This window comes from Ostrea edulis, chromosome 6 (genome assembly GCF_947568905.1).
Source record: "Ostrea edulis chromosome 6, xbOstEdul1.1, whole genome shotgun sequence".
Classification (NCBI taxonomy): Eukaryota; Metazoa; Mollusca; class Bivalvia; order Ostreida; family Ostreidae; genus Ostrea; species Ostrea edulis.
Genome location: NC_079169.1, coordinates 7,290,876 through 7,435,054, shown reverse-complemented (window position 1 = coordinate 7,435,054; position 144,179 = coordinate 7,290,876). Strand labels below are relative to the sequence as shown.

Sequence of the window (144,179 nt, the reverse complement as noted above, 5' to 3'; positions counted from 1 at the left end):
GAATATTGCACTATACAATGGACGAAATTCGAACCACGAATAGATGCAAGGTGAAGATAACGAACAGTGATCAATCTCATAAATCCTACAAGCAATACAAAATAGATAGTTGGGCAAACACGGACCCCTGGACACACCAGAGGTGGGATCAGGTGCCTAGGAGGAGTAAGCATCCCCTGTTACCGGTCACACCCGCCGTGAGCCCTATATCCTGATCAGGTAAACGGAGTTATCCGCAGTCAAAATCAGTGATATTTCTCTCCGACCAATGGTGTCTCTTTTGACATTGTTTTATTCTAAAGAAGCTTAACTACATGTGTCATTACCACAGAACACTAATTTATCCACGTTTTAAAAAATATCTTATCCCACTGATATTATAATATGGCTGGTAATGGTGGCGTGCTCCTGTAATCTAGCCACTTTGAGGTCAGAGTTGTTTCGAGGCTCGTGGTTCGAATTTCCTCCATTGCTTACATATGGAATGAGAGTACCAAACCCCCGTATGCGTAACCCGGACGCAGTTTACCCAAGATTGAGCGGAGGTATAAATGTCTAGGTGTTGCGTGATTGGCTAATATCAAGAGTGAAATTATTTGGAATTGAAAGAAATATTATAGAGGTTCAAATTAATTGTCAGGATGAAAAATTATCGCACAAAATCGAGAAATGACTGAGGAAATTACCATGGTAGGGGTGTGCTTAAAATGAAGTGTGTAATTTACTGCAGAATGCTATGTGTTGTAAAAAAGTACAAATATGGCCTATAAAAGGCACGGGACCCTATATATTTTTTGTCATTTTTTATCAACACTTGGAATGAACTTTGAAATGTTTGCGGTCATTTGTTTAAAATCGATATAGTTAATTAGTGAGAGGGCCAAAGGTTAACATTGAGGTCTATGGGAAATGAATTGGTACTCTTTTCCTATATAGGTTATCATTCTCAACCCAGAGTTCCGTGCGCTACTCGCAAGAGAAGCTTGCGTAACGCGCCCTCTGGTGAGAGAATGATAGGTTATAGTGCAATATCCTATGTTTTTAACGTATTCAACTATTGTACGATAATGCTCTTTGAGCTCTACATAGTACAAGGAGACGAAAAGACGTTTATCAAAGCAAATATCCGTATTGGGATGTAGGTTTTTATATAATCGAAGTTTTTATGCATGATCCTTTTCAAAGTACAAGATGCAAGTGATTTTACGATAAATTTTCAGCAACGAACACCAGCGTTCCTTGCTACGTAATTTCGTTTGCAATGTCAGATATTTTAATTATAGGAATAAGAAATATTGAAGTGTATTGTTGGTAGGTTTTCATAGCTCTTAAATATCTGTGTTGTACTTATCTTCTCAACGACTGTGTAGCGTGTCACAGCATGGCGAGAATTCTCTCCTAATTAAACTTGCCTATGTGGTCATGTGACCTACAAATTAAGAGAACATGCCATATTCGACCGTTTATTACTGTTGACGCGTGTAGAATTCTATATAATAATTGATGCCATTCTCTGTTGAGTTAACAAGTCATGTATTGAGAAACGTCAATGCATACAGAACAGCGCTGCCCGTCTCATTACAGAGATCCGGAAGGCAGGAAATAACATTCCTGTTCTCTACGTCTTCACTGGCTTTCAGTGAAATCCGGAAGACATTACAGTCTGATTCTTTACGTATTTAGAACTCTCCATGAACTAGTGCCAGAGTATATCACGGACCGTTGCGTCCTCATCCGGCGACACTTATGTTATTGTATACATATATATCTTTTTGTTTTTATTTTCATTACTTTTTTCAACGGATATAATTTTATTTTATTTATTTATCTTTAATGATCGCATAATAGGAGTCCGAGGTATGTAATGTGCGAAGGGGCGTTAACCGAGGCTCTTACTTGTAGGAGTAAGTGGTTAGGGATGTTAGACTCTTACTTGTAGGAGTAAGTGGTTGGGGACGTTAACGAGGCTTTTACTTGTAGGAGTAAGTGGTTAGGGACGTTAACGAGACTCTTACTTGTAGGAGTAAGTGGTTAGTGACGTTAACGAGGATTCTACTTGTAGGAGTAAGTGGTTAGGGACGTTAACGGGGATTTTACTTGTAGGAGTAAGTGGTTAGGGACGTTAACGAGGCTTTTACTTGTAGGATTCAGTGGTTAGGGATGTTAGACTCTTATTTGTAGGAGTAAGTGGTTAGGGACGTTAATGAGACTCTTACTTGTAGGAGTAAGTGGTTAGGGATGTTAAGGCTCTTACTTGTAGGAGTAAGAGGTTAGGCTCTTACTTGTAGGAGTAAGTGGTTTGGGACGTTATGCTCTTACTTGTAGGAGTAAGTGGTTAGGGACGTTAGGCTCTTACTTGTAGGAGTAAGTGGTTAGGGACGTTAGGCTCTTACTTGTAGGAATAAGTGGTTAGTGATGTTAGGCTCTTACTTGTAGGAGTAAGTGATTAGGGTTGTTAACGAGGTTTTTACTTGTAGGAGTAAGTGGTTAGGGACGTCAGGCTCTTACTTGTAGGAGTAAGTGGTTAGAGATGTTAGACTCTTTTCCTTGTAATAGTAAGTGGTTTGGGACGTTATGCTCTTTCTTGAAGGAGTAAGTGGTTAGGGACGTTAGGCTCTTACTTGTAGGAGTAAGTGGTTAGGGACGTTAGGCTCTTACTTGTAGGAGTAAGTGGTTAGGGACGTTAGGCTCTTACTTGTAGGAGTAAGTGGTTAGGGATGTTAGACTCTTACTTGAAGGAGTAAGTTGTTAGGGACGTTAACAAGACTCTTGTAGGAGTAATTGGTTAGGGACGTTATTGAGGCTTTTACTTGTAGGAGGAAGTGGTTAGGAATGTTAGACTTTTACTTGTAGCAGTAAATAGCTAGGGACGTTAAGCTCTTACTTGTAGGAGTAAGTGGTTAGGGACGTTAGACTCTTACTTGTAGGAGTAAGTGGTTAGGGATGTTAGACTTTTACTTGTAGGAGCAAGTGGCTAGGGGCGTTAGGCTTTTACTTGTTGGAGTAAGTGGTTAGGGATATTAGACTCTTACTTGTAGGAGTAAGTGGCTAGGGACGTTATTGAGGCTTTTACTTGTAGGGGTAAGTGGCTAGGGACGTTAACGAGGATTTTACTTCTAGGAGTAAGTGGTTAGGGATGTTAGACTCTTACTTTTAGGAGTAAGTGGCTAAGGACATTAGGCTTTTACTTGTAGGAGTAAGTGGTTAGGGATGTTAGACTTTTACTTGTAGAAGTAATTGGTTAGGGACGTTAGGCTTTTACTTGTAGGAGTAAGTGGTTAGGGACGTTAGGCTTTTACTTGTAGGAGTAAGTTGCTAGGGACGTTATTGAGGCTTTTACTTGTAGGAGTAAGTGGTTAGGGACGTTAACGAGGTTTTTACGTGTAGGAGTAAGTGGTTAGAGACGTTAACGAGGCTTTTACTTGTAGGAATAAGTGGTTAGGGATGTTAGGATCTTACTTGTAGGAGTAAGTGGTTAGGGACGTTTATGAGGTTCTTACTTGTAGAAGTAAGTGATTAGGGACGTTAGGCTCTTACTTGTAGGATTCAGTGGTTAGGGATGTTAGACTCTTTCTTGTAGGAGTAAGTGGTTAGGGACGTTAACGAGGCTTTTACTTGTAGGAGTAAGTGGTTAGGGACGTTAACAAGGCTTTTACCTGTAGGAGTAAGTGGTTAGGGACGTTATTGAGGCTTTTACTTGTAGGAGTAAGTGGTTAGGGACGTTATTGAGGCTCTTACTTGTAGGAGTAAGTGGTTAGGAACGTTAGGCTCTTACTTGTAGGAATACGTGGTTAGGGATGTTAGACTCTTAATTGTAGGAGTAAGTGGTTAGGGATGTTAGGCTTTTACTTGTAGGAGTAAGTTGTTAGGGACGTTAGGCTTTTACTTCTAGAAGTAAGTGGTTAGAGATGTTAGACTCTTACTTGTAGGAGTAAGTGGTTAGGGACGTTAGGCTCTTACTTGTAGGAGTAAGTGGTTAGGGATGTTAGGCTCTTACTTGTAGGAGTAAGTGATTAGAGATGTTAGGCTGTTACTTGTTGAAGTAAGTGGTTAGGGATGTTAGGCTCTTACTTTTAGGAGTAAGTGGTTAGTTACGTTAGGCTTTTACTTGTAGGAGTAAGTGTCTAGAAACGTTAGACTCTTACTTGTAGGAGTAAGTGGTTAGGGACGTTAAGCTTTTACTTGTAGGAGTAAGTGGATAGGGATGTTAGACTCGTAATTGTAGGAGTAAGTGGTTAGGGACGTTATTGAGGCTTTTACTTGTAGGAGTAAGTGTCTAGAAACGTTAGACTCTTACTTGTAGGAGTAAGTGGTTAGGGACGTTAAGCTTTTACTTGTAGGAGTAAGTGGATAGGGATGTTAGACTCTTACTTGCAGGAGTAAGTGGTTAGGGATGTTAGGCTCTTACTTGAAGGAGTAAGTGGTTAAGGACGTTAGACTTTTACTTGTAGGAGTAAGTGGTTAGGGATGTTATACTCTTACTTGTAGGAGTAAGTGGTTAGGGATGTTAGGCTCTTACTTGTAGGAGCAAGTGGCTAGGCGCGTTAGGCTTTTACTTGTAGCAGTAAGTGGTTAGGGATGTTAGACTCTTACTTGTAGGAGTAAGTGGCTAGGGACGATATTGAGGCTTTTACTTGTAGGAGTAAGTGGCTAGGGACGTTAACGAGGATTTTACTTCTAGGAGTAAGTGGTTAGGGATGTTAGACTCTTACTTTTAGGAGTAAGTGGCTAAGGACATTAGGCTTTTACTTGTAGGAGTAAGTGGTTAGGGATGTTAGACTTTTACTTGTAGGAGTAATTGGTTAGGGACGTTAGGCTTTTACTTGTAGGAGTAAGTGGTTAGGGACGTTAGGCTTTTACTTGTAGCAGTAAGTTGCTAGGGACGTTATTGAGGCTTTTACTTGTAGGAGTAAGTGGTTAGGGACGTTAACGAGGTTTTTACTTGTAGGAGTAAGTGGTTAGAGACGTTAACGAAGCTTTTACTTGTAGGAATAAGTGGTTAGGGATGTTAGGATCTTACTTGTAGGAGTTAGTGGTTAGGGACGTTTATGAGGTTCTTACTTGTAGAAGTAAGTGATTAGGGACGTTAGGCTCTTACTTGTAGGAGTAAGTGGCTAGGGACGTTAGGCTCTTACTTGTAGGAGTAAGTGGTTAGGGATGTTAGACTCTTTCTTGTAGGAGTAAGTGGTTAGGGACGTTAACGAGGCTTTTACTTGTAGGAGTAAGTGGTTAGGGACGTTGTTGAGGCTTTTTCTTGTAGGAGTATGTGGTTAGGGATGTTAGACTCTTACTTGCAGGAGTAAGTGGTTAGGGATGTTAGACTCTTACTTGTAGGAGTAAGTAGTTAGGAATGTTAAACTTTTACTTGTAGGAGTAAGTGGTTAGGGACGTTAGGCTCTTACTTGTAGGAATAAGTGGTTAGGGATGTTAGACTCTTACTTGTAGGAGTAAGTGGTTAGGAATGTTAAACTTTTACTTGTAGGAGTAAGTGGTTAGGAACGTTAGGCTCTTACTTGTAGGAATACGTGATTAGGGATGTTAGACTCTTACTTGTAGGAGAAAGTAGTTAGGGACGTTAGGCTTTCACTTCTAGAAGTAAGTGGTTAGGGACGTTAGGCTCTTACTTGTAGGAGTAAGTGGTTAGGAATGTTAAACTTTTACTTGTAGGAGTAAGTGGTTAGGAACGTTAGGCTCTTACTTGTAGGAGTAAGTAGTTAGGAATGTTAAACTTTTACTTGTAGGAGTAAGTGGTTAGGGACGTTAGGCTCTTACTTGTAGGAATAAGTGGTTAGGGATGTTAGACTCTTACTTGTAGGAGTAAGTGGTTAGGAATGTTAAACTTTTACTTGTAGGAGTAAGTGGTTAGGAACGTTAGGCTCTTACTTGTAGGAATAAGTGGTTAGGGATGTTAGACTCTTACTTGTAGGAATACGTGGTTAGAGATGTTAGACTCTTACTTGTAGGAGTAAGTGGTTAGGGACGTTAGGCTCTTACTTGTAGGAGTAAGTGGTTAGGGACGTTAGGCTCTTACTTGTAGGAGTAAGTGGTTAGGGACGTTAGGCTCTTACTTGTAGGAGTAAGTGGTTAGGGACGTTAGGCTCTTACTTGTAGGAGTAAGTGGTTAGAGATGTTAGACTCTTACTTGTTGAAGTAAGTGGTTAGGGATGTTAGGCTCTTACTTTTAGGAGTAAGTGTCTAGAAACGTTAGACTCTTACTTGTAGGAGTAAGTGGTTAGGGACGTTAAGCTTTTACTTGTAGGAGTAAGTGGTTAGGGATGTTAGACTCGTACTTGTAGGAGTAAGTGGTTAGGGACGTTATTGAGGCTTTTACTTGTAGGAGTAAGTGGCTAGGGACGTTAACGAGGCTTTTACTTGTAGGAGTAAGTGGTTAGGGACGTTAAGCTTTTACTTGTAGGAGTAAGTGGTTAGAGATGTTAGACTCTTACTTGTAGGAGTAAGTGGTTAGGGATGTTAGGCTCTTGTAGGAGTAAATGGCTACAGAGCTGGACATCCCGGGTTCCATTCTTCATTCCATTCACCGCGTCAAACCTAAGTAGTGAATGTTCCTTCGCCAAGCGCTCGTTATAAAAAACGAAAATTATGTGTCTTTCGGATATAAGCCCTATTATCTCTAAAAACGGATGCACTGTGTCACGGTAGGCGTGAATGAATCTTAGGTAAAATATTGTAGCTCTCCACCTGCAGCTGATGACGTCACTGTAAATAAATCTACATGGAATCAATCAGCAACAAAGCTTTTAACAATAATCATGCTTCATTTGGATTATTCAATAAGAAAGAAATCTAGTTATATCTTTAGAAATTACCCAGGAATTAAGTTGCTATATTGCTTCTCTAGTACTTAAGATGGTTTCTACTCCAATTCATAAGACAGAGATTTGATATTTTTCTTGAATACATTCAATCTTTTGAGAATGTCGCTATCCTTGTTTTGGGGTCAAGATTTAAGTTCAAGGTCACCGTTTTTCAGAGCTGACACGGGACTTTAAAACCCCAGTAGACCAGAGAGTACTGTTAGTCGTATCTATAAGTGTGTTTGATTTAATTTGAGTAAGCATAAACACTTTAGACATGTTAGTTATGCATATGAACATATCTCTGTGTCTTTTACTCAAGATAATCAACACACAGTAGTATTTAGTAAGATATATTGACAGTCAGCACAGTGAGTGTCATTTCTGTCGTACTTCAAGTTCCTAAGAAAGAAAATGAGAAAAGGGTCTGGCGGTAGAGCAACTAGGATTTAATTATCATGCAATCTTCCTATTTTCTGTTGTTGTCACCAATTAAAATTAATTTTAATGGTTTTGAAAATTCTTTCCTGTCATTCCTGTGAAGATCCGAAATAGAATAGGTCGTCAGTACCCTTTACTTGTCGTAAGAGGCGACTAATGGGGCGGTCCTTTGGATGAGACCGCAAAAACCGAGGTCCCTTGTCACAGCAGATGTGGCACGATAAAGATCCCTCCCTACTCAAAGGCCGTAAGCGCCGATTATAGGCCTAAATTGTGCAGCCCTTCACCGGCAATGTTGACGTCTCCATATCAGCGAAAAATTCTCGACTGGTCGTTAAACAATATACAACCAACCTTTCTTGTTATGATTTTGTACTACTTGAGACATAAATCATTTTAGTTCATATCTTTGATGAAATAAAAATATTTTACTAATCTCCTGATTTCATTGAAAATATAAAACAAAAGTTTCTCAGACTAATTATAAGCATATTTTCAAGGTATTGTCACATAAGAATTTAAAAATTTTAAGATAATATACAATGTAATTCAAAATTCACTTTAAATAATATTCGCCTTACGCAATCTCTGAGTTGCTCATCGTTATTTCCCTTGTTGAACTCTTGCTTTCATATTCATGCGGTAGGTACAAATGCTTATCGCTGCGTTCACACACGCACGCACGCACACACACGCGCGCGCGCACATGCACGCACGTACACACACACACACACACACACACACACACACACACACACACACACACAGTAGGTTTGAACATTTCATAATAAAATAGTTCAAACAAAAATTGATAATAACCATTTTTCACTGATGACATGTGAAGATAACGAATTGTGATCAATCTCATAACCCCCACATGGAATACAAAATAAAGAGTTGGGTAACTGAGTAAACACGGATCTCGGACAAACTAGAGGAAGGATCAGGTGCCTAGGAGGAGCAAGCAACCCCCCCCCCTCCGACCGGTCACATTATAATGACCATAGAATTTGTGAAGAAAATTGATAACAGTATCACTCATGTAAAAGAGGAAATTAATAACAATTTCATATTTATTTTCATGGCCTAATTCGAACAAATTATTCTTGATATGGTTATTTGAGTGTACACCAAAAAATTTACACTTTCACAACTTTTATCGTTATCTAAAATATAAGTATAACATCAAATATTCCTTGATGTTCCAAAATTGTGTTAAAAAAAAAAAAAAAAAAAAAAAAAAGTAACCTGCGTGTAATAAAAAGTATATTTTACAAATCTTTAGCTCTAGGACTAAAGAACGCTACATCGATCAGGGGCGGATCCAGGAATTGCGGTTAGAGCGGCGCAACTTTGGTTTGAACATATTTTATTGCATATATAATATACAAAAGGTTTGAACACAAGTTCTTACAACTTACGAGGTTCTCACCTTAGATTAATTGATAGCAATTGTCATAAAAACATATGTATAGATAAAATAAATACATGTACATTTAGCATAAAGTGAATTACTATCATGAGAATCTGCCTGAATTAAGTATAAATTTGTGAACAGCATTAAAAATTTTGCTGTTAGTTTCATAACCCAAATTGTCACTGCCCCAAAGTAAAATCCGTGTATCAATAATAGATAATTCTTGTATTTGAAAAAGTTCGTTAAACATAACATTTCTTACTACTGAAAATCTTTTACAAACAAAGAAGAAATGATATGCATCTTCTCTCATACCTCAATGACAGTTAGGAGAATTGACAATGTTTTTTCGGTGTAAATCATAGTTCAGCAGACAGTTGTGTCTTAATTTAGTATGAATTATATTTACTATTCTTTTGCCAAGAAGAAAATGTTTAGACACTATTGAAATATTGATATTATTAGAAATGTTTCGACGGAACTGACAGATAGAGGTTGTTTTCTTTGCTTCGTTTGCTAAGGAGTTCCATTTGCGAATGGCATCTGGAAAAAATGATTTGTTGTATGTTTCTTGCTTAGTTCTAGGAGGTATATAGTCATATTCGTAACGAGTATTGTAGCGTGATGTATCCTTTCGAAAATTGTCAATGATATCATCTAAATATTGTGGTACAAGATTGAGGTGAATTTTATACATTGTCATTAATTTTGCGATTTCCCGTCTTTTGCTTAGTGCTTCCCAACCCGTTTCTAAATATAATGATTCTTTGGATGCAAGAATTGGCAGTCCCGTTACTATTCTAGCTGCATGGAGCTGTACTTTTTCTAACTTTTCAATTTCTGCAGAAGAACATCCATCCCATACGACTGAAGCATATTCTAGTATAGGTCTAACAAAAGTCATATACAATTTAGATAGTTTGTTTCTACATAAAGTGAATTTGAGTTTCCTTAGAAGTCCTAGTTTTTTTATACGCATTGTTTACAATATCATTGATATACACAGACCATTTTAAATCATTGGAAAAAGTGAGACCAAGGTGTTTGTGGGAAGAAATGAGTTCTAATTGACAATTTGAAAAAGCAGTTTTGGAATTTCATTATGCTTTGCCTTGGTAAAAAATAAAACTTTAGTTTTAGTAGGATTAAATTTCAAAAGCCAGTTATTTGACCATTCTTCAAGAATTTTTAGATCATGATTCATAACATTTTCTATATTACATATATTCTTATCTGCATATTGAATTGAATTATCATCTGCGTACAATCTACAAAACGATAACATATTTTGTGCTACATCATTAACAGAGATTAAAAACAAGAGCGGTCCCAGTACAGATCCTTGAGGCACTCCAGCATTGATAGTTAAGCTGGATGATAACAAATCCTTATACATCACTTTCTGACGTCTATTACACAAATAACTTTTAAACCAATGAAAAAGATTTCCACATATTCCATATTTTTGTAATTTAAAAAGAAGTCCCTTATGCCAAACCCTGTCAAAAGCTTTAGAAAGACCACAAAAAACCATACAACATGATCTACCCTCATCAATATTCTTCACTATACTGTGATATGTTTCAATAAGCTAGTAAACTGTAGAGTGACCAGGCAAGAACCCAGCTTGGTACTTATAAAACAGGTTGTTACTATGAAAATAATTATAGACATGTTTAAAAATGATTTTTTCCATTATCTTACTCACACAGCTTACTTTATGAGGCAGGGGGTCTGGTGGCCAGGGGGTGAAGCCCCCGGAAGCTCCTGGATTTTACTGATTTTATAGAGCTTCAGATATGTTTCCTATGTAGTAATTTTTACTATTTTCTGTCATTTTTGATAAAGGGAAATCAATTACGCAAATATTAAGGGTTTTTGGGAAAAATGTAAATTCTCCCAATAAAAGTAATTCAATAAATCAAAAGATTTTGTCATTTATTCTTCTGAAAGTGGACGAAATCATTGCTTCTTTTATCGTTTACATTTTTCTAAAGAATACCACGATTTACCTTATATTTGAAAATTTTAGCGGGCTGCGCCCCCCCCCCCCCCCTATAAATCCGCATATATCATATCAGCCCTTGGACCCCCTATCAACCCTCGGGCTGACACGGTGCCACTCGGGCTGACATGACATGCTACAATGTTCGTGGATTTTAGCATGTAATATCCTATATATACATGTATATATTTTTTAGAGTTACTATTCCTGTTTCAAACTTCAGGCAAGCATTATAAAGAAGTGATTAAAATGTTTTTGTGAAATATGGTATCTGTCAAGTGTCGTCAGCATTTTGACACACTGTTTCGATTCGGTTATTGTGACCTAACTGTGTATTCTACCCGTCTGTTATGCAACTTCGTTCTAAATACGATGTAATTTTTACCTCTAGGTTCAAACCAATTGTTCATTTCTTCTTAAGGTCAGTCTGACAAACAGATCGAGGCTCTCATAGGTTAAAATATCATTAATATTTTTAAATGCCAGCTTTCCGCTCCATTGTAACATGGAAGAAACAGGAAACAACTCGTATCTAGAAAAGCGGAGAGCCACGTTCGTTAAGTGGGTCATCAGAGCTCCATTTCCCGTGGTGGACCCTCGCTGATATAAAGGCGATTTTGTACACACTGAAACGTTTACCAGTCTAGACGTCATATTATGGTCAGACACACAGTGTGGGCCGGTGGAATGAAAAAAACAAATATGGACAGCCTTGGAGTGCAGTCCGCATACCTCAGTCATTGTCCACTTTTAAGTACTAGTGTTTCACACGTTCGAGGGGCGTGTTTTGCTGTACATGTACATATAACTTTGCGCGTGAAAAGATAAGTACAGCTATGGGTATGTAAATGGTGTGAGCGTGGAAGCGAATGTGGGAAGTCCCTTCACTAAGAATAAGAGACGTGTGTATAATTCTTCATTTCGTCTTATGACACGCAATTCTACAATACACACAGTCACTCTGCTTCAGATTTTACTATAAATTGCTTTCAAAATTTGGTATGCTTACAGAGGACAATTTTGTGGATTAATTTTGTGGATTAACACTCGTTTGATTAAATACACAGTATAACTTTCTTAATCCCACTGTCAAGCGTCTTAGGACTACAGACTACAAGTCACGTGTGCGTACATGCAGCAATTATATATGTATAAAAACAAGACGGACGTCCCCCGTACCGTCTCCCTGGCTATATATGGGCCAAATGTGCAGTTATTGTTAGCCATTTCGTTCTAAATATATCTTCTTACCGCCAGTCGACATCATTTATACCTTTCATCTACGGACATGATATATATATTTTGTCGAACAGCCTTCATAAAGTGTTAAATTGAGAAATCTTTCGAACAAAGCGGACCGTTAGGGGTTATTGTGGGTTAGAACGAGCAAACAGCGGCCGTGTCTCCCCGGTAACGGTTTTGTGTTTGTTAATCATTTACGATTACATGTTACAACACCTACAGAAAGTTATGTCAATCGGTCGATACACAGATACATACAAAACTCAAGTATTTAAAGGATTAAGCGGAGAATGGCTGAGTAACAAAAGAACCGTCTAACATTTACAGAACTTGTTGTACATGTGAACACGAATAATGAAGATCGCGTAATTTTAGAGTTTGGGTCTCCAAATTGGTCCCATTCTTTGGTTTCTCCGTACTTTAATGATATTACACCATTCCCTGCCGCCCCAATATCCGCGGCGTTGTTAACACCTTACGTATAATAGAAATAATAAGACTGATAATGAATTTGATGTTGTCGTGTTGCTCAAAATAATATGCTTTGAAAATTCTCGTCTGTATTAAATTAGATTCTAATGAGACTTTCCCTACTGCTCTGTTAAAACAGACTGCTGACGGCGTCAAATGATCGATCAGATGCCACCGTGCACATGCCAATCGGACACTGCACGCGCGCGCGCTCTTTCCAAAACCGGTTGGTCAAATACAAATACCTAAAAAATAGTTAGAATATATGTAGACAGTAATTTGTATGTAGTACCAATAAGGTGAAAAAACTCGAGATTTGCAATGCTCTTTGTTCATGAATCACAACTAAAAATTCTACTTTTGCCGAACAGAATGTAGGGGTTAAACCGTCTCTCGTTCTAAATCTGGCGATCGAGCGAGGTCAGTTTGAGGTCGACAATGCACTTGGCGAGTAAAAAAAAAAAATCTTGGCGTATCCACGAGGTTTTCACCGGCGTGTGACTATCGAGGGCCCACTATCAAGAATTAATGAGTGTGAACCTTACAATAACATGGCTGTGTGTTCAGTGGTACACTGGATGGAATAAGATTTTTCTGTCTCCCGATTGTAAGTATGTATATCAACTTCATGTATTACTAATACGTGTCCAGCCTTGGGCTATATAAGGAAGAAAACATGGAAACTGTACTGTTTCTACAATATTTATACTACGTATGTGTATTGATTAATCAGTTGATATATATTAATTGATAACTAGTTTTTAGTAAATTGAGAAGTTGCTTTAAGGAAAAAAGAATAGGTCCTTGAACTGGGATTTATGTCTTGGCGATTTCCAAATGTAGATATCACGAGTGTAAGAAGTCTGAACGTTCAAAGAAAAATTTGAAACTATTTTTAAAGTCCGGTATTTGCCACAGATAACACGGACATAAGCTAGACAATTATTAACAATAGATCGCACAATGAAGATTGATTTTATATTTACAAATGGAAACGTGATGGTCAGTCTGCCTCCGTGATATTGATCTACAATTGATTATAATACTCATTTATTAACCGGCATTCCCTAAAACCTGGTTTCCGTCGCATGAAAGGCAAGGAAACCCGGAAGTTGCCTAGAAACTTCCTCCAGTAACCTGATGAAATTATAACGTGGCAAATTCAAGATATTAACATGCAGTCTATTAGAAAACCATTTTTCAACGTGCAATTCATTTGAAAATAATTAATTGAGGTCTTTGAAAGTATTAATACACATATAATTGATGAAATAGTAACAATGCAAGGAGAACTGGCAAGGGGTCTTACAATGTTTGTCTCTTGTGTGAGAAAGTGAAAATACCACATCTGATTTTACAAGGAAGTTTTCTTGGTTAAAGCAGATAAAGCTTGCAAATTACTATTTATAGTTTGGCATTGAAATTCTACTTTATAAAACAAAAGTTTGTTCAGACATTATTTATTTGAAAAAAGGAGAATCATGGCAAAAATATGTGACATTTCCAATATTATATATCTTAGACTTTATGTTGCAAGTGTAAGATTAAAATGTGTATTATGTATTTCTTATTTTAAGATTTTTATCACATGATTTTGAATATAAATGATAATCTCACACACTTTCTGAAGTAAAAATGATTAAAAACCACAGGCTTCCGGTGAACCATATTTAGAAATGTATCTTTTATAAATGATAAAGATCTCTCCCTGTTAAAAGGCCGTAAAGCCGAGCATAAGCTGCTAGATCTCCGATATTTCATATTTTGAACTAGGAAGTCTTGTACGGCACCCACCGCCTACCAAGATTGTCAAACCAGTGCGTAAGTAAGTCCACTCGGCCACAACGACTTGCCGTACGTCGCTGGTTCGACCCCGGGCTGGGGCGAAAATGTTCAGTACCTAGTTGTGATTATTTAGTGCTTTATAAATTAATTAATTGATTATCACATGTATCGTTTAGATCCTAGGGGTAAACGTAAGGTTGGGTGTTATAATTGTTTGTTTGTGCTTTATATATATATATATATATATATATATATATATATATATATATATATACATGTATATATAAAGATATATATAAAAGATTCTATTGAGTTTTTAATACAAATATGTCCAAAAATTCTTTTAATTTCCATCGATTCGATGATCAATGTCCAAACATTGTATGCTGTACATGTACAATAACTTGGAAATAAATTCTTTCTTTTATTTTCTGACCCGCACTAATCCTGATTATAGACAGATCTGACTTTCCACGATGCCCCGTAAAACCAGTAGCAGCTGTGACCCGCCAGTGATTAACTGGTCATCTCGATCCGTATGGGCTGATTAATTATGAAGCGAGTGATGTGTATCACCGGCAGGGGCGGCAACTGCTCCCCAAGGAGACACGAGACGTCATAAAGACTCGATGCCTCGTGGTCGCTTTCGATTCTGTCTAGTACTAATTCTCCTTAAAATTGTCTTCCGTAATTTATAATTTGTTTCATTCTGATTGATCGAATTCCACGCCTCTAACCTTGAAATGGCTATATATATATATTTTTGCCCGAGATACGATCGTCTGCACAGCGTTTGGGGTTACATAGAGGATAAGAACAGCTACAATCAAGCGGATAATCCCTACAGTTAATGACCTATTTCACATTTCGATCAGTACTTTATACCGGCAATACCTGTCTATTAAAATAACCCGTTATAAGATGATAGCGAGAGACAGCTATAAGTATATTAGAATTCATGTCAGAAGATCGACCGTTCATTAAACAGGCTACTTAGTAACGCTTTCTCCGCGTTCCATGCTACATTGATTTTACGAGGTGGATGTTATTTTGCTTTAGAAAAAGGTCTGGTGAGATCTTTCACCCCTCTAGGCCTTGACTCTCCGTCGACCCCGGATTTGAGATAGGAAACGGAACATGTGTAACGCGGTTCCTTAGTACGAAAACGGTATTAATGTAGGAACGACGAGTTTATATTCATAACTGCAATGCCTTTGTTCTGTTGTTGCTGCAGCATAACGATAGAACTATTTTATAGTTTGTCGGCTTGGTGAAATGTGTGTAGACTTCCATTACAAAACGAAATGCGATTAGCTGAAAGGACGTCATGTGACGACCCCCAGTGTCGATAAAGTAGAATAAAATGGCGGATAGTGGATCGAACTAGGTTCACTTGATGCATAAATTTGTACGATTTTAAGAATAGAGAAAGGGCAGACATCATACTTTTGTTCACTTTGAGCATGTCTTCAAGGGAGTCATACATAGAAGAAGAGAACACTTGAATTGTGTATTGTCCATGGTTTTTATATATTATATATTGAATTCAAATGCGATCACATATAATAAAAAGAAGCAGAAATGGAAAGCAGGACGCAGGTTAATTTTGTACTCATAGCAATATTTAGAAAAATACCATACACAATGGCTAAAATGACGGACATTTGGGATGTCCTCACGTACAAACTATAGATGTATTGTAAATGCATTCTTATGGTAAAAAAAAAAGTGAAGATCATCAACATTGGTAATTGAAACGTCACAGGTCCTCTGTGAACCCTGCCACTTAAGACAAAATTGAGTGGATAATATTTGAACTAGTATCTCAATGTAACAAAACGCCATCAAAATACCAGTTAAAGTAGCAGACGTACGCAAACAGAAGACATGCGTTATTGCATGTGTACGCATGCGTTTGTCATACGAGAGATGTTCATCTTTTTTGTGATTATTTTTCAGTTTCTGAATTTGTGCAGTGGCGACGCGGTAACACTGCGTTAAATCTTTCTTTTTTGCGTGGGAATTGACCAGCATTTAGGTCCCACTATCTAATCATAAAATGATGGAGCCTCCGATGAACCATAAAAGCGCGCGTAATCTACCGTAACCGTCCCCGCAGTTAGCAGTATGTCGTCCGAGTCTCGTGACCGTAAATCAGAAGGTTTGAATCAGAGAAATTTTTTTTAGGGTATTTGGGCTGGAAACTATGAAAACGTATTCGTTTTATTTATATTTGAATGAATTACCTTTATATTTATTACTTCGGAATTTTTTATTGAAGATGATTACATACATTTAATAAAATATTTTCTTAAAACACAATGGATGCAAAAAAGTAAAGAATATTATGTGGATGTCTATTACTTCAGTATAGTAATTGAATCTATGTGGGGGCGGGGTAATGGCAAGGTATTGTATAATAAACGCATTTACATCAGCACTAACACCGTATTGAGAAATACAATAAAATGTTCGCGTACGGTAACCCACCTACCCACACTTCTCCTCTAACCAAGACATGTAATTCCGGTTACCGTAGGTTTGTATACGTGGGTTTGTAAATGAAGGTGTATCTCAATGTCTCCTTTTCTATTTTGATGGGGCAATACCTGAAGGGTTTATGCGACGATAAAATGTCCGTTGTCTGTCTGGTGTCTGTAAACAATGAGTGTGTTTTCCGTTAACCCATTTCCTATGTCAACGAACAATATGATCGCAGTATTGAAAATGGGATTAAATTGCCGAATCGTCAAAAGGATAATAGAATCCGGATTTTGAAGACAATACGATGATGTATAATTGTATGTACGATATATTTTAATCGAATGGTATGGTGGCATTTACTGAAAGTACAGTAACTTGTCAGAGACTTTCTGCAAATATTGATTACAACGAGAAACCTAAACGTGTATTATTTAACGTCCAGCTCCAGTATACATGTATTGCAATTTTATGCCAACTTCACGCTCCTGTCACACAACGCAAAGCAATTTTTGGATCAAATTTAAAGTAATTTGGATTTGCTTTCATATTCCTTATCTGACTGCCATATTTTGGGACTCCTACTGAAATCATCTATTCCCTGGGCCAGATGACTGTAGAAACTGTACTGGTCAACTTCTTTGCAACATAACATCCTTTTGTAAATGGGATTGATGATAGTACTCAGATTACATATTTCAAATACTGTTGGGGCAAATCAATCCTTAGATATTAAAAATGTTTCATGTAACTCATATTGTTTTCAAGAGTTAGCATTCTAAAATTACACAAGAAATGTAAATCTCGAGAACAAAGACACTGGTTTCCGACTGGAACTCCTTATTTTGATTATCATAGTGTTTTGCATAGATAAGAGTAATACCCCCCCCCCCCCTTAAAAACGAACAACAGATTTGTTTTGGAACAGCAGTGGCTATGCTCGACTCCCCTGCATATATCTTTGTAAAACTCGTCTATTATGGTCCCACAAGCATCTGAAGAAATCTGAGTTTACACTACAGAAGTTATCAATTTATATAATCGTCATGTACACGATCTCTACGTGTAGGGTGGCCACAAGAACAGCTTTGTACATATAATCTGTTGTACGTGTAGGGTGGCCACATTAACAGCTTTGTACATATAATCTGTTGTACGTGTAGGGTGGCCACAAGAACAGCTTTGTACATATAATCTGTTGTACGTGTAGGGTGGCCACATTAACAGCTTTGTACATATAATCTGTTGTACGTGTAGGGTGGCCACATTAACAGCTTTGTACATATAATCTGTTGTACGTGTAGGGTGGCCACAAGAACAGCTTTGTACATATAATCTGTTGTACGTGTAGGGTGGCCACAAGAACAGCTTTGTACATATAATCTGTTGTACGTGTAGGGTGGCCACAAGAACAGCTTTGTACATATAATCTGTTGTACGTGTAGGGTGGCCACATTAACAGCTTTGTACATATAATCTGTTGTACGTGTAGGGTGGCCACATTAACAGCTTTGTACATATAATCTGTTATACGTGTAGGGTGGCCACATTAACAGCTTTGTACATATAATCTGTTGTACGTGTAGGGTGGCCACAAGAACAGCTTTGTACATATAATCTGTTGTACGTGTAGGGTGGCCACATTAACAGCTTTGTACATATAATCTGTTGTACGTGTAGGGTGGCCACATTAACAGCTTTGTACATATAATCTGTTGTACGTGTAGGGTGGCCACAAGAACAGCTTTGTACATATAATCTGTTGTACGTGTAGGGTGGCCACATTAACAGCTTTGTACATATAATCTGTTGTACGTGTAGGGTGGCCACATTAACAGCTTTGTACATATAATCTGTTGTACGTGTAGGGTGGCCACAAGAACAGCTTTGTACATATAATCTGTTGTACGTATAGGGTGGCCACAAGAACAGCTTTGTACATATACTCTGTTGTACGTGTAGGGTGGCCACAAGAACAGCTTTGTACATATAATCTGTTGATCAAGCAAGGCGTTACTGGTATGTTTGTCACTAATGAAGACTCGTTATAAAGATGGCAAATTCACGGATGTCTAGCTACAATGTACATAGTTTTCACTTCCGGTCTGCCAGTCTGATACAGGATGCAACTCCAATTTTGGGTCAATATTCGCTTTTGATTCATTAAACAAATAAAATGGTAACAATGGCTAATACAATCTTTCAACCGCATATTACCATCTTGAAATAAGACAAAATTATTGAACATGCAATGAATAAAAAAAGTATATATATATATATATATATATATATATATATATATATATATATATTATTTATGTGTGTGTGTGTTCAACTCATTATCCATTTGCTGGCTTTGTAGATTTACCCTTTATATGGACTTTAATGTCAATTACAAGCATTTTCTAACATATTGCCTAATGTGTTTCCTTAGTGTATTTGGGATTTCATGCTCACGCAATTCCTGACTACGTGTAAAGTACAATTACAGGGTGCATATATTCGAGGAACTGTAGTTTATGGTGTCCAACCACGATATCGAGGCATGATATTGGATGGAACTGACTAAAATTTTAGAATTGACATAATTTGAAAAATTCAGTGTTGTAAACGATTAGTACATGTAAATTTCATTTTTGAAAATACGTGAGGGTATGACCTGGGACTGCTAGGCCCTGTACTTCATGAAGCGCGTTAGTATGGAAAGTAGGCCGGCATGAAGCGTTGCAGTTCATACCCGCGTGTAAGCCTAATTCATTCTCTATGTTTATATTCTACTTTCATGTCTGCCGGAATTTTCAGCTGTTAAATAGACGTACTTTACTTGTTAAGACTCATACACGTACTGTTTTTAGTAACATCACTATCAGTACAATTTGTAAAGATGTCATTGACAAAATCACTGGAATATACTCCGGTCATGGAAATTGTGTTTAAAATAATGATAATAATAATATAATGAAATTAAACAAAGTCCTGTAAATGAACTCTGTCGTAATCTATATGTATTTCATGAATTAGTTAAAGGCCAGTGGATTGGCTTCTTGTTGTTTACGCATGAATAAAAACAATATTGTCAACAGGGGTTTTTTTTTCATCAAAGAATTCTTGTAACCAAGGTCGATCAGTCAAGTTGAGAACCCTGTATAGATTTATCCAACCCCAACATCACCTAGGGTGAACGAAATATATTTATTTGTAGATGTCTTGTGGAAATAATGTAATCAAATCCCTTTTGATAGATATATCAGATCAATACTGGTTTGCAGGTCTCACAAACCTTCGGAGCTCGGACTGTATGCTTAAACTTTTAGAAATTAATGATAAACGTAAATAGATTTGAGGAATTGTAATATTTATGAAAAACATATAATGATTTTTTTCCCATAACAAATCAGATTTATTAAATCATAATTATATGTATATAAACCTACTACCACCATGAAATGAATTTATTAAAAAGGGTATTTAAGGGGGGGGGGGTCAGGCATTAACTCTTTCAGTGTATCCTAAATACGAATGTTACAGGAAATTGATGGGATGCTCCTGAATATTTCATTTCCAAGATAATCAATTTTTTTTCATATCAAATAGAGAAAATGTCTTTATATCCCTATCCTGTTTCCGTATTTAATGAAATTTCCGCTATAGAGAAATAATGAAAAACGACCAACCGCGCACTTAAAAACGGGAACCAAAAGGTGAAACCTCTATTGATCCGGCATAGCTTAGCACGGTTACCGGACGCTGACTTAGTCTCATTTTGCTGATGATGCAAACCACTATGTGTAGAAGTGTGTTCCGCCATTCGTGAGTTCATGCACAAATTAAATGTTTATATTAGTATCCAAATCGATGTGTCACTTCGTAGGATCAGTAACCTCAAAGGTAAGAAATATTGCTGTGAAATTTGAAGTTTGTAGGAGAACGGGCTGCTTTTTTTAAAAATGTCATAAGCCATGAGTACTAGTAACATAGAATGTAACTAATCGGTGTACATGTAGTCCGTAAGTATTAAATTAGCTGGGATAAAAATGCATGTTATTACATGTGTCTGCTTCGCGGAGCAATACAATGCATACATGTTCTCACCGACGTGACGTGAGTCTGGACGATCAGGTGAACCGTAAGCGAAATGTAAATAAAGAGCGGTCATCTGCAGACCGTCCAGGGGCTGTAGAATTGCTTGTTTGACCAAACAACAGAGTATATACAATTTCTATCACATATATCACATGGATGCCGGGATTTCAGTGATTCTGGGATTTTTGTTTTGAAAACGTAGAATTACTTATATGTCAAGAAAAAAATCTTTTCCGTTTTTAAAGAATTGATGATCCTGTTAATAAAATTAATGCTTCTATGAATAGGATGGTTACTCTTGTAAATAAAATTAATGCTTCTATAAATAGGATGGTTACTCCTGTAAATAAAATTGATGCTTCTATAAATAGGATTGATACTCCTGTAAATAAAATCAATGTTTCTATGAATAGGATTGATGCTCGTATAAATAAGATTGATGCTTCTGTAAATAGGATTGATGCTTCTATAGATAGGATTGATGCGCCTATGAATAGGATTGCTGCGCATATAAATAGGATTGATGCTCCTATAAATAGAATTGATGCTCCTGTAAATGGGATTTATGCTTCTATAAATAGATCGATACTCCTATAAATACGATGAATGATCCTGTAAATAGGATCGATACTCGTATAAATGGGATTGATGATCCTGTAAATAGGATATAAATAGGATCGATTATCCTACAAATAGGATCGATACTCCTATAAATAGGATTGATGATCCTGTAAATAGGATCGATACTTCTATAAATAGGATCGATACTTCTATAAATAGGATCGATGATCCTCTAAATATGACTGGTGCTCATGTAAATGGTTGTTTTTATAGTTATTGTGTACCAAAACTTTGGGCTGAATTATTTTATTTTGATTCATAAAAAAGATCTGCTTAAATCTATATTTCGTGAGTATAAATTTCCACGAAGAAAATATGATTTACGGTACAACATCTTCTAAACTATTTGTTCTTCTGGGTTTTTTGTTTTTTTTTATTGATGTCGGACAACTCTTTGAAATTTCTAAACATTGCATATTATATAGCTGGATTATTTATTTGATAATACGCCACTGTCAAAATTGTTTTCTTTGTTTATTTCGTATTAATTAACAACATTTTGCTGTTTAGTTTCTACAATTAAGATATCCTGTATGAAAACCTCATGGTCGGTGGCACGTTTTATACGTTCCATCAATGGGGACTCTCGCTCAAGCGAATGCGAGGTCCGAGTGTGTTGTAAGGGGCTTCGGGCACGCTTTCGGTTCGGTCGTCAGACCAGACCGCATTGCATTTCGTACCCAGAAAACGAAAAAAAGAAAAAGAAAACTTATTATTTGAGGAGTACAAAATGTTTTCAATTTTAACATGTTATTAAAACCAGTTGCCACAATGAAATATGATGATTTTGCATTATTATTTTGATTATCATTGACAATATAAATATTTTTAAATGCGTCTTGGGTATATCACGTGATGGATATTTGAAGGCTTGTATATATACATGTATGTGTGTGTGTTCCACGCATTAGCTAAGGTTCCCCCCTGGGTAAAACAAACTAATGGATGTAGAACATTCTTTCTATGCAGAGAAACTTGACCATGGGATGCCCGCCGAACGGGGGTCTTCCGTTTAATGGATATATATTTCAAATTTTATTATCAGAATTGTGAATAGCAATATGACGAGTCCATTGACTTTGTCTTTAAAAGATGCTTTTAGAAATAATTATTTAAAAGCAAAATTATACATAATTTTAAAGATGGCTACACACCTAGGTAAGCTTCTGATGATAATTTAAAAAAGAAACAAATGTCTCCACGATGACTGGTCTTCCTTGCAAATAGTCTTGAAATAATTTTAAAAAAAAATGATAAGAATGATAAATTGCTAATAATAATACTACTACTTATAATAAGAGAAATAAGGACATGTGCTTTGTGATAAATTTGGAACCAAACACTGGACAAAGATACGCAATGCATTTATCCCAATAGTTAGGTACATGTAACAATGAAGGTTGGTTAAACGCACAGGATTGTGCATACATATGGATGTAAGACGATCTAATGTTTACAAGTTCTGTTGAGCCGATTGCTGTGTTTGTTAAACGGATTAGAAACACGGACAGTAGGACAAGCAGTAGTACGAGCCGTGCACGATCTGGTTTTATTGTTATCACTGATCAGAAATTCTCTACTAAAACATCTGGTTTGTCATTTGTGACTGTTTTTTGAGTGAACCAAAAATACCTGACATGACATGCTTCTCTAACTTGGAGAGATCTTCCGGCCCATTGGGACTCAGCGTATGGAGACCCCTATGGTTATATTTTATTTTATATTATCATGCATAACTTCAGGTACAATCTTTAATATGTAAATCGAATTTATTATTTCTGAATACATGTATCAGCAAATTTCACCGCCATGAAGGCCATTGGTGGAAACGACTTTGTATGATGGTAACAAGGTATCTAGGGTCGTCAGGGGTTTAAACCAACTCGACCGTTTTTTATCAGGTCAAATTTGTTAAATTAAGGGGGTTCAAAAGGGGAAAGCTACTGTAGTGAAACAAATTAAAATGCAGTTCTTTAAAATGTTATTTTCTTTTTCATTTCTTTCAGATTTTTCTGAATTGGCTCAACAGTAAAGGGTAAGTGTTCTTGGAGAGAGAGAGATACAAAGAGAGAGAGAGAGAGAGAGAGAGAGAGAGAGAGAGAGAAAGAGATTTGTGCAGTATTCTAGTACTGATTTATTGTATGAAATATTATATTCATATTGAATATTTGATATCAGTTTTATTTTGGCGCCACCATATACAAGTATGATGTTACACATACAGGTAAACCTCTGGTCCTTTATCATGTCAGCGCCGTGGCACGGGGTCTCAGGTCTGATATTCATTTAATCTAACTTAGATTCTTCCACTGGTCCGGGAAACATCCCCACATAGATTCTCTCACTGACCCGATCAGCATTCCCATAGAGATTCTACCACTAGCCCGGGAAACATTCCCACATAGATTCTCTCACTGACCCGATCGGCATTCCCATAGAGATTCTACCACTGGCCCGGGAAACATTCCCACATAGATTCTCTCACTGACCCGATCAGCATTCCCATAGAGATTCTACCACTAGCCCGGGAAACATTCCCACATAGATTCTCTCACTGACCCGATCAGCATTCCCATAGAGATTCTACCACTAGCCCGGGAAACATTCCCACATAGATTCTCTCACTGACCCGATCTACCACTGGCCCGGGAAACATTCCCACATAGATTCTCTCACTGACCCGATCTACCACTGGCCTGGGAAACATTCCCACATATATACTCTCACTCACTCCAGAAGTATTCCCACCTGGATAATCAGCAACAGCAATCTAAATAGTCCACTGCTGTCTGTGTCTTTCCACAGCGCGGTCTAAATTAACCACAGCAGTCAATTTCTACGTCATCAATCAGGTTCTACTGCAACAGTCTTATTCTGCGTCATCAATTCAATTATACCGCAATAGTCTAATTCTACGTCATCAATTTAATTATACTACAGCGGTCTAATCTTCATCTATCACCGTCTTGTTTAATTTTACCACAGCTCTTTCTACCATGGCTGTTTTTGACTAATACTACATGTATCACAGTCAAAGTCTACCGCATCAATCTGTTCCACAGCCGTCTAAATCAAAAGTGAAACTGGCCCTATTACCCCATCGTAATCAGTCAGTGGTATACATATGGAGAGAACTAAGGGCATTCATCCGTGTTTCGAGTCATTGTCTTAACAAATCCGTGATTTGTTAATTTCAGGCGATGTAGTTGTATGCACTTTTAGAATAGGAAACTTGTAACCTTGACAAGAAATTGACCTTATTAGTAAGTGCTCCGCGGTTATTGTCGATTTGTTAAGTAGCACCTACCCAATATCTCGCTCTTACAATATATGTATGCTTACAGGCTGGGGAATCCCACAATGGCTGGATGTGTAATCCTTTTCATGACGAACCGCGTTTCTTTGACAAAGTGTATTGATAGGAAATCGTTTTAGTTGCTTCAGTGCATATTATGGGGTGATGCTGAGGTGAACTTAAATCTTATTTATATGTATATAAATGTATATCCACGTATTATATCCTTTTTCAATGACCGTGTAGAGTGAGACAGAGCGGTGAAAGTTCACTCCGACGTCAACGAAAACATGCCTAGATGGTTGAGCGCGCTGGTCACGCGCTGCTAGGAGGTTTGCTTACGTAGGTCACAAGTTTAACTCCGGCCTGGTGCAGAAGTGGGTGTCCATACATTGTGTGTGTGTGTGTGTGTGTGTGTGTGTGTGTGTGTGTGTGTGTGTGTGTGTGTGTGTTTGTGCCCTTTGATGGGCAATGTTTGAAACCCGGAGACTCTGCATTTCATGCGTACTGATTGGAGAGTGACAGCATGATATCGATTGAGTGGACGCGGCAGCCTTAATGATTATAAACTCTCAATGACCCTCACCAGCTTTGTTTCCGTCCTGTCTGCACCAGATCATTTACCTGAAATGTGCGAACTTGATTTGAATTAGGGTACACCTGTAAATTTTAGATAGGCAATGCGCATGTCAACAGGAATTTGTAATTACGGACGAGCATCTGTTTAACCTGGCGTTTTTCTGTATAAACGTAATTTGTCATTCTATAAACATCAAACGTGTATGTATGTTCCCTACAAACGTACTGCTACCCTCTTCTACCAGAAAGTGTTGACATCCGGCAGGTTGTTGTGACGCTATACTACAAAGTTTCACTCTCTGACCAAGTTATGCTAATCAACCTCTGACATGTCACTGTTTTTGTGTATTCTCTAAAGTATGCGAAACGACGATGGTGAAGTCTAAGTCAATAATCATTGGAGAAAGGCTCTGTCAAATTATGTCGTAAAAAAAACCCCACCGAAGACGGTATTTCAGCAATCGTTTTTACTACAATGTAGTCTGCATTTAGAATTTGAATATTCATTATCCTAACAAAATTGAACCTGTCGTTGTCATTCTCATTTACATTTTGATAGTTTATCATCTCATTGTCGCAATGATTCCCTAATATTGATGATATATACTTAAAATTCCCATCTCTTTTCCTGTGTAAGAATATCAAACAGTTAGGCCCAATATGTGATATATTCTTCTGGTTGGAATAATTCGAATGAAATTGACATTTAACCTTTTCGAAAATTTGTCGTACTTCTTTTCATTTTAAATTTCCAGAAATTTATCTAGGAAATATTGTGCTACTTCTTTTCTTAGAAATTCTTATGGCCTGTTGGTATTTGATTTTTGACCTCTTGAAGGTCAAAGGTTGTATGACGTAGGTTATGTCGCTTAGTTCAGACCCCATTTATAGCCCAGTAAAGGTCACCCAAGTGAATATTGTAACTAAACATGGGCGGTCCTTCGATATAGATATGAAAATAGAACACATCCGAGGGTCATACTGCCGCATAAATCATCACTTAATAAAGAATGTGATCGCAGTTGACCAAACATGTCGTTTTTCCCTTGGGAGTGTCTCAGACGAACGATACAGCATTCATTTTTTCCCAGTAATATCTGGCAAATTAGAACAATTGCAAATATATCTGGTGAATGAAAACAACTGCTAAAATTGTGGCAAATTAAAACAATTACGAAAATATCTCGTAAATTAGAACAATGGCAAAAAAAAATATATGGCAAATTAAAACAACTGCGAACATATCTGATAAATTTAAACAATTGCGAAGATATCTGGCAAATTAAAGCAGTTACGAAAATACCTCGCAAATTAAAGCATTTGCAAAAATACCTGACAAATTAAAGCAATTGCGAAAATTTCTGGCAAATCAAAGCAGTTACGAAAATATTTGGCAAATTAAAACAATTACAAAATTATCTGGCAAATTAAAACAGTTACGAAAATACCTGGTGAATTAAAACAAAGCAGTTGATTTTATTATGATACAATTATATAAATATTTTGGATTACTAGCTAGTCGCCAGATCTATATCTCCTGTAGAAATTGTGATGACCTTCAGCCAAGGTCAAATCATTTTAAAGTTCAAAACAGGTTTATTAAAGCCCGTATGTTTCTTCTCTTTTTGGGATCCAGTGGAGATGAAATTATTTTTATGACACAGGAATAGAAGATAGAAAAAAGGCGATTTTTTTTTTTTATCCTAGAGTCTGAAATAAAATAAAGAAATAATAAAAGACAGTACAAAAAAGTTGCAACTTGCTAAAGGTACGAAGGTGATAAAAGCATTGGAGGCTACAAAATGTCCATGGCAATTACACTATTGCTCATAAAATGCATGGGTATCTGGAAGGACCTATAGTCTTCTCATGATCAATGTTTTCTTTCATGACCACTCTTTATGATATTCGTGGCGCGGTATTTAGAGCGAATGTCCCGCTCTACAGACTCTGGGCGTACTCTGCAGGTTGGGATTGTTTGTGTGGTAGATTCACTAAGGCAGTGCTAATTCTTAGTTTAAAGACGTGTCTAATTACTGGTAACATGAAATTTAATTTTTGGAGGAAATACGATGGTGGATTAAGGATTTATAGGGGCGGAATGAATGATGTGTTCTTGGCAGGGGTAAGTGTTTTCTTAGCGTTTTTGTATTAAAATAATTGAAACTGTCATTGACAAAACAATTTTCTTATATATGAATTGTATATTAGAGTAAACAAGAGGTAAACCTTTACGACCAAGCAGGAGTCAGTGTCACAATTAACTAAGACAATCTGATATTAGTCATTTAACTAAGACAATCTGATATTAGTCATTTAACTAAGACAATCTGATATTAGTCATTAACTAAGACAATCTGATATTAGTCATTAACTAAGACAATCTGATACTAGTAAATTAACTAAGCCAATCTGATACTAATAAATTAACTAAGACATTCTAATACTAATAAATTAGGTAAGACAATATGATATTAGTAAATTAACTAAGACAATCCGATACTAGTCATTTAACTAAGACATTCTGATACTAATAAATTAGGTAAGACAATCTGATAATAGTCATTTAACTAAGACAATCTGATATTAGTCATTTAACTAAGACAATCGGATACTAGTCATTTAACTAAGACAATCTGATATTAGTCATTACCTAAGACATTCTGATACTAATAAATTAGGTAAGACAATCTGATAATAGTCATTTAACTAAGACAATCTGATATTAGTCATTTAACTAAGGCAATCTGATACTAGTCATTTAACTAAGACAATCTGATACTAGTCAATACCGGATTCGTGCTGATTTAGCTATTTCGCTCATAAGGGCAGACGTTTTTTGTTAGAAAAGCATTTTGTACGATAATGTATTACAATTTAATTTAACGGCCTGTGTGAGATGGTTCTAAGCCGTGCTGGAGCTTCGGGCTGGGTTTTAGTACAATGTAGTTTTATTCATTTGGTTGTTGTTTTTGCGATGTACATGCTCTGAACGGTCGCTTATCGTTTGATGAACTCAGTTTGTCGTTCATTTCCATTTTATTAGTTTGTGTTAGCAGGCATATCTATCCACTTAGTCAGTAGAGCATTCATTTAGTGAGTGAGATGTCGTCTTTTCCAAAATATGCTGTGTCAGACTCACGGCTTCCTGTTCCTCACCAAACAAACACACAGTTGGAATATTTGTAGTGTTCTTCGACTCACACCGAAACTGTAGACAAATCTGTTTCAGTTCTCTTCTATCAATCTTCAGGCACTTAATTTATGGCATAAACGATGGGATGAGAATTTCTTTTGGATCGGCTGAAGCCGATCCTTTTGGTATTCATAAGCACGCGAATTACCCCGTTACACTAGTTTTGCTACTCCAATATTAGTCAGCCCTCGGGTTAGTTGAGAAACTGGGCATGCTCAAAGAAACCAAGTCAATTCATATGGAAGTTTTAGAGTTTTACACTAATACTATGACACGACACGATTGTTAGAAATGAAAGCAAGGATTGCGTTAAATTTTAACTTGTTATACTTTAAGTGTAGTTTTATAAGAAATTTGCTGAAAGTGGACAAAGAGGAATTCGGAGGGTGGGCAATAAATCGATCCATGGAAGCCGGTATCGGCGTATGAACTTATCATAGTGAAATGACGTCTTCCTAAGGTCGGATTGAGAGACTCGTCTTATGTACATTATTTGAAATTATAGCCAGTGTCGGGCGGACTTTCACGCTTTCTTTTTCAACTGTTGAACTTTTTCCTACACGGAATGAGAACCGAGGGCTGTTTACTCAACGATTAGTAGATGTATGCGCGTGATTGGCCAAAATCAAGAATGAAATTATTTGGAAGTAAAAGCCGTATTATAAGTGTTTGAATTAGTTGTCGAAATGAGAAATTATTGATTAAAATCAAGAAATAACTCGAAAAAGTATCATGGTAAGGGTATCTTTTTGAAATTCACTGCAGATCACTTTATGTTTTAAGAGTTCAAATATGATATATAATTTTAGCAAAGGGACACTTAAGTTTTTTAAACCAGCACTTGGAATGAACATTCAAATATTGGTGCTCTTTTGAAAAACGCATCGCTCGGCCTTTTCCGTCAGGTGGAGAAAACAATAATTTTCGCCGTGAAATTGTGCATTATCTCCGACATATTATCGACTACGCGGGACAAATGCGACTGAAACAATAAATCTATTTGGCGTCGTTTCTGCTTGTCTTTTGAATATTTGTAACATCTTCATGTAGTCTTATTATATAAATATATTTACATTTACTCTTTAAACCTGTGATAAAATGCATTAGAGAATTTTGAATGATATTTGCCTATACATGTAACTGCAAAGACCGAATCACTATAAATCTGTTAGGCGTATGGACACTGTCGAACATGTCGTCTGCATCTCGGCCCACAGGAACGCTTCAACCGGTGATTTCGTAATAATGATAGTCTTATACCGTACAACATACTAATAAAATTATCATTACCCTTATTAGGGCGTGACATAGTATAACACCGCTACTATTATTATAACAGAAAAAATACCATGCAGTTTCTGTTCTCGGCCACACGTGTGCCGAATGAAAACAAAGTTTTGTTGTCCTTTCCGTCTCAATCGATGCCAGATAAGTTGATCTTAGGCCACAGTTTTTTTTATTTCTTGGTTTACGGATCCGCCGACCTTAATTTCTGGGAAATGGGGGGGGGGGGGGGGGAAATGAAAATTTCTACTTTTTTTTTAATTCCGCCGATTCTACCCAACGAGTCAAACCGAAAAAGTTTTACGAATAGAAAATCGTGAAACGCAAATCTATTGATTTGTATTTGGTAATCGCTATTCGTTTTGCGAAATATCTTTATTCCGTATTTTTAAAAACCATGTAAACAAATATGGCCACGATGACAGTAATGATACCTGTATATCGTTCTTGTCGACAAAATATATGCCAGATGGCATTTCGTCACCCCAAAAAAGGGAATTGATAGAAATAAATATTTCTCATACAATTGGCGGTATTTTTGCAGTGCTATTTGGGTGTTTAAGGATGAGGTGAAAGGTACAGTTGTTAGCGACTTTATTAGATAGGATGTTCTATCGTTAAAGTGATAATGTCCTACGGACCCGGTTTGAGTGTGGTGAGGGCCTGTACCGAGACACAGTTAGATTATTCTTACTAGTGACTTTATATCACAGCAGTACATGTCATAATAAATGTATTTGAATACATGTACGTGCATTTCTGCCGTCAAAAATGCGAACAGGGAATAAAACAGTGTGAGAAATTGTTAGACGCTTTCGATACTATAATGAACGCCCGTAAAAAATATGACCAATTGCCAGATGAAACTCGGAAAGGTATGCATATTTCTCGAAAATTAGTATACCTTGTGTAGTGGTGGAGACAATGAAAAACTGAAAACACTTTTCAAAATAGGTGGTAAAGAATATTCTAAGGGCATATCTATGTGTGAAAAATGGAGTTAAAATTATTTCATGGGGTATGAACATTCTGAAATTAAAAATGGAATTAGTACATACAATTGTAATAATGCTTCTATATTAATTTTTTATGCCCCCGTGATAGAAGATCGGAGGGCATATTGTTTTTGTCCTGTCTGTAATTATGTCTGAAACTTTAACCTTGCTAATAACTTTTGAACAGTAAGTGATAGAGATTTGATATTTCACATGAGTATTCCTTGTGACTAGACCTTTCCGTGAGTACCAACATTTTTGACCCCGTCACCTTGACCTTGGAGTTTGACCTACTTTTTGAAAACTTTAACCTTGCTAATAACTTTTGAACAATAAGTGACAGAGCTTTGATATTTCACATGAATATTCCTTGTTACAAGAACTTTCCGTTGGTATTAAACCTTTTGACCTTGACATTTGACCTACTTTTTTTTTTTTTTTTTTTTTTACATTGGTCATAACTTCTAAATGGTAAATATTAGAGCTTTCATATTGTAAATGAGCATTTCTTTTGACAAGATATTTCTACTGCTACCAAGATATTTGCCCTTGTGACCTTGGCCATCTTCGGAATTGTCCATTATCGGGGGAATTTGTGTTTCACAAACACATCTTGTTTTCATTATGTTTACAATTTGTAAATGTAAAATCTTAGTTGAGCATATACAGCAAAATTACTGAACAACGTAATATAAATACTGGATACTTTACAGCATCAAAGAGATATGACCTTACACATTTTCTCAGCTTATGCTTTACCAAAGTGTAACATAGATAATGATTATACACTGAATTTGAAATTGCATTTTTTTTTCAAAATTCATAGCATACTAGTCACTCTGAAGAATTTTTTATCTATTATTTAGAAGTGATTTGTTTGTTTTTACTCACGAAATGATGTTAATGATTTATTGAAAATAAAACGTTAGATATAAAAAAATGTTTATTTTAATTTTTTTTCCCCTTCCGACCGACCCTAATTTTTAAAACAAAAATCCGTAAACTAATAAATTAAAAAAATTGTGGCCTTACCTCCAATATGTGGTCAATATCATCGACCAAACACAGGAAATTTATCCAAGTGCAGGATTTTTCAACAAATTGTACTTTCAATTTCTCGAAGTGACAACATGGCCGACTGGCACATATAATGACTATACCTACGCTGTTTACAATAAGATAGATTTGAACTGTTTAAACCCAGTTCAGACTGTAGACTTTGTTAACAAGTTGATTTTTATGATCTATTTATTGACAACCAATTCAAGAATTGGACTACTAATTTTTTTCCAGCTCTGTGCACTCTTTTCTTTTACGTTATGACATCAAAGTTTGCTTTCGTCGGCTGTTCCGTTAATCGCTACTTACCCAAAGAATTAGGCGGGATGTTTGAGATATACATGAAAAATGCACACATTAAACTGTTTTTAAAATGTAAATATAAACAATAAATTATTATTTTTTGAAATGCAACGATGTGTGCTAACAAATTTGTATGCACACACAGTTGCAGTCCTGAGACTACATCTTTCAAAAAATAATAATTCATTGCTTAACTACACAGTGTTAGTGGAATCAAACGTTTTATTCGAGCAATATCTTCAATTTTACATCATATGTAAACAAAAGGTGGCGACTTTGGAAAACTGTTTAGATTTTACTACTAGAGATAGACATGGAATGCTTATGTTAGAACGAGTGTCAAATTAATTTGAAGACAAAGTGGTTTTTCCCCCTCCACACTTCTGAAACCCAGATACACACATATATATTTAGGACTGTGTCTCGTACTTGGTTTTAGTGTATATACCGCTAGATTGTTTTTTTTTTCAAAATGAAGGTACATCCTAGCTGATCACGGTCCTACATAATATTTTTCTCGATATGAGTAATGTACACATTTCTATAGTTCTTTTAAATGACACGTGACAATATACAATATATATGTTTACAATATACAATACAATGTCTGTTAGATAAGAATCTAGTAAAAAATAAAATTTGTAATTCTGCTCCTGTGCAATATAGAACGAAACAAGTTGCATTAAATTAAGTTCTGATTAATTTATCAAATGACAATTGAATATTGGTTAACGAACTTTGTTTCAAAGACTGCTTTGGGACGGTATGACTGGCATTGTGTGAGCAGATGCATTTTTATTTGGTTTGCGAGTTCTACCTGCATAATGTATCTAATGAACAAATCTTCACGTTGAACAGGGGGCATGTCCTAAACTCTAAAAAGATCAGGTGACTTATAAAAATATATACTAGGAGTAGAATATTTCAGATTATAATAAGAATATTTTAGATTATAAGCAGAATATTTTAAAAGATTATAATTGATTATTTTAGATTATAATATGAAGATATAAAAGTGGATTTTTTTATATGGTAAGATTACGCGATAGTTAATTATGATGCTTGTACATCAAGATAAAACGATTTCCCCTGTAAAAACTCGCCGTAAATATGTACCGCACCTTAGCTAATTTCAACAGCAGAATTATGTGTTATTATCGCTTGCTTTGATCCGTCAAAGTTTTGAATTATTAATGCATGCAGGTGTCTGTCCACCTGCAGCCGATCTTAGGCTAGTTTACGCGTCACGTGATCTCTCGCGGGACATTTATTGGTCTGGGGCGTTTTAGGACACACAAGGAGCGGTGAATTCCGCGGTAACGGAATCCAGATCCTCCACTCCGCTCCATATGACCCATATGTTGACCCTGTGAACAGTCTGGTTAGTTCTAAAGAGGCCCCTTGCTGCTTTTAACACCAAACCCGCATTGGATCATGGTAAAGGGTAGGGGTTAGTTCGCTCATAAATTAATCTGTGGTACCTCACAGAAATAATTGGAAATTGAACTTGACAACGTGCACACTCTATATATAATAATGCAGACAGTTATTAGTCTCCTACTGGAAACTGAACGGGACTCCTAGTTTGCACACCGTCTGTCACAACGACTTTTTTTAAAATCATGCTTTGTGTGAGAAGGGCCCTTTGGGTAGTTGTCACGAAATACTTTAATATCCTCTAGAAATGATGTACATGTATTTATATTTGTATAACTTTGTTCTCATATGATTATATAATCTTGTATTTCTCTCAGTTTTTTCCCTTCTTCTACATCCTGCGAGATGTAATAGGGAATATATATTGTTATTTAGGTGGAGCTTAGTTAGGGCCCCATCACTGGCAGCTTTCCACACTTTTTTCTTCTTCTATCGTTTAGTCTATTTGTTATATGTTATAGTGATAGGTCTGGGAAATAAAAATGTCATAAGCCAAAAAATAAATAAAATAAAATAAAATAAATCATGCTTTGATGTAGAAAGCTGAAATTTGGTATGTGATTTACTAAGGTAGCTTTACAAACTTTTGAGTTTCGTCACAGTTCACTGATTTTTTGTTTGTTTGAGATTTATGGAACTTTGTGCCAAATATGATTTTTCGGATTAATATTCTATATCCACTATGCTGTAACCTAAAGGTGTGTGGTTACTTAATGAGTAGATACAGAGTGTCGCAGCTTTTGTTATGCTTGATTTGTTCGTACAAAATATTGCAAGATTTAGTTTCATAGTTGAATGAACGTTTTAATTTTTTTGTTTTCCTGACCCTTTTCGTCATGGTTTGATTTAGGAAGGTGAAATTTGGTATATGGTTTATTAGTATACCTTTACAGGCGAATGTTAGGTTTAAGTTTCGCCACAGTGGACTAATTTTTAAAAGATTTAAGGGACTTTGAGCCAATTATTCTACAATGCTTTTACTTAGTAAACTGAGATTTGGTATGTGGTTGATTTAATGAATAATTTCACATAAGGTATCGAATTCGCCACAGTTGAATTATTGTTTTAAAGATTGATTATGTGGCTGAAATGTCGTTATTTAAGAAGAAAACTTCATTTTTGAAAATACTCGAGGGTATGAACTGCATATTTCCACGTGAAGCATTGTAATTCATCCCCTAATGTATTTTTAAAAAATTATATCTTATATTTACATTCTACTTTCTTTTCTGTCGGAATTCCCAGCCGTTAAAATTATCAAGATTCATACACATGTCACTCACAACTGCATCGCATTCATGAGGAAATGGATATCCTAAGACTTTGTAAAGATATCGAAGTCAAAAACTTTGGAAATGTAAATATTCTGTTTTGCAGGTCATATATGTCCCCGTACGTGAACGATTTAAATTCATGTGTATGTCTAAACCACGAAACGAAAATTAATCTTCACGAAAATTAATGAATTGCTCACATCTTCGTTTACATAACTGATGGATGAACTTTTAAAAAAAACATACAGAAAATTAAAGGAGATGGTTCCAATAGAAACCATTTGATTTTACCAAGAAAAGAGAAATAAATAAATAATTAAAGAAGATCGGTGTCAAAACCGCAGAAATTATTCAAGTTAAATAATTCATCAAGAGCTTTCGTTAGATGAAACACACAGTAGGTTTTATGTAGAATAAATTTAAAATTAATTCCTTATACAATAATAACAAATATATATGTGTATTTATCTCCTTTAAAATTGACTTATGGAGATTTTTGTCTTCGTTTCCAACCTAAAACTATTAACGGTATTCAAGGGGGGTGGGGGTGGAAAGATAATTTAAAAAAGAAAAGAAAAGAAAAAACCGGAAGACATTTGTGAACATCTTTTTTGTGTATTTTGGCAGTGTTCAGAGTGCTCGATAGACCGTTCCTCCTGCTGGAGATAACACACATTCCAAGTAATGGGTTCGTTTGTCAAGGTTCCCTATCCTGTTTCTAGAAACTAATATAGTAGGTTTATACTATACAGTTAAAAAAGCAGGTTTTCTGTTTGTTTCTTCTAACATCACTATTTTGCTGCCGCCTTTAAACTATTATTATAATTTTTGTTTTTACACCCCAGGACTAAATTTGACATTTTACTGAAATTTAAAATCCTTCAAATGTACATTAGACTTACTGTACCATATAGGAATCGGTGCCTGTTGAAAATCTATGACGTCACGAAATCAATCTGATTAAAATCAACTCCTCGATCCGCTCCTTTATTTCTTTTGATTTGTCGCTACTCGAGTAGCGACAAATCAAAAGAAATAAAGGAGCGGATCGAGGAGCGGATTTTAATCAGATTGTCACGAAATGAGCCATATTTCGTAACATTTCCTGAATGTAACCAAAAGATGAATAGATTGCCCAATCAGCCGAAATCACAGTAAAACGAACATATTTGTTGTTAATTTCAGATGGGGTTCAATAATCCCAGATTATAATAGAGACAAATTCAGATCAGGTCTGATTAAATGAAATTCATTTTAGTTAACAAGCGTCAGAAGAGTGTCAGTGAAGATCTATAGATTCTTAATAACATTTTTTTCAAGGAAAACTTTGGCAAAGCAAAACTGATTTTCACTGAAAGTACCTTTAATCAAAGGGACATTAGCTACTAAAGTCATGTTTATTGATTGTTACTAAAATGACTATTTCAGCTTTACAATACATAAAAATCACCAACAACATAATTATCAAAATTCATACATATTGTAATTCCTTTGCTGTAATTTTGACATTAGAATTTCTTTTGTCTATATAGAAATAATGGCTGAAACTTCATTGCATTAAAGTAAATAATTCATGTATTGCGGAGATATATTACCTAATTTACATAAATTGAACTGGGGGTCCGCGTTTTTCTAGAAAGATAATAGTTATCATTATTGTTAAGCCTTTTATATGATTTGTATTCAGAAAACTATGCCATCTACACGAAATCGAATATTTTCATTGACACAACTGAAGTAAATTAAATTGTTAAGATTAACAATCAGGGTTCAAACATAGATTCCTGAGATATGCCTCCATATTTCTACAGAAATATTTGAGAACACTCACTAAAATGACTTTTAAAAATTCCATATACATTAGATGGGGAATCCAACATTCCAAGCTCCATAGATTACAGCAGAATGTGTGTCCCTCACGCATTATCAATTCTCTTGCCATTCCGCTAGAGGTCGCTGTTTCGTTAATATTTAGCAAGTACAAAATAGTGATTTCTCTTTTATTAAACGTTTGGTTTTAAACTCCAAGTAGCACTAGTATACTGAAGACCTAGGCCACGTCATTTCATTATAATTTGTGAATCACTCGTATAGAGGTTTATAGCAGTGCGACGCAGATTTCCAGTAAAGGCCATTTCCTTTTGGAGTTGGACTTGTGAGTTGTCTTCTTCTCATTATTGTGGTCTTCACATAGTGTCATTCATAACGTACTAATTATCGCTAAAATTCAAGCATGTTATAGATGATACAGGACGGCGAGTGTCGTTAAATGTATTGATCTTGCCGATGCAGACGTCCACTGACCACGAAACGTCATAGATACACGGAGTTGAAACGAAAAAGTTGTCATTTGTAGACAGATTATTTGTATAATTTGTCTCTCTATGACTACTCTGCATTAAATGCAACAGCTTTGGCATCTGATTCATTGCGTTTACTGCTAATTTGCTTGGCTTGATCGCAATAGGATGTGGTTTTAAAAACTTTCATTTGCATGTGTCTGGACAGGGTCTAAGAATATTGACAAATTTAGCCAAGCACGTTTTTCTCGTGATTGAGGCTCGGCCATGGCGGGAACTCCAGGTTGATTTGGCAGATGATGATCACTATGCATTATGCAGATGCTGGTTTCCTCTGACATTCTGAATACCTCTGGCTTTGTCCAGTCCTGATTCAGCGGAATTCTCTCCTCTTGTCTCTGAAGTGATCGTGAGTCATGCAGGGGACCTTGTAAACGTAGTTTGACTCCGTTGTTTTTCAGTCTTACAGTTCACAGTCTTGTGAGTGATTTGAACAGCTTGGACAAATATAAAGGGACAATAACCTCTATACTTAAGCGTCCTTCAGGTCAAAAATACAAAAACTAAATATATACGATTTTATTGGATAGCGCCAGCCTTCTTCAGCCAAGCGAAACTTGCTTGCGCTATTTCTATTTCGTATATTTTCCCTCCCAACCACATGCACTGAATGGTTATTTCGTCTGTTTGCTGGCTGTGTTATAAGAGGCAGGCGGGAGAGGGCTTCTACATCGGAATTCTTTCAGATTATCTCCGACGCGCCAACCAAACAAGTCAGGCTATGGAGAGGTCACTTAGAGTTCGCGTCGACGAATGTCAACACATTCTGTAGGAGTACTCAATAGCTGGCCTCTCATGTCGGATCAATGGAATAAACGTACAAAACCCAGGCAAGTACAAAATCAATCAATATTGTACTTCTTAAAATCATTATATGCAAAATTAATACAAACGCGCATTATGTATAGATATGTTGGATGGTCAGTGGGAAAAAAAGTTGGAACATATCTATATTTTCCTTGAATTTTTATGACCTTTCATCGAGATGAAAATATAATCTCAAATCTGCTAAAGTAAATGATTTAATTTCATATCCATTTAAAGCGTACGTGAAAGGGAATTTGTGCGAATCCGGGTGTTTGATCTGTGTTAGATAATTACGAAAAGAGAGGATAAAACATTGTAAAAGGACATAGATGAAAAGCTTGTAAATGTGCTTCAAGGTTACTTTTCTGTATTGATGTAAGGATTTACTGAATTAAAAACCTTCTGAATGTTTTTCGTATATATTCTTTAAATTTCTTTACATTTGATATAATCATGCTCAAGTACAAGGACATCTCATTTTCTCTGGGTTTACGTTTACAAGTATATATCTAATTCAATTTTTGTAAAATACCATAAAACAAGATTGTGGTGATAGTGAAATTGGAAGGTAAATTTTAAAATAAATCAACACATACACTGTATGTACGTTAATGATATTAATGAGGTGAATCATTTGTAGTTCGATCAAATTTAGATTAAATAATACCGAATATCAAGATATTTTATTTTTCAGAAGGCGTTCATTAAATAGAATATGATTACAAGAATATGCCAAGTTTCTTTAGATTATTTTCATAGACACCTATCGGTAATTATTATGCATGTGTGGAAGTCGAATAGAGGTCACGTGACAAAATGGTGGATAGGGTCAAAGCCCTACGAAACTACTGTAGCAAGGTCCTGGCCGATTACTGCACGCTCTAATCGCCGCTGCCATTATCCTTTTGGTCAAATATGTAAATCAGCAATAGTTTGAATTAAAGGACGTCGAAGGATTAAAAGTGGATTAATTTCTTTTATTAACCAGATATTTTGCTCTGTTTGAAATATTGTTTACTGTCATCGTGAATAGATAATTAGGGGCGTTGGGAGACCGTCAACCTCGCTTTGACTGAGTAGTCTACGCTTGAAAACGTTTCATTTACCAGATTCGGGTATCAGTCAAAGTATAGGGCCTTGTCTGTTACCTTTCACGAGGCGTACAATTATCAAAATGTTCCATGGTTACGTCACTATATTGAAGAGATACAGACGGACAAATGAACTACTATATAAACCCATAACGTCCATGTCTTGGTAATCAACATTTATATTGTGTTGTATCATATATGGCAATGCTTATAACAAATTGCAAGCAAGGCAAATCATGGAAATCATACAAGGGGACAAAGGTCAGCGGAGATATCGACACGAGATACATTTTAGTTGTAGATATAGTGTTACTCGCAGTTCAGACCAGTGGAAAAGCTGCTAGGAAGTCTAAAAGTAAAATGAACGGATAAACGGAAAGTAAGACTTGGAGGATATCAAGATGGAAGTAGATTATAATATACCCTATGTAAATATACATTAACATGTAAATAAGGTCATTGGTTACCAAATACAAACCCATTAAAAGAGGATTTGAGAATACGGGCAGTTCTCCACAATGTTAAAAACAGTACCAAAGTCAGAGCCGCCATAGCGATCAGCCTCGAAACAGAAGATGTGACCGTTTCTTGACTTCGGAAATTTTTAGATTTTATCGTAGTAAGGCGAAGATGGTCTTATTTCGAATGAATCAAAAATGGCGACTCACAATAATTAGAAGAAATGTAGACAAGGGATGACAAACAATCGATGAAATATTCAAAACTACCACTGCAACATATCGTACCGTAGCTACCGCATGGAAGGAAAGAAATTATGTTAAATTGAACGATATGGAGACAGGTTCTCCGGATAAATCATGTCATTGGACCATCCAGTTTGCTAACCCAATATATTCCTTATACAGAAAATTGATAACCTAATAAGTTTATTGAAATCTAGTGATCTAGCAAAAACTATGAGATATAGTTTCGTATAATTTTAAAGAACATCAAAATATAAAATTCTGGTATATCCAGGGGTCCGTGTTAGCCCTACTCTCTATTTTGTATTGCTTGTAGGAGTTATGAGATTGATCACAGTTCGTTATCTTCACCTTTCATGTAAAACTTTAAATTCTCTCTGTTGCGATAACTAACTTAGTCTGTGATATTTTTCTCAAATAGCGGAGTCCATTAATTACATGAGGTGTAGTTTGCGGCGAAATTCTCTTTTTGTCCTCCACGTAAATAGACAGAAAAGATGGGTATTAACATGTTATGATACAGGGATCATCCCATAAGTTTTGGAAGATTCGCTCCCGCCCCCTTGTGGTTTGGGGTACCACGTTACAGTATAAGACGTAGTAATTTCTGCTCAGAGGAGTTGGGATTCAGTCATGAAAGATGATTGAACGGGTATGTTAGATTTGGTGAATTTGATAAACGACTTTTAAGTTCTAGGGAAGATAGTTGAAAGGGTGTGTTCGATATGGTGAATTTGATGGAATACTTAAGTCTTAGGGAAGATAGTTGAAAGGGTGTGTTCGATATGGTGAATTTGATGGAAGGCTTAAGTCCTAGGGAAGATAGTTGAAAGGGTGTGTTCGATATGGTGAATTTGATGGAATACTTAAATCCTAGGGAAGATAATTGAAAGGATGTGTTCGATATGGTGAATTTGATGGAGGATGGAGTCCTAAGGAAAGGGTATATTGGATTTGGAGAATTTGATGCGGGACTAAATCTTATAGAAGATCGTTGCACTATTCCCCACAGCTGATTTGATTGAATGATTTAGAAATGAGCAAGATCGATAATACGAGTGTATGATGATGAATGGATTATTTATACGTGGAAGAAATGGATTGGACCTTTAGATTGTATCAATTTGAAAATTAAAAAAAATATATAGCATGATCCATCTCCAATTGTCCTCCAATGAACAGGTCTACCATGAAATTATTAGGTATCAGAAGTCTGCAAAGTAGGGTTTTAGTTCATGGTCCACGCCATTCAACAACTTGAAATGTGTTACTAAATAAGGTATATTGCGTTCTGTCCCTGAGAAGTCCCCCTATAGATAGCTACGCGGAGAAGGTTGAGAGAAGCTATATATATGATTGGCTAACACTTGCGATCACCTGCGGTATATACATGTTTTGTATCGTAGGGTGAATTTCTCTAAAGTAGGCGGGGAATAAATTGAATATTTCATTTTTCATGTTGTAACGATGGATTAAAGGGGAATGACTGGTTTTCTATTGATTACACGAGTCCTAGTGGAAGCGAGCGAAATAAAGGGCACATAACTCGTCGCCTTTTCAAACATTTTTTTTTTCTTCAATAAAGCTCTGATTTCCAAAGATTTGTCATATTTGCGCTTCTTGTCTTAGAGATTTATGAGGGTTATCGGGGTTAGAGATGTTTTTCCCCTTGAATTGAAGATGACACGTGGATTCATGTTACTGAATAGTTTAAAGAAGCTTTTTCAATGGGTGTTTTCCTCCGAGTTACAGATCGATTTATTTGACAATTCAACAACAACATGCACGAGAAACAAGAAGTGTTTCACTCCTGCACATCACGTTTTGAAAGTTGTCGAAAATGTGTGTGGCCATTTTCGCAGTGATGAAATTATTTTTAATATTTCATTTTTCGTGTGTTATAATTCATTGTGGGATTAAAACACATGGAATATAGTTTCTTATCCATGTATAATTCATGTTACAAATAGTTTATGTAGGAAAGAACTGGATTTTAAATTTAGCCAGTTCCTTTTTTTACATGGAGGTTCATACTGTTTCATAGGGAACCACCACCATATCGGTAGGTGCTAATTAAAACTACAACTTCTACGAGGCTGGCTAATCGTTTATACAGTGTAGTAAGTATGTATATCATTTACAGATTACGAAACAAGATATAGGTATCGGTAATGATAACGGAAGCTCGCGTATATAAGCTTACTGTGAGCGATAATTGACACCTGCATGATGTCCTGTGTTTTATAACAAGCTTTTTAAGTCAGTGAGGAAAAATGAAACTTATCCTAAACTGTGTCAGGCTTTCACAATATTATATAGAAGAATGAAGAATAAATTGATTTCATGTTCATTGCAATATAATTAATTACCAATTACAATACCTTTGTCAATGTTTTAAAATACCAATGTCATTGCTTTTCAAAATACCATTGTCATTACCTCAAGATACTATTGTCATTACCTCAAAATACCATTGTCATAACTTAAAAGTACCATTGTTATTACTTTAAAATACCATTGACATTACTTCAAAATATCATTATTACTTTAAAATACTATTGCCATTACGTCAAAATACCATTGTCATTACGTCAAAATACCATTGTTATTACTTAAAAACACCATTGTTATTTCTTCAAAATATCATTGTCATTATTTCAAAATACCATTGTCATCACAAGCGGATTTTAGGGGTAGGGTGGGCAGAAGGCACGCCCCTTTTATCTTTCCTTAATCTTGCAGTATTAAATCTCACGAAATCCTTTGGCTTCTGAGTATGTTCCATTTTCCAATAATTTGATGAAATCTTTTTTTCCTTGTTTTTGCTTGTCAAGAAACACAAGACACCCGTCCTTTTTCTAAAATCCTGGATCCACCACTGGTTATAATTGTCTTTACTTCAAACTAACATTGCCATTACATCAAAATTCCTTTGTCATTATTCAAAAATACTTATAATTATCATTCATGTTAATGAAAAAAAATGTCATTAGCATTGTACAAATATGAATTTACTTATAGAAATAGCATTCATTTTTACTGTAACAAATATTGTGAATGCTGCATACGGGTCCATTTCCATTGCAATCATTTTCTTCTCCTTCATTGTTGATCAATAATTTTGAAAACATCTATTCGTGAAAATCTTATGTGATTTATTAGAGACAAGAGAATGGTGTTATGTTTTATTGTAATATTATTTTTATCGTGAAATGAAGCTGAGCTCAATACAGAGGCTTCAGGTTTTTCATTTTAGTTCAGATGTTGCATTCGTTACCATTCTGGTGTTGATTCACTTCAGAATGAAATATTTCTGAGACTATAACGATCTATTTGAATACTGGATAGAACTGGAAAGATTTTTGAGAATATAATGATATATTTGAATAATAAATAGAACTGGAAAGACTTCCGGGACTATAACGATCTATTTGAATACTGGATAGAACTGGAAAGTATTACGATATTTGAATACTGGATAGAACTGGAAAGATTTCTAAGATTTAAAGATTTCCGAGACTCTAATGATCCATTTGAATACTGGATAGAACTGGAAAGATTTCTAAGACTTAACAATGTATTTGAATACTGGATAGAACTGGATAACATTCCTTTGTTTAAAATTAATTGAAAGCACTCACCTGGGTATAGTTACCTGACAGAGATGATTAATCTCTATTTTAATCAAAGAATTTTAATATATTAAGGCATATTCAAGTCAATCGATACTTCTGGTATTTGAAACGTGACTGATGTTGATGAAAACGGTTGTATATTTAGACAAACATAAAAAACAACAACTCACATTTGTATAAATAACGCACATTTGTATAAATAACGCACATCTGTATAAATAACGCACATTTGTATAAATAACACATTTGTATAACAACACACATCTGTATAAACAACACACATCTGTATAACAACACACATTTGTATAAATAACACACATTTGTATAAATAACACATCTGTATAAATAACACATTTGTATAAACAACACACATCTGTATAAATAACACGCATTTGTATAAACAACACACATCTGTATAACAACACACATTTGTATTAACAACACACATCTGTATAAACAACACACAAAAGTAAACTGAAATAACATTTCCAAGTGATGTATTACACACATTGCGATATATATTTATAGTATTATGATATACCATTCAATAACATATCACCCGCAGTATTTAACAAAATTATGACTGTAATGGATTGCTATTCCACCTGCCCTGTTGTCACGAGACAGTATCGTGATTTCTCTGGGGACTTTTGTTCCAGAGCATATATACTTATGTTAATTTGTAACTCAAAGGCTTGGACAAAATGTTTAGACATGTTAGAATCATATTAATGAAGGTCATCATTTTGCATACAATATCCGCCCGGTAACCTTATAACATGAAAAGCGCGTAAGCCATGGAAATAATATTTGCTATGTGAACCTAAGTTTGTTTTTTCATTCAGTTTGTTCACATCACCATTTATCAAATGTTTAAACACACAGTGGTTAGTCGTCATTCAGTACTTTTTCTAGAAATAGAATATCAGACATATGATGTATATCAATGTAAATATGGACCTTTGACAACAAAAATTGACAGGAGCCCATTAACCATTTTGTGTGATCTAAGAAAGACAACTCTGCATCAGTGTCTAGTATATGGGCAGTTTGAAAATTCAAATAACAGTGTCATCTTTTCAATGTTTTTATTCTTCTTTCAGGTACGAGGTGCATGATCTGATGGATGGACGGAGAGAAAAACTGCTGGTCAGCTGAAGTGATAGACGGACTACCTGATAGATGAAGAAGTTTGAGATTTGTTTTCTGAAGGACTCCATGCCTGCAAGATGGTGAATAATAGTAGCTGCACACACAGGAGTTCAAGGTAGGTCAATATTATTTTGTTATTGTCAATATTATTTTGTTATACATGTATTGTCAATATTATTTTGTTATTGTCAATATTATTTTGTTATTGTCAATAAAGGCTGTCCAGCGGCCCTAAAATTCGTAAAAAAAAAAATCCTAATTAATTTTTAGTTTTTGTTAAAATTCCTTTTAAAATGTTAAATTCAAGGGGAAATCATGAAAAAGCCCTAATTTTCCTTGTCAATTCCTATTTTTTAAAAATATATTTCTATTCTAGCAATTCTGAAAATGCATTCAAAGTAAATTTGACCAGTGATTCCATGTGTCAAGCTGTTTATTGCTTGTGACTTTGTGACAAAGATGTGACTAGTAAGGTTATAGCCTATAACAGCTGGAAGACGTCCTTCCTGCACGGAGAGTATTATTGTGAGTTTCTTTGTTGTCAAAATTGCGAAAGTAAGACCATTTGAATGTCTAAAACTGCTTTAATTTAGTTATGAAATTCCTTATTTTAGCCTTAAAATTAGCCCTTAGTTTTTGTCAGAGAGTGCTGGACAGCCTGACAATATTATTTTCAGTATTACATGTATAATGCGCCTTCAAAAATTTATAAATTTGTGTGATGACGACTGTTTGCAACTTTTTGATGGTATATTTCACAAATCAATCAGATATTCCAAGAATTGGTAATATACGTCACACATTAGATACTAGTATACTTAAATTTAAGTTGTCAAGGAAGGACAGATGTAGAGTGTAACATTGCTGTTTCCATATTGTTAAAAATTTGCGTGAACACTATGAGTCCTGACTTCCGTTTCGTAGACTCCTCTTCACTCGAAGGCTGAAACCATTGACAAAATGACATGTAAGTCTCTATCAGGGGAAGGGAGGTACTTGTCATTGACATATTAGTACATGTACATGTATGTGCCCTGTTTGTTATATAGTTGTATGTAACATTAGTACATTAACATGCCGTGTTACAGTGGTATGCAATTCATTTTGTTACCAAGCAGGACTGAGCATGCGCTGTTCTGATCTTAGTGAAATTATGTTTCTATGTCAACCGGCGCTGTTCTGATCTTGGTGAAATTTTGTTTCTATGTCAACCGGCGCTGTTCTGATCACTCAGATCACGTGGCCAGAATGAGGCGTGATAAATGTCTTTGGGCAAACATTTTGAATTCACAACATTACAAATGTACACACATACATATATAATGTTCTTTCATATTTCATTGGCGAGTAATGACACATACGTTGCTAGAAAGGTTTATATAAATAAAACAATTTAATCTGTTCAATAATAAATATTCAACGGCTTCTGACGTTTTGATCCACATTCCCTTTGATCCACCACCGTATCAAACGGAGTGTGGGACTAAACGTTCGAGTGAACTTTTCGTGCAGTTTAGTGTCCTTTGCCAAGACATATTGGTTTCATTCGGTACAGCACAAGAAATGCACATATTTTTTTTTTGTAATTCAATTCTAACAAAATAAATCGTCTGGAAACCAGATTGGCAAGTGAACTTAAATTTAACCTTTCAAGAAAACAAATTACAGCCATAGGTTGAGTTCACCCCTAATGGCCACGTATTGTAGCTGAGGGAAGATATTATCGTATGGAGAAAACCAAACTGAAAAAAAACCCCAGACGAACAAGACAAGTAAACCCGGATAAGTATAGACGGAGAGCGGCAAGCTTCATTATCCACAGGCCCGGAAATGTGCCACATTCTTCACAGAATTATCGATAAAATCAGCTCCGCTATCATTCATCATTCTTATCACATCTAGTAAGAGACCAGATATAACATAAATACAATTTTCAGAATACATTTATCAAACATACCTAATTTATTTGTGTAAGAAGACTTTGAATCCTATGTCAAATTTCATGTAAAATATAGCAATAAAATATGATATTTGTCATTATTTTCCATGTTATTAGACATTCAATATTAGAAAACATTGCAAAAAATAGCCCACTTTCAGAAAATAAGTTGATAATGGACATGCATGTACCAAAGCGTGGTGTGCGCACGTGGGTACGCATGTACTCGCCTGTGGACCTGCATAACCGCCTCTTCTTTCCGCAGTGAAGGTATTCTGCTTTGTAGCACTTCCATAACAGTGTCAACTCTGGCTCTGAAAACACTATGTTGTCCAGTGTAAACTAGTCACTGTTCTGTAAGAGTATCGAGAAGTTCGGAACTTCCAAAATATGCAAATTATGAAGAGCCATTCTGTACCTCAGCAGGCATGCTATCGAAGGTTTCCTAGGAATTGTCCTAAGACATTACTTAGATATGTCTTAGGATGATTTTTAGGATGGTCCTAAGGCATATCTTAAGATGGACATAGAAGTTCTCTTAGGACTATCCTAACTAGGGTAGACTTAACGATTGTTAGGAAAATTCTTATGAATTGTAACATTACAGACCAATGGACGATAATATCAGTGACTTAAAACTTAAACTGTTTTAATGACTTGTAAAATTATATATAGATCATACAAGGTAATGTTATCAAAAGTTATTTTTATAAGTATTTTTTAATAAGACCACACACACACACACACACACACAAACATACACACGAGAGAGAGAGAGAGGCCGAGGCCAGAGGAACGGAACCCCTACTACTCCCGTCTTATAGACATTACACCACTGCAAGACTCACTTAGGACTAAGATACATTCCAAGTTTATCTTAAGATATGTCTTAGTCCTAAGATGGCTTCAATGGCATGCCTGCTGGTCGTAAGGCTTCTGACGTTCGGAACTTTCAAAATATAGAAATGAAGAGCCGTTCTGTAGACGTCTGATGTTCGGAACTTTCAAAATATAGAAATGAAGAGCCGTTCTGTAGACGTCTGATGTTCGGAACTTCCAAAATATAGAAATGAAGAGCCGTTCTGAAGACGTCTGATGTTCGGAACTTCCAAAATACACAAACGAAGGGTTACAGAACTATATAACGAGCTCTCCTTTGGACTATAGCTTGTGATAATCAATGGGACTTTCTTTAAATATCACCATTATCTTCATGTGCTCTTTGCAAAACCTTCAGTCATGAACACCTGTCTAAAAGACTCTCACAATTTACAAAAACCCAAATGAATTTATAACAAATATGCATAATTTATGCGTATGTACATTTTCTGCATGTGAATGAGCTTTCATCGTATATGGATAGATTTGTTCATTAGTCAAACACCGGTAATGTACCTAAGAAACTATTGACAAATTCAAATGTAGCACGGGGACTGGGCCGGGTGCAGAAGTATTGTCAAAAACTGAGGTATAGTGACGAACTCGGCAAACTTTTCAAGAGGTATACATAGCGATGAGCGCGGCAAACTTTGAGGTGTAGCGATGAGCTCAGCAAACTTTGAAATTTTGTAAATGAATGGAAGCGAGCAGAGATATAATGTGGTATCCAGGTCAAATTCAAATGCATACACCTGTTTTATTTCTAAAGGGTTGAAGGAAGACGATCATTATGGGGTTGGGTCCATCTTTCCCCCTCCTCTCAGCCCTTTTGTTTCCGGTCTCTCTTTCCCTTCCTTTTCGTCTCTTTTTTGTCTCCTCTTTACCCTCCCCTTTCTCACTCCTCTTTCCCAACCTTCCGCCTTTCCCCTCCTTTCCTTTCACCACTCTGCCTACGCGCCTGTTTTACCGCCGCGCTGTGACAAGGACGGGTCATGCGAGATAACTCTAATTCCTTGAAACGCTTTTACCTGGGCATCGATTAAGAAGACAAAAATCAATAACCAGTTTTGTTCAGGGAACGAAGAAGGAATTTTTAAATTACAGGTACTTCATAGAGGTCCCATAGGGGAGATTAGAGAGAGAGAGAAAGAAAGAGAGAGCGAGAGAGAGAGAATTTTGCAAACTTTGCAGGTAATTACAGAATATCCATATATATGTGTTGTTACGAGGTTAATTAAGAAGTGAATTTACAAAAAAATATTTTATATTATGTAAACTTTTTTTTTTAAATTGTCTTGATTTAACACTTTTGAATTAAAATCCCCGATCTAATTTGAATTACCATTATTTTCTTCCTGTACTTAATTCACTTTATAGAAATTGTGTCTCTTCTTCAAAAAAGGGTATGGCATTCCTTCATTTTAAAAAGAACATTTATCCAGAGTTTTAAATATCAGGACTTGAGAACACACAGGGGAATCCTTTGTATAAATATGCAAGCTTTTGTTGGCGTTCAGAAACCGTAATATTAAAGCCAAACCAAGCGAATCTTTTCTAAACCTGATTTTAAAAAGCAGTCGCTTATTCATAGGGTATTTATAGAAGGGTATTCTTTTGTTATGGCTTCAATCATTGACCGCGCTCTTCCACCTTGTACTCGGTGTGACCTTCTTTCTTCTGCTTATAAAAACCTCATTTTAAAAATTTAAATCATATAATTGTCACTACTTTTCAAAATTTGCATCGAAAAAAGGAATTATTTTAAAAAATGGTATATGGGGAAAATGTAATAGGGGTAAAATTTCACAGTGTACCTTTCCGCGCATGCGCCCAGGTGACAATCCAAATCCATTCACCGTACATTGTTCGAATGAATTCAAAAGTTATTATGCCAGGGCTCTGAGCAGTGGAATGCGCGTCCCCGAGCCCGCACGGTCCATAAAAACCGATTAGTTGTAGGAGTTCCGGCATCCATGCTAGACCTTTCGCCATTTCCTTCTTGGTATCTTCAGTCCGTAATATTTTTTCATACACTGGATAGTACCTTTCGTAGGTTAATACAGGTAAGACGCACACCTGGACGGAACGCTAGCGGTCCCCTCCTCAAGCGCGAGCATTGACAGCTAGGTCTGTGTTATGGACGAGAGAGGAATTGGGACGTTAGAATTTATAATGGTTTTTGTTGGTTAGCGTTTTTCTATTTTTATTTGAGGCTATATGACTGTCAAAATTACAAGTTTCAGTTCGTTCACGCTTGACATACCAAAAGGAATTATTCTCTCGGTTTTGATTTTAATGACCTGTGAATAACTATCGAACTGAGTACAGTGTACGGTGTTCGTTAAAGAAGACTGCTTCGTTTTAATAGTATGTACAGCGCTATGGATTTAATCGTCAAATCCTTGTGTAAAATTTGATATTGTGACCTGCTTATAACATTTTAGGAGGCCAACGAAAGGGACCGAGTGCTTTGAAAAAGGCGGGAAACCTCTTATATTAAGTGAAGAAGCACGTGTTGACGTAACTCGGGACTTTACGTCTGCTTATACGTAAAACACTTCCAAGGATCTAAACCCAAAATAAGACTTGTAAATATCTGTGCCCCTTTCCTCGGATGGGTGTGTGTCTATTCCATGTTGAACTTGGTCATGACTAGATCCACACTCATCCGAGCGAGGGGATATGTCTGCAAAGTTTGCAACTGCCAAGAGTTCTGAGAATGTGTGTGTGTGTGTGTAAAAGTTTACTTTTGAATAAAATAAAGGATTAAGTACTTTTTTGTTCCATTAATGTCCATTGTTTGATAGCCCGTCTTACAAGCTGGACAGTTGGAATTGGTTGGTTATTTATCTTGCAACAATGACTTTCAATTGGCAATTTATTTTTAACAATGTAGGATTTTCCCCACGGTAGTGGGTTATATAAGAATTGCACAACCCCCTACGGGCCCCCTCTATTGTAGAGTGGATAGCCATTGATTTTCTATGTGTAAATACCTTAGATAAATATCTCAATCCAAATACTTTCGCCGCGAAGTAAACCCTCATGTTTTATGGTCACTAACTGTATTTTATTATAAGCTCCGGCTCGTGTGTCTGTTGAAATCCCCGTTTGGAGTCTCTGTTTAACTATTAAATACTTGGATAGATTTCTTTACCGTCCCATGATAATTTAAGAAGATGGATATGTGTCATTTCACATGTACATTCATGGTAATTCATAATAACATGGCTTTTACAGTTGTGTAATTCTGTCGTGCCAATTTTATTTTTTGTTCTTACTTCTTCAGAAATGAAAATCGATAAAGCACTTGATTCAAAACGCGTGTTTAAGAAATATTTAAAAAAAGAATAAGATTGTCTCTGGAGCGAATTTACAATCGATATATGAAAATATTTGTTTACTGAATCGGAAAAAAAATATTTCAATTATCAAGGTATCGGCGGAGAAGTGCCCCCGTGTTTAAAGTCTCCCACAGGAGGCCCCATTAAAACGTAAAGGGAGCTGTTTTGATCGCTGTTGACCAAGTAAATGCAATGACTTCACGGATGATAAAATTTGAAAAGAATGCAATGAAATTCAATATAAAAGCCTAGAGAAAATATATTCCAGAATTGACGGGGATACTAAATCGGAACAAAAGCTGTCGGTGTACGACACCTCAATAGAGGGAAAACTACATTTCAAATCGCAGAAGTGCGGTGTAATTGAAAATACTAATTAACAGTATTTTTATAATCTTAAAATTGGATGCTTCCTGAAAATGAAAAAAAAAAATCGACAGAAATGTCCTTATAGGGTTCACAACTGGGGAGGGGGGGGGGAATAACTCCCAAGGATTTTAAAATATTTTACCCAGCGCTTCATGGGTCTCTTGTGTTCGCAGTACCCATGCATATTATGAAGTTTTATAAATATGGGATCTTTTTCGCTGTTTCATTTTTTTTTTCCAAAATGCACAAGAATGTCTGAACAGCGTTTCAGAAGCCTTTTAAAGTAGTTTTTCCCCATCGATGTACTAGGATTACCATCACGGTCGGTGATCACGAACAATACTTACCCCAAGATATCATCCGCTTTCTGCATGCAACGACGACCAGGGAGTGGAGATACGAGACGGGAAAAGAGTGTTTTATTTCACCGTGGAACCAAAAGGCGCTTGTCTGGCCTGCATGACGCGCCCTAAATGTGCATTCAATCAGCGCCAAAACGACTCTAGGTTTTTGGTGCGACCTTGAACGGACATTGGGCCAATGTATTGTCCATTTTAGTTGATTTAGACAGTAGGGGTATATCGATCGAAAAGTGTAGAGGTTCAAGTATTGCATTATTTACACAAAACTTAGACACTGTGAGGTTGTGAAGCTTATATTTGCATGGAAAGACTTTTAAGATAATTTTTTGGAGACAAATTTCAACAAACATTGAACGTAAAAGGTGTACAATATTTGATCTGAGAGATATATATAACGTGGATTTTTTTGGTGACAAAAATGCAACTGTTTCATGGGTTATTCACTTGAATGCTTTAAGTACCCCAACGCTTTACAGCTTATTCAATGGGTTTTATGTGTTCACATTACCGAGAATTTGAAAGCGAACAGGAATACAGACGGGTGGAATTTTTTAAAGGTTTCGGGTAGGGAATTTTTTCTCTCCCACCAATAAAAGAAAACTCGAAAGAGGCCAAAGTTCGAAGAACCGCAATCTTCCTGAAAAGCTTCAGGATGTCACCCGAGAAGATTTTCTCCTCTGTGTACACACAATTTTCGAGGTGTAGTAGAAGTCTCCAGATCTTGCAATTAGCAGCCATTTTAGATTTATCCTTTAGGTGCCCTCCACTCGAGGTGTATATTCAAAATCAATGGGTTGTGTCGAACTACCGGGTTGGGGCCTGTAATGACGCTAATTATGCAGCCGCTTGCTAGAAGAAAATGCAGATTTTTTTTTGGGTTTGCCTGGAGATTGTAAGGAGATAGAGTTCAACTATACACATTCGTTAAATAGCATATGTTGGATCAAATAAGCCACGTCGGCTTATCTGCATAACCGAGAAGCTGGAGAAATTTAATGAATATATTATATGTATACATATTATGTCTTCAGAACTTATGAAGCCAAACATTCGTTAATAATTAAAGCCGTGTCATACAAATTGAGCTTTATTATTATAATCCGCATATCGAGAACTTTTCCTTATTTCTGCTTTATGTCCCCAAGTTGGATCTTTATACATTCCTATTGTAAGATTGGATGGTGTGAATAGCGGAAGGCTAGTGGTATAGGGCGCTCGCTTCGCAGTCGGGTGACCAGAGTTCGGTTCTCGATTCGGGCACCGCGTCCAACCCAAGCCGTTTACAGTAAGAAGTGACTCTTCCTTTGCCAAGAGCCCATGGTTAATAGTGAAAATCGCTTGTCTTTCTTTAAAAGCGGAGGCCCCTTGTCACGGTAGGCGTGGCACGTTAAAGAATCCTCGCTGTTACGACAAACATTGCGTAAATATACAAAAGGTTATGATGGAAACCTTCCAAAAAACTTCTCATATATTTACATGAAATTGATATATTTCGTGTATTTACGATTTATTTTCATAATGAAGAAGAAAAACCCGCACACAACAAAAATGTTGTGATATAAATCGTTGTTATACAGATGTTTCCCACACTTGAATCCTCAAATCACACTGCGAGAAATATCAATTTACACATGAATCGTCACATCAATGGAGATCAGTTAAACTATATGAAATCAACCCCGCTTATAAAATAGAAACATGGATGTACGAAGTTTCATTTTCCCCTCTCTTAAAGATGCTCATAAATCAGGTGCATGTTTAGCGACATGTACATTTCATATTGGAACAAAATATGCCCCGACCTGTAATTCTAGCAAAGCTGAAATGCATGGTAAACACAAAGGACCCAGTATATATATGACACCGCATTGATCGAACGGAAACAGACACATGATGAAATCTGCCTACATAATGCGAAGAATCTCCAATGCATTCCTTAATCTACATCTTCCGTACTTGCATCCCTGCCGGGCGGAGTTTGAACGCGATAGTTCAGTTACTTCTTTATGATAACAATCAATCTAGACTTATCCGTCATTGCAAAGGCACACTGATACACCGGAAAGCAATCAAACAAACCACAGGCAATTGTATGCTTATTCACTGCAATGTTGAAATTTACTAATGATGGTGTCCACGTGAACCACGGTCACGGGATGATGGAAATAGGTCATTGTTGAATACCACAGGCTTATAAGGAATGAATGAGTGCAAAATGGTCAGGCAGATAATGGGGATAGGGAAAAGTGGGCCACGATAAGGTCCTGAAGTCCTTGACCCAAGAAATGATCCTGTTCCAAGGTCATCATCTGGTATTTGTTGCGGTCGTATGCTTTCCGGTAACAAGAAGAGACCTATCGACGCATACGTTTTGTTCAGGTTATGCAGATTTGCTAACAAAATCGATAAATATTTTATCCCTACAATAAGGTATTTGTAATAGATTTCAAAAGTTCAAATTTCTGTAAAATATGTCGTTTTTTCTGCAGGAGAAGAGAACGTGCCTTAGCGACACAGCAGGTCAGCAGAAGTCCGTGTATCCACACCGAGACTCGGGAAAATAGTTGATAAGCAGTCCATAATGAATAGCCCAGCCAAAGAAAACTGACCATCGTTTCCTTATTGTTTGATTGTCATTGACTAAAGCCAATAAACACGATTTAAGTGACAAGGGTCGGAATTGGAGTTATGATAATGCTCTCTGAATATCTGTAGAACTCGAACAATATTTTCATTAAAACTTGCAGACGATGAAAGGAAGAGGAAATCATTACATCACTGGGAGGAAGATACACTTCGGATGTTACGCGGATGATGTATACTCGGTCTGATGACGCTTAACTCCATCACCGGGTAAACATTCATCCGCTTAATGTCCGGTCATTCATCAATGGAAGCCATGACGTCATAGAAAGATCAAGACTGAGGGCGATGGGAAAAGTACAGAAAGACTTTTGGGATTGCATTAACAGGATCCGTTTTCATATCAGAGACGTGTCTTGTTGGTTTGGTCCCAATTCTGAGTCAACGAATGATTGTATGGAGTACTTCTTATGAGTCCACAGATGCTTGTTTGTATAGAATACTCTTAAAAATCTACGTATGCATACTTGTCTGTATGGAGTAGTTATAAATCTACGTACGCTTGTCTGTATGGAGTAGTTATAAATCTACATATGCTTGTCTGTATGGAGTAGTTATAAATCTACGTACGCTTGTCTGTATGGAGTAGTTATAAATCTACGTACGCTTGTTTGTATGGAGTAGTTATAAATCTACATATGCTTGTCTGTATGGAGTACTCTTAAAATCTACATATGCTTGTCTGTATTGAGTACTTATAAATCTACATATGCTTGTCTGTATGGAGTACTTATAAATCTACGTACGCTTGTCTGTATGGAGTAGTTATAAATCTACGTATGCTTGTCTGTATGGAGTACTTATAAATCTACGTACGCTTGTCTGTATTGAGTACTTATAAATCTATGTATGCTTGTCTGTATGGAGTACTTATAAATCTACGTATGCTTGTCTGTATGGAGTACTTATAAATCTACATATGCTTGTCTGTATGGAGTAGTTATAAATCTACGTATGCTTGTCTATATGGAGTACTTATAAATGTACGTACGCTTGTCTGTATGGAGTACTTATAAATCTACGGATGCTTGTCTGTATGGAGTACTTATAAATGTACGTATGCTATTCTGTATGGAGTACTTATAAATCTACGTACGCTTGTCTGTATGGAGTACTTATAAATCTACGGATGCTTGTCTGTATGGAGTACTTATAAATCTACGGATGCTTGTCTGTATGGAGTACTTATAAATCTACGTACGGTTGTCTGTATGGAGTACTTATAAATCTACGGATGCTTGTCTGTATGGAGTACTTATAAATCTACGGATGCTTGTCTGTATGGAGTACTTAAAAATCTACGGATGCTTGTCTGTATGGAGTACTTATAAATGTAAGTATGCTTGTCTGTATGGAATACTTATAAATCTACATATGCTTGTCTGTATGGAGTACTTATAAATGTACGTATGCTTGTCTGTATGGAGTACTTATAAATCTACATATGCTTGTCTGTATGGAATACTTATAAATCTACATATGCTTGTCTGTATGGAGTACTTATAAATCTACATATGCTTGTCTGTATGGAATACTTATAAATCTACATATGCTTGTCTGTATTGAGTACTTATAAATCTACATATGCTTGTCTGTATGGAGTACTTATAAATCTACGGATGCTTGTCTGTATGGAGTACTTACAAATATACGTATGCTTGTCTGTATGGAATACTTATAAATCTACGTACGCTTGTCTGTATGGAGTACTTATAAATCTACGTATGCTTGTCTGTATGGAGTAGTTATAAATCTACATATGCTTGTCTGTATGGAGTACTTATAAATCTACGTACGCTTGTCTGTATTGAGTACTTATAAATCTATGTATGCTTGTCTGTATGGAGTACTTATAAATCTACATATGCTTGTCTGTATGGAGTACTTATAAATCTACGTATGCTTGTCTGTATGGAGTACTTATAAATCTACATATGCTTGTCTGTATGGAGTAGTTATAAATCTGCGTATGCTTGTCTATATGGAGTACTTATAAATGTACGTACGCTTGTCTGTATGGAGTACTTATAAATCTACGGATGCTTGTCTGTATGGAGTACTTATAAATGTACGTATGCTAGTCTGTATGGAGTACTTATAAATCTACGTACGCTTGTCTGTATGGAGTACTTATAAATCTACGGATGCTTGTCTGTATGGAGTACTTATAAATCTACGGATGCTTGTCTGTATGGAGTACTTATAAATCTACGGATGCTTGTCTGTATGGAGTACTTATAAATCTACGTACGCTTGTCTGTATTGAGTACTTATAAATCTACGGATGCTTGTCTGTATGGAGTACTATTAGGGATTCCTGTGCGCCTTTATTTTTGTACAAAGGATGCAACAGTAATACTAGCAAAAAAGTACATCTGATAGGTTTCTGGAATACCTCGTTTCTGTTGCGTTTTTTTGCGCGGTTCCAGGATTTTTCTGAGGGGTTTTAACCTCAAGGATCCAATTTTAAAGTGGTGCCCTCACCAACCAAACTGTATGTACGTTTACTTGTCAAATACCAAGTATAGTACAAGGTGGGTCCTGCTTTGGATCCGCGCAAACGACCTTCAAAATCAGCTTAGTGTAAATTTGGTTGATCTGAATCTGTTTAATTAAATTCGTCAAGGAGTCCACAAATACTAAATTGTAACAGTTCATAAATTTTCTCTCAACATCAGGACTTCTTAACCATTGAAAATGACATTGGTTTGACCTTCATGGAAAGTGTCCGTTAGCTGTCGTCACCGGCGCTATGTTAGGAGATGGAATTAATAACGTCACTAATGGATGAACAAGTACCACGACACGTGTTGGCAGTACTCTTTTCATCTTCAGTATTGCAGATACTAACAGACCGATCATGTGATCATTTCTTGAATGGGTGCATTATGGAGCCAAGTTCCTAGACACAAAACATGGGCGCATGCACAACCGGACAATTTAAAGTCCATATCTTCATCTTAACGGAACTTTAATATTTGATGAAAGTAATTTAAATTGAGTAACGTATATTTCAGAACGTTGGGCTTACAAAATGTAGCCAAGTAATCAAAAGTAAAAGTGGATTTAGATTTGTTTTGGAAGGCGGGGATAAACCCCATGTAATATTTTAAATACCCGGGGAAGGGGCTTCCACTCATGAAAGGAAATTAAACAAGAGTTTTCTGTAACATTACACATAGGTTTACTTAAGAATGCGAATTCCACGAGTCAGTGTCATGGTTACTGTTTGTACAATAATCTGAAATTAATCCCTTTCAATGTGGGGTACAATTACAACACAAAAAACGGCCGATGACATTGAAGTGAACTTCATACCACCATTGAAGTGACAAAGTCTTTCATGCCTACATAAACTTGATAATTTCACATCAGCGTTTGATAATACAACACGCAACACGGTATCTTGTTTTAACATTTAATGAATACAGAAAAATCCGTGTGTTTTTACATTGCTGACAATGAATAAAGCAATACATACAACGGAAAAACACACAATCTGCAAAGGTAAATCAAGTATACACAAATAGGAGGGGGAAACCTTGAGGAATTCCTGTTCCTAGAAGCTCTTATCTGGGTAGGCATCAAATTACATTCAGATTACAAAGATTTAAATATTCAAATTTCACAATGACACAAAAGTTGACACATTCTTGATTTACCTTTTACAAGAGAAAAATCTTGTGTACACCAGGTCCGGCTAGGTCATTTTAAGCACCATCAAACTGACCATTTAGTTTGACCTTCCTGTGACCTTGTATACACTCTTAAATGACTATAAATGAAGACAATCTAATTATGCCTTAGGGGGAAAAAGTAGGGGAAAAAATGATACTGAGTTTGATAAAACACTCCAGGTAGTGATGTTATCCTTTCTACAGAACTGAAAATGCATTTTACATGAAATATAATTATTACTCACACTAGATTCCTGTTTATCAAACAAAATATCAATATAATACTTGAATAATCTAGAACACAGTTTGGAAATATCTACAATAACCCTTTATGAAGACAATACAAACATTTAAGTTCGTCTTCTGGGATTTAAGGGCTACCTAAGATACATACAGAAATAAGCATGGCCTCCCTCACAATAGTCAAGCTCTAGATGAATAATATCAAAGTTCAAGAGAAATCTAAAATCACAGAAAAAGATTGTGGAGTTTTGAAAAAAACTTCATTAAACAAAGAACTATACATAGTACGGGACTGAAAGTCAATTCTTTACTAAACTTTTGAAATTTTTGAATCTGAGTTTATCAGATGCTGGAGATCCTAAGTTATATGTACAGTGGCATAAAAGTACAATTTTCCCATATATTTAAAATTTTGAAGAAAATGCACATTTTGTACCTCTTTCCTTTCCATATACTCAGAAATGACTTCATGAATAAGACTCCTATAGTTACAAAGAAATATCACTGGGAGGAAAATTCTTCCACAAAGTTGCATGATGTTTTGGAAATAAAAAAATCACACCCCCTTGCAAACGATACCCCCCCCCCCTTTTTTTTTTATATCTGACATCAAATTACAAGCAATGATGGGAAACTGATCATAAATACATGTATCATCGAAGTTAATCATACCAAAAAAAAAATATCATAAATTGAATATGCACAGTAGGTGGTGGGGTCAAACTTGTATAGGACTAGTTTCCTCATATCAATTTTATACGAATCTGGTATTGTGAGAAATCTTACACACCCATTAATTGTGTTCTAGAGTACATTCTATTTACAACACTTGTCTTCACAAATATTCATGAATATAATCTGGATAGCAATTTAACACAGTCAATCACCAAAATAGAAATCTGTACTGCAACAAATTTCAAATTATTTTATAAGTATTGTTTGGAAGCAATGAGGCCAACTGATATTTATAAAATTGTTTAATTTACTCAATATTTTGGGACTGAAAAAAAGGTAAATTGAATCCAGTTTAATAAACGCTAAACTTTGAACTATTAAGAGAATGAGGAGGCTAATAGACAATAAATAACACAAACAAAGCACGAATTGAATAATTTCAAGTTCATATCAGTAAGAGAAGCCACTCATTCTTACGATATTTGAGGGTTTTCAAAAGCAAAATAAAAGCGGTCAGCTTATTTAGAAAAAAACAAAGAAACACCAAATTCTTACTTTAAATATGACAGGAAATTTTTATAGCTTTAATGCACAATAACAAGTAAAAAAAAAAAAAAAAAAAAAAAATTGGCATAAAAAAGAAATGCAATACAACAATACTTGTTTTTATGCATTAATATGAATACAATAAACAAAAACACAAAGTATTAACATCCAAAAATTTCCTGATATTCAAAAAATCCAAATGTTTCGGAAAATGGATAATTTGAAGTGGAAAACCACCAAAAAATCATGGCCGTATAAAAACCAAATAACAGCATTCAAATCATCCACCAACCATGCGTGGCTCTGTAAAACCCTCAACATGAAGAAAAAGTTCAAAGTTTAAATCATTGTCCATCTACATGGTGGCGCCACGTGCAGAGACAGCGCCACCTAGCGAGGGAGTGCTGGCCAGATCTCCTTCCATTTCCACTTGTGGTCTGTAATATAAAACAATCCAGTCAATTTATTACATACCTCATACTGAATTATAAAAAGTTCCATGTAAATGTGCATAAATGCCTTTGTTTTGTAAATTGGTATCATTTGCAGAGATCTATCAAAAAAGAAAAAGAAATTTTTATAGCTTCGGTACTGTCTTTTTGTTTTCTTTGTTTGATTTTCACACAAAATACTTCTATCATGTATGGAAAATGTGAATTAAAATATATTATATAAATAATAAATGAAAAGATGAGTTGTAAAATAAAACAATATTGCATATAATAGCATTTGTAGTATGGCTGCAGTCAATTCATAAATATATTTCAAAATTTTACATATTCATGTACTTAAATATTTGATAAAGTTGAAAGACTTTTACCAATATTTATAGGTAAATGACATGTATATGGTTTGGATCTAATTTGGCCTCCTAAAATTACATACAATTTTCCCTTTTAAAAGCATATAGCATTTACATTGTTACAACATATGTTTCTTTTAGGGAAAATTCTTTTTTCATATGTCATTCTACATTACTTAAAATGCTTTCAGTCGGTCAACAATAAAAAGTCAATTTCTGATGTTACAATACAAGAAATGACACAAAATTGGAGCTAAATATATCCATGGTTTTGTCATACAAGAATTGAAGTTCGAAAAATTTTACTTGAATTTTGCATTCTGAGGGACAAAAGTCCTCTTTCAATATTATATATACTAACAAATTGAACAAATGTCTTTTTGAGTCTTGCTAGATCAAACTCCAATCAAATAAAGCTCAACGCTGACTCTGACTATAGTGACACTACATGTATTTCCTGTGAAGGACACATTTTCTCCAGATTCCATTAAAATCATCTCTAAATTGATAAGTTTATAGTGGAGCCTATTCTCATTAATACTTTCATATACCATTAATTATTATTTAATTAACTATTCATTAACACCATCATATCTATTTATGGGTTTATGAGACTGATAACTGTCTGTGTAAAAACCAAAGGTCCAGGGAAATTAAACTTGAACTTAAAGGTGGTGTAGAAAGTACTGGTATGAAAAGACAGATAATTGTAATTAAGATGAATCATTCACCATTAGAGCAGAAGCTATATTTGATTAATGATAAAAGATACGAAACTCATCATTGTTTGCATATTGTATTTTCAACTCCATTTTTAGACTCTTTGTTATATTACTGTTAGTAGTCTGTGGGCTTGTATCTGAATTTGTTACTGCCATTAGCTTATGGGCAAGCAGCAATTTTTAAATTGCACATCCCAGCCTCAAAATCAATAGGGGGTTATTACTCCTTAAGGTGTATCAATGTACCAAGTTTGATGTCTATCAAGCAAAGGGAACTCAAATTATTGAGCAGACAATATCTTCCTATGTCAAGAGTAGTTTGACCCTTAACCTTTGACCTAAAAATCAATAGGGGTCATGCACTCCTTAAGATGTACTAGTATACCAAGTTTGAAGTCTACAAAGGAAAGGGTTCTCAAGATATTGAGCAAACAATGTCTTGCAGTGTCCAGTTTGACCCTTGACCCCAAAATCTATAGGAGCCATCTACTTCTTAAAGGGAACCAGTGTATCAAAGCAAAACATTCTCAAGATATTGAACAGACACTATCTTCCTATGTCCAGAGTAGATTGACCCCGTACCTTAAAATTAATAGGGGTCATTTACTCTTTAGGGGAAACCAGTATAACAAGTTTGATGTCTGTCAAGCAAACTGTTCAACAGATATACACTGACCGACCAATATACCAAAAGAGCAAACTGTTCTACAGATATACACTGACCGATCAATATACCAAAAGAGCAAACTGTTCTACAGATATACACTGACCGACCAATATACCAAAAGTTTGATGTGAACCAATACGCCACACTTTTACCAAGGGGGGCATAATAAGGTAAATATCAAAGTTTCCAAATCAAAAACATATTGTACATGCATGTATCATCAACTTTCCATTCATAAAAATTTTAGGTAAGAGACAAACTAATTCTAACAGGAAAATATCATCCTTGATTTCTCCCGAGTTTGTCTGAAGGCAACTTAAAAGCGTGTATATAGGGAGCATAAGATGGTTCATGAAGGCTTGTAGAAGGATGTAAGTACGAACTTACCCGTCACCTTTACCCAGGTCTTCCAAAAATTTAAGTGCCTCCAGAGCAGCCGAGTCCCTGGCTGCTTCCGCAGACATTCCACTACCGTGAAACACACGCTGAGGAGTGGACATGAGGGACACCCTGCTCAAGTACTCACTGGTAGAACCCTGCAATTTACAGAGCGAAATCCTTCACATTATCTCTTATAAGCAAGTTGTTATCAAACACATTAAATTATCATCTACCTGTAACCAATCAGATGGAGATTTTCTTTATAAAATTTTCAGGTCATAGGATACCCAAGACTTAAATAAAGTAGGATTTTGCTGTGTTTACGTGGGATTTTATATCATTTGATCAAACAACATTGTAAATTGCTCATTAATATATGAAATGCAGCAATAAAGACGATTTAAAAGGATTTCCATATCTATATGAAGTATTTCCATTGAATTTTCAAGTGAAGACCTGAGAATAATGCAAAAACAGAGTTGGTTTCATGGGAATATTTTGTCGTAAATACATGTTTGTGGTTTTGGCAATATCAAGACACTGACAATATTCTACAACAATTTTTTTTTAGGTATCCTATATCCTTGCAAAAGTTTTGCTTGTAAAATTTACCTGGTTTTAAAGCATGTCTACATTTCATGTGATTTTTACTGAATAAAATAAATACAATGTACCTGTCCAGATTGAAATTCATCAAATTTGATAACCACATTATTTCTGCTGGTGAGGTCTCGGAGATGAATTTCTGGTCTTGTGGCAGAATTTGTCAATTTACTGAAACTGACGTGACCATCCAAAGGTTGTGTTCCACCTAAAAAAAAAATCAGTAAAGTGTTCACACAAAAAATCTCCCAATTCTCGGTACTCTTAATACCATATAACTGGGTTGTTTTTAGCGACCTTCAAAATTAGCGATTTTTTTCTGGTGATGTAATATTGGCATGATATTTTTTTTAGCGATTCCGTGGCTTCATACGACCCAGCAACAGATCAACAGTCACACGTGGTGGAGTCTTCACGCATTCCATCTGCTACCTGGAGAGCGCTCCTGAAATTTGTGTTTCAGAAAAATTTTTGTGCACTTATTCACACTAAGATCCATAGGCTGTAGTTTATCAGTACAATACAAAAGTTCCGAGTTACACCAAAATTATTTCCCTTTGTCGAACTCTTTCGCATTTTATGACGTATGGTGGGTACACAATGTATACATTATATCGTAGACTGGCATTGTACATAACGATTACGTACGATTAATGTAATAAAAGCGTAACTTTTGTTTATATCAATCACTGGTATGTATATTCTGGCCATATTAAGCATAATCTGTTTAAATAAGATCACGCTTTTATCAAAGAAAGATGGCAATTAACAGTATTTGTTTGAGCCATTTTGTTTTCCAATACTCATAAACTCACTAAAGTTGCCTTTCCCCTGAGATAGGATGGTCTCAGAAACTCTGGATATCATCTTTTAAGAAATAATACAACGATAGTAATTTGCAAATGTACCCACTGTCATCATATTTTATGTCATAATTTACGGAAGAGTTCGTTCGACAAAGGAAAATAACTCTTGGGGAACTCGGAACTTCCGTATTAGGTGGAACAGTCACATACTGCATTCAATATTTTTTCAATAGATTCAAGAAATTCTTGAGTTATTTGACCACGAATCAACAGTCAAATGATGGCTGAATTTACTACAGCGTCAGCCGTTCTCAGTCCATTTATCATCTGTTGAACATTATCATCAAGTTCTTTGCCTAGCAATACTTTTCTCCCACTCTTTCTCGGATTAAACTCCTGTAAATCTATTTCGTCCTCGTCATCATTTTCAAAACGTTTTCTTTTCCTTGAAGTTAGATTTTTCTGGTATTGTCTCTTAAAATTTCTGACTGAGCTTTCATTTAGCTTTTTTTCAAATATTGGCAAAATTTGGCCACGGCTTTTGAATTACCAAATTCTGCAGCATATTTTCCGATTTCAAATCGTTGAGTAGGAGAGTAATTAGAATGATTTCCTCTCTTTGGGGTGGAATTTCCTTCATTTAGAAGTTCACGTGCCATAGTGAAATGTTCTGTCTCCGGAAGATCAGGTTTTCCCTTCTTAAGAAATCTTAGTATCAACATTGTGGACATCGCATCAACAAAACTGAACACAAATTTGCAGTAAAAACAATTTTTATTGTCAATTAATTTGGGAACAGCTCACCAAATCGTCTCTGAAGAAACTTACCCATTACCAGTAAGTCAAGAGGGATAACTCTTATCTAGTTCCAAGAAATTTTCCAAGAGCGTTTAAAGAAGGATAAATCCCTCTGCTTTTTAAGCAATACTTTCTGCTCATCGTAAATGTTTTATTAGCGTAAATAATTTTTAGAATTTTCAGAATCACCGCTAATAATGCAAAAATTAGATTGCCACTTAAAAACCCAGTTGTACGGTATAACTTTATACAATTCCATAACAATTAATCAGTTGTAATTGATATGTACTTATTTTCTTTGTTACCGGACTACATTTTCTCTATAGAACTCAAGAGTTCTGAAAGAAATTGGACAGAACTGCTCCAATGATCAATACACTCCACCCCATTTTTATGCAGACTTACTTTGGGGTTGTCTGTAAACTGTGCTGCTGTACTTGGAGTCAGGCAGCAGTAGCAGGCCGGGAACCAGCTGACGTCCTCCCGAGGATTTACCATTACCAGTATTTTCTGTAGCTGTGTCGAAAGATATTATGTAAGCATTGTACACCTACAGATAATTTTTTTTTTTACAAAACTACCAGTCCTGGTCATCAACAACAGTTTCGTAAAGTTTTCGCCATCATCAGGTTATCTCCAATTTGTGACATTAAAATTGTATCTCTAATTCATCTGCTTCTATTCAAGTATTTTATTGGCATCAAGACAATAGCAGACTGATATTTATACAGTTTTACAGAGAGAGTAAAATAGATCTGCATAGTTATGGTAAGTAATGTCTATAAAGCTAGACAGTCACAAACTCACCATTTTCTTCTGAAGTCTCTTGAAAGGTAACCTTCTTAATTCCCGTCTCCTAGGAGATTGAAACAAAACAAGAAAATTTACTTAAACAATAAAAAATTACAAAGCTCTGCTCAACAAATTTCATACCCACAAATACACCCCCCTCCAACAAAATGCTTTACTTGCTAAATCCTACACTGAACTAAAGCTTACAACTAACTGAGTAAGATACTCCTTCTAGCAATGTAGGTCATATGCAACATCTGAAGCTTTCATTTTAATCTTGCATGATCCCATGATGTATCACCAGCACAAGTCTATTTAATGCAGGCTTAAACATGTCATTAATCAAGATTGGATCTGCTTCATCTGAGAGCTTGACTGGTATCATACATGATGTATAACAAGATTCTTATGAAAGACAAATTCTAATCAGAAAATTAAAACTACCAATAGAGTTTAGAGTACTAGCATTTAAGAAACAATGTTCTAAGTTTTGGAAGTTTAATCAAAATGTAAGATTTTACATATATGTTGTAGATCAAATTTAAGGGCTGCAAAATGCAAAAAACAAATTGGGCAAGTTGGGACAGTATGCATGTCTGTTTGATACAGTACTTTTCCATTACTGGCCTGTATTAAAAAGCTGAAATCCTTAGATGAGTCCAGGCACAACTGGTTGTGAGCCATGTTTGAAGAAACATGAATGAATCAACTAAACTAAATTGATTTCCATAATTTTACAAATTGTAGCTCTATTAAAACTTTGGGGAAAATATTTAAGTTCTTCAAAGACTCATTATTTTAAATTATTTTTCAACACTCGCTTTCCAAACCTTTTAAACAAAGAAATATACACATGCAGTTAACTCTCAATAAACCGCCACCTTTTGTTCTTTTGATTTTATGGTGTTATAACAAATTTGGTGATGAATTGAATTTCCGCCTTCTTCGGGAGAATGAGTTACTTTTCTTGTATATGTAAGAGTTATCTTTCCTTTATGTACAAACTTAATAAAAAATTTCTCACAATTATTTTTCCATATTTTCTAGCATGATTAAAATACTTTATCAATAATAAGGCTTCATTTCAAAACAATACACATATACACAGTATGTTTCAAGTTATTTATAAACCATGTCCAGTGTCGGTATTTAGCGCAACGCTTGGTTGTTTCCTGGTAGGGACGAAGATCAATGATTATTTCACCCTTTGCAGCCAAAATATCACCCATTGTCCTCTTTTTATGAACTTTTCCCACAAAACAGTAGAATAATTGGAGATTTCCTGTTGTGTACATTGCGGATGGTTTCCGCGGTATGTAATAATTTGCTTGTTTTCTTAGAAATTCAACAGAAATTTCTTTTGTGGCGAAGCCATAGCTAAACTGAAATATTTTTTGATGAGGTAAAAACAACAAGACTACAGTTCCTAATAAGTAATTATCTTGTTTATTTAATACTGGGTACCTTCTGCCCAGGTGTACGCTAGAGATCGATAATGACCAATTTCCCGCATCACTGATCATGTGCACCCATGGCGGTTTATTGAGATAATTAACACTTTGATATAGACTTTTGTACTAAAAATACGGTGGCAAATGGCGATTGCGAATTTGGAATTTTAACGAGAATTTTAAGTAATAGGAAAAACATTCTTAGAAAAATGCGGCGTTGTAACGAAAATAGCGATGAATAATGTGACGAGAATTCGAGAATTAACTGTATATTCCCATCCATTTGTAACATGTTGTAGGTCCTTCAGATAATGGGCACAGTAAATACACCTTATCTTTGTTAGACATGATCTTACCTCCTGGTTGTTTGTAGACTTGATGGCTGGTTTCGCTGGCTGTGGTGATGGCTTGTTGTATCCTAGCAGCGTTAACATCGCTTCTGCTGCATGCCGTTTTGCGAGTTTTTTATTCGGACCTACGCCAGTGCAGGTCTGGTCATCTACCTGTACCTACAAGAAGAAAACAAGGCAACATCTTCATAAAACATCCCATAGATGAAAATTATAAGGGACAAAGAAAGGTTTTAAGGAATGGTTAAAAAGACAAAACAAAATAAAACAATGTGATAGATGACTGTTATTTACATGATTTCTTAGCATTAATTTAACTTACAACACAAATGGCCAGGAATGGTATTAATTTATTTGCCCTTTGATTCAAAATTTCCTAAAAATCTCACATAGTGTAATTTAAATTGTAACAAGAGATGTTTGTAAAACATATATGCCTCCCATGGTGCAAAATTTAAAAGGGTTATACACATGCATCATTTAATTGACAGAAGTATCACCAATACAAAATATTGAGCAGACAATATCTTCCCATGTCAGGAGTGGATTGACCATGTGACCTAAAATTCAACAGGGGTCATTTACTCATTATGCTGTACCAGTGTACCAATTTTGGTGTCGATCAAGCAAATAATTCTTAAAATATAGGAGACAATATATTATGATGTCCAGTTTAACCCTTGACCTTTGACCATGTGACCTCAGAATCAATAGGGGTCATATTCTCCTGAAGATGTACCAGTGTACCAAGTTTTATATCTGTCAAGCAAAGGGTTCTCAAGATATTGGGCGGACAGTATATATTCCTATGTCCAGTTTGACCCTTGACCTTTGGACCTGGAAAACAATAAGGGTCCGACCTCTTTTACTCATAACCAACCCACATATGAAATATCATTAGGATCAAGTGAATGGTTCTCAAGATATTGAGCGGACAACATGTGGTCTACCGACCGACCAACAGGTGCAAAGCAATATGCCCCTCTTCTTTGAAGGGAGGCATAAATATTAGAAAAGCATAATTTTGCAACATGTGCATATAGCTCATCACAAAACCATTGATGAATTTTACCTGAATGACAAACTCCCTCCTTCTGGGAAGACCCCTCTCAGTTATTTTACCTGAATGACAAACTCCCTCCTTCTGGGAAGACCCCTCTCAGTTATTTTACCTGAATGACAAACTCCCTCCTTCTGGGAAGACCCCTCTCAGTTATTTTACCTGAATGACAAACTCCCTCCTTCTGGGAAGATCCCTCTCAGTTATTTTACCTGAATGACAAACTCCCTCCTTCTGGGAAGACCCCTCTCAGTTAACAGGGTGTAAACTGGTTCCTTTTTCTGCTGGGCCTGCTGAATCTGAATCAGACGACTGATTGGGTTGATGCCCACTCCATAATTTGGATCTGCCTTCTGCATTTGCTGCTTAAAAACAGAGGTAAACATGTAACCAGAGTGTTTGTTATTCATTCTTAATTGTATACATTCATTTGTTGTAATAATAAAATTAAGTCTTCTCTAGCAAAATCAAAACCATACTGTAGATTTCTAATTCAAAGCAAAAAATATCTTCATAAAATCATGAGAACTTTCCCTTGCCAATTCTAAAATCTTGGGTTTATACACATAGCAAATTACACTATTTATGGGATTACAATATGTGAATGGTAGAATAAATCTGGTACAACAGAATTTCTAGTTAACACTTCTCTTGTAGAAATTCAGAATTGAATTCAATATTTCAATTATTTAATCATGCTCGTTATTTGTTTAACATCAATATTTTTTCTAATAACATACCAAAAGATTTCAATGGGAATCAATTAAATGTTTAGACAACAAAACAAGAAACATAACTCTTTCTTCTTTAATTTTGGAATGTCTTATAAAACTTTTCATAACAAAATGTGTTTGTGAAACACAAATGCCCCAGATAATGGCAAATTCCAAAGATGGTCAAGGTCACAAGGACAAATATCTTGGTAACAGTAGAAAGATCTTGTCACAAGAAATGCTCATGTGTAATATGAAAGCTCTAATATTTACCATTTAGAAGTTATGACCACTGCCAAATTTTTTATTAAATAGGTCAAATGCCTCGGTCAAAAGGTTTAGTAACCACGAAAAGATCTTGTCACAAAGAATACTCATGTGAAATATCATAGCTCTAGCACTTACTGTTCAAAAGTTATTAGCAAGGTTAAAGTCTTCAAAATGTAGATCAATCTCCAAGGTCAAGGTCACAGATGTTGGTACCCACGGAAAGGTTTTGTCACAAGGAATACTCATGTGAAATATCAAAGCTCTAGCACTTACTGTACAAAAGTTATTAGCAAGGTTAAAGTTTTCAAAACATAGGTCAAACTCTAAGGTCAAGGTCACAGGGTAAAAAATGTTGGTACCCATGGAAAGGTCTTGTCACAAGGAATATCCATTAGAAATATCAAAGCTCTAGCACTTACTGTTCAAAAGTTGTTAGCAAGGTTAAAGATTTCAAAACGTAGGTCAAACTCCAAGGTCACATTGTCAAAAATGTTGGTACCCACGGAAAGGTCTTGTCACAAGGAATACTCATGTGAAATATCAAAGCTCTAGCATTTACTGTTCAAAAGTTATTAGCAAGGTTAAAGTTTCAGACAGAATTATAGAATGACAGACAGGACAAAAACAATATGCCCTGATCTTCGATCTCGGGGGGGGGGGGGGGGGGGCATGAAAATAGCTTGCCCAAGTTATACTACTGTATTTTTTTTGCATTTAATTTAATCATGATAATCACAATATCACTCGATCTCGGGCCTAGTAAATCATGATAATCACAATATCACTCGATATCGGGCCAAGTTAATCATGATAATCACAATATCACTCGATATCGGGCCTAGTTCAAGCTGAATTTTTTGACGATTCCATCAACTGCCTTTGTAACCCACCAACCACGGAGAGCCTTTCATATCGACTTTCATGTCATCGACTTTCTGGCTGAAGACGGATGACATGAAGTATAAGTCTCTGAAATTTTATGTTCTTGTGATTCAAACAAAAATAGCCAGGTCATGAAATTTGGTACTTGAGTTATATAAGGAATCTACAGTAGTTCATAAAGGTCATCCAAGTCTCTCGTGAAAACACCTTATATATGACTATAGGAAGCATTGCATGTTGATAGTGCAATGAGTGCATGTTTCAGATTGGAGAATGCAAAGGGTTTTAGAATTTGTCATCAATTATTATACATCCTCTGGTTATAAACCAAGTGTGAGCTTCTAATTATCTTTATTTAAAAATTGTCACCTTGACAAAAAGTGGGATGATTAAGGATAGAAGATGGGTGTATAGACAGACAGACAGACAGACATTGTGATTCCTATATAACATCTAAACCATGCTTGCACGGGTATTACAATGAACTTAATTTATTTGTCATATGTCAAGGGGCACAGTAGAATACTTCAAAAACTTAACGTTCCTTTTTATTTTTGCACTGCATAGTCCATTTAGCTCTATAATGGGAGCTAAACTTGTGACCCATGGAAGAGAAATTTCACAAATTTGGTAGACGCCTCCAATCTGTTACAACTATGAAGGCAGTCTCTGTGTTAGATGTTTAGGTTTGGTGTGTGCTGTGCAGGACTTCAGAGGAACTGTATGAGCCATAGGTCCCCACTACAAGTCCCTGACTCAGACAGATGGACAGATACGCCCAAAACTATCATAATGAGGCCATCGTGACCTACTTTTTGGGTTAGCAATACCCCCCCCCCCCAACCATGAAATGCACTAATTGCCCAAAATTGAAGGTCCAATGCCTCAGTGTGAAAGATAAAAAAAATTTGATAATGGTAGAGTTAAATTTCAAAATCCAAAAGATCAGAAAGATTTAATTTTGAAGCAATGAAATAAAAAGAGATTACTTGAAAAATTGTCATTCAATTGACAGTATGAATTTCCGCTTGTCTGGACAATTGTCAAAGAATTCCCAATTCGAAAACAGCTGTGGAAAATCCATGAGAGATTTCTAGATATTTCATCATATTTGGAGTATTTGGCCCTACCCCTCAACCATGAAAATTCAGAATTCTTGTCTTCATTACTTAAAAGATTGCTAAAGGTAAAAACTGGCCATGCAGCATATGAGAAGTAGTAAAATTTTGAAATGTAACCGCATAAAAGAAGACTGACGATGCAAGACAAAATTAGAAAACAATAAGTAATTACACCAAAACCCCAAAAATGTTTTTACGTGTGAAATCAAATCACTTAGCATCAAGGAGAACGGAAAGTTATAAATTATTTGAACAAAATTTGCTTTAGAAATGTGTTTGGACTATTGGTAAGAAATTTATCATGCTTCTGTGTTTTGATGTGCCGTATTACAATAAACTTGTAGGTTTTTGCATCTGTATATCTCTTAGCTTTTCAGTGTTTCGCTTATTTTTTACACTGTGAAAGTTGTTGCCTATTTGTTGAGAATTTCAAAGATTTTCCTTGTCAGACATATTTTTATATCTTGTGGAAGAAAATGCAGATTAAATCCAATTTTCAATCACAGTTGAACTTTAGTATCTCAAACATCAATATCTCAAAAACCATAGATATGTAAAAGTGAGTTTGAAGTCTCAACTACATTTTCTTTGTGTATTTTAACCTCAATATCTCGAACCCTCATATCTTTTTTCTCTGCCCCAGAGTTTGAGATAATGGAGTTTGACTGCACATATTTTATAATGGAGAAAGTGTTTCCTACATACATGTATACTGTACAATACATTCATTATGTGTATATTAAAGATTAGATTCTTTCCAAGTATAACCCATAAAAAAGTTCTGAAAAAAATTTACCTGATGCACTGACTGATGACAGAACCACTTTGATCAGAAAAGCTCGTGAAAGCCAGCCATGTCTCTGTTTTGACTTACTTTGATGATGTTTTTGTTTTTTTTCTTGCTGATCTTCGCCCGAGGGCGGATGACAGAAGGTGGCAGGGGTGGGAGTTCCTTCAACTTCTCCAACATAAGATCAGCCGCCTTCTTTTTGGACACTTTCTTGCTGTTTCCTTCAGATTCTGTTTCCATGTCTCCAACCTTACACCTCGTCACAAATGTCTTCATGTGAGGGGGACCCGACTCTCGGATAACCTTCAGAAAAACAAAAATTTCCTTAATGTAAACAAAAATGCTAATTTTGAAAATTGCTGAGGATTATTATAATAGTTAATAAAAATCAAACAATGATCACAGAAAACATTCTTGAAGGCCTTTGAGTTGTCTTTTAAACTAAACTATACAAAGTGTTTATCATAAAATAATTAACATTCTCCTTTAGTTCCCACGCAGCCTTTCAACTGTTCACTGCACCAATAATTCACAGAACAATCTACCTTTACTCTAAAACTACAATTATTTAAAACATGCTACCAATGAAAACATCTGTATGAAGAGACCACATACTCCCTTTATAACAGATCACTACATGACACCATTTGTAAAAGGTCACTATATGAAACCATTTGTAAATGTCACTACACAACACATTTGGTATAAGGTCACTATATGGCACTATTTGTGACTAGTCCTGGGGTCTGAAAATCAGTAGTTTGATAAATAGCAAACTGGTGATGTGATCAAGCAGATAGTGTTGTAATGAAATACAATTACACTCTAATTGTATTAATTGCAATACATGCCCATGACTTTGAAGATCCATCCATTGGGGGGGGGTTATTGTTTTTGGTTTGTCTCCTTGTTTATCTAATTGTCTGTCCACAACAATGCATTTTATTTCCTAAAGAGGTTGGTTTTCAGATCCTTAACACATTTATTGGGGGTGTGGTCTTGGTGGTATTTTGGAAATTTACAACCACTCATTTTCAGACACACAGGTGTACTAGCACTGCTGACAGTCTCCGACAAATTAACTAAACTTCAGTAATTTGCCGTTAGATATCAATTAATATATTACAGTGTAACATTAACATGTACAGGTGTTTTAACGCTGATATTTCCACATGTGAGATCATAGTATCATGAAACACAATGAGTAATTGCAGCATGCCATCGCACTGCTCAGTCACTGTTCAAAGAGAGATAACTCCAGTAACAATGTATCTGTTTGTGGAACATGAGATTTTCTTGCAGAAACCTTTCCTTTTCATGGTTACCGTAAAAACTGACATGTGATATCAAGTTAAATGTCTGTATGTTCTTCTACAGAAAGATTAATGACAACATTTTGCATATTTTCATATATGATCTATTAAAAAAAAACTGCCTGCCTCTGAGTCATTTCATTTTCAAAGTCTGCCTCGCTTTTTTGAATAATTGTTATGTTTTGACCTAATTGTTAACTCTGATTATAACATGTGATGTAATAGATAATAGCAAATTGTTCCTACAATTTGTACAACTGTCATAAAAATGATGATATTTCAATCCAGTGCGAGTAACAAGTTCTAAAAAGAACTCCGCAATGATTGAAATTCTCTCTCACAAAGAGTGTCTGCAAGCTTTTTCTATGAAGTCCCATAGTGATCTTGACTTTTTACTCCAAAATCCATAGGGTTCTTCCTATCTTGATAACAAAACTACATGTGAAATATGAAATTAATCAAGCAAAAAATGTGGCATGTAGAGTGTTTACAAGCTTTTTCTATTAAGTTCCAGTGACCTTGACCTTTGGACCCCAAAATCTACATGTATAAGAGTTCTTCCTCTAATGATAACAATGCTGGATGTAAAGTGTCAAATTGATCGAGCAAACACTGCGGTCTGTAGAGTGTCTACAAATTTATTATTATGCATACACTCTCAAAAACACATGAACAGTTCTGTTACTATATCCCCTCTCGCGATGAATTGTGAGGATAAAGTTATAAAAATATTCTGTAAGATTGACCTCCTTCCACAATGCTGTCACAACTTACATCAAAGCTGACGCTCATGTTCCTCTTGAGGGCCACTTCATGCACCAGACTTATCTCTGACTTCACCACATCTTTATCATCTAGACAATAATAAATATTTCATATTTTAAATACTTGAATATTAAAACGCTACCTCTCCTTCCAAAGATAAAAGGATAGTGAAGGTTATTTTTGTTAAAAAATTTTCAAAGAATTAAAACGAGTCCAAATGACTCATACAAGTCACTTTCGATAAATGATAACAATTCTACATGTTTATTTCTCAGTTTAGAATGATTTCAATCTTCAAATTACATCCCCTGAATTTTTGCTCCCTAACAAGAAAGTTCAGTCTGCTTCCTAGTATAACATCTGATGAACACGCAAACATATCAAAGTTCATGAATATCATTCATTTATCTTATTTTAATATACTGCATTAGAATATTATTCTGAAAAACAACTTTGATTTGCGTTTACTTTATTTCACGATTTATTTCACGATTCACTTGTGGTAAACTGGTTCGCAGCAAGTATTTTCCATGATCGAGCCTTTTTGAAGCCTATGACAGACATTTAAGGACTGGTTCACGACGAGAAATATCCACGATGATGAAGTTCCCACAAATTTCGTAAAATTTTCTTGCTCGTTAATAAAAGTTGGTTTACACTATAGTAGAAAGAAGTAAGATGATTTGGGGTGAGAGCATCTATTCACCAAGATGAGATTTACTACCTCTTTTAAAATTCAGAGCATGTACAGTCTAATTCTTTTTAAAAAGTATATCTACGTGAAAACAGATATATCTCATACTCGGGTGTTCCATCCGATTAGAGCATAAGTTTAGTATATCTACGTGTAAACATATTATTTACTCTCGGTGTTCCATCCAATTAGAGCTTAAGTTTAGGCCAAAATTTTTAAAGTTTCTCAGGCCAAAAATTTCAAATTTTGATGAGGCAGGCAGGTATTTGTTTTTTTTTTATCATTATCTTTTACTTGCTGTAGCATGAGTTATCTTTCCTTTTTATGTTGACTGTAGAATGAGTTACCTTTCCTTTCTCATATATAGAATAAGCAATAGAATATGGAAGTTTTATTTTAATGAAAAATAGCTTCACAAATTAATTATTTATAACTAAATGTTTTGTATTATTCTTAAACACTTACACATAATTGAGTTAGCATTCAATAATCATTTGAACAAAAGATACTTACAATCTTGTTGAAACCTTCTAAAAGTTTTACATAAATATCTATAACAAACGAGTTACCTCATTTACATAAACATAAAAAATAAACAAATTTAAATTGAAAAAAAACACCCTTGTGATACCTTTTCAACAGATGCAGTGGTGCCTGAGAAACTATTAATTAATATTTTTGGCCTTAGTAAATCTATTTGTAAACAGATTTATTTCACACTCAGGTGTTCTATCAGATTAGAGCATTAGTATATCTAGTGTAAACAGATTTATTTCACACTCGGGTGTTTCATCAGATTAGGGCTTAAGTTTAGTATCTCTACGTATAAACAGATTTATTTCATACTTGGTGTTCCATCAACTTCCACCAGGTTTTCCACTTTCTTCTCTCCATTGCTAGGTACTGGTAGTTTGCGGAGAATGTGCAGTGCTTTTTTAGCCGCATCATGCCTGGCGTCTTGACGAGTGGGACCCTCTCCTATGAATTCCCTCTGACCTACTTTTAGGGACACATAGAAGACCCTCACTATCCTCGGGTAGTGGTATCTGTGGAGAATGGAAATGTTCAAAGCTGTTGTTGTCAAATTACCTGATATACAAAAACACAATGTATGGTTTGCTTTCATTCACCTGCACGTCTTATAACTTGCAATTAAGCAGCATTGGGCCATTCAAAAATATGAAATGTACTTCTACAACAGTCTGGGCAACTCATAATATACTGCCCCCCCCCCCCCCCCCCCCCCCCCCCCCGGTTAATTTTGAGTAATCTTTTTCAAAAGAAAAAAAAATCCTTGTTCTCCTAACGTGTTAGCATCACAAATTCAAGATCCTACCGCAAATTTGATATAACTGCATAAATCAAAGCAAATAATTCTTTGAAAAGTATTACTACAGTAATTTAGAACAAAAGTTTGATTACAGCAAATTAGAACAATAAACCTATCATTTCAAAGGTGATAAACATATTAAAATTTATGCCACTAAAATTACTGATGGTGATGTGCCTAAAAAAATATCAAGAAATGAAATATATCATATCATCTACAAAAATTCATGTATATAAAACCTCTGATTATATAGGCCCCTGTAGTTGTAGTTTGGGGGACACTGGTAATATGGCAGTTGTCTCTGGGCCTCCGTGGGTTTGTAAATTGTCTGTTCTCCTCGCTTCATGGCCAGGGCATTTAGTTCTACAGTGGGAGTGATGGGCTGATTCCCATAGTCTGTCATCCAGCCTGAAACATTACAAATTTAATCACATGATCCAGAAAGTCTTTCAAAGAGGAATCTCCATGATTTACAAACTTAATGTTTAAGAAAATAATGTATAATTACCACAGCATATCTCTAAAGAAATTTTTTAATCCTTAGGGGCAAGATCAAAAGATCGATGTTGGATAAAAAATCTGAATTCAAATAGTAAGGAGGAAGGGGTAAATACTCCTGCAAGTTTCTGTCATCCGACATTGATTACACTTTAGTGGAAAAAGAAAAAAGGACAAGTAACTGTTAAAAAACACACAATAATATCACATTTTAATGAACATTTAATAGTTTTAATGTACACTATCATTTGTGAATAAACAGTAGAAAAGGTATGCAGAGTGTTATTTATAATCGTATGCATTTACTTGTTAATCGATTAGGTTCAACATTCATCATCTTTAGTTTTAAAGGGGGGAAGGGGGGGGGGGGGTCTTGGTGAAAACTATGTGAATTTAGTTTTTTGTCTTGACATTGAACTTTTAATTGTAGGCACTACAAATGAAACACAATTGTTTACACAGATAATGTCACTTTTTATTTGTTCAATGCAGAGGGAAAAAACCCCATAAAACACTGACTATTGTGATTAGGCTTGTTGGGTTTCGATGGAGGATGGGTAAATGTTGTTTTCTCCAATGCTTCTGCTGCTGCTGCATGCTGTGCTTTCTTTATGCTGGGTCCTGATGCAGCATACTCCTCAGTGTCTCCTAGTTTCAGCTGGACATAGAATGTCTTCTTGTGGGCGGGACCTTGTTCATCCACCAAAGTGTACTGGTGAGAGATCTGAAGGAAACAAAGTGTACTGGTGAAAGATCTGAAGGAAACAAAGTGTACTGGTGAGAGATCTGAAGGAAACAAAGTGTACTGGTGAGAGATCTGAAGGAAACATTGTACACTATACGTAACACAAGACAACAGGCCTCCATGGGATTTAGTGATGTTCTAGTTAATTGATACATCTCAAGATTACTGGTACACTGTGTTTCTTTGATCCCTTTCTGATCTGTGACTTAATATAGTCTTTAATCGACCTCTACTCCGTGAAGACACCTTCAGAAAACCATACATTTCATGTATAAATAGCCACGTTCATGAATGAAATGGTTCAACATACTACACAAGAAACAAATATCTGAGGTAGATACAATTACATTTAACACTAGGTTACTGTGGCTTTCTATATATAAACATAGAAATACATTTAATATCACATAATTCAGCGAAATGAACCACTCATGAATAAAATTACTTGCTTTTATTTTCATAGTGCTAAACTCTTGATCAACAATCCACTCATGAAATTTACGTTCTCGAGATTTGATGTCTACATGTCATTTCACAATATTAAATACTGGCATAAAATAAGAAATTTACTGTAGAAAGTAGAGCATTAGAAACAAGCACTTCTTTATTTTTTATAAGACACACACTTTAAAGTGCTATTTACTAACATCGAGACAGACCCTTATATTGGATGTCAATTTCATGTTGCACAAGACAAGATTTTCTATACGACATCAGAGAAAAATGTCACGCCTGTTGAGCCAAATCCAGAATATTGGATTGTACATAGATTTTTGAAACTATATCGGGATTCTAGAAATTAAGTCTACCTCCACCAAATGGTTTTGTATGGATCTGTGAGAGCTGAATATTAACTATTTACAGAAAACATCAGGTGTAAATATATTATTGGGTTTCTAAATACTGCTTATCTTGCATTAATATACAATGTATCACATTACAACAAGAGAACTGTAATATATTTTCCTCAATACATGTACAGTATTTTAATTAGACTTTTACTGGGTATGAAAATCAATTTGTAAAACATAAAATTTTGACAAAGCATGTACAGAACAAACACTTATACTAAAGAGAGAGATATATACCTTATTATATCGGGCCAATTCATTGATAAGACACATTGGGGTTTTCTCTTTTGTGTTTGCCAAGTTGTTTTCGGAGTTTTGTTCCTCTGTAGGTGTGTCGAGAATTGCAGAATTTGCAGTTGTGTTGGTTGCTTGTTGTGTCGGTGTTATTGCTGGATTGTTTATGGTAGGTGCAGTTTGTTGTGCAATTCCTAAATCCACACAGAAAACATCACATGATTTTAAAGATGGAAGGATAATCAATAATTAAAAGGAAGCTCTGTAGACACGCATAAAACTACTTACCACTCTGAGGAAGCTGTCCTACTGGCAGTCCCATTGATCCATTCTGACTAGCCAATGGGACTGCAGTGGAGGTTATTGTAGCTGTATGATTGGCTGCTGGTATCTGGTGCATTGTGGGATAGCTGGCAGCAGGCATTATGGGACTGTTTTGTAATGCTGTAGTTACAACATTCTTCTGTACAATGCCTACTCCCATCATCCCTCCCTTTGATCCTATGTGACAGGTAAACAAATACATGTAATTAAAAAAACATCAATATCTGGAAAATACAAATATACTGAAAACCAACTTTCATTCATGTGCAGGATATTTCCGCTAAATCAACAAAAATTTATTTCTTGCAAATATTTTTCATCACAACCCACCACTCTGCTTAATACGGATATGGTGTAGAGATTGGATCTCTTGTAAATATTTATACTTTTTCTGAACATGTGTCCATCAGTTATTTGTCAATACAAATAATTGATGGTAAAAGTTGGTATTCAGAATAAAATTCCTAATTTTAATTTTTTTAAAAATAAATGTAGATCCTTTAAACAAACTAAACATACAATGCAATTTTTTTTATTTCTAATATCATATCATTTGTACTAATCTAACATGAAAAAAATACATTTTAACAAATGCATTCATAGACATAGTTCTATATCATTTTTTGCAGTACCTTTGCATAATAAAGTTTAAGTTCTAGATTTGAAAATGATGATAATCCACTTACGTTGGTTTTGTGGTTGCGAGTTTGTTGTTTGACTAGAATTGACCTGCACACTCATCCCTGCGTTTGTTGAAAAGGCGGTAATTCCTCTGGTTTGCTAAAAATGAGGCAACATTGATTAAATATTATATAACGTTTTTCTTATATTTATGAAATAAATTTCACTTTTGAAAATAAATGAGCGTATGAATTGTGATGTTTCATGCTGGCATATTTCACATTAACGCTTATGGAGAAGTATGTTGGCGTAAAGTGTTGCAGTTCATACCCTCATGTAATTTAAAAAATTGATATTTGCGTTTACCTTGCGAGTGGGTGCATTATCATGCAAAAGTTGGAGGTACCAGAATCCCGTTTTGGGGTGGGAAATTTTGCATTAACTAGTTCTTTAATTTTTTTTTTCAGACCGGTTTAAATTATAGAACTTTCCTGTAACCATTCTTGAGTTCACACTGCACAATTTCTGCGAGAAAATGCAGAGATGACATAATTTTTTAAACACTCTTCATAGCGCAGAGATGCCAAAATTATGAAATGGAAAATAGTAATGCAGGCGTCCGGGGACCCTAAGCTTCTGGAAATATTTTATGAAATTCAATAAATAAATATTAACTTGAACAACCAGAGGCATATTTCAAGTTCAAATTTAATAAATTCATATACTAAATGCAGAGGGTCAATTGATTGTTTTCTTCTGTTGATTTTCCCTCTAAATTTGGAACAGATAGGAGACAATTCACTATTTTTGAAAGTTCTTCATCTAAATATGTTAACACCATTGGATAAAACTTCATATCAGCATCATTACTTTCGTCTGTGGATACATTGTAAGTATTTCCTATTAAATCTATTAAGACCTTATGATGTCGAATATCTTACGACATATCACTTACAATAGAACTAGAGGTAGTTTTAGGTCATTGAGAACTGTCCTTTTCTGCCATACCAGAGTTTGGAAACATCTTGGGGAAACAGGTTCAATGCATGATCAGCCACACTAATTGGCATTTTACATTCATTAATGAAAGTTGTAAAGAGGTATTCCATGCTATTAATTGCAGATAAATCAGATTTTTAAATGAAAACAGTTTCATAGATGACCCTGAATTCACACAAGCTTGATTGTGTTTGATAGTGCCAATATGTTTTTTAATATCATTTTCCCTGCCATGGGAAATGTGAAGTCTGTCAAACAGATTGTACACTTGGCATAAAAAATCCCCATTTCAGATTTTGAAATGAAGATATTCACATGCATATACTGTATTCTTCTTTAATTTCTGGCTCCATTGGGTTTTCTTGGGGGGAGTACTATTGTTATTTCATTCAACAGTTGTCTTACGTTCAGTTGCTGTTTATTCAAAAGCATTATACATTATCGAGATTACGTATTTTGACTTTGAAAAACAAAAGTAGTAAAGACAACAACTTTTTTGTCACAAAAGCAATAGCCAAAGACAGACAGCACTGAAAATTTTGTAATGTCAAACAAAAACGGAAGATTTATAGTGAATTCATAAGGCGCATTTTTGGACCTAAAATCATGAGGTTTAGCAGCTCTGGTTATGTACTTGCTGCTCATAAGGCACGTATTGTGACAAAATGTTCCGAGTCTGAGAAGGTGATAGTCCTTCCACATTCTCCGTATTCACCAGATGCCCCCCCCCCCCCCTAAATTCTGTTTCCCAAACTCAAATATAATCTAAATGGATAGAGATACAATTTGAGAAATGCTCTTGAATCTGTTGTATGTCAGTATCTGAATAATGTCTCTTGAATCTGTTGTATGCCAGTATCTGAATAATGTCTCTTGAATCTGTTGTATGCCAGTATCTGAATAATGTCTCTTGAATCTGTTGTATGTCAGTATCTGAATAATGTCTCTTGAATCTGTTGTATGCCAGTATCTGAATAATGTCTCTTGAATCTGTTGTATGTCAGTATCTGAATAGTGTTCCCATTGAAGAGTGTGATTTATGTTTCCAACAAGTGGATTGAATGGCTCAAAAAGCGTTTTCAGGCAGATGGTGAGTACTTTACAGGGCAGAGCAAGTTAAAATGATCTAAAGTTTTTAAACATTTGTAGCATACAAGAGGCAATGCATGTGACATTATTTTAGGAAAAGAAGCAAGTAAGTGACATTATTTTTATAAAAGCTCTCGTCTTCATTTACTTAGAGGTTCTGATTTTGCATGCCCATATATATAATTGTTTAAACTGGAATAACATTCCTTCTTTCCAAAGCATATGGTACCCTAATCGTATAAATTTCTCTTTCCTTATCAATTTCAATGAAACCATATCCTTGTGAACAGTAAACGACTCTATATATTTGCATTAACCAGGTCCAGCACAATCTTTTGATTTAGCTATATAGTTTTATTAAGCTATTTGAAATACATGTAGATTGATTGATTAAGCTAAATAAGATAAATGCATTGGTAGAACTAAAAAGTTGCATTCATAATTTTTGAATGTGTTTATATTTGAACTAACCACAACACTATTCTAATTTAATAGAGTTCATAACAATACTACGTCGTCTTAAGATTTCTCATGAAAAGAGAATTTCTTTTGCAGGGATATTTTAGGGTCTGTAGGAGCCGAAATAAGGCACCAATTCCCAATGCTAAAAAGTAGATATTTCCCCCAATTTTTGCTTTGAAATTCCCAAACAATGAAAACAAATCAAGCAAGGTAGCCAAATCATTCATAAATCTCCTTCACAGGCCCACAGATTACAATTTTTGCTTCAAAATTCTTAAGTAAATCTAATTTTTTGGCCTCTGATGATTTGAATGAGGTAAGTTTTGACCAAATTGAAAGTCAGAAGGAGCCCAATTATACCTAAAAACACTCTGAATTGGGTTTCCCCATTTCTTCGTATGAAATATTTTTCCCAATTTCAAGCAAATGTTGCTATTTTTCCCAATTAGAAAGGCTCTGGCCTTTGAAATCAAGACCTTAAAAAAAACCTGTTTTGTGTTGTTAACTGTCCACTACCCTGTGTGTGTTGAAGCATAGAAAAGTATGATGACTTTACAATATGTAACCTAATTGCTAATCCATTATTCTGTTGATTCTCATTGACTTTTATTCTATTCTGAAGATTGGATAACTGTTGCTCAACAATTCAATAATCCTAAACATTTGACAATTGTGAATCAAAATTCTTCCTAAGGGATGTTTAAGAAATTTTTTTTGTTAACAATGTGTTGTATGGACTTCAAGGATGATATATGTTCACTCAAAGAAATTCGACTTTTATGCTTTTAGAAATTGATTTGATAAAAAATTTGAAAATAGCTAAATCAAGAGATTGTGCTCGACCTGTTAACTTCCAGTAACTGTGCATCTATTTCAACAGGTTGGGAACACTTCCCCTATAGCGAGATATTCTCACTAAAACGCGATTATCCCTCTCTAGCGAGAAATAAAAATTACCATAAACAGGTGTTTTGGCGTCTTTATTGAAAATAATGGTAAATCCCGTGCAACGCTGAATAAGTGCGACACACACTAAACATGAAGCGAATTGTTTCTATGAAATTGACAACATAGTGAAGAAATTTCATATCAAAGTTGCTGCGTAAGAGAGAAGCAGTCTGAAATCCAATACACATCGTGAGAGTTTTTGTTTTGATTAATATATTTGCAGAAGTATCACACATTTTAGCACCTTTTCTTCTTTTCACATGAAACACGAAGAGATGTTTTCCACGGGTGTTTTTCTCGGTTGTACGGGATATATTTACTCTCGCTAGAGAGGGATAATCGTGTTTTAGCGAGAATATCTCGCTATAGGGGCTAGGGGAAGTGTTCCCAACCTGTTCAATGTACAATACATGATGCAAAGTATGCCTCTTTCATATATTGTTCGTACAGTCAGCAGGCTTTTTAAAGGAGCTATTTTTGTTTTCAAATAATCACCAATGATGATGGATGCTGTAATGGATTTGAATGCATTGGAATGATGAAGCTCACAAACCAGTACGTCTATCAACCTCAAACCACAATTAGCCTGTTTGTTGTACCTTACCTTCTTCATGTTAATGGAAATTTTCAAAGCGTTCCTAACTGAAAATGGCCTAAAAATTAATTACGATGAAAGAGAAGAGATAAATATTTGGCAAACAGTAAAGAGAACTTCAGACTAACATTCCACCATGTTTTGTCTGCACCCAAAAGTACTTAATCAACGTTGTTAAAACGTTTGAATTGAATAACCATTAACCACCAACTCAGGAAAACGTTTATACGACCGCTCATAACACAAATTATGAAAAACAGTTTTGAAAAATTTATAATTTTCTTTATTTGTGGTTAATCATCAAACTACGATAATAATTCATGAAATGCGAATTAGAGATAGAATTATTACATTGATTGATTACACTTTCCTCTGTGGGAACTAGTTTATTCATGGTGTAGCAACGATATAGCTTCAAAATGGCGACTGGGGATTGAATGAATTTGTTTTCTTCCAGTATTTTGATATCGAACTTTATTAATATTAATGCCACACAAGACATATACGCTCCAAGATGTCCATGATTGCAAAGAATCGCACGAAGAGTTCTTGGACCCCGCTGAGCAACGGGGAGACAAATAATAAGGTAAATGACGTGACCAGACAGGTGCCCGTTCATGTTCATTGCACGTAAGGGTTAGTTTTAACACACAGCATCAGCAGTTGCATTATATTCCTTTCAATTGTTGTGAATATTTTTATTTGAAAGTACAATTACATTGCTATAATCACATTTATTGGTTCTTGTTTAATATAATTTTGTAGATATTCGAAGAAAGATTTTCATTGTTGGGAAAGTGGGTATGTACAGACACCGGATATTTATTGTATGATTTTATTTCATAAATACATTGGATGCATTCTTTTTGTTAAAAATTGTTTTCAGTTTTGTGAAATATATTCAGTATTAATTGAGTGATACCTTTCATTACAGTATGATAAGTGGTCAGATGAACAAAGAAAGAGGATATTAGAAGACCTGATGAACAGGTCCAAAATAAAGCAACTAAAATTTGTACAAGACATTGTGAATGAAAAAGTGCCTTGTATACGAGAAGACTTTACCAGAGAACTACCCAAAATTTTGTCCATTTATATTTTCTCATTTCTGGACCCTAGAAGTCTAAGTCGCTGTGCAAGGGTAAGCCAACAAGCATTTAAAAAAAACATAAGTTCCTTGACCTCTGACAACGCTCACTCGAAACACTTTGCTCATACAGAAATTTTGGGACAAATTGATTTAGTGTATAACTTTAAAGACTATATTATGGCATTGAAATATGGTTGAAACAGAGTTGAATATACACCACATGAGCACAAAATTGGTTCTTTGGAGGAAGAATTTTAGATTTTTTCCCTGAAAATTCCTCGATTTGTTAAACTTTAAACAAGTAGTGTAGTACTTTCTTCAATATAGAGGTCATGGTTTTTAACAAACATGAATTTGCTCAACTTAATTAATATGTATACATATTGTAATATTCCTCTTTGCATTTTAGCCATTTAAAATATTCCAAAAATGATTGAATATATTTTCAAGGTTAAGCATTATATGAGTTATTATGAAATATGACTTAAACTTTTTAACTTTGTTTTACCCCATGCATTTTATTACATTTTAAAATGAGTTTGAGTGAGCAATGTTATGGACTGGTCAGGGCTCGAAATTAACATATACCCGTCAGTCTGTGACTGGTTAAAAGTCTGGCGGACTGACTGACATTTGTTCTAGTCAGTCCGATGGGACTGGTTAATTTTCTAAAGCATCATTTTGGAAAATATACTTATGAAATTTTATACACACATTTGACATGCTTCAATCTGTAGATATCAGACAAATCTGATTCATAAATATAAATCCCACATTTAAGTGTTACAATATTATCTGAGAGACATATTGAGTTTAATTTCATTTTAATAACATTAATGAAATATGTTTAATTATTTCTGGAAAACTCTGTTGGACTGGTAAAATTTTCTGCGGACTGGTTGAAATTATACCCCATCAGTCCGACTGGACTGGTGACATAAAAAGTTAGCTTCAAGCCCTGCCGGTGGCCAATGGTAAAGCACCTAACTAGAGATTTGGGGGTTGCGGAGGGGGGGGGGGGGTTCGAATCCTCATCTGGTCTGTTGCATTTTCTCCCTTCCTGTAACATTTGGTGCCGTAGACCAGCCCCTGGAACTGACAGCTGAAAATGCCTGCTATGGGATTAAGGTAGTACTCTACATCGTCATAATGGCTGACTTCCTTTAAAAACATGGATGACAAAATCGATATCAGCAATATTTGACTTTTCCTTTTCCATTTAAATACATAGCCGAGTAGCTCAGTAGGTTAGAATACCGACTGCTGAACTGTAGGTCGCAGGTTCGAGTCTAGCAGGGGTTTTAAATTTTTTTTCAGATTACCTTCTACTAAAACTGTATTTTTTGACAAAATAAAGTAAATTTGAAAATTTTCAAATTCAAAATATTTTTGTACATATCCTACACTTTTCATCTACATCAAATTTCTCTGGTGTAGCATACCTCCTTAAGATCCTGGGTTGATGTCTTCAGGTGTGAATTTAAGACATTTGATAAGGAGGGAGGAATGTAGTGGTGAGTCAGTTTCGATCACTGGTGGCCAGTTAGCTCAGTTGGTAGAGCACCTAACTAGAGATTCAGGGGGCCCGGGTTTGAATCCCGGTCTGGTCCGTTGCATTTTTTCCCTTCCTGTTACAGTATGAAGAATATCCAATTCTTGTTTATGCAGATGTCAATCATCTGAAGTCAGTTTAGCAGTTTTTTAGAAGACTATATCAACATTGCAGTTAGATATGAACAGTCAATATTCATTATATACCTGTTCTTCTTTTAAAGGGACTGATTCACAATTTCCCCCCCCCCCCCCAATTTTTTTTTTCACTCTAAATGATCAAAATCTACAGTCTAATATGTTTAGAAGGTTTCACAAAAAAATTAAAATTATTCATCATGACAGACGCTCATTATAGAGAGTTTATTATTTGTTTTGAAAACAAAGATTGAGGTGCATTATTGTTTACGAAGTTTTCAAAATGAATGGATATTGATCCAAGTTTATTATATATATCACATCTCAAGTATATACTTTAGATAAAATGTGTCATTTAAAAGTTAAAATTTGTGATTGCATGTACAAAATGAAGATGCTTTAAATTACAAAATTAACATTTCCCTGGTTTGTTTGTCTACATAAAAAGACTTCAGTCTTTGTTTACATAACACAGAATCAATGCTAAAACCTTGCATTCAGACGGTCCAAATTTTGGTTGTCAATGTTAAATGAGTTATATTTTTGAATTTTAACATCAAAAATGAAAAATATTTCTTACGAAAAACGTGCGCCAGTCCCTTTAAAGGTCTCCATGTCAGCTGTGTATTTTATGCAATAGGTAAGCTGGTACTGGAAAGCCCTGTCAGAAACAGACTCACTGTGGATGCCTAAATGTTTTCGATTTGGCTGGTTCCTTCCCTTTACTCCTAGTCCTTATGAAATTGGCGTGTGGAAAAGAAATTACATTGAAAACATAAAGTACATCCATGTTCTAAGACCTCGGGTAATTATGGACTTACTCACTTTGAATTTTTTTGTTGTCATTTCAATTGTGAAAAGAAAACTGAATTCATGCTTATGGGTTCATTAATTTCTAATATTACTGCCTACATTATGTTAATGTTTATATGTGTTCAATAATTTATAACATGTATAAGTAGTAAATGTTTATGCGTTCATTAATTTCTAACATAATTGCCTATATTATAAGTACTGTAAATGTTTTTTATGTGTTCATTAATTCATATGTTCTGTAAATGTTTATGTGTTTAAAGGACCCAACACTGATGCTTGAAAATCTGAGGCTGGAGACTGAAACAAAACGCACTAAGTCAGCCAGAACCAGTAAGGACAAACAGAAAACTGCTCCCTGGAGGGGGTCGGACCCAAAACCCAAGGACACATGGCGAAACAATGTCCTGGAGAATGATGATTATGTAGACAGTGTCAGAAAAAAGTAGGAACTCTAATTAAATGTACAAATATTTGTGTGTAGGTAATCTTAATGAAATTTGCTATGAGAGAATCTGAATATTGCACAAAAATTTACTCACCAAATAGAGTGAAACTTCAATATCTCAAACATGATGGGACTCAGAAAAAACTTTGAAATTCTTAGGGTCTGAGATTTGAACATTGATATGAACATCATGCCTTGTACATACACTTACAGAATGATATGTTATACATGTAGCTGCTTTACATTAAACTCATTAAATGTCTCTATTTATTTTGGGAAATTTCAGGAGAGAGGAGGGTGGGGGTATTATGGATATTAAATGTTGTTTTTATGGAAAATTTCAGGAGAGAGGGGATATTATGGCTATTAAATGTCTCTGTTTTGTTGGGAAATTTCAGGAGAGAAAGGGGGTATTATGGATATGAAGCAGACGAGATGACCAAGAACGCCAAGAGCAAAGTTAAAGCAGGCACCAATGTTTTAAATCAAGCCCGGAAATCGCAGTCATTATCGGTAAGTTTTTACATCAGATCTTTTGAAGCTTGAACTTTGCAGCCATGTGGCTTTTTCAGGCAAGGCATTTGGTTAAAGTTTATCTAAGCATGAAGACAGTAATATGAGTGGCTGCTGGTCCGTGTACACTAGAGAAGTTTTACAATTTAAGAGAAAATATTGTTCATTATCAGCAAGTTTTTGTATCAGTATATTTTTAAGAAAGTCACTATGACAGCAGAGTGATATCTGTTCATCGGAAGAAGTAAGCTTTTAAAAATTTTTTTTAATGAAAGCATGTACGCATTGTGTGTTAGCTTAGTAAATATTATCATTAAATATCTGAAGTGGTCATCCGTACTGCACTGAGAAGGATACATGCACTGTTTTACACTGGTAAAATTGGAACATATGATTAACATATGAATATCCAACCTTTCAATAGTTTCTTTCTGGATCTTCATTTCAGTTGCTAAGTTATTCTGAGGATGCTATGGTTGGCCAGAGACCTCAGTGGGCTACAATGGCCTCGCCGTACGTGTCATTCGAAGCCAAAGTTGTGGATAAAAACAAGCGCAACGCAAGTCCAGCTCGTAATAACATTAACGCTACACATACCTTCTCACCGATCAAATCAGGGTCACGACCCGTCACAGCAAGATCAGAGAGAGACCCACCTAGTGAGTATTTTAAGGAGAACTGGAAATAATTAGTCAGGTAGAAACATGTAATGGAGGAGTAATTAGCAACATTATCATCAGTTAGAAACATGTAATGTAGAGTAATTAGCAACATCGGTTAGAAACATGTAATATAGGAGTAATTAGCAACATTACCATCAGTTAGAAACATGTAATGTAGGAGTAATTAGCAACATCAGTCAGAAACATGTAATGTAGGAGTAATTAGCAACATTACCATCAGTTAGAAACATGTAATGTAGGAGTAATTAGCAACATTACCATCAGTCAGAAACATGTAATGTAGGAGTAATTAGCAACATTACCATCAGTTAGAAACATGTAATATAGGAGTAATTAGCAACATTACCATCAGTTAGAAACATGTAATGTAGGAGTAATTAGCAACATTACCATCAGTTAGAAACATGTAATGTAGGAGTAATTAGCAACATTACCATCAGTTAGAAACATGTAATATAGGAGTAATTAGCAACATTACCATCAGTTAGAAACATGTAATGTAGGAGTAATTAGCAACATTACCATCAGTTAGAAACATGTAATGTAGGAGTAATTAGCAACATTACCATCAGTTAGAAACATGTAATATAGGAGTAATTAGCAACATTACCATCAGTTAGAAACATGTAATATAGGAGTAATTAGCAACATTACCATCAGTTAGAAACATGTTAGGTATCTGAGCTTGTGCAATCATAGGAATTTACAAGTGAGTTTTTTTCCAGGATACTCGAAAATTCAATCTAATTCAAGGTCAAGTATATGTGACATTCTCAATAATGTATAACATATCAGACGTTTCAGGCACCATTCAAATGCATCCTCTCTTGTTTCTACAAAAAGTTGGGTTTGTTTATAGTTACCATGTTTTAATTGTTCCTGGTTGTGGCAGGTGGAAGGTTGAACTACCAGTAAGTTAATTTTACAAAGAAGTGGGGGGGGGGGATTATTTTGTTGATCTATCAGGGATTGAATCCAGGAACCTTGTATTACTATTTAGGTAATCTGACCAGGACGATATATGAAATATGGTAATATTATTACAATGTAGAATATAAAAGTTAAACAAACCTATTTCGGAGGTCATACCAGAACTCTTCATACAGAGATGAAAATGTGATTTTAGTAAAAATATTAGAAGTGTTGCATACAAGCTTAGATTAGAACCACACACTACACAAGGTAGCAACATGCACGTTTGCAAAACGATGGGGGGATCTAACGTCCCTCTTTAGATAGAATCATAATTTTTGGCAATCTTTGTATACATTCTTATTGATTGCTTTAGTTTTATGTATCCAACAACACCATTTACTTTTTCAAAGTGTCAGATCTAAAGAGATACAAGGCCAAAAAGAAATTCATAAAAGCACTGAAAAGGCCACAACAATGTTGGTTATTTAACCTCAAATTTTCGACACAACCCACATCTTTATCAAGCGATGTCTCTTGATAAAGACACCGAATGCATGGAAAATTTGAGATTTAAAACAAATATGCATGTATATTACAATTAGAAATTAGATTGTCAAATATATGATACATGTATTTGATTTATATAAAATTTTTACCAATGTAATATTAGTATCATATATAATTGATGATACATGTATATGATTTTTTTATTAATGAAGTCATCTATTTATAGCTACCAGATTGTTCCCAGAAAAACCATGGAAAGTTCCCAATGACCTGGATTCGGATGAAGACATTTAATCTTCTGTGCCAGCCATTCCATAGACAACATGTATATCTTACACAACACATTCTCATTCAGCATGCTTTACAGCTTGAAGACAGTGTATATATAAAATGACCCTTTGTTGTGTGTATAAAGAATTGAGGAAATTTAGAGCACTGAAGGCAGTTTGTTAAATTTCTCCTTCAATAGACAATGAATAATAGATTAATAGCAGGTCTGGGATAATATGTAACATTAGCCTAGTTGTATGATAGATTTCAAAGAATTTTTATATCAAGTTTTACAATATTTATTGATTGTAGTACTTTTTCTAATATTGTCCTTTTGTACAGCATAGATAAAAATTTTATTTGATTTTATCAAAATATTCCACTGTAACCGTCCATTGAATAATTGTGTGGTTCAGATATGATACACACACCCTGTATAAACATGTTACCCAGTGAAGTACTTCATTATTTGTTCATATTTATTTAAAACATGGTATGATTATATTTTGAAAATCAATCTGGTATATCTGCAGCGTGGTGAATAGACAAATGAATAACATGTGTTACATGTAATATCACTCATTAATTATGAGTATTCATTCCATGTAATTTTCAAACTATCATTCAGCTTCCGTGCTTGATTTCTGTTTGCACGTAATGTTTAGGAAGTGGTCTTCGTAACTTCAATTTTCAAGTAAAGTCTTCTTGATGTGACAGCCAAATAACAGTAATGACTGCTTCATTTAAAACTGATTGATTAAACTGGTATTATGACATGATGAGAAATTCATAGTCTTATAAATCATGCCTCTAGAATTCAAGTTTTACTGAAGAAAGGCATGATGGGATTAATATTATACTCTTCTTATATATGGATTTATGAGGACTCAAGTTTTGTTTTAGTTTTTTCCCCATAAAGTCTTTTGATATATTTACAAAGATTGTAGAACAATGCATTTAAATGTTTTTAGGAAATGCATCGCTTTTTACTAAATGTATGTGTATGTGATTTGTAACGTTGTGACAATTTCACGATATTGTCTGAAATACAATTATGTTTAATAAATAGTAAAGCCTCTGTTCTTTTGATATGTATCTGATAGTGAATAACCACAGCATTATAGACCCATCACGTTCATAAAAGCTTTGTATGGTTTATTCAGTAAAGCTAGCGTAAATACATCGCAATAAATATGATAATTGAAAATTCAAATACTTTCACATCGCCATAAATAAATGGAAAAAAAGTAATACAATTCTAGGTATAAAAATAATAATTAAATACGCTAGTTAGATATTGCAGCCTTCTTACTCTCACTGTATTATGCAAAACGCTCCATAAAAAGTACCGGTTTTGTGTACAATAACACTACTATCGCATCCGCCCAAAACCACCATTATCGCACCATCACAAAACGGAGATCTGTCGAGTTAGCTTTATTTCGTGGCTACTTGAGGATGCCTTTTGTCACGAGCTGACTCTGCACGAAGTCTTGGTACTTCACTCGTCCATCGTTGTTGGTGTCCAGCTCTGTGACCTTGGCCGTAATCTCGTCATCGACCTCGACTCCCATGTCCGCAAATCCCTGTAAAATTTGTTCCCTTGTCGCTCTCCCGTCTTTGTTGTCATCAAACTTAAAGAAAATATTTCGTAGCCGAGATGTTCTGAAAAGCGAAGAGTAACATTACTTTTTCTGTATCCGCCCATACGACTTCGGTGAAAAGGTTTCTAATACAGAGCATCAGTTGTTTTATTTGACAACACCGATTTCTGGTTAAACGTGACTTTACAACATAGAGCGTCATTTGAGGAATTGTCCATACGATCTCGCCGCCATACGTAACGTTTCTCAAAAACATAATTTAAATGTTTCGTGACTTTTCAACTTTGGACGATATTAGAACAGATCCGAGTCTCTCTGTTGCCACGCAGCTTGCCCGAGAAAGCCATATATGGCTGCAAACAATCCGGTCTCTGGTGTGTCCCAATATTTTCCCAGAGAGCTACGGGGCCACAGGTAAATTTCGGGTACAGTTCTCTTACACCCTACCTTGTCTTTAGAGTTAGCATATTTTGATAGTTCCTGGTTGTGGCAAGTTAGCTCAAGTATCAGGAAAGGTTGTATGCATGTATATGGTCATTATTAAGTTACTGTACATAGCAATGAAAGAGAGAACAATCTTGAGATCAAACGGAGATTGAATCCGAGTTCTGTGATTACAGAGAGTTATGAATTATAAGTTTATAAAAACATAAATGAGCTCTGATAAGTATTGTGTACAATGTGTATATACTGTTTCATACCCGGCTTTGACCTCTGGACGGTTCATAGCATTGTAGAATTCATCAATCGTGATGTAGCCATCTCCTTCCGTGTTGATAGACTTCAACAGCGACTACAAAACAAAACAGTGGTCAGATACAAAACAGTGGTCAGATACAGAACTGGTCAGATACAAAACGGTGGTCAGGAACAAAACGGTGGTCATATACAAAACAGTGGTCAGAAACAAAACGGTGGTCAGATACAAAACAGTGGTCAGATACAAAACGGTGGTCAGGAAGAAAACAATGGTCAGGAAGAAAACAGTGGTCAGGTACAAAACGGTGGTCAGGTACAAAACGGTGGTCAGGAACAAAACAGTGGTCAGATACAAAATGGTGGTCAGATACAAAACAATGGTCAGATACAAAACGGTGGTCAGGAACAAAACAGTGGTCAGATACAAAACGGTGGTCAGATACAAAACAGTGGTCAGATACAAAACAATGGTCAGATACAAAACGGTGTTCAGGAACAAAACAGTGGTCAGATACAAAACAATGGTCAGATACAAAACAATGGTCAGGAACAAAACGGTGGTCAGATACAAAACAGTGGTCAGATACAAAACAATGGTCAGCTACAAAACAGTGGTCAGATACAAAACGGTGGTCACGAACAAAACAGTGGTCAGATACAAAACAGTGGTCATATACAAAACAGTGGTCAAATACAAATACAAAACGGTGGTCAGGAACAAAACGGTGGTCAGATACAAAACTGGTCAGAAACAAAACAGTGGTCAGTTACAAAAAGAATTTTAACACATTCCTTCAAATATTAATACACAGTCATATAGCAATTTAGAACAAATGATTTTCCCATAATGTACAATTTGCCAAAATTTTAATTAAATTTCTTATCGAAATAATATAAACGGTTTTCACGAGTATCTTAAGCTTGTAGATATATCACCAGTATTCTAACAGACCGTGATGAGTATACCAGAATTCTAATCGACAGCTCCAGTGAAATAATTTTAGCGGTCCCTGCGTGATATCTATTTATAAATTGAGTGGTTCCCGCGTGTCTATTGTACCTTAATCAGAATTATGATTATAGGTGATATTGAATTGCCTAAAATTTTAGAATTATTTTTTTCGCACCACAAATCACCACCCTCCATTAGAAACTGACAGGTAAAATATTTTATGTTTTTTTTTTGTAACGAATCAAAAATTGCAGACGAATTCCATTATATATAAGAATGCAGCGTTTTGTCAAACATTAGAAAAGAGTACGTGCGGAGTAGGTACTACACAAGGCCGAATGCTGTTAAATTTCATGAAATTATGTCAACCAGGAAGGTTTAAGTACTTACAAAACTTTGTATGTTTATCTAAAAAAATATATGAGTTAGTATGTCCCCCTTAACACACTGAAACCTGCGGAAGCCGATAGGTGCCAGGGTACAGAATTTATGCATGGTGGCTGCCAATTTTAAAAACGATTTACTTCATATTGCTGAGTGATTATTTTTGAAAGATTTAGAACAGTACCCAAACATGTAACATCGTTTTTCAAAGTGTATAGGGACAGTCAGAGGAAAATTGCCTTCTAAAATTGTTTACAAGCAGAAAAAGAACCTAAAAATTTCTCTTTTGCCCAAACTTCATACTCCTAAATTGGAGGGAGGGGGTTCTGTTCGTCCTTCAATTCATCAGTTCATTCATTATATATTACATTTTACCATTCGTTGCTATCACCAAAAGAGTGGGGTGGGGGCCAATCCGCCAATTAATCTTATTGCACATTTGAAAATAGCTTAGTTTACGTAACGAACTAACAGAAAATGAACGTTGTCAAAAAGTGGAGTGTCAGCGCCCAGGATCTATGTGCCTGAGTGTCAGCGCCCAGGATCTATGTGCCTGAGTGTCAGCGCCCAGGATCTATGTGCCTGAGTGTCAGCGCCCAGGATCTATGTGCCTGAGTGTCAGCGCCCAGGATCTATGTGCCTGAGTGTCAGCCCCCAGGATCTATGTGCCTGATACAAAAAGTGGAGTGTCAGCCCCCAGGATCTATGTGCCTGATACAAAAAGTGGAGTGTCAGCCCCCAGGATCTATGTGCCTGATACAAAAAGTGGAGTGTCAGCCCCCAGGATCTATGTGCCTGATACAAAAAGTGGAGTGTCAGCCCCCAGGATCTATGTGCCTGATACAAAAAGTGGAGTGTCAGCCCCCAGGATCTATGTGCCTGATACGTTGGGATATTAAGTACACAAAAATTTGCTCGTGTGCGAATCTGTCGACATTTGATATTGTGAACATTTATATAAATTTGTAAATTAACAACACAATTGAACAAGAGGCCCAGGGGCCTTATAGGTTACCTGAGTATCATGTAACAACCTTCCAATGTTTGAATTAGGTTTGTGTTTAAATATAAGAATTTTACTTTTGGATGGAAGAAACATTGAATAGCTATGTGGTCAGCCCCGCCTTTGCACCAGAACCCCTGACCCAGGGGCCATAAATTTCAGTTTTGAAAGAAGCATCCTTGATCATCATTATCATACTATTAGTTTGTCTACTTAATACCCAGCAGTAGAGGAGAAGATTTTCAAAGAAAGAAAATGCATTTTCACTATATGATCAATAGGGCCCCACCCTAATACCAGAACCCCTGACCCAGGGGCCATGAATTTCACAATTTTGAAAGAGGCATCCTTCCTCATCATAACCATGCTATTGGTTTGTCTACTTAATACCCAAGGACAGAAAAGAAGATTTTCAAAGAAATAATGCATTTTCACTATATGACTTATAGAGCCCCACCCTAGCACCAGAACCCCTGATCCAGGGGCCATGAATTTCACAATTTTTAACAAGAGGTACTGTGAGCAATGCTCACTAAGAATACCCCCCGCTTACCCCAATCTCCCAAAGGGTGTTGGTAATAGGTATAAACTACCTCTTTTCTGAGTGTTGCTACTTCGATTTCCAGTGCGCATGACCTTTGGACCCCAAAATCGATAGGGAACATCTTCATCCCATGGGTAGTCCATATGTATGATATGGTGACTGTAGGTGGAAAGGATAACGCTTTAGAGCCCGGAAACCATATTGCTACTTCAATGTCCAGTGCGCGTGACCTTTGACCTTTTGACCCCAAAATCGATGGGGATCATCTTCATCCCATGGGTAGTCCATCTATATGATATGGTGACTGTAGGTGGAAAGGATAACACTTTAGAGCCCGGAAACTATATTGCTACTTTGATGTCCAGTGTGCTTGACCTTTGACCTTTTGACCCCAAAATCGATAGGGAACATCTTCATCCCATGGGTAGTCCATATATATCATATGGTGACGGTAGGAGGAAAGGATAATGCTTTAGAGCCCGGAAACCATTGCGTCTACAGACGGACGGACGGACAGACGGACAACCCGATTCCAGTATACCCCCCCCCCCCCCCACAACTTGTTGCGGGGGGTATAAAGAGGCATCCTTGCTCATCATTACCATGCTATTAGTTTGTCTACTTAATACCCAGAGACAGAGAAGATTTTCAAAGAATTTCTACATTTTCACTATATGACCAATAGAGCCCCACCCTAACACAAGAACCCCTGCCCCAGGGGCCATGAATTTCACAATTTTGGTAGAGGGCTCAACGCTCATTATAATTATGCCCACAGTTTGGCTTCTTGATGTCCAGGAGTAAAGAAGATTTTTTAAAATTACACTCATTTTGATGGTTTTTGCCCCACCCCTCAGGCCCCAGGGGGGCAGGGACCACGAATTTCACAATTTTTGTTCCCCTCCACCCACAGATGCTATATGCCAAAATTGGTTCAGGGGTTTCAGAGAAGAAGCTGAAAATGTTCAAATGTTAACGCACGACGCACGACGAACGACGACGGACAAAAACAGATAGCAATAGGTCACCTGAATGAATTCAGGTGACCTAAAAACAATAAAGCTCTTAATTGAATATCACATACATATTATTAAGTGTTGGAGAGGGAGATTACAGGGATTGCACCCCTTTCACTGAGAGAGAGAGAGAGAGAGAGAGAGAGAGAGAGAGAGAGAGAGAGAGAGAGAGAGAGAATTGAATAACTGTCGGCCGCCATATAAATTAAGTAGCGGCCGCCAGTTAATTTATATAGTGGTCGCCAGATAAATTAACTGGCGGCCGCCAGATAATAAATGACGACCGCCAGTTAAATTAATTAAGTGGCGGCCGCTACATAGATTAAGTGGCAGCCGCCAGTTAATTTACATGGCGACCGCCAGTTAAATTAAGTGGCGGCCGCCACATGAATTAAGTGGCGGCCGCCAGTTAAATGAATATGAATTATATACCCTGACACCTATCGGCTTCCGTAGAAACCTATCTTTTGTAAATACCTTCTCACTACATATATATTGTGTATTTGTATATACTCTGACCTATTCCTTTTTAATTTACAGTCTCATGTATTTTACAGCATTTTGGAATAGTTCGAGTCAATCCGAAAATAAGACTTAATCTAATTCAGAGGCCTTATTCTGCAAAACGCAAAAATGTCCATGACGATAAAGGTGGGTGTACTAACAACTGATGTAAATATTTCAAAAGAACCGGAACGAATTCTGGTACACGTTATCTGTGGTTATTGATTGTTTGTTCCATGTCGTCGTTTTGTTACTTCGGGGCGAAAAAAAAACCCCGACAATTTGCGTCTTTTCGCCTTGAACGAACGATGGGGGCAATAGAGTGAAAAGACATTCACATTTTGGCAAAAAGACGACCCGTAATTTAGTGAGCAAACAAACAAAACCACAAAAAACAACAACAACAACCGGCGCCTATGTATTTTTTCTTTGGCACCAGATCCCATCAGGGAGATACCACTGTTGAGTGGCACCTACATTCATGTCATTTAGACCGGAAAAGTTAGATACGAGTCTACTCTAGGGATCTGGTGACCCGACAAAGGTGCTTGTGTTGGTCATTCGGCACTGCGACTAGTCAGACGACATCAAGGGGTCAAAAACGACTCGTGCTCAAAGAGAAAATCCTATTTTTGGCGCAAAGCACCCTACTTATACCCCAGTCATTTAATCTCGCAGAACTGAATAGAGACCTACTTAGCGGTATGGAGCCCAGACATGGCTGCTATCTTGACCCTTTTGACACCGAACTCCGTCCGAACACTGAAAATATAGTCTCCATGCACCTAAAGTGTCATCTGTTCTACTTGGAATACCAGTCGTCTTACTTCTGTTAGACCCCTATCAAACAGTCTCATACAGTACATTATAGGGCCTGTTGAGCACCTTTGCGTCCGAACTTACAGCAATTTTATTCTCCCGTTCTAAGTCACAAGTCCGGTAAGAAGTTTTGTGTGCTAAATCCTCCCGAAATACCGCCAGTGACACAGGTTCATGTTTCATTGTGAACTCTAATTGCAATTTAATATTTGGTACCCTAAAATGTTTCTGGAACGAGCAGACAAAATCTTAGAGGTCGCAAATTAACGTGGGGAAAAGATAGGGTAAAAAAACAACCCTTGCAATGGTAGCTCGCCATTTCTATGTGCGGATTGCTATAGGTATATTTTCGTCTGAATATTATCGTCATTTCGGGGCAAAAAGAAGACAAAATACTAATTTACGTCCTGTCTTCTTCTCTTTCTGTCATCTTCAGGGCCGTAAATTACATGGAGGCGGAGGAGGCAGCTGCCTCCTCCAACTTTTGAGCCAAAAAAAATTAAAATTTAAAGTTCATTAGAATTTATGTTGTTTCCAATAACTAAGAACATGATACCTCCCTTAAAAAGCATTCCAAATCTTTCTTTTAGAATGAGTTAGTCAAGTAACATCTTAGAAGGCCCTAGACTCAAGGATTTTGCACGAAACGTGTTCAGTGTGCACAAAATGTGCTCAGCGTCTGGGGGCCTGGGCGGCCCCCAGACCCCCGCCTAATTTCCTGCCTCCTCCAAATTGAAGGTTAATTTACGGCCCTGATCTCTTCACCCTGAAATAACGAAAAAAATCACAACGACACAAACGAGCCACCATAGCAATCGGATACGTACATCCACTTTCCACTTCTCTCCATACCCCAGGAACATCATCAGCTTGACGAACTCTGCCGTGGTCAGCTTCCCGCGGTTTTCTCTGTCCATAGCAGTAAACTCCGCCTTAAAGTACAGCTTCTCGTAGTCCGCGGGGTCTGGCCCTTCCCCCTTCTTAACTTCATCTTTGGCCGCTGAACATTTACTGCAAAACGAGAAACATTTTACTAAGAACAGAATGCACGCCCCCTTTTAGTTGCGGAACTATCTCTGGGAAAGAATTGGATATATAACACCCCCTCCTCCCATCGTCGGAAACCCATGGAGAGAGGAACGAAGCGTAATCTACCGTGGGTTTCTGACGATGCCCGTCCTCCGAGAGCTACAGTTTTCGATATATATCGCAATCACAGGCTGGTCATCAATATGGATTGATTGATTGTATACTGTTTATCCCAATTCACCTTTGAATTAGAACGCGGGCTTAGGCTGATATAGTATTGCGTTGTGTGACGACACAATTGAATCTGTTTGTAATACAATTGCGAAATGCAACAGAAACTCTCATTGGTCCATGTGTATAAGTCCGCCCAAATTCCCTTATACGACCCATAAACTCACAGCTTTTGATGATTTCGTTCGTTGACGTAGCCATGTTAGGTAGCCAGTCAATGCGTATTCGAATCCCGGTTCATTTCCATACTAGCACAATAGCGTCTAGATGTGAACTAATACCCCACAAATATTTTAAATAATAAATTATCCCAGTTCCATTAAATGATAATTATTCAAATAGCTAAACTCACGGCAATGCGGCTTTCATTAGTCTGGGCCGGTCTCCATCTCTGCCACACGAGTGTTAAGGACCATAATGGGCTTATGTAGCATTATCGATAACCAAGAGCTTATTTTACCTTTACAAAAAATTATATTTTTAATTTCTATTAATTATTCGTGTTGATAATAAATGAAGAGCGAATACATAACTTACAACCAATTTTATGAATAGATACTAATAGCAACAGAGTTCGAATTGACTGGCTACCTAACATGGCTACCTCAACAAACGAAATCATTTGAAGCTGCAAGTTTTTGGGTCGTGTGTGGCTTTAATGAATATTTGAAGGTATGTTTGAACACAAATATAGTAGGAAAATATGTTAGGATTTTTTAATTATTGAATGAGACAGCAACACAAGAATACACCGATATCTAGGCCTCAACCGTACACAGCTTTTTATGCCCCGTAAATCGAAGGTTTTTACAAGAGGTGGATCTGTAGCTCTCTGTTCCGTCACAATATTTTTTCAGAGAGCTTCGAAGGACCTCCCCTTTTAGTCACCTCTTACGACAAGCAAGGGGTACTGAGGACCTAGTCTAATCCCCACGGGATTCATTATTATGGAATGTACATTGTATATGTATAATTAATCAGTACTAAAGAAAAGGTGTTTAGCTTTTTGCCCATTTCTTACATCATTGGGTGATTATTTTACAGCATTGTCATGGTTTTGGGAGTAGTTACAAAATTTATCAGTGTTTCTTCTATTTTCTCTCATGCAGGCAGTGCATGCATTCAGTTCCAAAATAAAATTACATGGCAGCTTGTTAGTCATCGTTAATAATCCACGGGTGCTTTCAATCGATTCTCCTTAGGGGAAGCTAGTGGACTCAAAACAGTCGTCTGCCGTCTGCGACGATGCATGTTAGTGTGCTAAGTTGGACCAGAAAAAAACGCCTTCAATCTCTCTCTCTCTCTCTCTCTCTCTCTCTCTCTCTCATTAATTTGTTTATTCTTTTTTTATAAATCATTATCAATTTTATCTTATAAATCATCATTTTATATTTCCGATGCCTATCTAATCTAAACGTCATATGCACGTCTCGCTAACCACTTCGTTTTAATTAAAAATTTAACATTTTCTACAGATATCGTGTTTCATTGATTTATCGCACCTCACAGATGACACGGAGTGTATCATTATTGTAGCGAGAACCTTCGATTTTATCAGTAAAGTTATGCTTTTTGTTTCTGTATTTTTTTATGCGGGGGTAGGTCCGTTTAAAATGTGAACCTAAGTTTCACTATGTCAGTATATTTGTACGAAAGAACTAATGTGAATCAGGTATGCGATTAAACATCAAAGAAACAGACAACGTAAAATTTGGACAAACTGGAGCTTTATGAGGTCTTCCCACTTTGATTAAGCATGCCCTAAGAAAAAAATGCATGATGTCATTTTTCTTCATTAATGCACTTTCAAGGTGATCACTATTCACTTATGCATGAGGGGAAAAAATCAGAGTTTCTGGTCCTAATATGCAACAGTGAAACATCGCAATAACAGTCATTGATTTCCCTATAAGCGCGCGATTTTATGTAGAATGCTTTCTGCTTTTGTTGTGCAGATCTATTCTCATACCTTATTAGGGATTCATAGCATCATCACAAACACAGACATTGTTACGCTTTTCACAATAAAACTACTACAAAATGTAGCAACGATATTTTAATTTGTTAGTAAAAATTCAAAATTTACGAAATAATAGTCTACCAATCTTCATTTACTTGGCATTCAAACAGTAACGAAGAAGAAACAATCTTCATGCAAGAAAGATACTGCACATGCACACACGCGCGCTCTCCCTCCCCCACGTTACCTACCCCTCGATGTTCTGATATTTAGACTTCTTTCCTCCCATTGATACTAGCGCCCCATGTAAACCAGTCACTCGCGCAGCTGCGTCCCCAAACCAGTACGCTCAATAGGCCCGTCACGCCTCGCATCACAAGCATAGTATGCAATCATACATAACAGAGCAATATCCATTCACCACGAGGCTGATACAGCGACAGGGGTTTTTAATGTATCAATCAAATTTATCATTCTCCTAAGGAGTAGAGGCTTCCTTGTACTCAATTGATAAAAAAAAAAACAACATAACTATTCAGAATTCATTATTTTTTCTTATTCTGAGTTATTTTGCAAATATGTTTTTGTTTTTTTTTCCAAAAATCTTTTGAATTGATATTCTGATTTGAGTTGATGATGAACCAAGGTTATCATAAAATCTCTGATTTTCGATAAATATGGAAATTATACTTAACATGTAAATATGTTTGATCAATACATCCTCTCGTACAAGCTGTTGTTGAGGTAGTGCGCGTGTTATATTATTTATCAACAAAAGTTTAGGATTTCATTTGCTAACATAACAGAAAATATGCAATACATAAAAAAAATAATGAAATGAAAAGTTTGGTCACGAATCATTTGATCGAGGAATCAAGAGAAGTCTCAAAAAGGAAAAAAGAAAGAAAAAAGTTCCTTAACAATAATGTCAGTTCTTTAATACAAGCTTTGTGGGCTTTCGGTATTGAGCATAAAAAAAAGAATAAAATAAATTGCGAAATTCTGACGATCAAATAATAAATCTAAAAAGATCTATGAAATAGCATTTAAATTCAAGCGAGAGCCACGGAGTGTTCGGATTAAGGTTATAAAAACGTGAACGCAACATAGAGATATGGTGAAAATTTGAAGAAAGCTTCTAAAACAAATTAACCAAAAACAATGAAATGAAATGTTGAAGAGATTTAATAGCACAGAAAAGGATGCAATACAAGAAAAAAGTCGTGCATTGAACGAGAGAAGGTAAACACAGAGTACGTACGACAGTGAATCACGCTTTCCACTCGCCATTGTCGCCCGACTTACAACTGACACGATGTTAGAAAAGAAAACGGCTCACATGACGTGAAGTCACGTGACAAGGAAACTAACGATGTTTACCATATGTATAAATGTAAATATAACAGGACCTTAAAAATTGATTGTATGTAGTAACGTGCATATTACATTTATATGGACCCTGCTATCAGATATGTTTGCCATTAATCTATCGTTTTTTAACCTTAAGCAAAGTCTCTCAAACAATGTTGTACAATGAGTAAAGTTAAAAGAGATAGAGCATCTTTGTTTGGCGCTTTGATACCGACTGTGAAAATATAAAGCACATTTGTTTGGTATTGCAACATCTTCGTAACTTCCCGTCAGAAAGAACACGGACTAGGCCATATAAGTACTGATATCTTCCTCGTGATTTAACCAGGGACACGTTGATTAGATTCAATCAGTGAAAAAGTTAATTACATGTATACTATTTTGAATTTTTCTGTTTTAATGAGAACACGACTTAGTCAATAGTATAGACCTCATCAGAAGTGCAGTGTCGATACTGAGAGAGTTCATGTACATTATTCACTAGACTAAGGACAATTGCAACATTAAGTTAAATTGCAAAATCGTTAATAAGATTAGGAGCGGCGCACTGGTCAAGTATAAAAGGATAACAAGAGAATTTGCAAAGCATCAAATATGCAGCTAACGTTTTAAGCATTTTAAAACTTTTTTCAAGGACATATACATAGGCATCTTATATTTAGAAATGGAAAACGTTTGCCTGGATTTTTCTTTAGTTAAGTATAAGAACACTTGTGTGTTTTTTATACGCCCGTCGATAGACGGCATGTATCATGTTATAGCATTGTCCCTCCGGCTGGCTAGCTGTCCGAGGTCATGTTTTCTGGACATTTTTCCATAACGGATGCATGTACAGCTTTTGAATTTGGTCACAAATTCTCCCTCAAAAAGCGTAAGAGTGAGTAAAATTTAGCCACAATCTTTCTCTTGAAGAAAAACGTCCGTGTGTCAGTCCAAAGTCATGTTTCCCGGACTTTTTCCGTAACGGATGAATATACAGCGTTGAAATGTGGTCCTCAAGAAGCAGAAGAGTGAGTTTGTATTTCAGCTGGATTGGTACACCGTGACATACTTTAAGGATAAAAGTAGGTCAAACAGTTTTCCGGACTTTCTTCATTACAAATACATATATTGCCCTGAAATTTAGTTACAAGGTTTCTCTCGGACGAATACAAGTTGAGTTTGCATTTCAGTAGGACTGATGCACCATAAGTAGGTCAAACAGTTTTCCAGACTTTTTTTTAGTCATGGATACAGATATTGCCCTGAAATTTTGTCACAACCTCCCTCTCTGAGAAATGAATAGTCAGTTCACATTTCAACTTGATTGGTGTTTCTTGACATTCTTTAGGACTAAAAGTAGGTCAAAAAGTTTCCTAAACTTTTTATCATGATGGATGCAGATATTTTGCAACCTCCCTCTCCGAGAAATACATAATCGTTTCACATGTCAGATGGATTGGTAACACCATGACCCATTTTAAGGCTTTTCTATTCAGAATGTGTGTTGTATCAATTTAGAGTGCATACAGTGCTTAAAGGTTGAATTTCACTTTCCAACGGGCGTATATTTTAACATATTATTTGAAGAAAAGTGTTAAAATAACACTGATAAATGCAGATGTTTGAGGAGCTTTTATTAGTTGTTATGGTAATGCGAAAAGAAGCTGAAGAAAAATCAAATGTTGGATCTCACGTGCTGATACTCCAGATCTACATGTATATCACGAGACGTGCATATTATATCACGAGAGGGGTATATTATATCACGAGACGTGCATATTGCTTTGCGCCTGTTGGCCGGTCGGTACGTCCGTATGTCGGTCGGTCAGTCGGTAGATCACATGTTGTCCGCTCAATATCTTGAGAACCATCCACTTGATCGTAATGATCTTTCATATGTGGGTCGTTTATGAGTAAAAGAGGACCTCTATCGATTTTCAGATGAAAAGGTCAAGGGTCAATCCACTCTGGACATAGGAAGACACAGGCCACTCAATATTTTGAGAACCCTTTGTTTGGCAGACATCAAACTTGGTACACTGGTACATCCTTAAACGTATATGACCCCTATTGATTTTGAGGTCATATGGTCAAAGGTCAAGGGTCAAGCTGGATACAGGAATATACCTTGAGGACCCTTTGCTTGACAGATAGATATCAAACTTGGTACACTGGTACATCTTGAGGAGAAGATGAGCCCCTATTAATTTTTGGTCAAAGGTCAATGGTCAAACTGGATATAGGAATATATTGACCGCTCAATGTCTAGAGAACCCTTTGCTTGACATACATCAAACTTGGTACACTGGTGCATATTAAGGAGAAGATGACCCCTATTGGTTTTGAGGACACATGGTCAAAGATCAAACTGGACCTAGGAATATACTGTCCGCTCAATATCTTGAGAAACCTTTGCTTGACAGACATTAAACTTGACACACTGGTACATGAAAGGTGAAGATAACGAACAATGAACAATCTCATAACTCCTATAAGCAATAAAAAATAGATTACTTAGATTAATGATAACAGCGTTTCTTCTTTCTTAACAATAAATACAACTGTACTAGAATATACATTTAATTGTCTATATTGCTTTCTTTAATCTGTATGAGAGTGTGAGTAAAAGGTGTATATGTATATGATTTGAAAATGATGAAAACAATAATAATAATAAAAAATTACAGAGCTGGGCCAACACGGACCCCTGGATATTCCAGAGGTGGGATCAGGTGCCTAGGAGGAGTAAGCATCCCCTGTCGACCGGTACATCTGAAGGAGTAGATGACCCCCATTGATTTTAAAGTCACCTGGTCAAAGGCCAAAGGTTAAAATGGACGTAGTAATATATTATCTCCTATATTTTAAGAATTATTTGCTTGATTGACACCAAACTTGGTACACTGGTACAGCATAAGGAGTAGATGACCCCTATTGATTGTTAGGTCACATGGTCAATCCACTCCGGACATAGGAAAATATTGTCTGCTCAATATTTTGAAATGGTTTGGCACTACTATCAATTAAATGATGCATGTGTATAACCCTTTTCAATTTTGCACCAGGGGGCATAAATGTTTTACAAACATTTCTTGTTTATTTATCAATCAATACCTGTACACGTATAAAAAGTGGCTTTTATATCTAACACACTGCCAGTCTGAGGAGTACGTCTGCCAGTCTGAGGAGTACGTCTGTCAGTCTGAGAGTCTGAGGAGTACGTCTGTCAGTCTGAGTAGTACGTCTGCCAGTCTGAGGAGTACGTCTGTCAGTCTGAGGAGTATGTTTGCCAGTCTGAGGAGTGCGTCTGCCAGTCTGGCAGTCTGAGGAGTGCGTCTGCCAGTCTGAGGAGTGTGTCTGCCAGTCTGAGGAGTGCGTCTGCCAGTCTGAGGAGTGCATCTGCCAGTCTGAGGAGTGCGTCTGCCAGTCTGGGAGTTTGAGGAGTACGTCTGCTAGTCTGAGTAGTACGTCTGCCAGTCTGGGAGTCTGAGGAGTACGTCTGCTAGTCTGAGGAGTACGTCTGCCAGTCTGAGGAGTACGTCTGCCAGTCTGAGGAGAACGTCTTTAAACAATCAATGAGTAATAAATTAATTTGATACGTAGAGCAATTAAGAGTTGTGTTTAGAACTCTTTAAATATCTTTGATTCAGAACTTTCAATTATGTAAACTTGGTAAATACCTATATAAATGTTCATCTATTAGATGCAAGGTGAAGATAACGAACAGTGATCAATCTCATAACTCCTACAAGCAATACAAAATAGATAGTTGGGCAAACACGGACCCCTGGACACACCAGAGGTGGGATCAGGTGCCTAGGAGGAGTAAGCATCTCAGTTATTATAAGATTATCCTCAGTATCTATCCTGCCCACGTACATCAGTATGATATATTATGTTCTGTTACTATTTCATTGTATAATTTGTTGTTGTATATACTTTATACCTATGAACTGTATGGTTCTTGGTCAATAAACAATACAAAACAATACGTGTTATTATTAAGGGACTATTATATCGAAACAATAAAAACCATGGATACGCACGTTCTAACACCATCAGAGCGGCCGATGATAAGTTACGGGACAAGACCATGTAATATAACGTAGATTTCCCACTAGTACAGAAAAGTGCGCGGAAAACGATCATTGTAAAAATGGAGTACAGTTTCGGTATTGATTTTAGTTATGATATATTCTTTATCATAAATCTTCACAGCAAATGTTAGTTGTTAATGGTTTATATTGACCAAGCTGGTGGCAAATTCGAATGAGAAATCAAACTGACATTAATCATACTAAAAAGAAATACTCACCAACATTTATTTCCCATAATCGGTTTTGACATAAGGAAATTTGAATTCGTTAAAAATAGAGGTGATATAATGGGTGTGCGGCGTCCCTGGAGATGACTACGACGAATGTTCAGCAGCCCGATACTGCTGCCTGATTGCATGTTACACTGGTAACAGCTGGACGGGGAGGAATATTATACAGCAGCGTCAACTTCATCTTTACCATGCATCAAAAGAAGTTTTATTTTAGCTAAAATACAGTAACATGATTTAGTATACGAATACATGGAGCAAAGTTATTGATCAATATTATCACACCTGCCCGTGACTGATATACCTTTATCAACAACTTTCGGATTACATGTACTATATAGTACTTTCCACGTGACCCTTAGTATCACATTCTACATTGTATACTGTATTTCAGTTGTCGTCTTATTTACTTGCTGACACATATTGTAATTATTTTTATTTATAAAGTATGACTCACCCATTAGATTAGAAGATTCCGTGACTAAACAGCACAGATTTATACGGTGTAGCCTAGTGAAAGAGACACACAACCAATGAACCTCAAAAACGGTGTAACCGGCAAAAGAGCATCAGTACCGGACCAATGACGCCGAAAACGGTGTAACCGGCAAAAAGACAATCAGTACCGGACCAATGAAGCCGAAAACGGTGTAACCGGCAAAAAGAGCATCAGTACCGGACCAATGAAGCCGAAAACGGTGTAACCGGCAAAAAGAGCATCAGTACCGGACCAATGAAGCCGAAAACGGTGTAACCGGCAAAAAGAGCATCAGTACCAGACCAATGAAGCCGAAAACGGTGTAACCGGCAAAAAGAGCAACAGTACCGGACCAATGAAGCCGAAAACGGTGTAACCGGCAAAAAGAGCATCAGTACCAGACCAATGAAGCCGAAAACGGTGTAACCGGCAAAAAGAGCAACAGTACCGGACCATTGAAGCCGAAAACGGTGTAACCGACAAAAATAGCAACAGTACCGGACCAATAAACCCAAATACGGTGTGACTCGCAGAAAGAGCAGCACAACCGGAGCAATGAACCCAAATACGATGTGACCATAGGCGCCTGGTTCATGGATATTGCACTATAAACTATATGTAAACAATGAAGGAAATTCGAACCACGAATAAAAATTTCTCTCCGATCTATGGTGTCTCTTTTTACATTTTGTTATGTGTCAGGAAGCTTGCCAACATGTACCACAGAACATTACTTTATCCACGTTTTCAACCTCTACCTTTCCTTTGTAGACTTTGAGAAAGCCTTCGACAGTGTGCATAGGGATACGCTATGGAAGATCATGAAAAGTCACGGAATCCCATCAAAACTCATAAGAATTATCAAAGCCATGTATAATCAGAGTGATTGTATTGTGCAAACGGGGAATGGACTAACAAAGTGGTTTCAAGTAACGTCGGGAGTGAAACAAGGGTGTAACATGTCAGGATTCCTATTTCTCCTGGTAATAGACTGGATTATGAGAACAGCTACAGCACAAAACAACACAGGCATAAAATGGAAATACGTTAGAAGACCTTGACTTTGCTGATGACATTGCCCTTATATCAAGCAGCAGACAGCAGATACAAAGACTGACAGCGTTAATGAAATAGCAGGAGGTGCTGGACTTAAGATCAACACCCGTGAAACGTAAATGATGAAAATAAATCCAACATCAAGCGCACCAGTAACTATGAATGGGAAAGGTCTGGAAGAAGCTCATAGATTCATATATATCGGTGCAACGGTCAGCAAAAGTGGTGGGGCTACAGAGGACATGAAAAGGAGAATAGGGCTTGCCAGGATTGCGTTTAACAAGCTTAGCAAAATCTGGAGAGACAGCCACCTTTGAAGAAAGACCAAATTGAAAATATTTAGATCAAATGTTGTATCAGTCTTGTTATACGGGTCAGAGACATGAAAAGTTACAAAGGGAGATGAAAAAAAATTAAACATATTCCGTCATTCATTCCTGAGAAGGATATTTAAAATATATTGGCCGGAGAAGATCGATAACATCAATTTGAGGAAAAGAGCAGAGATGGATAAGATCAGTGTCTTAGTGAGAGTCAGAAGATGGACCTGAATTGGGCATATATTGAGAACAGATGCACTAACAACTGCAGAATGGCATTAACATGGACACCTGAAGGTAGAAGGAAAAGAGGTCGGCCAAAGGAAACGTGGAGAAGAGGGAGAGAGAAAGAGAGCAGCTAGGGTTTAGACACTGGACTGAAACAACAAGAGTTGCACAAGACAGGTAAAACTGGCAAATGCGCGTTAGAGACCCTATTCTCCAGGAGGAGAGATGGAACTAAGTCAAGTCATTTCACAGAAAGGAATTGCTTCAGAGAATGAAGTCATGAAATACACGGACAGTAATTCAGAGAAAAGAATTGCTTCAGAGAATGGAATCATGAAATACAAGGACAGTATTTCAGAGAAAGAAATTGCTTCAGAGAATGGAATCATGAAATACAAAGGCAGCATTTCAGAGAAAGGAATTACTTCAGAGAATGAAATCATGAAATACAAAAGCAGCATTTCAGAGAAAGGAATTGTTTCAGAGAATGGAATCATGAAATACAAGAACAGTATTTCTGAGAAAGGAATTGCTTCAGAGAATGGAATCATGAAATACAAGGACAGTATTTCTGAAAAAGGAATTGCTTCAGAGACTGGAATCGTGAGATACAAGGTCAGTATTTCTGAGAAAGGAATTGTTAAAGAGAATGGAATCTTGAGATACAAGGGCAGTGTTTGATGAGATGAATTGTTTTGGAGGATAGAGTCATGAAATACTAGGGCAATATTTCAGATTTTCATTGAATTTCATGGTTGGAATAGAAAGTTGTGTGAATGATTTCATTACACGACAAAAAAGTCACAGAGAAATTCATTATAGCTCAAAATTATCATTTGCCAAATTTTTCAGATCTTTGACATGAAAACCAAGATGCAGATATATTATGTTAGGGTTGGCAACATTTTGTTCCTAGCAAGTTCTCTCAGTGAATAAAGTTTGAGAAAAATCAATTATCATACATTGTACCTAATATATGCAGGAAACTGAAGAATGATTTCCAGCTAGTGACAAATATCTGCCATATAACTTAACGTATTTTAAGAGTTCAGATTATATCTTGATACCTCTTCTACAGGATGAAGGTTACGTAGCTTGCAACTCCCGTTCTGTTCTACTGTAGTTAACTGTTACATGCGGGGGTCTTATGGAGTATTGTATGCCATTCCAGAACTAGTCTATGTTACTGTGTCTGTCACACACACACACACACTACCCAATCTGGCAAGCCATTCCACTCACTCATTTACTACCCTCAAGCCAAATGATTACTTTCTGATATTTAAGAGACAGTGTCTCTTTGCCAGCTTCTTGTGTGTTTAAAAAAAAACTTTTTGTTTAAACAAATCTCAAAAAGACAATACTCATGCAGCAGTTCCACGGTCTTTATGATAAGTCTTATCGTTGATGTCATCCAGTAAACATGACAATCTATGACCGGGATATTGGAATAATAAGTTATTATATATACTTTAGTCGTAGATAGTCTTCGTATAAAGCTCAATTGCCAACAGCTCAATAATATTTGAGAGACACCACGTACCAGCCGCCATTCGTAGACTGATCATCTGGATTAAAGGTCACCCTCTAGTCATAGCGACCCCAAGACTGATCATCTGGATTAAAGGTCATCCTCTAGTCATAGCGACTCCAAGACCGGTCATCTGGATTAAAGGTCATCCTCTAGTCATAGCGACTCCAAGACCGGTCATCTGGATTAAAGGTCACCCTCTAGTCATAGCGACTCCAAGACCGGTCATCTGGATTAAAGGTCACCCTCTAGTCATAGCGACTCCAAGACTGGTCATCTGGATTAAAGGTCACCCTCTAGTCATAGCGACTCCAAGACTGGTCATCTGGATTAAAGGTCATCCTCTAGTCATAGCGACTCCAAGACTGGTCATCTGGATTAAAGGTCACCTTCTAGTCATAGCGACTCCGAGACTTTTGAATTTGTATTTCAAAACTACAATCAATTTTGAGATTTGTTAACTTTATAAAACCCAATATTATACACAGATAACATGCATCCTACTGAAACTACTTCCTACCACGATATTTGTCTTGGTGACCTTGACCCTAAAACAAGTTTCATTGTTTTGTCGTCATAGTGCCAGTCTCTGTTTTGCAGTTTTAATTTCAGTTTTAAAAGGTATCAAAATCAAACTAATGTGTTACAGACATACGGACGGAAAGACCCAAATTAATAAACAAATCGACGGTCAGATATGTTACTAGATATAGCTTGTGCTATGATGGTATTTCTCTAGTCTGCGAAGTACGGGTTATCTAAAGTAAGTTTTGATTTGGATGAAAAAAAAGGCTTTAATGTTGATTTTTCTACCATTTCTTGAGTGCTGATGCAAAACGTTTAAAGACCGCCCCCCTTCTCTCGTTTCATGTTTACCCTGGTTGTACACAAATTATAAACAAACTTGGCAGTGCCTGGATATAGACCATCTCACACTTAATCCACCTATGTGTTCTTGTTCGTCGTCTTCTTTCAACTATAGTACACATGGACATGGCATTACTGGTGATGTTGATATAGTTGAAAATGAGGACCTTAAATCACTTATTCTAAAAGGTCCTAAATACAGAGAACCTCGGTCTTTCAATTGGCGACAGAACTTCATTTCTATTATGAATTCTGTCAAGGATTAAGCCAGACGATGGACTAAATATGAAAAAGAAGAACTTGATACATTGTCCAAATGGATTCAAAGTATCCGAGGAATATTAAAATCCCACATTAGACACATCAAAACAAAGGTACGTACCATCTTTCCTTCTGAGTTTAGTAAACCAGAAGTGATAAAAGAATTATATAGGTTACATGAGGAATATGTTCTGGTTCCAGCTGACAAGGCTTGTAACAACATTGTCTTTGTTTGTAAGGCTCATCATTACAACTGTATATTAAACGAACTTGGCATTAATTCCATGTTTGGTAATCGTACTTAATACTCCAACTGCCCTTTCAAAAGATGAAATTCTTCAAAACATTCCTTCAGATTTAGACACATTTAATATCTCAGTCAATGGGTCGGATGAATATGAGCTACCGTACCTATACTAGATTCCTAAACAATGACCCTTACAAACAATGATACTTTGCAGGATCCAGTAAGTGCTCTACCAAGCCCCTATCTTTGCTCCTCACGAAAACATTACCAACTCTGAAGGAGAACCTTCAAACTTAGTGTGCGACTACATATGCCAGATATTGGTGTAAATCAAATATGGATTAAAACAATTATACAGAAATTTTAGTAAACTAGAAATCTCAAAGCTTTCCTCAAATCAACAACATCAAAACGTATTACTTTTCAACACTTTACACGACCATTCCTCACGATAAATTAAAGACTAGACCTTTTGACATTATAGACAGTTGCTTCTTCAACAAAAATGAAAAGCAAAAATATTTGGTGATCAGTAATCCTAAAATTTACGTTGTTAAACACCACTCTGATTCCATGCACAAGTACTTTGAAGTTTAAATCAAAGATATGCTGGAGTTCCTCATTGACAATATCTTCGTAGTCTTTGGTGATCAGGCCTTCAATAAGTCTGATGGAATTCCCATGGGCACGATTTGTACTCCTTTGTTAGCTGATCTGTTTTCATATTCATATGAAGCAGAATTTACTCACAAACTTCTACGTGAGAAGACAAAATCTCTTGCTGTTACCTTCAATGCAACATTTAAATATATCGACAACGTTTTATCTATTCATACCGATTGTTAAACCGTTCTTGGCACACTGGGTTTGAGTGCGGATAGCTCCGTTTACCTGATCATGATATAAGGCTCACGGCAGGTGTGACCGGTCGACAGGGGATGCTTACTCCTCCTAGGCACCTGACCCCACCTCTGGTGTGTCCAGGGATCCGTGTTTGCCCAACTATCTATTTTGTATTGTTTCTCATGCATAGCTCTTATCCTTGGACGAATTTGGCTCCACTTTTTTGGCACGCTGTTTTTGGCTATATTTAGCTCTAAAACTTCATAGTTATTTCGGATTTCAAACATTTCGGTTGAGCATCACTGAAGAGACATTATTTGTCGAAATGCGCATCTGGTGCATCAAAATTGTTACCGTTTAAGTTTTACATTATAGGAGTTATGAGATTGATTACTGTTCGTTATCTTCACCTTTCTATTAACAATAATAATTTTAATTCATATGTAGATTTCGATATATCCCTGTGAACTCGAAATAAAGGCCACCACTGAGTCGTCCACTCTACTTCATACTTAAATATTTTATTGAAAATAAATATTAACGGCAAAATAACAACTCAACTGTATGACAAACGGGATGATTTCAGCTTCTCCATCGTCAACTTCCTATATTTATGTATCAGTATCCCATTATCAACTGTATATGGTGTCTATATATCTCAACTGATTCGATACGCAAGAGCTTGTTTGATGTATGGTCAGTTTTTAAATCGAGACAGGCTACTGACAAACAAGTTGATGGTGTAGGGGTTTCAATATTCTCGTTTAAAGTCAGCATCTCGCAAATTCTATGGTCGTTATAACAATCTAATTTGCCAATACAATCTACCATTGGGTCAAATGCTGTATGACGTGTTTCATACCGATTGTTAGGCTGTGCTCTTTATTTTGTATAGCTTATAGTTCACTGTTCGTGATCCTCACCTTTCATTCATGAAGAAATAGCTATTATTTATCGAAGACAAACATATTGGAAATGTAAATATTTAGGTGTAAATGAGCTTAAAACTCTGTTAACTAGTTGGAAGGGACATCTACTCAATTTGATGATGAATTTCAAGGGCCATCAGTACAAGCACGAGGAAAAACATAAATACATGAACAAATCATGAAAGGAAAAAAGGATCGATACTAAGTATTATTATCACATTTAAATTAGAGCGGATGTAACCACACTTATATTGTCCATATATATAAACAGTTAACCATGCCCCGACTTCGCATTTCCGAGTTTTCCGGAAAACAATTCATAGTGCCGGCGGACGTCGACCTCCGCACATTCATAACCTCGACTCGGTATATCATGGACTAAAAATAATAAAGAGTGCATCCATCATCAGCGGTGAACATGAACATCACCAAAGTGTACACTCTTGAAGACTGGAATGACGAGAAGGCCAAGTATTTAACAATTAACACATTGGTCTTAGGATTGTATCTCGCTATAGGAGTGATGGGAAACTCTATAGTTATATACGTTTATATTTTCCGAATGAAAGGACAACGAGATGACAGATATTTCATACCACATCTTGCACTGATGGATCTTTGCGCATGCGTTGTTGGAGCCGGGTATGCAATGGCGCTAAACATACTTCCTCTTCGATTTCAAGGAAACGAAATTTGCAAAATTTTGTGGTTTGCGTCACAAGCAACAACAATGTGTTCGGCTTTTATGTTGGTTGTAATTGCCATACAACGCTACCTTAAAGTCGTCAGACCTTTCAAGAAACAAATGACGATACAAACCAAGCATTTTTCGTTAATTGCCGTCGTTATTTTATCCCTCTTCCTGTCGTTACCCTGTCTGATGTTCTACGGAGAGATTACCATAGACAATCCCAATCTAAATTTGAAAGGATACCGGTGTGGTACAAATCCAGATGCTGACAGGACCGCTCTGTTCCTGTACAACGCCATTCTGTTTGTGACAGCTGTTGGAGGACTGTTGGTAATAAGCATTCTTTATATCATGATCGGACGTACAATCTATAGACAACACAAATTCAGACGCAGACATAGCTCTGCCACGTCTGCTCTGAGGAGCAAAAACCGTGACTCGTTAGAGTGGAATCCCCCGTCAGAAAGCGGAAGCGTTCAGCAGAAGAAAACGCCAATGAGGGACAGCCTCGATTTCGATTCTCCCTTTCTCGATTCCTTGACCGATACGCCCTTTGCTCCAGTAAAGGAAGAAACCAGTCCTCTCCCTAGTCCAACTTTTCTAAGCGTTCCACTGACTACTACAGAAAAGATCCGCAGCAGTTTAACAGAAATGCCAATGAAAGCTTTAAAGTCTACTATTCCTACTGTTCGGAAACATTTTGGAACCCATCGGTGTTCCTGGATGTTCATGATGATAACCATGGTGTTTATATTGTCGTTTATTCCGAGGATAACCCTAAATGTGCTGGAGTCCGTTGATATGAATTTTTGGGGGAAACTAACGGACTGGGAAATCGCTCATTACCTTTTCCTGTATCGCCTCTATCTTGTGAACAATATCAGCAATCCCTTCTTTTATGGACTTTTTGATAGGACACTGCGTAAAGAGCTTCGGAAGACTTGCTGCTGCACACCTAGAGAACGTTAAGTGTTTAGACCTATAACGGTAGTATATTTCCCGAAACTTATGCAGTTGGGATTTTACATCGCAAAAATAATAGAATGTTTTCGGTATTCTGGATAAGTGATTCTGTGGGACGAATATTTGCTAAGCTCATGCTTCGTACAGTATTCATTGTTACTGTCCCATGCTTCGTAAAGTACAGTTTTATGTACGTCGCCTTGCATATGCATATTACTAAGCCGGAAAGATGGAGTATGTATCGAGTGTCTGTTGTCATATGACTACAGCGTAGTTCAAAACACTTCCGACAATGTAATAAAAAGGACTGCAGCTTGCAGATCACGAACAAATGTGAAAGAAAAGCGGTACAGATCATACAGATGTCATCAATCCGAATTTATGTTGAACCACTTAGCTAATTCCTCTGTCACCATAGCCGTCATCCAAATTGAACCATTACTCTCTCGCTACCGTCTTTGTCGCACCTTTGACCTAGCTCCGAGTCATCACAGTTTAAAGCCTAATCATTTTGTACTATTGTAAATTATCAATGATAAAAACAAATATCCCCAATATCAATTGATATCACCTTACTCCAACATGTCATAATTTTAGAAGAGTTGAAACAACCCCCGACTCTTCTTTGACATACGTACAAATACTTAGCTAAGGATTGTGCGAACAAGAAGACCACTGTATCTTCACACCTTGGATCGCTACAATGAATTGTTTAGTTGAACATAGAATTATTTATAACATGCAACTAGGCGTTGATTAGCAACGCTTTATATATAATCTCTGAGAAAGATAAAGAAGAGTTGTGATATGGGACGAAACACTCGGATGTGTGACCCCTGCTCCCTCTACAGGATCTCACGGGTCGGACATTGCTGTTAGTTGCCTCTATTTTGGTTTTACAGTCCCCGTTAATTTATAATCTGGTGATGTACCTGGTAGATTGTTTGACTTTTTTTTCATCACTTTGTGTACCTCAAATAAAAGCTTTTGAAAGTGTGAAGCACCCCAGCTTAATAAGTCATAAAGCTATACTAACTAAAACAACCTAAAAACTAAATTTATCAAACAACTTTAACACATACACAAAAACAAACACAAAAAAAACTAGATTTATCAAAACAATTTATCAAACACACAGGCAATGAAAAAATAACCATGTTCATATCTGTGTACACATCATAGATTCCAACACAAATGTCACTTTTAGCACACAATTTTTGCTGCATATCTTATGGCAAGTTTCGTTAATCATGAAAACAAATCCGTTTCTTCCTCCGTTTCTTCAGCTTTCAGGATGTATTTCATTATATCATCCGTATCTAGGTCACCGATATCGGAAACGGCCTCATTTTGGGCATCGGCAGACAGCTGCTTCAAAACAGGTTTTGGTTTCAGTGTTGGTTTAGAACTGACCTTTGGCTTGGGATGTATCGCTGGTTTTGGATTATCTAGTTCCTTTGGTGTCTTTGTATCTGGTTTTGGTCTTAAGGCTGGTTTAGGTTTGACTTGACTGTTCCTGGATACGTCACTGGTTTTGTCGGTTTTCGATTGATCCAAAAACAAATTGTCCAAGTCATCCTGAACACTATTAAAAATGCATCAAACACTTTACAAAAAATGCATTACTCAATCCGATTCAGTGTTTTATTTATATAAAAAACAATCTTAATAATGTTTACTGTAAACCAACTTGTATTTGCGACAACTTTATTTCGCAATTTACTAGTGATGAATTGGTTCGCAGCGACTAATATTCGCGACTAGATACAAATGTATATTCAATATATCCATATACAATGATACGTACATACAAATGATAACCCATAAAAGCTCGAAAGCTTATTTCCGATGGGGTCCTTTGATGCACGGTTGTTTGAGCTAAGGGGTCATTATGTTGGAGAAATATTATGTGGGAGGAAACCGGAGTACTCGGAGGAAACCCACGTGTCCGATCCATAACCTCTCAAAACAACCACTTCGATCACGGGGATCGAACTCGGGTCGCAGTGGTGAGAAGCGACAGCACTACATCTGTGCTACTCAGATACCCATTAAACGACCGAGATAAGATTTCAGAAATACATGAAGTATTAAAAGACCGACGATTTCGCGACGAGAAATCTTTGTTATGACGAGATTCTCGCCAAAATGTTTCGCACGCGAATAAAATTTGGTCTACAGTCTATGATTAAATACACTCTTTTAAAGGTACAAGTGTTAAAAAACTATGTTACAAGAAATAATTATGTTGAAAATTATACATGTGTATTGTGATTTAATTATGCTTTTCAAGAATGTTTAAGGGGTATTTTTCTCTGAAACTGAAGGAGACGTACTTTAAAAGCTCAGAGTTATCTTCTTGTTCATCTAATGCAGGGTTCAACTCATCCTCTTTGCTCTCTGATTCCAGGAAGAAATTTTCACCTTCCTCATTGTCACCACCGAGAACGGGATAGTCGAACAGTCTGGTTTCTACATCTGTGTCACGTGATGAATCACATTTTTAAAATTAGTTCCAACAATAACAAACTAAACTAGATCTACCATCTAAAACAGCAGTTTTTTTTCTCGTGAGATCATTGGTCCTCTAGATTTCTTGTGAAATAATGAAAAACCATACATGCATCATTCCATCTGCTTAATCAACCTCCAAATTTCCTTTTCGGTATTTAAATCATTTAATGTCACACACGGCGGTTTACCATAATATACATGTCTAATTTCTCGCGACATTTCACATACAATGCACATGCATAATCAATATTTTGTTCTTACAAATGGAAAGGACCTCACAACTTTAGCTGTGACATACGACTCCCGATGATTTAGTAAAACATCAAAGTTTGAATTATGCAATTTAAAATACTCCCAGATGTTCGATAATACCTTGACTTAGGAGTTTGTTTTATATGACTGAAAACTTTGTTAACATCAACAGTCTTTAGAAATTGGGTTTGTCTGTTTTTGTTAACTCTCTATTAATTTTCATCAAATGACCGGTTTTTAAATCCTTTATCTATATCGAGGACAAGGTTGTCTGAATTTCTCTTTTCTATTATAAGCCTTTTTTGTAATACAGGAAATTATATCCGAAATTTATAAGACTGAACAATCTTGTGCTGGTGATGAAATTCATAAAAATAAATACCAAAAAAAACTATACGTTTTCATTCTACCTCATTTACCTGTATTGACCTCGGGCAGTAATTCTGTAGTTTTCAGGCTAAGGATGACCATTTAAAACCTATTTTTCTACCCTTAACTTCCAATATCCATGGGGGAAAAGGACTGTACAGTTACTAGAGACACATCAGTGTTTACCAAAAAAGTATAATAAATAAGTCGATTTTCTTTGAAAAGAGGGATGGCAAAAAGGGACCACAAGCTACAGCTAAAGTGGGGAGGTCCTTTGGGTGAAATAGCAGGGCTGTTTTAAAGTTTTGGTGATTTACAGGAGTGTAAAAAAAAATTGACCGGGGGGGGGGGGGTAAATTTTAATAATAAAATGTATGAAATGATAACAAGTAACCACTGACCTATATCTGTTGTAGATTGTAGAATCTCTGAAACATCCTCTGTATCCTTCTGATCGAACAAGTCCTCGTCATCTTCATCCTCGTCGTCATCCCCGAAAAGACCGCTACTGTTAAAACATACGAATTTCAGAACATGTTTGGGAGTGCAATAAATCAATTATCAAATAGGTACAGCAAAATATCAGGAGAATAAACGCAGATGCAGACGATGTTAAAGAAAGAATATTTTTCTAAATAGTATGAATCATAAAACATTAAGTTTGAGCAAAACCAGGTAGTTGTATTCATCATGAAGGTGACAAAATGAGCAAAACTTTACCATCTCTGGTCCAAAATTTTAACCAGGATTCCGTCATAGGCACTTCAATATCGCGAGACTTTTGGATCGCATGTACTATGCCTATAACAAACTTATTTTTAATCTAAACCTCACCTTTTACAAAGAAAATTGTTAAATATCAGTTATAGCATAGAAGCCACAAAGCCGCGTAAGGTACGGTACACTCGATCCAAGTGTTTCCTCCTGTCGGGAGCGGGTTTGTCATTGCCAATAGGATAAATGATAAAATTAATACGTATCAGATTCTCAACATTTATGAGTCACCGCTAACATGTGAGACTGAATTAGCAGGATTGTAGAGACCACGTGTAAAATATGTACTTTCTGTTTGTCCTTTGTCCACCTGTTACCGTTTTGCCTGTGTTCAGCGGTATGTTTGTCTGACATGAACATCTTACCAATTACTTGCATCTGATGGTGTATATATCTAATATCCATATCTTACCTTTCGCCTGTATCTAATGGTACGCCCTCTACATTGCCTACAGGTCCAATTTGATCAAAATTAGATGTTAGATCCGCTTGCATACTGGCATGCATAATGCTATGTATGCGAGCGGATCTAACATCTTAGTTTGATTGTTAACGATCTTACTATCTGCAAGTATCTGATACCATAGTATAATAGTAGTATAGTAGATATCAGACAAACATACCTATGTTCGTCTGATATCTACTATTCACCTTTTGTCTGTGTCTGATATCTACTATTCACCTTTTGCCTGGTCTGATATCTACTATTCACCTTTTGCCTGTGTCTGATGGTATGTTTGTCTTACATCTACTATTCACCTTTTGCCTGGTCTGATATCTACTATTCACCTTTTGCCTGTGTCTGATGGTATGTTTGTCTTACATCTACTATTCACCTTTTGCCTGGTCTGACATCTACTATTCACCTTTTGCCTGGTCTGATATCTACTATTCACCTTTTGTCTGATATCTACTATTCACCTTTTGTCTGTGTCTTACATCTACTATTCACCTTTTGTCTGTGTCTTACATCTACTATTCACCTTTTGCCTGGTCTGATATCTACTATTCACCTTTTGCCTGTGTCTGATGGTATGTTTGTCTTACATCTACTATTCACCTTTTGCCTGTGTCTGATATCTACTATTCATCTTTTGCCTGGTCTGACATCTACTATTCACCTTTTGCCTGGTCTGATATCTACTATTCACCTTTTGTCTAATACATGTATCTACTATTCACCTTTTGTCTGATATCTACTATTCACCTTTTGTCTGTGTCTGATATCTACTATTCACCTTTTGTCTGTGTCTGATATCTACTATTCACCTTTTGTCTGTGTCTGATATCTACTATTCACCTTTTGCCTGGTCTGATATCTACTATTCACCTTTTGTCTGATATCTACTATTCACCTTTTTCCTGTGTCTGACGGTATGTTCTCCGTGTCCCCCTTCTCTGCTTCATTCTCTCCAGTTCCTCCCTCACCTTTCAGTCCTTCCTTTGTGAATTTACCCGCCTTTATTGCGTTTACACCTGAAACAGGACTTACACATCAATATCAATGACGTAATAAATTAATATTTCTTTATGTGTGGACATTAATACAATCTTAAAATATTGACAAGCGTGGATGAACAGTTATACGGTATTTAGGAGTCTGACGTCCCTACCTAAAAATTCAAGCAGCAGGGAGGATGTACAGATTTTCGGCGTACAGGCCAGAAAGCTGAGGAATCTTTCCAGCCCCGCCCTTCTGTCTGTGGCCACTTTGTCATTCACCAAAAGGGTTTTCTTTGGAAGTGGAGGTAGTACTGTGGCAGGGTATTTCTCATAAATTTTCAACCACAGATCCTCAAACACCGAGAACTTCTTTTTTACCTGTAACAATAAAATATGAGGAAAGCTCATCATGCAGAACTTTGTTTATCATTTCTTTTTTACATCAATACGACAGTAAACAAATGAGGAATTTTGAAACACTATCATTTGTTTATTCCCCCTATTATATTTTGGCGTATGGTTAGCCTGATTTCATGACTAAGTAGTTGTACCATGAACTGAACAACATCATTTTCCTTATGCTTTGGACTCTTGAAGTACGGCAGATTGGACACTACCACAACTTGATATTCGTACGTTGATTGCAAAAGCCCCTTCTCTTGTGTGACGCGTGGAATGGTTACGTCAATGCCCGTTTCTTTGTTTTTTAACTCCCTATATGAAGACAAATACACAATGCATATAGCCTATATTCTAATCTTCTCAATCCTTGTGCAAATATTAGATCAACTTTTATGCATGTATAGACATTCTCGTGTAAATATATCGAAAGTTGAAAGGAATTTTCCATCTCCATAATTTTTATGGAAAAAGTTGCATGGATTCGAAGAGAAATAGGAAATAGAATTAGGTAAAATTCTATATGGTAAAAATACCTGACAGTCACTGTTGCAAAAGGCATTTTTATTGCGAATAGAAACGCCCACTATTCACATGTTGGTAAAATTGTTTACGCTGTTAAAGATAATTGTAACATCGAGCCCGATTTTTAAATAACCATTGTCTTGTTGGCAAGGTTTGAAACGCTTATACTCGGTATCTGTGATTAATAAAATGGTATTGCGACCTATGAGATAAAATATCAATGTTATATAACTCACACAAGACTTAAAGAAGTTACTAATTTCTGCTAATTGTGTCCCTGATATATATCAAATCATTACATATAATATTTCTTGATGCATACTTATTGTAAATATATTGTTGAACTTTTATTTCAAACCCAACAAATTAGCGTTCATAATTTTCAGTAAGACAGCATACTAAATGCGAAAAAAAAAAACATTTTAGAAAGGATGGAAGAGCAGGACGAATCGTTCCCTATTTATATTTTGTTTTAATTCACCGAAAATGCTATGAAACGAGAATATGTCACCTTTAGGGGTTAATCCAAAAACCTGAAAAAAATATCCATTCATCAAAGTGCCAACATTTCTTTGTTACAAAACTATTACAATACTAGGTAACTTTAAGCAAACAATTGCAATATTCGGTTATTTTCTTTCGTTGTTGTTGTTTATGAAATGAGAGGGGGTGGGGGGATAGAATTGGGAATAAATATGTATTTCATATAATGACTTATTTCCATAAACATAAAGTTATATCATGAAGTGCATGTAGTATCATGTTTCCAATCCTCTTACTATGTGCTGTCACCTTACACCGAGTAGAGTTTTAAGTAATGTCATCTTTCACCGAGTACAGCTTGTATATATTGATGTCATCTTACACCGAGTACAGCTTGTAGTGATGTCATCTTACACCGAGTACAGTTTGTATATAGTGATGTCATCTTACACCGAGTACAGCTTGTATATAGTGATGTCATCTTACACCGAGTACAGCTTGTATATAGTGATGTCATCTTACACCGAGTACAGCTTGTATATAGTGATGTCATCTTTCACCGAGTACAGCTTGTATATAGTGATGTCATCTTACACCGAGTACAGCTTGTATATAGTGATGTCATCTTACACCGAGTACAGCTTGTATATAGTGGCTTGTATATAGTGATGTCATCTTACACCGAGTACAGCTTGTATATAGTGATGTCAACTTACACCGAGTACAACTTGTATATAGTGATGTCATCTTACACCGAGTACAGCTTGTATATAGTGATGTCAACTTACACCGAGTACAACTTGTATATAGTGATGTCATCTTACACCGAGTACAGCTTGTATATAGTGATGTCAACTTACACCGAGTACAGCTTGTATATAGTGATGTCATCTTACACCGAGTACAGCTTGTATATAGTGATGTCAACTTACACCGAGTACAGCTTGTATATAGTGATGTCATCTTACACCGAGTACAGCTTGTAGTGATGTCAACTTACACCGAGTACAGCTTGTATATAGTGATGTCATCTTACACCGAGTACAACTTGTATATAGTGATGTCATCTTACACCGAATACAGCTTGTATATAGTGATGTCATCTTACACCGAGTACAGCTTGTATATAGTGATGTCAACTTACACCGAGTACAGCTTGTATATAGTGATGTCATCTTACACCGAGTACAGCTTGTATATAGTGATGTCATCTTACACCGAGTACAGCTTGTGCATCTTACACTGAATACAGCTTGTAGTGACCAGTCGCGGTAGCTCAGTATTAGAGAGTTCGCTAAAGACGTAAACATAGGTAGCTATTGCTCCTTCGCCAAACACTCGGCATTTAGAAGTGAGATTCACGGGTCTTTTGGATATGACCTTTAAAAAAACCCTGGATGTCCCGTGTCACGGGAGGCATTGATACATTACAGAACCCTCACTGCTACGGCCGCAAGCGCCAAGCAAAGTAGTACTGGTGACGTCTCGATATGAGTGAAAAATTCTTTGATTTGATTTACTTATATTTGACTGTTTAACGTCTCTCTCGAAAATATTTCACTCATATGGAGACGTCACCATTGCCGGTGAGGGGCTGCAAAATTCAGGCTTGTGCTCGGCGCTTATGACCATTGAGCAGGGAGGGATCTTTATCGTGCCACACCTACTGTGACATGGGACCTCAGTTTTTGCGGTCTCATCCCAAGGATTGCCCCATTTATTCACCTCTTACGTCAAGCAAGGGTATTCTAACCCGGATCCCTACCGGGAAAGCTGTCCTCTTACACCGATGTAGTGACGCAGGCCAGACCCAAGTGTGTGGAGAGGGGTAAAATGGGACAAAGGTAGATAACTGAATGACAAGGCCACGGATTTAAGGAAAGATTTAGAAAGAATCTATCGAATTTATATTACTTTCGTTTGAAGCTTCAATAATTTGTTGTAAGAGTTATCCCTCTTATCAAGCGTACATCGTCTTTCATGGGCTCTCTCGCGTGGATATTCCCAGAGCTTCTATTTCTGACGTGGCATTGAATATCTAACTGTGATATTTTTAAGCTATGATAAATAAAAGCAGATACGATAGTTTGCCTTATAAGAGTCGGTGGGTTTATTAACAAAATTGAATAAATAATTAGATTTATAAAAAGAGAGAATAGGCGTGAAGATACTGTACCATTAAAACGAAGATTTCTGAATGTTAACAGAAACTCTGTGCAACATGCATTGAGATCTGCATTACTAAAGACAGACATGTTTGGTCGTAAGAAGGAACGAGATTTTCGTCTTCAGTTAGTTGAAAGGTTTTTTGTATGGATAAATAAGGTGGATTCATTAAGAGAGAGAGAGAGAGATCAGAGAACAGCTTTGCTAAAATCACTCGCTTTTCAACTGTGTTCAGATATCGGTACTTCTTTCTGTGTAATTACCAATGTATCAAGGGTTTGCAATTGAAATATTCGGTCAGTATTAACATCTGGTTCTCGTGTCTGTATCCGGGATTATTACAATTTTTAATTTAATTTTGATGAATCAGAAAAACAAGCAATATCAGTAGCTGCTGGTGAATGAAAAGGACGCCAAATATATCGTGAAAACATTATTCGTGGGAAAAGACGTCAGAATACTTGAACCAGTGAAAATTTAAATAAAATCTCTTTAATGCTGGTTTATATTAAAACCCTAGACATAACATTCTCAATATGACATTGAAATCGTTCTTGAATTTGACACATTACCTTGTGGTGTCATTCGGGGTGCATGACTTCATACAGCACACCGCTCCACAATTTTGTTCCGGTATCACTATCAACACAAAATAATTTTAGTGGTGACGAGAAGGCAAATATATAAGTTGTATAATAACAGTGCACCAGAATACCTTTCCCTCTATTCGTTTAAAAAGTTCAGCCAAAGTTTTGTCATACGTTATAAGATTGTAGAATGTCTGGCTGTCTGTTGTAAAATGATTTAATTTTCTTTGTGAAATTTCCAATTTTTCTCGGTTTGAGTATTGTTAAAATGTAGGGACGATAACTTCGTCCATGGGTAAATAATTTAGAAATGATGATTAAACTTACGCGAAATCTCTTTTATATTAGATTTTAAAACGTATGTATACAATTAACGGTCAATTTAGCCTTTAAATTCTTTTAAGGTAATTGTATGATTTCACAGTAGTAAAGGGATCATTAAATGTTAAAATTTAGAAATAAGAACCTTGCAACAACCAAAAAAAAAAAATAAAAAATAAAAAAAAAACAACAACCAAAAAAACCCAGTCTCATAAAGATTTGTTCATGATAGACCAAACACTAGTCCCTGAGGCGATTTTTGGGGGCAATGTCTGGGTTTTTACACCCTTGTCCTATGTCCAAGAGCTAAGGTTACAATATGTCGACCTCGGGCCTTTCGCCGAAAAACGGTGCACCGGAAGTTGATAAAGGTATATATAGCTTATACAGTTTGGAAAATGGGGGTGGGGTCAGGTCGAAAGTTTAATACATGTATAGAAACAGGGAAAATCTTCAAAACATATCTAAAGAATATTGATTTCACAATAATAAATGTAATATGCAACCTTCAATATGTGTGGATTGGGTTTTCAAATCATCAGCCGTGGTGCTAGATCTATATTAGCTGCAGAACTGTAGCTCTCTGAAAAAATATTTTGACATTATGTCAAAATATTTTTTCAGAGAGCTACAGTTCTGCAGTTAGATCTATATAAGTTTTTTCAAGGTTTTTTTTTTATGTCGAGAAATTATTTTCTGATAGCAAAGAACTGAATTTTTTCAGAACAATTATGATGTTTGACATCAGAATATTTACTGATTATCAGATATTGAATTATACTTTGACTTTTTAGCATTAAAAAATCATTATTTCATATATCTAAAAATTCGTATACCTGATATCAAAATATCTATCTATTTTCTGCTAAAGAATATTCTTTGAATTTCTGATATGAAAAAATAATTTTTATATCATAAAATTATTACGAGCAAATGTTGACAGAACCAGCTTAAATGAATGCTTTTCAAGTTGGTTAGTTCCTGCATCTACGTATTCGGTGCGGTCCTGTGAATCTAGGTATTGGCAGGATAATAATATAAATGTTGAGTTTTATATGATTGGAAGCATCAATGGTCAGCGCCGCTCTTGCTGATATTAGAAATGAATGCAATGTAAACAATATTACTTAGGAAACAGATTGAGTTGACTTCACTAATTTGAAATCCCCGGTTCAATATAGATGTAAACAATGCTCTGAAATCCATGTCCGTAGTACCACCCCCCTTCTCTCCCTCTCTCTCTCTCTCTCTCTCTCTCTCTCTCTCTCTCTCTCTCTCTTTTTCTTTCGCATTGGGTTTATTGTCTTTGAGAATTCACATTTTAATTCCTAGAGATCAAGGCAATATTCATTACTGGTATAAGCTCTTGCAACCATATTGGTTAAAAATTTGATACCAGAATTTGATTCTCTAATATCAAAAGTTTATTTTTCAAAATTCCAAATGATTTTTTAATCATTTCACACAAGAAAATCGAATATTTGATATCAGGAAATTATGCATGTATGTAAATTACCTTTAAGACACTAAAACAGCACATTTTACACGTATTTCTAGATCATGCTAGCATTGAAATATACTGTGGGAAATTCTTTTGAAGAAATCTGCAAATGTCATTTATGTATAAGAACCTATTCTAAAGCTAGTTACGTATGTCTGAATGCTTAGTTACGCCTCGCTGGTTGTTTCGTCTCTAAGGACACGAAGTCTGTTACCGCCCAGTCTTCATTGCCTCTTCATGTGATGTGTTATTGATGCAGATTGTGAATTTATTGTGTAAAATGTTTAATTTGACAATGCGTATGCAAATTTGAATGACATATGACTGGATACCAAGCTACTTAGCGAACGATGGGTGTTTAAACAAATTTTATGCAGGCTAAAGATTTTATAAAGAAATGCAGATATAAAAATTACGTGAGACACGTCTTATTTAAATACGAATTTGCCATGCAGGTATCAATTCACTATATTTATCAAACTTTCCGACAGAATAATTAAGTTTCCGTAAACTTGGTTTTTGAAGTCGCCCTTGAATAAATCAAATGAAGTGCACTATCGATGGATATGCTTTTATCAAATGACACCAATAAACGTAGAATAATGAAAAACATGCGAACATTTAAACAACGCCCAGGTACACATCAATACTTTGAAAGTGAATTTCCTGTTTGCAGAATAAGTTCATACCACTTTTCATAAGATTACACAGTGTCTTTGTGGTGATATTTATCCCGTTGTCTTGAAACATTTGTTGTAATAAAATTGACATTCAAATCAATCAATCGATTGATCTATCAACAATCATGTATAAATGTACATATAACAGCGCTTAGTGTGTCTCAGTATAGACGGTGTAGTGGGTGATTAGATCAAAGAGTGTATACACGGGTGGAAATTTGCCTTTTTGAGGTCAAAGTATAACATCCATCCTCAGATGAATACAAATATTGAATACCCAATAATATTCAATATTTGTATTCACCTGAGGATGGATGTTAAAATCCAGAAAGCGCTAGTGATTTAAATATATTTTGGAACTGCATATTTTCCTGCTTTTTTTTTTTTTTATTGAATTATATATATATATATAGAAGACTATGATACTGCTATGTATACATTTTTGTAAAGCTTCTGAAGATGTAATGAAAGCGCTAAAGCTTTACGGAGGATTTCTGTGTTTTCTTTTCATATTTAAAATATATATATATATATATATATATATATATATATATATATATATATATATATATATATACATACACACACACACACACACACATTCAAAGCACTAAAATGACCAACGATACAAACAATGTGTATGGATATCCGATATCCCCTTTCGCCCTAAATATCCAGGGTTGAACTCGAGACCTGCAGATCCAAATCTTCTAGCAGAGTGTGACCTGTGTGCTAGATCGCTCGACCATCAAGACAAATAAAAGAAATTGAATATATTAAGGTAAATCCATACTCGCAGTTTTATCTGATACAAGTTTAAAAAGTGTACTTATATCCATTTATTAGAGTTCAAACTAACAAATTATCAAATAAAATATATAGGTCATCACACTTTTAAAGATGCGAGACATACATAAACAGAATCATATATCACCGTCAGAAAATTGCAATTTTCCTTAAACAACGTTATCAAAATTCAATAAAAACTGGTTATGACGGTATAATAGCATTTATAACAATTTCATAAAACTGTTTCTTCACAAAAATATACAAAATGTCTGTGAAAATAAAGGAAATCTATCGCATAATAGACTTGATAGAGAAATCAATAAAAACAGAGTTATTGCCCTTGGATTCAATATCTTGAAACTTGTCATTGATTATACATCAATAAGTTAAACTTTTGAAATATTTTATTTTTAACAAGATTTTTTACAATAACTATCGAAAAAGACTCCAACAAAAGGTACGCTCCTATCATGCATAAATTTAAATAAACCATTGACTTTGCAAAATCTGATGACATCACAGGAGGGTGGAATTACTTTAAGCGTCATATTTTAATATGTAAAACATGCAAATTAATATGGAAAATGAATATATTTCATTTCACTTTTTATATTAATTCATTTTCCAATTGCAAAGCTGAAATTCTTTAGACTAACATTACTTTTATTGCAAATCATCTGTATAAAATCACGGATCAATGTAATAAAATTTTTACCCTTCCGTTAGATTTTATCTAGGCGATCATGTGAAAAGAATTTCAATAAAAGAGTGTGGCTATCTGCAGATGGTGACTTGTGGGTTTTATTTCATGTCGAGTCGAACTCTAAACCGATTAACTATTATGTTGCATGTCATTTCAGACAGTTTTACATGTATGCAATCGTTTCTTCACGAGCTGCTCTTAGATTTGTATGTACTGGCATATATTCAATACTTATGTTTAATTCATAGATTGTTTCAAATCCCATGAAAGAAACTTAAGACTTTTTTTTTTTTTTTATTAATCACTTGAATTAATATGATTGACATCATAATTATCGATATTTTCATACAACAAATATACCGATTTCAAATTTTATTTTCATTATGCATGCCTATTAATTAATAGCTTACAAAATTATCTTGTTTATAAAAATCTAGTTGGTTTACATAGTATGAATAATGCAAAAGAAAATAATTTACAATTGCCGTCAATACTTTTTGTATCGTTTTATGCTGAAGACACTGTAATTATGGCAGAATCTAATTTGCAAAATGCCCTTAATTATTTTGAAACACTGTTCGAATTGGAAGTTAACTTTGATATGAATAAAACCCCAAAATTGACCTTCTCAAAAGTCCCCATGCCTAAGAAACCATTCTACGTCAAGGACAAGCTTATTCAAAACGTTAGAGAGATTCAATTATTTGTGCATTATCAAGTTCTTTTTGCAAAACAAACTAAAGAAACATTAACGTGAACAAGCCCAAAAATCAATATATGATGCGCTACGAAAACCTAAACGTTTGCTGTACCAGATTTTCTCCATGATTGTAAAATTGAAGGTTTTCATAATCTCTATATTATTGAACGAGTATATCTTAGTTTAAAAAGCAGCATTCCGAGATGTATGGTACATGTGTATATGGCGAAACAGGTGCTTCCTCTTTATGTAATTTTTTTTTAAATACTAGAATGATTTCCTACTAGTTAAATTTATTTACAAATTCAAAAAACCCAGAATTGGTTTCATTTCATTGACATACTTATTCATACAACACCCTGTTGAAGACCCCACCCCCCACCCCCCCACCCCCCAAAAAAACCATAGACTAACTGTATATATACGTTATATATTTAATCTGTATGAATTATCTCATGTATGGAAAAATCAATTTTAAAAAAAAATGTTTTATGAAGATTAAATTGATTATACTATTGCAGTAAAACAAAGACGAAATAAAGATAAGTGTATCCGAAAGAGTTATCTTCTAGAAGTCATGTTAAATAGGTCACGTAATAAATTGAGGAAAATTCTTTCTAAGTTTCGAACACCATACCATCCGCTCCTGGAAGAGACAGGAAGCCGGTCATTTATTCCGTTATGTGATATATTATGGACACTTTGTAATTCTAGACAAGTTGCCGACGACTACTATCATAGCTTTATCAGATATGCATGAAGATTGAACTTGAACAAAACTATAGTGAAAACCCAAACGTAGTCAAAATTTTCCGAATTCTTGAAATCTATGATTTGGTCTGTCTTAATCCATGACCTATTTACATACATACATATACATGTATACTCTGTTGTTTTTGCTTCTGGCTTTCTCATTATTCCTTTATCTCAATAATTATTGCACCTCATGTACCATTGCAGCTGCAGATTTGTAGCTCTCAGGGAAAATGTTTGATCAGACCAGACCGTCAGAGAGCTAAGATCAGTACCATTGCACATTCATAAAGCGATCTTGTACAGAGTGAATGTATAGAGAAATTGTACCAACGTATTTGTAGTTCAAAGATTTTTCCAACCGAACATTGACAAATTTCTATAATAATTGAATATATTTTATGATTAAAAAATGTTACGATTTATGTAAAAACTATTAATTCATATTTCAAACATCTCAAACGAATTTATTGCATACTTTTCACAATTTTCTGACCCATGAATTTACAGATAACATATCAAAGTAGAGTAGCGTTGATGGTGCATGATACATCTGTCCAATATATTCAGTAAATAAAGAAAGGCGGATTAACAGAAAGTAATAGAAAAAGGTTGGGGGGGGGGGGTTAACATTCAAACAAACCATTTTTGGATATAAAAAAAACCCCAATATTTCTGACAGTTCTGTCGACACTGCCTCTAATATCGGAGACTAGATCTAAGATGATTTTATTGAATATTAAATATTTCACTATACTTTCTCTAATATCAGAGACTAGATCTAAGATGACTTTGTTGAATATTAAATATTTCACTATTAGAGAGAAGCACGCGAGACGCAAAATTGTTACTTTTCACCAACATCTCGGTGAACACTTACGACTCTAGATGAATAACGTTACAAAAGCGCCTCAGGTACCTTACTACTGAGTATGTTAATGTTTAAAAACCTTTAGAATGGTGGTTACTTAATTCTATATATGATTTATTTACGAAATCTGTTGATATTGCAAGGACAAATGCTAAGGAAATTTGGAAAATTTCTGTACTTAGAATCCGCGGACTAAAACTTATATTTATCATTTACATAAACCATATAATGATTACATCTTGAAATTCAAAGAAATTTAGTCTTAAACGTATTTCCGGAAGTCAAGATTCCGAACCCTATTGCTATTTAAGCAAACATCTTTTTTATTTCGTTGAGAGTATAATGGTAAATCGATACACCCCATACAGCTTTACGTTTGCATGCAGTATGATTGGAATCCGACAGTGATTTAATCTTTGTTTTTTTTCCATTTCTCTTTCTTTTTAAACATGTAAAAATCCATTGATATTATTTACTTGATATTCAGCATGGAAATTATCATCAATCGTTTTAAAAAAACAAGCGATGCAGTTGGTAAGAAATTGATAAAACGCCAACAGTTTAGTATACAAAAATCAATAATTTACTATTCTACCTTGGTATCATGAAAATTCAAATTTCTTCATTATGAATCACACATTGCTCATTGATTTTAACAAGTCAACCGGAAATGAGAACGTACCGCTGGAGCAACAACGCATATATTTGTTGAGTACGTACATGCATCGCAGTTCAGGTACCGAGACCTTTCATTAAAAACACCCCGAACTATTTGTACTTTTTGTTAAATTCTTCTCACGCACTGAGGGTATTATGACATACATCACATATATCATCCGTAAAATTACGATTGACCTCTTTTCGAAATCTTTCCAAAAAACCTGTGACTTACAAATCTCTCGTCATGAAATGGTGTATGCTAATTTGGTTGTTCTCAGTGACATTATCTAAAGTCTGAAGCAGAGGACAAGTCATTTCATGTTTGTTTTTGAATATTTTATTGATAATAATTAAATTAACTGCAAACATGTTCTTACCAATTACTATCCTCTCTCTCTCTCTCCTCTCTCTCTCTCTCTCTCTCTCTCTCTCTCTCTCTCTCTCTCTCTCTCTGCCTGCCTCTCTCTCTCTCTCTCTCTCTCTCTCTCTCTCTCTCTCTCTCTCTCTCTCCACACTGGTGGCTTTATCTGTGCCTCCCAGTCGTTGGATCTCAAAATCCAATTAACACAACAATTAAATTGTACTTTTTTTGCCATAAACTAAGGTAAAGAGTTAATTATCAAATTGTAAAAGCTATCATGGATATGAACTCCTTATTCTTGCTGTGAGAATGGCTACGTGTGGATATACAGAGAGAGAGAGAGAGAGACAACAGCTATGATAGTACTGAAAATCACCGAGTACATTGTCACCACCACACAATAAACCGTAACGGACCTGGGAAGTAGACATTGTCTCAACAACATAGGTGTTATTTACCTGGAGTTCCCAGGGTCTGGATGGATGCTATGTCAGTTACTGAAATACACACGAAATATAGGGGTACCTACCTCTAATTAAGGTCTTCCGTAACAACGGAAGACCTTTTACTGATATTCTTCTTATTATTCTTTTCTTTTTTTCTTTTTCCTAGACGCTTACTTTGAAGCTTCATATCTTGCTCATTTTTGCATGGATTTTGCTCAAATTTTTAGGGTTTATAAACTTTACAGAACAATTTTAAAATCATGTACTACATTTCAGAAATCCCCTTCTGTTCACGAGTTATTCCCCCTTGAATGAAATTTTAGGGGCTTTGGTTTCCATACAAAGGCTCCGAGACTGTACAAGCTTGAGCAGAAAATGCATTGAAAATGAAAAGTAGGAGCATTGTAGTTGTGCACATCGTTTTTTGTTTTTTGATTACAGCGTTCAAAATGGTGGTTGACAGGGTTAAAAAATTAGGACGCCTAAAGGAGCAAAAAATTACACATATTTTCCTTTGTATCTTTTAAACTAAAATATTTTGTTAAGACGTGTAGAACAAAAGTTGTGCAAAATGTTAAGAGCTTTCTTTTGATATCCCTAAAAAGGGGCTGGCCCCTTCAATTAGGGATCTGGGGATCTTCAAAGTTTTCGCTTTATAACTCAAAAATGGTAAATATTTCGATATGGCTTTCGCTGGAAAAGTTGTTCTTTAAATATTTTGCTCGAGTATTGTGTTATATATGAGTAAAAAGCTTAACCCGCAAACAGGTAACCGTATCATTAGGTAGGAGAAGGGGGGGGGGGATATTCGTATAACTTAAATAAACTTGCTTTAATTGATAAATCTGACTTCATGAAATGCTACTATTCTTTTAAAATAAGGTTTTAACGTGATCTATGGTTCCTTTAAAAATCGTCTATCGACAACTTTCTTTTTTTTATATATATATATAATTTAGTAGCTTTAATATATAAACAATCGTTCCAAAGAAAAAAGAGGAAAAGGTTATCTCTTCTACGTTTGTTATTAAAACAACGATATATCTAATTGAAGAAACAAACCTTCAAACATAGAATAACTCAGTCATTAACTACACGCATCTTACATACACCACGGAGTTTGTTTTTCTTTACAATTACGTAACCGCCTCGAGGAACATCGCGTGTGAACCAGGTAAACATTGTCGTCCTAAATATAACACAGAATGTTATGTTTTTGATCATATTGGATTTTTCGAATAATTCAGTCTTTCCGGGGATGTATATACTTGTTTATACGTCCCTGGTCTTACGTTTGATTTGTTTTAAATTCAAAACTCTAGAGCATTGAGTCAGGCATCAATTTTAAAATCTGCAATTTAATATACAGTTCGTTTCTCAATCATGTCTAATTGAATGTGTGTTTAATATCGGAGATTCATCGCTGCTGGACTAGCGATATGTGATTTCACACTACTTTAACTGAACACACAAGCTTTACTCAAATTTTTCGTTTTGAAAAAGAAAATGGATACATTTTACAAACATAACGAATTATTTCTGAACATGTTTTGAAATCAATAGTTTATAATCATGATTAAACCAAATCTAAACATGCGTATAGAATATTCAGAAACCCATGGTCGACCAGTCTCATTTCAAATGATTTGTTATTTTATTGTTTAAAAACAATGACTTTGATTAAACATTGATTCAGAACTCCTGGTCCAAATTATGTAACTTCGGCACGTGCCCCTGGCGTGAAATGTGAAATTCATACGCGACTTCTGTGCGCACTGTGAACATAATATACCTACATGTATTTACGCAGATAGATATTAAAGTTTAATAAAATATTCAAGATTTGGGAGCAATTTATTTGATTTGTATGTATAAATAATTCAAACTCGATGGATTATTCTCTTTAGTCTGAATATTATGCTATCATAATGTTGTTGTATGATAAAATATTGGTAACAGCTATAAACCTTTATTGTATGTCCTGAGCCATAAATTTCATAAATCTAAATAGTAATTTTTTCTTCATTTTTGGGACTGAAAAGTTATGTCACACAGCTCCGACGGAAGACCTCTCTGAGCTTTGCTCTAGTTAGACAACTGATTTAGATACAGCACGAAATTAATATATGTTGATCTTAATTTCATTCAAAATCATACTTCTATTGACTTTTTCGAAAATAAGTAATATTGTAATCAACAAAATATTCCTGACTAAAATGTCTACTAGTAATCAAATTCTGCGACAAAATTACCATTTGTACGCCAATATTTCCTGACTACGGGCCGGACGTTCGGTTTTAAAATGTTATGTAAGATGTTTCACTCATTCCATATGCAGGACGCAACAATTGAATTTTTCTCTAAGGTTTCCTCCAGCTGCTCGTAAGCTGCATTAGGATAAGTTTAATATAAACTTGATGATGTGCATAACTACGTGAATTTAAACTATTTGCAGTTCGATAAGGGTTTGTACTGTGTATATATGTGAATGATGGTATGTGGGTAGGTAGGATATGTGCATAGAAGGACGTGTGCCCCCCCCCCCCCCCCCCCCTGCCGAACGGGGTTCTGGATCCGTCAATGCTCTTACTCTCTCTCTTCTTATTCAGGTGGCCAGAGAAACACCTCCTAGTATTGCTACAGGTAATGCATTGCTATCCGTTGGCAAAATTGATATCGGTTGAAAATAGAACATTTATTTTTGCTGTAATGTACAATGCGGTACTTTTAAAAAGAATAATTATTTTGCTGTGTCTGAAGTATACAGTAAGATAATATCACTGTATAACCGTTTTGCAGTTTAAGATACGATGTAGTGGGTGTGTTTGTAACTACTCTTAAGAGTACAGCGTATCCCAAAAGAATCAAATGTAACGTATCTCCCACTTTAGCTGAAGCTTGTAATCCCTCTTTCCAAAGAACAATTTATTTTTCTTACATACGTTAATCTGATTAATCTCCAGTAAGTGTGCAATCCTTTTTCTCCTGGGATATTGAAAGAAACGGGTAGAAAAGTAAGTTTTCAATGGTCACCCTTAGCCTGAAAACTACATAATTACTGCCCGAGGTCAATACAGGTAAATGAGATAGAAAGAAAACGGATATTTTGTTTTTACAGATTTTTAATTTTATTTCATGAATTTCATCACCAGCACATAATTGTCTAGTCTTGCCCTTTAGATATAAGTTCTTTATTACAATAAAAGATCAATATTAGAGGGGAGCAATCTGAACAACCTCGTGCTCGATATAAACAAAGACTGTCATTCGACGAATATTGATAGAGATCTAACTAAAACAGACTAACGCTATTTCATAAGACGGTGTAGCTCTTACTGTTCACGAACTTTTCAGTAAAATGAAATGTAAAACCTCTAAGTTAAGGTATCATTGAACATCTTGGGGCATTGTGAATTGCATGATTTAAACTTTGATGTTTTACTAAATCATCGGGGGCCGTATGTCACACCTAAATTGGGGAGGTCCTTTCAGTTAAAGTAAGACAAAAATCAGGATGTGAAAACAAGATGTCCTAACCTTTCTGATGGTGGGTTTTTGAAAACTGGATAAAAAATCCTATGAATATTGAATGAATTTACATCTGAACAGTAGGAAGGGAAAATCGTGACACTACATGTAGTATCTAAAATAGTATATGGTGTTGAGAGCAGAGCATTGCGCACTACTACACAATACCGCTGGGCAATTAGTCGTGTTAAAGCTGACATGACATTATGGATACCCCACAATTTTCGCGCATGCCCGTAGCTAGTAACTCTATCCGCCATATCTTTAAGATACGATTTTAAAAAGGAAACTACGTGCTTTCTATCACGTTCGTTACACGTGACTGATACACTGGTCTAGTTCAGATCGTCTCCGATGAATACATGCATCACTACATGTAAAATGTATCAAGGTTGTGAATAATTATGTAGCCTCAAATCTTACCACCTGAACACGCACGATGTACACAAGCACAGCAATAGACATTACATATTTAACACGAAAGCTTGTCTAGTGCGGTTGGTTGTTTTACATGTACCTCCCGTCGAAAAGTTTTCATTCATATTGAGTGGTCACCTTCATATTGAGTGATCACCTTCATATTGAGTGGTCACCTTCATATTGAGTGGTCACCTTCATTGAGTGATCACCTTCATATTGAGTGGTCACCTTCATTGAGTGATCACCTTCATATTGAGTGGTCACCTTCATATTGAGTGATCACCTTCATATTGAGTGGTCACCTTCATATTGAGTGATCACCCCTTCATATTGAGTGGTCACCTTCATATTGAGTGGTCACCTTCATATTGAGTGGTCACCTTCATATTGAGTGATCACCTTCATATTGAGTGGTCACCTTCATATTGAGTGATCACCCCTTCATATTGAGTGGTCACCTTCATTGAGTGATCACCTTCATATTGAGTGGTCACCTTCATATTGAGTGATCACCTTCATATTGAGTGGTCACCTTCATATTGAGTGATCACCCCTTCATATTGAGTGGTCACCTTCATATTGAGTGGTCACCTTCATATTGAGTGGTCACCATCTGTAAGATTGATTGATTGATGTTTTCCGCCACACTCAACAATTTTTCAGTTATCTGGTGGCGCCCAGTTTTTATTAGTGGAAGAGAAAACTCAGATACAATGTACCTGGGAAGAGATCAACGACCTTCCGAAAGTAAACTGGGAAACTTTCTCACTTACTGGTGCGAGCGGGATTCGAACTCACGCTAACAGAGGTGAGAGGCCGTGTGATTTTGAGCGCGATGCTCTATCCACTCGGCCACGGAGGCCCCTTCACCAACTGTAGATAGAGACCAATGCTTAGCGCTCACGACCTTAGCTGTGAGGGTTCTTTAACGAACCAAGCCGGTTACCAAGGGAACGCTTTACCTGCACCACAGCAATGTTCAGTCGGTTGCATATTGTTTAACGTTCCTCTCAAGCAGGGAGGGACCTTTTTCGTGCCACATCTGCTGTGACATGGATCCTCGTTTTTTCGGTCTCATCCGAAGGACTGCCCCATTTAGTCGCCTCTTACGTCAAGCAAGGGGTACTGAGGACCTATTCTAACCCGGATCCCCACGGGTTCCTACAACAATGGAGACATACATGGAAATGGAAATAATGTGTTAATTTATTGATAAAATGATCAGAAGAACGAATATATAATCCCTATTTGTCGAGAGTACTTCATTTCTATTCACCGAGGCACTATAAATCCCGCACCGAAAACAAACTCTCTCTCTCTCTCTCTCTCTCTCTCTCTCTCTCTCTCTCTCTCTCATCCTCATGAAATTCAGATAGCTACATCGTACATAAACACGGCAATCGGATTGAGATTCTTTTGTTTGATGTCGAGTTTATCCCTTACTTTACACGGCCATTCATAAAAACATACTGATGTTGAACAGAACTTTCCCTTGAAGTTGAACAGCTGATCCGCAGTTTTTGACATGTATTTTTAAATGTCTATACTAGGTGAACAGAAACGACAACGATACACAAAAAGGGATTATTTATTTGTTATTTGGATCATTTGATTTTAAGAAAGAATATACAAGCCAATATTTCAGATTCCAAATAAAATTCCCGTATTCAACAAACTTTCTTGTCAAATATGGAACTTCTATTATCAACTATGTATATGACGAACATGTTGTAAATGTATGTGGGCTCGTGTTTTGCGAGGGTACCTGTAAAGTGCGGAACGAAATCGAAACGAAACGAAACGAAATCTACCGAGACGAAACCCACCGAAACGAAACCTACCGAAACGAAACGAAACAGATTGTATAACCGAACTCTTTTAATTATAATAATTAAAAATGGTATCTTGGGCTCCTGTGAAAGTTACCACATAAGCCGAAAGCCTACATCAAAGGGGAGGCGAATTTTATCTATATGTGGTAACTTTCACAGGGGCTTGAGATACCATTTTAATTATTGTAATTAAAAGAATTCGGTTATACAATCTGTTTCGTTTCGGTGGGGTTCGTTTCGTTTCGGTAGATTTCGTTTCGTTTCGCACTTTACAGGTACCCGTTTTGCGATGCCATATTTGTCATATGTTAATGAAAAATCTCTTAAATGGTAAGATACTTTTCTTTATCTGATATATTTTTAATGTGCACGGAGTGTGCTTCAGAGTATACATGTGTATATCAGTATGTTGTCATATGTTTTATTTACATATTTTTGCTCCTAAAGTATCTGCCATCGTGCTTTGCTTTTTTGTTGGTGACGTTGAGGCTCCAGAACTTCACCAGAACGTGCCCAGGAGTAAACTCTTCCAACACTAGTGTTATGAAATACACGTTTTATTTACAACTCTAGCAACTCGCATAACTCGAGTTGTTCAATCAAGCGTGCCCTTATTTAGGGCTCACGGTGGGTATGAGCGATCAACGAGGGATGCTTACTCCTCCTAGATACCTAATCCCAACTCTGGCATGTCCAGAGGTCCGTATCTACCATACTCTTAATTTTGTATTCTTTGTGGGATTTATGAGATTGATCACCTTTCTTTTTCTTTACTTTTTAGTCCCCTACCGACGAAATCGAAGGAGACTTTAGGTTTGTGCTCCGTCCAGTTGTCTGTCTGTCTGTCCGTCAATCCTGCAAATCACTTTTCCGGACTTTTTTTTAATGTGCTTGCAGATTAGTACATCGATTTGATATAACAAGTTACAGATCGAGTTCAAATTTCGTCTCGGTCCGTTGATTTTTCATTAAGTTACGGCTCTTGGACTTAGAAAAATATCATGAATTATTAGTTTTCAGGACTTGTTTTAAAAATTGCTTGCAGATATTCATTTGATATTTGGTACATTGCTATTGCTTTGCCATAACAAATTACAGATCAAGTTTAAATTTCGTCTCGGTCCGTTGATTTTTCACCAAGTTATGGCCATTGGATTGCCATGAATTATCAGTTTTCATAACTTTTTTGTTGTTGTTGTGCTTACAGATATTAATTTGATATTCAGTACATCATGATTGCTTTGCCATAACAAGTTACCGATCGATTTTGAAGTTTTCCTGGTCTAGTCTTTGTACATGAATGATACTTCATTTCCAACCAATCCTATCCTGGTTTCCCTATCTTCCCTTTTACCATAACCTTAGTCTCATAATAATCTTCGAATATTGTTGCGGTCCAATAGTTTTTGCCTCGTGGAGGGGACTATGTATTGCTATGCAATACTCCCAGAATGCTTGTTTAATCTTAACTGACAGACGGGGCCATGTGTTTCGAGCATGAGCTAAATCAAATTCTAGGTGTATATTAATGTCAACTAAGCCCATACTAACCTTTAAATACCCCCTCTACCACCATTTTCTCCTTATAGTGTTCATTTCCTGTCTATCTTATTATATATAAAAATCATTTGGTAGGTCTATGAATTAATTATTCCCAAAATCACAATATTGTACATAAGAAATTATTACCACAAACATCATTCATGAGTGAGAATGTTATCCTAAGGAACCGCCGTTAATCAGTTTTGTGCAAGGAGAATCCAGCTTCCCTCATGTCAAAGTAAAAATATGGAAGTGTGCTAAGACATAGGTGGATTCTAACAAAAGATAGACGGAATATACTGGACACGTTGTGTTTGGAAATAGCGTGATCTGCTTTTGCCTAACCTTTGCCATTCTAAAAATTACCGCGGTGACTGATGGTTGCGGCACTCACCTCGCAACCGGGAGGTCTGGGATTGAATTCTCGATCCCAGCGCCGCGTTTAACCTAAAACGTTTACATAGGTACAGGTAATGGCTGTTCCTAAACCAATCGCCCGGTATTAACATTCACTGCTACGGCCCTGAACGTCATACATACATGTAAGCCAATATTTATAGTATCTCATCAGCTGCTGGTATCCCATGGGGGTCCGGGTTAGAATAAGTCCTCAGTACTCCTTGCTTGTTGTATAAGGCGGTCCTTCAGATCAGACCAAAACATCCGAGGTCCCGTGTCACAGCAGGTGTGGCACGATAAAGATCCCTCCCTGTTCAAAGGCCATAAGCACCGAACACAGGCCTAACTTTTGCAGCCCTTCATTAGCAATGGTGACGTCTCCATACATGTAGGAGTGAAATAATTTCGAGAGGAACGTTGAGGTAGCTCATTACACTAAATGTTTATTTAATGGCTCGTTAAAACACCTCTTATGAAGTATGATTTCACCATCGAAAAAGTGATACTACCTCTCAACTATTTTATATGAATATTTATATTAAAATATTATTAGTAAAAAACGTTTTCAATTTTCATAAATATATATTTATTCAAAAAATTAGAACGTCTATCTGAGTCGTTTAGGCATGTTTTCGTAGATATTCATATTATGCATCAAACCGCAGCGAAATTTGGACTCTAGAGTATCTTATTTGCAAACAAAGAACCTTTTTAATCATTCGGGGATAAATCACAAAAAAAATTCATGATATACAATACTCGAGAGCTTGTATCACTCTGGTTCACAACGTCTTTAAATGTGTGAAAGATTGTCGAATGTTAAAATCATTTTATACCGTGTATTATCAATTAATTTGTTTCCCTCTTGTTGTCTTATAACACGATGCTCTGATTTATAAAACAAAATTGTATATGCAATTTTTCAGACATAAATCTGTAATGGTTGAATACTTATGGGAAGTGGGGATATGTCATCAATATGTATATTTCAATGCTATATAGACATTTGTAAATATATTCATGTACATGGAAATAGTTGTCAATGTCTTAAAAAATCAAAATGAACTCGATGACAGACATCAATAACTGTTGGTATATTTTGTCTGCCCTATCTCAATGAAGTGCACGGGCTGACATATTCGTTTACTACATGTCTCGTTTCCATGGTTTCTGTTCAGTGACGACAAAAACGGGAATGAGGGCCCCGTATCGCTTTCCCGTTAGTGTCGAAATGGCGTGAAGGTGAAAGGGATTTAATGCCCCTCCTCGTAACTTTAATTGGTGTTTTCAGCTCTCAATATCTTTTTAGATTTTAGATTAAATTTTAGCATGACATCTTGCTGTGTGCATAGTGCTTAGATGCATTGTTCAACATGGGGGAAAACAAATAAATATATTAAATTAGATTTTTAAATTGTAAGAATGTAGAGTCAAAGTATAAGGTTTGATCTCTTACAAAACATATAAATGATAAGAGTTACATAATTCACACAGGCGTGCAAAATTTGCATTAATGCCATCAAGGGTATTGCATAACATTATTGATTAAACAATAAAACTCTAAGGTGGGACACTGATGCGATACTAAATTCTGTGGGATTTATTGAAATATACTCGAATAATCTTTTCTTAAACCTTTACAGGAGACCCATATCGTAAAACACATCCTACAAACGATTCATACAAAATCTAACCTTTCCATAACCCCCCAACACCCAAACAATGCGGTAAATTAAAGTTCGGACCATCTATCAATAGCTTTTTTCTGACCAATGTATATTTCATCAGCATTGCTGTGCGTGTACCTTACCAGTTGTCCTGTTAAGTGAACTGCAGCGGATTTTTCCTCTCTCTCCAGAAATGTTGTAATTTATTTAAAGCACTTTCTTTGTTACACAATGTACAATTAGGGAAGATACATAAGTTCTAAATACTTACATCGTCCATTACTTCAAACATCAAAACCTATCAATTTAAATTGATAATTTCAAAAAAAAAAAAAATCTCTCTCTCACCATCAAATTTACATTGGTATACATTTAATAATATACATACCAACCATACAGTATATTTTTAGGAGATGCTAAATTATACGCGGAACAAAATGTACACTGCATAGTTAAAAGCTGCTTGTTCAAAACACAGATGATGATACCGTGAGGATCCGGATTAGAATAGGTCCTCAGTACCCCTTGCTTGTCGTAAGAGGCGACTAAATGGGGCGGTCCTTCGGACGAGACCACAAAAACAGAGGTCCCGTGTCACAGCGGGTGTGGCACGATAAAGATCCCTCCCTGCTCAAACGCCGTAAGTGCCGAGCATAGGCCTAAATTTTGCAGCCCCTCACCGGCAGTGGTGGCGTCTCCATATGAGTGAAAGATTCTCGAGAGGGACGTTAAACAATATTTAATCAATTAATCCAACACAGAATGCGTCTGTAAAGAGATACTGACACAATTAGAGCACCTTTATGTCGCTCACTCGCCAGATTCATATCAACATACAACTAGAATTGCTTTTCTTTTAATCTTTTTTGTTTTAAATTCTAAAAATGTATGGGGTTTGCAGGATTTTTTCCAGACAGCTTCATAATGCCCTGTCTTGCACCACAGATAACAATTCAATAAAAACAAATGTCATCTGAAAATTTTAATTGTCGAGAGAAAGGAAATTTAATTGGAGAGAAATATCAATTTTCAACTGTTGCGCATTATGAACTTGCGTTTTGAATGGTAAACATTTCACTATGGGACAAAGTACTATTAATAGGTACAAGTACTATCGATGCAGTGGATTTTAACGGTGCAGTAGATTATTTCTATAATAGTTTTTTTTTCAATGCACTTTACCTATATTAGCACGACTGTTTTATTTGTCCACAGGTTTATAAGTCTGGAAGAACAGACTCGGCAGTAATTAGTCTTTAAAAGTAAATATTCGCTCTGTCTGGGTTATTTATGGAGACCCCTTCCTTGTTGATGAAAATGTCTAGAAAAAACAAACCACGACATGGTCATGTATAGCCGTCAAGTCGCTTCAACGTTTGATGCAGGTCATGACTTTTAAAGCAAAACTGAGGTAATATTTATTACAATTGGGCTTAACCCCAGCCCTCGAAGGTTGTGTACACATGAAAATAAGAATTAAAAAACAATAATTTTCCTCTCTTTATTTCCAGTCAGACTACCTTTGATTTCAATGTTCCTTTGGAATAATGTTTTAATGAAAGTTTCTTGCAATGAAAATTCAAGACTCAAAATGGAAATATACCTTGGATTTAACATCATATCCTTCTATTCTTGGGATTCAATGCATTAAAAAAAAAAGGGGGGAATGGAGAATCTTATAGCTAGTATGAGGATAAAACATAACTATTAATGATTTAAATCCCGTGTGATTTCTTGCTTTAGCCTTAGAACAGTTGCGTTTTTCTTGTCAAAATCATATAAAGCCATACAATTTTGATGATTTGGTACGTTGATTATTTACACATGAATGCAATTTTCTTTTGGCCATAGCGCTAACAAGCACATGTATTACTTTTGATCTAAAGGGGGTAAGATTAATCAAATTATTATCACCCATAACAATCTGATATTCAGTTTCCACAGTTCATTAGATTCACCCAAACATCATATGAAAGGTAGTTTTACTGCATCAGTGAAAACTTTAAAAAAAAAAAAAAAAAAAAAAAAAAAGCGTAGAGGAATTTCGGTTCCATTAGAAAATATCTGCTAGAAACGAATATGGTGGTTGTTTGGTGTGAGCTATACATGTACGTGGTATATGATAGGGGGTCTCTCCTCATTAGAATTTTTTCTGGTTCAACACATTTATTCAATTCTATTAGTCAGGATTTTTACAAGTTCCCCTACATCCCAACCTGACCAGCGGGTATGGGGACCCAATGCTACAAACACTCACTTACACACTTATGATAGACTTTCATATAAAAGATAGAAGTAAAGAGAAAGAAGATAGAGGGAAAATTTACTTTGGCTGCTGAATAAATACATAAAAATAAGGTGAAAAAATTGCCAACATAGGCCATGTTGTTTTGTTTACCCTGTGTACAATTTTTAAAAGCATCTTTCAAGTCTCTAACATATTCCAACTGATCTCTCATTCGTTTGGGGTACATGGCTACTCATGAAAGCATTCCTTTGATTCTCATTCTTAACTTTCAGTCTACGTCTACATTGTATTTTCACGGGATTTTTCTAATGATATTTTGTTCTGTCTCTTCCTTTCTTTCCTTTTATTCTAATCATACAACAACTTACGCTTGGTTTTGGTATGACGTCAGTCCTGAGCAACAGACCTTCATACGTTTGGTCATTTCTCTGCGAAAAATGTTGGTCTGTGAAAGTTCAAAATTACAGTTAAAGTTCATTTATTCACTCAAACCACATTATACATGGTACATGAGGTGTATTAGATAAACATACATTTGAGTAAAGAGCGGAACATGTACAACCATATTTCGGGGACAAGCAAGAAATGTAAAAG

At 35.9% G+C, this 144,179-nt stretch overlaps 5 protein-coding genes and 1 long non-coding RNA gene across 16 annotated transcripts; 3 read left to right on the top strand and 3 right to left on the bottom strand.

The window, feature by feature from the left end:
- The first annotated feature begins 44,262 nt into the window (after positions 1 to 44,262).
- On the top strand, positions 44,263 to 54,213 carry LOC130047114 (uncharacterized). 2 transcript variants are annotated; one of them, XR_008796159.1, is made up of 2 exons: positions 44,263 to 44,647; positions 53,915 to 54,213. It is a non-coding gene; the product is annotated as an uncharacterized LOC130047114 (long non-coding RNA). The 2 variants fall into 2 exon arrangements; XR_008796160.1 differs by lacking the exon at positions 44,263 to 44,647 and adding an exon at positions 49,236 to 49,413.
- Positions 54,214 to 57,472: 3,259 nt separating this feature from the next.
- LOC125648305 (double-stranded RNA-binding protein Staufen homolog) lies at positions 57,473 to 83,055 on the bottom strand. 4 transcript variants are annotated; one of them, XM_056141455.1, is made up of 16 exons: positions 82,895 to 83,055; positions 78,858 to 78,951; positions 78,136 to 78,348; positions 77,851 to 78,041; positions 76,537 to 76,834; positions 75,759 to 75,927; positions 75,036 to 75,235; positions 73,505 to 73,584; positions 71,502 to 71,720; positions 67,854 to 68,006; positions 66,588 to 66,740; positions 64,796 to 64,844; positions 64,394 to 64,504; positions 62,456 to 62,592; positions 61,788 to 61,936; positions 57,473 to 59,646 (listed from the first exon to the last, which is right to left on the bottom strand). In XM_056141455.1, exons 1-16 carry the CDS (start codon positions 82,901 to 82,903, stop codon positions 59,565 to 59,567), a joined length of 2,307 nt encoding a protein of 768 aa, XP_055997430.1. In that variant the 5' UTR covers positions 82,904 to 83,055; the 3' UTR covers positions 57,473 to 59,564. The 4 variants fall into 4 exon arrangements, with proteins under 4 accessions (XP_055997430.1, XP_048731242.2, XP_048731243.2 ...); XM_048875285.2 differs by having other exon boundaries at positions 76,537 to 76,741; XM_048875286.2 differs by having other exon boundaries at positions 67,854 to 68,003; positions 76,537 to 76,741; positions 82,895 to 83,054.
- A 51-nt stretch (positions 83,056 to 83,106) lies between these two features.
- Positions 83,107 to 90,891, top strand: LOC125648309 (F-box only protein 16-like). 2 transcript variants are annotated; one of them, XM_048875292.2, is made up of 8 exons: positions 83,107 to 83,471; positions 83,651 to 83,686; positions 83,820 to 84,026; positions 86,305 to 86,469; positions 86,741 to 86,922; positions 87,324 to 87,438; positions 87,887 to 88,097; positions 89,770 to 90,891. In XM_048875292.2, the coding sequence occupies exons 1-8, from the start codon at positions 83,400 to 83,402 to the stop codon at positions 89,835 to 89,837; spliced, it is 1,056 nt and encodes a 351-aa protein (XP_048731249.1). In that variant the 5' UTR covers positions 83,107 to 83,399; the 3' UTR covers positions 89,838 to 90,891. The 2 variants fall into 2 exon arrangements, with proteins under 2 accessions (XP_048731249.1, XP_048731250.1); XM_048875293.2 differs by lacking the exon at positions 86,305 to 86,469 and having other exon boundaries at positions 83,151 to 83,471.
- A 62-nt stretch (positions 90,892 to 90,953) lies between these two features.
- Positions 90,954 to 106,362, bottom strand: LOC125648310 (calmodulin-4-like). Of its 3 annotated transcripts, none has more exons than XM_048875294.2 (4): positions 106,227 to 106,362; positions 98,166 to 98,349; positions 92,119 to 92,210; positions 90,954 to 91,478 (listed from the first exon to the last, which is right to left on the bottom strand). In XM_048875294.2, the coding sequence occupies exons 1-4, from the start codon at positions 106,256 to 106,258 to the stop codon at positions 91,262 to 91,264; spliced, it is 525 nt and encodes a 174-aa protein (XP_048731251.1). In that variant the 5' UTR covers positions 106,259 to 106,362; the 3' UTR covers positions 90,954 to 91,261. The 3 variants fall into 3 exon arrangements, with proteins under 3 accessions (XP_048731251.1, XP_048731253.1, XP_048731252.1); XM_048875296.2 differs by lacking the exon at positions 106,227 to 106,362 and adding an exon at positions 101,820 to 101,913; XM_048875295.2 differs by lacking the exon at positions 106,227 to 106,362 and adding an exon at positions 100,810 to 101,003.
- Positions 106,363 to 112,983: 6,621 nt separating this feature from the next.
- On the top strand, positions 112,984 to 115,213 carry LOC125648306 (phe13-bombesin receptor-like). Its single transcript, XM_048875287.2, has one exon. The coding sequence runs from the start codon at positions 113,417 to 113,419 to the stop codon at positions 114,656 to 114,658; it is 1,242 nt and encodes a 413-aa protein (XP_048731244.1). The 5' UTR covers positions 112,984 to 113,416; the 3' UTR covers positions 114,659 to 115,213.
- Positions 115,214 to 115,756: 543 nt separating this feature from the next.
- On the bottom strand, positions 115,757 to 136,905 carry LOC125648307 (HCLS1-binding protein 3-like). 4 transcript variants are annotated; one of them, XM_048875288.2, is made up of 8 exons: positions 136,860 to 136,905; positions 124,150 to 124,216; positions 120,556 to 120,718; positions 120,175 to 120,382; positions 119,917 to 120,037; positions 118,189 to 118,295; positions 116,989 to 117,130; positions 115,757 to 116,237 (listed from the first exon to the last, which is right to left on the bottom strand). In XM_048875288.2, the coding sequence occupies exons 1-8, from the start codon at positions 136,888 to 136,890 to the stop codon at positions 115,901 to 115,903; spliced, it is 1,176 nt and encodes a 391-aa protein (XP_048731245.2). In that variant the 5' UTR covers positions 136,891 to 136,905; the 3' UTR covers positions 115,757 to 115,900. The 4 variants fall into 4 exon arrangements, with proteins under 4 accessions (XP_048731245.2, XP_048731246.2, XP_048731247.2 ...); XM_048875289.2 differs by having other exon boundaries at positions 118,189 to 118,292; XM_048875290.2 differs by lacking the exons at positions 124,150 to 124,216; positions 136,860 to 136,905 and adding an exon at positions 120,940 to 121,042.
- Between the last annotated feature and the right edge of the window lie 7,274 nt (positions 136,906 to 144,179).

Bases quoted from the DNA above. Each gene is read 5' to 3' on its own strand.
- LOC125648305 (XM_056141455.1), bottom strand. The intron at 66,741-67,853 runs GTAAAATAACTG...TTCTTCTTGTAG, and splicing joins GGAGGGAGTTTGTCATTCAG to GTACAGGTAGATGACCAGAC. The intron at 59,647-61,787 runs GTAAGTTCGTAC...TTTATATTACAG, and splicing joins GACCTGGGTAAAGGTGACGG to ACCACAAGTGGAAATGGAAG.
- LOC125648309 (XM_048875292.2), top strand. From the start codon at position 83,400: ATGTCCATGATTGCAAAGAATCGCACGAAGAGTTCTTGGACCCCGCTG. The intron at 83,687-83,819 runs GTATGTACAGAC...CTTTCATTACAG, and splicing joins TTTCATTGTTGGGAAAGTGG to TATGATAAGTGGTCAGATGA. The intron at 86,923-87,323 runs GTAGGAACTCTA...GGGAAATTTCAG, and splicing joins GTAGACAGTGTCAGAAAAAA to GAGAGAAAGGGGGTATTATG.
- LOC125648310 (XM_048875295.2), bottom strand. From the start codon at position 100,847: ATGGGAGGAAAGAAGTCTAAATATCAGAACATCGAGGG. The intron at 92,211-98,165 runs GTACGTATCCGA...TTTGTTTTGTAG, and splicing joins GAGAGAAGTGGAAAGTGGAT to TCGCTGTTGAAGTCTATCAA. The intron at 91,479-92,118 runs GTATGAAACAGT...TTCGCTTTTCAG, and splicing joins CGTCCAGAGGTCAAAGCCGG to AACATCTCGGCTACGAAATA.
- LOC125648306 (XM_048875287.2), top strand. From the start codon at position 113,417: ATGAACATCACCAAAGTGTACACTCTTGAAGACTGGAATGACGAGAAG.
- LOC125648307 (XM_048875288.2), bottom strand. From the start codon at position 136,890: ATGCAACCGACTGAACATTGCTGTGGTGCAG. The intron at 120,383-120,555 runs GTACAACTACTT...TTATTGTTACAG, and splicing joins ATGATGTTGTTCAGTTCATG to GTAAAAAAGAAGTTCTCGGT. The intron at 118,296-119,916 runs GTGAATAGTAGA...ATGTTTTAACAG, and splicing joins CCGTCAGACACAGGAAAAAG to TAGCGGTCTTTTCGGGGATG.